Here is a 133,229-nt window from a genome sequence, read left to right as displayed (position 1 = left end):
TGCGCTCCACAGGTTCTGTGCGGCTCATAATTTTACACCTGCAACTGTCTTTCAAGCAGCATGGGCACTTACTCTAAGGGCTTATACCCGGCGTGATGATGTATGCTTTGGATACTTAACATCTGGCCGCGATCTCCCAGTGCCAAATATCCATAACGCAGTAGGCGTATTTGTGAATATGATGATTTATCGAGCATCTTTGTCACCGGACAAAGTAGTGTCTGCCGTTTTAACAGAAGTTCAACATAATTTTCTCAGAGGACTACCACATCAGCACTGCTCGATTGCTGAGATACAGCATGCTCTTGGTATTTCACAGTCATTGTTTAACACTATCTTGTCGCTGCAGAGTGCTCAAGATGAGACAATAGCCACTGATGGCTCTGACCGGGGAATCGCTCTTAGTGTGGTCTCTGAAAAGGATCCCACAGAGGTATATATATGGCTCTTTCCACTCTATTTTGCGCATCTTGCTAACCCAAGTGTACAGTATAATATCTCTGTCAACGTCTTTGTATCCAGGAAAAGGATATCCCTGACATTGCGCCATTTTGATGAGACCATAAGCAGCGCAATGGCTGAAAATGTTATGGGAACATTTCAACATATTATTCACTTGATTGCTAATAATTATCATCAACCAATAGGAGAACTGGATATGATGTCTGCTCGTGATAACATCCAAATTGGACACTGGAATCAGGATCAGTGGCCAATGGTAAATGATTGTATTCATGAACTAATCCATAGGCGGGCTGTGATACAGCCGGATGAGATTGCAGTGGAAGCGTGGGATGGACACTTGACCTACAAGGAACTTGATGGTATTTCATCAAAATTGGCCCTACACCTTGCAAGCCATGCTATCAGACCGAATACCCTCGTGCCCATATGCTTCCCGAAATCATGCTGGATGGTTGTATCACAACTTGCGATCCTCAAAGCAGGTGGAGCATGTGTCGCATTTGATCCAGAACATCCACCAAATCGTAGGGAGGAAATGCTCCGCCAATGCAAGGCGCCTGTTGCTCTAGTTTCCCAAGAAAATATACCACTTTTTGAGATGTTTGTGTCAACCGTTATCAGCATTGGCCCATCGTTTCTGGACACTTTGCGAGATGATCCACCGACCATAACAGCTTCCTTAGCCATATCACCAGAGAACCCCGCTTTTGTTGTTTTCACTTCAGGGAGCACTGGTAAACCCAAAGGAATTGTTGTTGAGCACCGTGCACTCTGCAGCAGCATCCAAGCCTACGGCTCTGTTATGAAGTATGCTCCTGGTGCACGTGTTTTGCAGTTCGCAGCATATACATTCGATGTCAGCATTGGCGAAACTTTCGGCTGCCTGGTACGGGGCGGGACACTATGCATCCCAAGTAACGACGAAAGACTCGATGACCTCGCGGGAGTCATCAATCGTTTTAAAATTAATGCGTTATATCTTACTCCGTCTGTGGCTAGCATACTGCAGCCGTCTGATATTCCCGGAGTCCATACTCTGGGACTTGGTGGTGAGGCTGTTCGAAAGGAGAATATCGACTTATGGGCCGAGCATATCAATCTTGTGAATATATATGGCCCTGCAGAGTGTTCGGTTTGGTGTACAGCACTGTCGCCTGTATTACCCTCCGTCTCTCCTCTCAATATAGGATATGGCCTAGGTGCTCGAACCTGGATTACAGAAATAGATAACCCATCCAAGCTCTGCGTCATTGGCACAGTGGGTGAGCTTCTCATAGAAGGACCAGTCGTTGCTCGAGGCTATCTCAACGACGAAATCAAAACAAACGCAGTATTTATACAACCGCCTGCGTGGCTAATGAAGCATGATCCCTCCGTGGCAGAGCATCCTAGAAAGGTATACCGAACAGGGGACTTGGCTCGATATAACTCGGACGGCTCTGTTCATTTCATGGGCCGTCGTGATCATCAGGTGAAACTAAATGGCCAACGAATTGAACTTGGTGAAATTGACAACGCTTTGTTACTCCACGCCGATATTCAAAATGCTGTTACTCTAGTGCCAAAAGCAGGACCATTCAAAGGAAAACTAGTAGCTCTAGTCTTACTAGAGAACCAAACCTTTTGTTCTGTGACAAAGGGAGACGCAGGACTCAAATTCCTCCACGATGAAAATGGAGAGTATTTTCCTACAATCGTGTCGAATGTCAGGTTATTCATATCATCCATTCTACCGTCTTACATGGTCCCTTCAACGTGGATTACGGTTAAATCCTTCCCACTGTCGACAAATGGTAAATTGGACCGTTCTTCCATTATGTCCCACATAAACAGCCTGCCCAGTAGCTACCTGAACGAAACAATGGACTCTGATACCAACGGTGACAGTCTCCCAAGGAATGATACTGAGGATATCATAAGAACCATCATTAGTTCAGTACTGAATACCGGGCCAGCCAATATTTTGATGGGCCGGGGTTTTCTGGCCCAAGGTGGAGATTCCATCACTGCGATGCAAGTCTCTTCTCGCTGCCGAGCTCAAGGCATTCTTGTTCCAGTCAAGGTAGTGTTAAAAAGCAAAACCATACGCCAGATTGCAGCCGAAGCAGTCAGGCAAGATACACCAGGGGTCATTGACTTCCAGGAACCGGTATCATTATTCCCATTTTCACTTTTGCCGGGAATGAATGAATCAGCCCTTGATGATATAGCTAAGAAAGCGGGTTATCGAGGTTTGGTAGATATAGAGGATGCTTATCCTTGCTCTCCAATGCAAGAAGGTATCCTCATCAGCCAAGCCCAAGCGCCAGAAACTTATAAGTTCTACGTTGTATGCGAAGTTTATTGTTCTTCTCCTACCTCTCGTGTTAGTATTGGAAACCTACAAGTAGCGTGGACACGCGTTGTTGCAAGGCATTCGTCTTTGCGGACTTTCTTCGTGGAGGGTCTCTCACGAGAATATTTATATACGCAAGTCGTTCTAAAGAAGCATACTCCACGGATAGAGATTGTTGGGGACTTCGATAGTTTATCTCGGCAACCCCAGAATAAACCCCTGGACTATAATGAGCTTATTCCTTCACACCGTATGACCATCTGCGAGGATAAGGAGAAGATATACTTCAATCTGGAAATCAACCATACTCTGATTGATGGCACATCGATGGGAATAATACTCCGAGATTTGAGAGCTGCCTATTCCCATGGATTGCAGCCGGGGCTTCTGTACCGGGACTACGTAGCCCTCTCCTTGAACCATCCAAAAGAGACAACATTACTTTTCTGGTCTAAATACCTCGAAGGTACTAAACCAACCTTTTTTCCACGGCTCCATGACGGTGACTCGAGAATGAAGGAACTGCGAACCGTCAACATTCCAGTCTCAGGGTCTACCATGATTGACCTCCAAGCATTTTCCAGAGAAAATGGTATAACAATGGCGAACATTTTTCAAACTGTCTGGGCCATCCTCCTCCGTGTATATACGGGAGAGTCTGACGTTGTCTTTGGATACCTGTCTTCAGGTCGTGAAATCGATGGTCTAGACATGGAAAATGCAGTAGGCGCATTTATCACAATGTTAGCCTGCCGTGTCAATGCAGACGACTCATCCACCCTACTTTCCTTGGCACAGAATATAAACGAAGATTTTGTTAACTCTCTGCCATATCAGCGTACGTCACTTGCCGAAATGCAACATGCTCTCGGGTTGGCCAGTGAACGCCTATTTAATACCATACTGTCGTTACAGAGGCCCATGGTGCAGCAGAACTCAACTGGACATATTGAGATTCAATGTCTTGGCGGAAGCGACCCAACCGAGTATGATCTGGCTGTGAGCATCACTGCGGATGATTCAGCTATCGACATTGATATTAGCTACTGGAGTACTATTATGTCGGAAAAGCAAGCAGAGTTGCTAACCTCCACCTTCACCACAATCCTTTCCGCCTTTCTGAAATACCCAACAACGAAGCTGCATTGTGTGGACGCCCTGGGGAATAAACAAACCGAATACTTGTTTTCCATCAACGGAAACGGTGCTGTTCCATATTCGGTCCATGATTGTATTCATAGCCGCTTTAGCAGCCAGGTGGCTCTATACCCCAAATCACCAGCTGTTTGTTCAGCGGATATGTCTCTTTCCTACATTCAAGTAGAAGAACTATCTTCAAAGCTTGCTGCGCTCCTTATTTCCCTGGACGTTTGTCCCGAAAGAGTGGTGGCTCTTTGCTTCGATAAAACCCCCTGGGCGATAGTATCGATGCTGGCGGTTCTTAAAGCTGGCGGTGCATACACTTCTATAAGCCCAGCACATCCAGCTCGGCATATAGACAATATCATCCATCAAACTAAATCCCGTATCGTTCTTACCGGATCAGAAAGCTACGGCAATAAAATACGGCATATGGTTGACTATGTTATTCTGGTGGACCCTTCTCTCCTCTTCAACCTACCAGTGGCCAAACCAGGTGTTATATCGCTTGCATCTCCGGACAATGTAGCCATGGTTAATTTTACTTCTGGCAGTACTGGAAAACCTAAGGGAATTATGGTTCTACATAAGGGAGTATGTTCTTTAATCGACCACAACGCGGATTTGGACATTAATAATGAATCCCGAGTCCTACAATTCTCCGCATTTACATTCGATACCAGCAATGCTGAAATTTTTCTTACACTCTGCACTGGAGGTTGTGTCTGTTTGCCTTCCGACTATGATCGACTTAATGATCTTGCTGGCGCTATCAATCGTCTTGGGGTCACTCATGCCTTTTTGACACCCTCAGTGGCTGGATTCCTATCACCTGAAGCAATGCCATCTTTACAGATGTTAGCATTGGTGGGTGAGGCCGTTACAAGTGACCTTGTTCAACTATGGCAAAAGCCAGTACGCTTGATAAACAGCTATGGGCCTGCAGAGTGCACTATCATGTCGTCTTTTTCAGTCTTGCATGAAGGACTCCATCCCTCAAACATAGGGAAAGCCCGTGGCTGTATATTTTGGGTTACAAACCCGATGAATAGTCAATACCTGGTCCCTGCAGGTTGCGTTGGGGAATTACTTGTGGAAGGCCCTATTGTCAGCAAGGGGTATATCAGTCCTGAGCTTACCCTTGAAGTATTCATCGATCCTCCGAAATGGAGGGGGGTTGTTGCCAATGGATCACGGTTTTACAAAACCGGGGACCTCGCCAGACAAATGCCAGATGGGAGTCTAGTATACGTAGGGCGAAAAGACTCCCAAATCAAACTTAACGGGCAACGAGTTGAAATGGCCGAGATTGAGAAGGAAATTAGCAGTTACTCTTCAGTGCAGCATTCAGTTGTTCTATTTCCTAATTATGGGCCTTGCTCAAAAAAACTGGTCGTTGTTATCGGCTTCAAGGATATCTCACACACCCAACCTCAGTCGTCAGAAATGATAATGTTGAATGACGATGAATCTGCAAACCAAGCCGATGCCATTCGTGATCGCATGACAACCTTGTTACCAAGCTACATGGTTCCAACTGTCTGGATTGTGTGCTCAAACTTTCCCTTGACAATTTCGCGGAAAATTGATCGTCGGAAAATATCACAATGGGTGGAAAGTCTTAATGATGCCTTCGCCGAACGTGTAGCTGAGGAGAAAAACGATGTCATGGGGAATGCTTCTTCGCCAAGTTCTACAATTTTGCAGCGACTACAGGCAATTATTTCTCGGGTGCTGAACATATCTAATAGCCGTGTTCTCTCAAATCGTTCATTCTTGAACATTGGTGGTGATTCTATCACTGCAATGCAGCTGGTTGTTATGTGCCGCAATGAAGGCCTCAAAATTTCATTCAAAGACGTCATGCGCAGCTCGACAATTAGCAAAATGGCCCACTCCGTGGAAATTATCAACCATCCTTCACTGCACGAAGAAGAACTGTTAGAAGTCTCTTTTGGTTTGAGCCCAATCCAGCAACTATATTTCGAAGAAATCTCACAAGGTGCTACGGAAATATCAGCAAATCAATTCAACCAGAGTTTCCTTCTACGGCTCGTACGTCACGTTCCCGTAGAAACTTTGAAGGGCGGAATTGAAGTGATTGTGGAGCGTCATTCAATGCTGCGTGCACGGTTCCGAAAGTCTTCAGATGGTCGATGGACGCAGGTTATTACAAGACCAGGGAAGACAGTGTATCGTTTCCGGGAGCACACAGTTTCAACACGAGAAGAGGCTCTTAGCCTTGCAACTGCAGCTCAGAGGCAGCTGGACATACAAGCTGGCCCAGTATTTGCCGTTGAATATTTCAATATCGCTGGAGAAGACCCTCTTATCTTTTTCGTTGCTCACCACCTCGTTATCGATCTTGTATCATGGCGCATTATTTTCCAAGAACTAGAAGATCACGTCCTTGGGGACACCTCTATTCCGCCAAACGAGCCATTTTCTTTCCAAAAATGGCAAAAACTACAGGCTGATTATGCTAGTAAACACTTAACGGCGAAGTCATCAATCAACTACTTTGTTCCAAGGGCGAATTATGAATATTGGGGGATGGATGGAGTAGAAAACATCCAGGGAGACACAATCCAACTAGCTGCATCGTTGAACGCCGAGGAGACCCAGCTTCTAGTGAATAGCTGTCATCAAGCTATGAGGACTGAGCCGCTAGATGTCTTCATCACTGCTATTTTAGTATCCTTTCTCAAAACTTTTGATCGTGAGCCGCCAGCTATTTTCAACGAAGGCCATGGTCGCCAACCATGGACTTCTGATATTGACCTGTCAGACTCTGTGGGCTGGTTTACCACGATCTCCCCACTTAGCATACCGATAGGGCCGAGTGATACGCTGTCTGACATAGTGAGACATGTAAAGGATCAAAGAAAAGAACTCCCAGCTAACGGCTGGTCTTACTTTACCTCGAAATACCTGAATCCCGACGGCGCGGAGCGCTTCAGAGACCATATGCCGATGGAAATATTATTCAATTACCTTGGACTATACCAAGGCCTTGAACGAGAAGATGGGATATTTCAGCTTCAACCTTTCAACGACGGCGATGTTGGGAAATGTGTCAAGAGATACTCTCTATTCGATATTAATGCGTACATTGTGAACGGACGTGCCAGTTTTACATTCTCGTTCAATCGAAAAATGAAACATACGGAGCTCATTGCGGAATGGCTCAAAAATTTCACGCAGAGCCTGAAGACTATACCACAGGAGTTGGTATCCACAGACTTTACCCTCACGCGAAGTGATTACCCATTGCTTCAGATATCTTCTTATTCGACGTTAGATGCTCTCCTAACACAGAAGCTACCCCAACTAGGATTTTCTATACCTGATTTTGAAGATATATATTCATGCTCTCCGCTCCAGGAGGGCATGCTTCTTAGCCAAGCTCGAGATGAAGGGACTTATCTTTATTCTGCGATTATGCGAGTTAAATCAACAAACGGGAATCCAACTGATGCGCAGAAACTGGCATTAGCATGGCAGCAAGTGGTTGATCGACACCCTATACTTCGTACCGTCTTTTTAGCGGGCATATCCGAGAGACCATTTGACCAGGCTGTTCTACACAGCTACGATACCCGATCATCAATACTGGTATGCGACTCTCCTGATCATGCCATTGCTACTCTATGTACTTTGGGTATACTTTCTGTCAAAGAAGGATGCCCTCCCCACCGCATGACAATTGCGAAGTCCAGAGACGGGGTGGCTTATTTTAAACTCGAAATAAGCCATGCTTTGATGGATGGCACATCAATGGCAGTTCTTGTTAATGACATTGCTCGAGCGTATAACGATGACTTCTCTTCAACTCCAGCTATGCCTTATAGTGATTACATAGCACATATTCAGGCTCAACCGACCGAAGATGCGTTATCATTTTGGGAAGCTTACCTTGACAAAGTTATGCCATGCCATTTCCCCCCTTTGCTGGACCCCATGGAAGGGCTCTCGGCTATGAATGATATTGATGTCAAAACACCCAGTGTCTCTGAGATGCGCCAGTTTTGTCGACAAAACGACGTAACACTCGCGAATGTGGTGCGTTTGGCATGGGCATTGGTTCTATCAGCCTATACAGGAGAGGATCAGGTGTGCTTTGGGTATCTTACTGCCGGTAGAGAGATCCCTCTTCCTAAGATTGAGAGTTCTGTCGGACCGCTTATCAATATGCTTGTCTGCACTATCGACATTGCAGAGATAAGCAAGAAGACAGTTCTTTGCGAACTCCAAGATCTCCAAGACGAGTATTTCAAGGCACTGCCATTCCAGCATACGAGTCTAGCTGAAATACAACATCATATGGGTCTTACGGGACGATCATTATTTAACTCAGTTGTGAGTGTGCAGCGCCGTGATGTGGGCAATACTGTTCTCGGCGATATGCAAATTGAGTATATATCTGGACTTGACCCTACAGAAGTAAGTGTTTCGCGGCACGGTTTAACCTGTCTTTTAGACTTATACCATTCTAATCCACTTCTTAGTATGACATAACGGTCAATGTAACAGATACCAATCACGGGCTCCAGATAGGTATCAGCTATTCTGCTTCATGCCTCTCGCCTGGGTATGCTGCGAACGTATCTTCTGCTTTATCCGCAGCACTTTTCTACATTGTGTCAAACCCCCTGTCCCCTGCTGGGTCGGTCAATCTTTTTGACGAGTATCATAACCAACAAGTCCAGAAGTGGAACACCGTTATACCTCCTCCCGTCTATGATTGTATTCATTCTCTCATTGAAATCAACACAAAGAGCAATCCTGATGCTATTGCTATTGATTCTTGGGATGCAACATTTACCTACTCTGATTTGGACAAAAGAGGGACCCAACTCTCTCACGTCCTTATTTCAATGGGAGTTAGGTCCTCAGACATGATTCCCATCTGTTTCACAAAGTCTTCTTATGCCATTGTTGCGATGCTCGGAATTCTTAAGGCTGGGGCAGCATTCATACCCCTAGACCCAGAACACCCAAAATCCCGCTTAGCAACCATTATCAACCAGTCCGGCTCCCGTTTAGCTCTTACCAGCCCAGAAACCTCGAATATAATCGCCAGTTTAACACAGGATATTGTATTGGTTTCTAGTTGTTCAGATTGGTGGGCAGAAGAAGTGCCATATGATTACACCTGCCCGAAGATCTACCCTACGGACGTTGCATATGTCCTGTTCACTTCTGGAAGTACTGGAATACCCAAGGGCGTTGTTATAGAGCATTCCGCCGTCTGTACTAGCTCCTTTTACCACGGCAGAGAGATCGGCTGCAGCTCCAAGACCAGAATGTTTCAATTTTCCGCTTACACCTTTGACGCTTGCATATTGGAGATTTTTACAACTCTTATCTATGGGGGTTGTGTCTGCGTTCCATCAGAAGCTGAGCGTATGAATGATATAGCTGGGGCCATAAACCGGCTAAACTGCAACACAACCTTCCTTACCCCATCAGTTATACGCATTATCCGCCCCGAGCAAGTTCCCAGTCTTGAAACAATAATATTAGGAGGCGAGTCCCTTGATAAGAATAGCATTGAAGTGTGGGTGGGACATTGCCGACTAATGAATGGTTATGGACCGACAGAGACTTGTGTCTTCTGTATAATGAAGACATTCTATGGACCACGAGAGCATCATGAGGTGTTAGGCCGCTCAGTTGGCTCGGTTTCATGGATAGTGCGACCTAGCAATCACGGACAGCTTGCCCCAGTTGGTGCAGTTGGCGAACTTCTGGTCCAAGGAGGGACACTTGCCCGTTGCTATTTGAATGACGAAAAAAAGACAGACCACTCATTTTTCGAGAAACCAAGTTTCTCCTCAGCACCAAATAACCAAATGTGTGGTCGTTTCTACCGAACAGGCGACCTGGCACGCTACAATATCGATGGCAGTATTACCTTTTTGGGAAGAAAAGACACCCAGGTGAAATTACGAGGACAGCGGATTGAGCTCTCTGAGGTTGAATATCAAGTCAAAAAGCTAATTCCATTCTCTTCTCAAGTTGCTGTTGAGATAGTCATGCTCCGAGGTGAGAAGGATCAAGCACTTCTGACAGCCTTTATCTGTGACTCCTCTGCTGTTACCCGCACACTGCCTTTGCTCTCCAATATGACACAGTGTTTCAAGGTACAAGTTGACAGGCTCAAAAGGTTGCTTTCTCGCGTGCTGCCGCATTATATGCAGCCGTCAATATACATTCCCACCAATTGGATGCCCACGACTACAGCAAGGAAGCTGGATAGGAAGCTTCTTCGCGAATCTGTGGCAGCATTATCTGAAGATGAACTGGATAGATACTCCCTAGATGATAATCGCAGGCCTCCAAGTTCGCATACTGAGAAATGGCTGCAACAAAATTGGAGCGAGGTATTGAACCTTTCCGTGAGAAAGATTAGAGCAGATGACCATTTTTTCGAAATTGGTGGTGACTCTATTTCTGCCATGAGGCTTGCTGCAATTACATCTCAAAATATGAGGGTCTCTGTGGCAGATATATTCAGCTATCCAGTCCTCTCCAGCCTAGCAGCTATTATAGATTCCAGATCGTCTGAAGTAGAGCAGAGAGAAATAAAACTAGAACCATTTGAGCTTCTAGCCCAAGGAGAAGATGCATCTACCATGCTGTCAAATATTGCGAATCAGTACGGTATCCCACCTGGTTTGATCGAGGATGCGTACCCTCCCACCCCCCTCCAAGACGGAATGGTAACGCACACATTTCTCAACCCTACAGCATATATCCTAAGACAAGTTGTCCGCATCAAGCCATCTACTGACATAGCGCGGTTCCGAGCTGCTTGGGAAACCGTATCCGAGAAAAACCCGATCCTTCGTACAAGATTTGTTAGGCCTTCGAATGGAGAGACAATACAGATTGTAGTCAAAAGTTCTATCGAATGGAGAAATGCTGAAACCCTCCAGCAATACCTTGAATTGGACCAGGGCGAAAATGTTGCTTATGGTACTCCGCTGATACGTTATGCCATGACTGATGATGATCACTTTATTCTGACGGTTCATCACTCATTATATGATGGGTGGTCTCTACCTTTACTGCTTCGCCAGGTCCGTTCTATATATGAAAACGGCATTTGCCCCGATACCCCAGGTTTTAACCTATTCATCAAATATCTACAGAATGCCAATCTCAAGTCCACCAAAACTTTCTGGGAGGCCCAGCTGGCTGGTCAGCGCCCAGCTACTTTCCCAATGATTACTGTTCCAGGATATCGCCCGGCTGTTCAACACATATTGAAGCATAGGTTCGCCTTACCAAAGCTGGTTAACTCGGAATTTCTCAAAAGCACTATACTCCGTGCCGCATGGGCGTTCGTTCTCTCTGTATACTCGGACTCCCGGGATATAGTGTTCGGAATGACCCTTTCTGGAAGAAATAGCCCTGTCACAGGCATCGAAAAGATAATCGGCCCAATCATTACAACAGTCCCGGTACGGATTGTGCTGAACCCGACTGAAACTCTCAGTGAGTTCCTTAGCCATGTCCAGCAACAGGCCACAGAAATGATACCCCATGAGCATTTTGGAGTACAGAATATATCAATGTTGAGTACAGAATGCAGCCAAGCCACTCAATTCCAAAATTTGCTCGTAATTCAACCTATCTCGGAAACTACATCTACTGATGCTCTGCTTCCAGGATGTAATGAAGTTGATTTACCACTGAAAGGTTTTGACAGCTACCCACTTGTGGTAGAATGCCACGTTTCAGACGATACGGTTCAAATTGAGGCAAGATATGATGGATGTTTGCTCTCCTGTTGGCAGGTCGAGAATATGATGAGCCATCTCGGCCAAATCTCAAAAATGTTCGCAGATAATTCCAATTATCATCTTCAGATAAAGGAGACAGATATGTTTGGCGAAAGAGACAGGCAACAAGTACTGGAGTGGAACCGGGCCTATCCTGAGACGGTTGAATCTACAGTACCTCTAGTTTTCGCGCAACAGGTTCAAGAGCGGCCATCTAATATAGCAATTGATGCATGGGATGGACAACTCACTTATTCAGAACTCAACGACGTTTCAGATGTGCTCGCACGGCATCTTACATACCTAGGGGTGGTACCTGAGCTATTAGTCCCCCTCTGCTTCGACAAATCCCTCTGGGCTGTGGTGGCACAGGTGGCTGTGATGAAAGCTGGTGGAGCTTGTGTAAACCTCGACCCTAGCCATCCCCAGGGCCGCCTTGAGACAATCGTCAAAGATTCTCAGGCAAGTGTCATCCTCTGTGCCCCTCATTATTCTGGGATACTAGGGTCATCTACTCCTCAGAATGAAGTTGTGGTGACAGAGGACCTCATACACAAGTTAGCTGGCTCTCCTCACTCTAGCATAGAGCCATCTCCCCCCAGCCCTTCGAATGCAGCATATGTACTTTTCACATCGGGGAGTACTGGTAAACCTAAGGGAATTGTTATTGAGCACCGCTCGCTATGTTCTAGCTCTAAAGCCCACGGCACCCGCTGGGGGATTGGGGCTGAGACCCGGGTGCTGCAGTTTGCCGCATATACATTCGATGTAAGCTGTGCGGATATATTTACAACATTACAACGCGGCGGCTGTGTCTGCATTCCTTCTGAGCATGACCGTCTGAACGCGCTTCCAGATGCTATTAACCGATTCCGGTGCGACTGGGCTTTCTTAACACCTACAGTGGCCAGCTTGCTTCCTCCAGACTCTGTCCCTTCCTTAAAGAAGCTGGTTCTAGGAGGAGAAGCATCAACATGGGAAATTATCAATAGATGGTACAATATCCTTGAGCTCATTGTGTGTTATGGTCCTGCAGAGTGTTCTATATACTGCTCTGGAGCACCTCCTGCGACGGCTACCAGCGATCCAGCCAATCTAGGAAGCGCTATCGGGGCGCTCTATTGGGTTGCTAATCCGAATGATCATAATCAACTCACTCCACTTGGTTGCGTGGGCGAGCTCCTGCTTGAGGGTCCTACTATTGCTAGGGGGTATCTTCACGATATAGAAAGGACAGAACAGGTCTTTGTGAGCAACCCTTCTTGGGCTCCACCTTTTACTCCAGGTGCTTCTCGCCGCTTCTACCGTACAGGTGATCTTGTTCGCTATAATAGTGACGGAACCATTCGATTTGTTGGCCGAAAAGATACCCTGGTTAAGGTTCGCGGGCAGCGCGTGGAGCTAGGGGAGATCGAGCATGCCATATCTACATCTATGAATAGCATTACTCATGCCACAGTCGATTCTATCCTGGATGCATCCACAGGTCGACAAACGGTAGCTGCTTTCCTGCATTTTAATAATGCTAGCGGTCACGCTGAGATCATGGATATGACAGAAGACCTCCGTCACCGGTTGATAGAACTCCAGAAGGCCCTTCGGGAATTGCTGCCTTCATACATGATTCCATCCCTTTATCTGCCTTTGGCGCGAGTCCCCCTTACAATGAACGGAAAGGTAGACCGACGACAGCTACGTGGACTTGTCAACTCTTTGACAACTGCTGATATTGCCAGCTTTTCTCTAATAGAAGACACTTCCCATGTGCAACCTACTACGGAGGAAGAGTTCAAACTTCGCGAACTTTGGTCGAGGGCTCTTCATGTAGAGGTTGATACGATAGGAGCTACTGACCATTTTATCCGCTCCGGCGGAGACTCGATTGTTGCAATGAGATTGACAAGCTTAGCTCAAGCCGAAGGATTATCCTTAACAGTACAGCAAATATTTGAGACCCCTATTCTATCAGACATGGCTTCTCTGATTATGGTTCATCCGTCAAGCCGTGACATTAATCACCCTGTCGATACGATATATGAGCAGTTCTCATTGCTTCCGGGGCCACCAGAGGAAGATATGCTCTCGATAGTCGCTGAAGATGTCAAAACTAGCCTTAGAAACATTGCAGATATTCTACCAGCAACTGATTTCCAGTCGTCCGCCATTGCACATTCCATGCTGAAGACGAGAGGGCTTCTCAACTACATTTATCTTGAGGGGAAAGGGGAGATACCTTGGAATCAGGACATCATCCAAGAGAAATGGTTTGAGTTTACTAGCAAACACCAGATCCTACGAACGGTCTTCGTCTTTTATCAAAGCACTCTTTACCAGGTTATCCTAAAGCAGGTCTTGGAAGGCATTTCCTGGCATAGAACTGATGATGATATCGATTCTTTCTGCCGCAATTTATATCAGAGAGACATTCAGTCTGACCGTGACCTTAGCGATCCACTGACTAAATTGATGGTGGTCGGAAATAATGAACGGCATCGACTTATTCTTCGCTTATCCCATGCTCAATATGACGGGATAAGCTTACCCCTGATTTGGCAGAGTCTACAAACGGCCTTTTCAGGCAAGAGATGCCCGCCAGAGATCCCCTTCGCAAACTATATATCAACCATTATCTCTCAGCAAGAGGTCACAAACTCCAGGGTATACTGGAAAGCCCTACTGGCAGATTCTAAAATGACAAATGTGGTAGACCATTCCAGACCATATTATCAAAACACCTACGACTTGCACATAAGGCGATCTATCATCATTCCCTCTCAGTTGCCGTTGTCGAATCAAGGAATTACCTTCGCAACTGTCCTTAAGGCCGCATGGGCAATCGTCCTCGCCTCTCTCTCGGAAACGACAGATATCATTTTCGGCCATGTAACCTCCGGTCGCACCGTCCCAGGGAACGGCATCGAGCGAGTGACCGGTCCGTGTATCAACATTATTCCAGTGAGAGCCCAGATGGACACTACTACCACCGCCTTGGATCTTTTACAGCAGTTACAATCCCAGCACGTCGCCAGTATGGCCCACGAAACTACTGGGATGCGAGATATCGTTCGTCACTGCAGCCCGTGGAAGCCGTACACGCGGTTCAGCACCATAGTCCAACACCAAAATATCGATGAAACTGCCACGGTTCTGCTGGATGACCAGGAGTACACAGTTGGTGATTTCTGTCCAGCAGCAGACGAGTCAGATATTGCTATCAAGACCACCCCCCGAAGCGGAAATGAAGTTGAGGTTCTTCTCATTTCGTCATCGCTATCGGTTGGAAAGCTCACAGCGGACAGAATATCATCCATTCTTTGCGATACAATCCACAGGCTCTATACTTCCGAAACTACCGACCTCCACGTTACTGAATTGATAGACCATGGACAACCGGTTCCGCCGCTGAGCAAATGTTGTACAGGTACAAGTCGATACGCAACTTTACAGAGCAGCTTTCAGTCAAGGTCTGATGAGATGTTACTGACCATCCAAACTGACTGGAGATCTGCGCTGGAACAGCCAGACTTACTGATAGATTGGGATTCGGACTTCTTCGATGTCGGAGGTGATTTGGTTTCTGTTATATTGCTGGCTACAACATGGAATCGGCAGGGCTACAAAGTTACCCCGGAGCAGCTGTTGTTCAACTCGCGAGCCTCGGAGATGGCACAAGTACTTTTTCAGTCATGCTGAGAACGGGAATACTACTGCTTCCATATACCGATAATACGACATGGTTCTACAGATAGCACTCTTTGTTCTAACATGCGTTTAATTACCCCTTAATAGATAGGCCGTAGGCCAACTGCTCAAAATGAATTTGGACAATGTTGTACTTCATGGCACCCACGACGAATGATTTTTCCTCTTATTTTCCAGCGCAGAAGAAGATCTAACTATAGGGGTATTAGTTAAAGGGACCTCGATATGCATAAAATAGGCTAATTTATGACTTCTATCTAGGCTACATTAATTAATTCGCACAGGTAAAATAGACTATCCTTGGTATATGGTCATCCTCCAATAACTGCATTAAATTATGGAGAAATAGTAGTATTCCGCACCTGCAATTTTCCCCTGCCCTTGGAATGGATTCACCCAACCAGGGCAGTCAGTTTGATTGCACAGGGGTTTTATCTTTTCTTATATTCTATATTATTCTCTCTTGCCTACTTTCACTTGTCTCTATATGCCATTAGTTTACTCTACCTCTTAGCTTGACGGATAGCAAGATGAGCCTCTAGAAGAGAGTGAGCATCTAGAGGTCTCTCCAGCATGCCATCCATTAGCCGTTGGAAATCCAGGTGACGCACGACCATCCCCCGAACAGATCTCGATTGTTGTCTCCATCCTGATAGAAGCTGGCATCTGCTGCTGTTTCGTTGAAGAGTATGCTCTTATTTACTTTGGTACTTCGCGTTTGCCCAATGTAGGTGGCGTCAACTCATAATTTATGCTCCAAGGCCGATACTTAACTTGCCTTTTTTTTTAATATTAGGACCGAGTGTTGTGTATTCCCGATGAGCATCATGAACATGCTGTCAGGCTTTTCAAGTCACATAGTGACATCCTGGAGCCTTGTGGGCCACTTCCACTGAGAGCGCCAGGTTCACTCAACCACAAATACCCTCGATTCAAAGCCATTGGAAGGACCGACTTCTGGCTGCTGTTGCCGGCAAGCTACTGTCACACTGTCTGCGTTCCTGAAAACTTAGAGTGGAGCAAAGGTCAGTATCTGTATATCTGCTATTGAAGAAAGCACATTTCTAATTTGGCTAGGCAATCTTCCCTACCCAAAGCTCCAAGCGTACGTACAGAGCTTGCTTGACACCAAAAACTTGGGTGATCTAGAGGATCTTGTTGATGGAATGGATCTCTCAGAGGAATGGGGGGAACAAAACCTCAGTCTTGAAGGCCATGCTGATAGCAACTGGTCCACAAAATGCATTGAGGCTCTTCGCGCAGATGGCACTGAAGAATTATTTATCTTCGTTGACCCCAGGCCTACTCCTCAGAGAGAGATCTGGCAAAACTGTGTTCGGAACAAGCAGAGGCGTATGGGTTGGAAGTATCCTCCAGAGATATATGCAACCAGGTTTCGACGCCATGGGTCGAAGGATCCCCGTGTGCATTATCGATACGGGATGTAGTTAAAGGAATGGAAATCGAAAGAATTATCCTACAGCTTAACGGTGTGCATTTCCCTTGTCTATCTATCTATGCCAAGGATAAATAACCCAGATGAAGTAGATAGTTAGCTGAGTGCTCCCTGGGCAGTTAATTAACTATCTACCTACCGCTTCGGGGTCAACATTCACCAAATCCTCCTCCTCTTCTTCACTGCAGGCCGGCTTCTCCCTCCTCCAGTCACTGAAGTTATCTTTCTCTGTGTATCCATTGGTATATGACTTCGCTGTGCCGCCACTCAACCTCCTCCTCTTCTAATATCTGGTTTCTCCTCCTGATTGCCGTTAGTACCAGGTACGGCAAATATAGCCTTTGACATGATGTTTAGGCAACTGACATCAAACATTATCGATAGGATCAAAGCTGGCAAAAGGTCTGATATACACGGAGATCAAAGTACTTCCTGGAGACACTGGAAGAGAGTGTTCTAGTCAAACCGCTGGGCTGAAAGGGAAATCCCTAACTGGCTGCAGAAAGAGTCGCTATATCATTGACAGCTTCTAAGGCCTTCAAATATCAACTATGGTCTTTGACCGAAGATATTAAGGCGTTTCTGGGCCGAGGATAAGGTCAACGAAAGGCTTTGTACAGAGACCATGCGGAATATGCTGTGCCTTGCACCCAGAATCCACGAATACCACGAGAAGGTCTATTTTGCTTTGAAGCCGGTTGAGGTCAGCGAAGACAGGAGTCAACTCAAGCTTCGCTTTTAACTACTGGCTGCCTCATGTCGACAACCCGCCATTCATGAGGGTCTCAGCAAAACCCGACACCAGTCATATTCTCTTCAATGGATATTACCAAGGGTTTTGTTCCACGGTGGCGGTCGGGGGCGTAACGACATCCCCAGCTTTCTTTCAGCATAGAATGGAACCAAGTAAGTGTTGGAGAGCGTGGCCGGCGCGTCTTCAACTTTTTCGGAAGAGACCTGACAAAAGACCTTCGTTGGCTGCCATCGATCTCTCGGACGCTTTGGAACTGCCAGCTCCTGAGGACATGGCAAGCCTGAGACGCGTTTCTCAGAAGTCTTCCAAAGCTCTGGCACGTCCTCCTTGATAGCAGACACGGGCTCCCATGTCCTGTCCCGATAGCAGGGCCCTCGAGTGGCACTCAGCGTTACCGGTGACAACCAGGCTTGACCTGATGGAGTCCATGGATGCCTGCTACGAGGTGCTGTGACATTCTGACACAACGTCGAAACGTCAGAGCAATCGATAATAAGACATCCATAACTAACGATGAATCCAACATCTGCGATGAATATTTAACTAAGTGTTGTCTACACGAAATTATGGAAAAGTGAGTTACTTTGTCATGTGACTTGAATCGTAGGTTCCATCCATCCAATAACTAGTTAACTAGTTAACTAGATCATCTAACCAACAACACAGTTGAGAGAGGCGTTTGCCTTCTCACTTAGTTAACTCGCCAGTCACCATCTCTTGCTTATCCTTTGGTTACAGATTTCTCATTTTCTACTCCCAGGATGGAATCGAGCGCCCTCCCTCATCTTAACCCAAGACGCGACGGTTGTTCGAGCTTGACTTCCCACAGTCTGATGTCAATCTACAGAGCCTTTGTCATCCAACTAAGCTGATCTCAGTTGTTAACCATGGATACAACCCGGGGCCTGCATATTCTGGAGGTAGAATTCTTCAGCGATGCGCGGGTTGAGTTACTGCGTGAACTTGACAGCCTTTTTAACGAACGGCCTGTTTCGAGAGAACTGTGGGCTTTCTTATGGCTAGCAGACCTTGATAAGCTGAGAGAACTCATTGCAAAGGTACGAGCCGACGACCCTAGGGATCAGTACATTATCCTGGATGCGCTTGTAAGGCAAGGGCAGATGGTGAAATACTGTGAGTTCTTCGCTTCCTCCTGAAGAGTTGACTTTCATGCGCAGGGGGGAAAGTATTTACTGACAGTTGCCGCGTATAGGGACCCAGAAAAGCCGGCAGTCCTCTGCAGCATCAACTCCCCGCTCATCTTCGCCTGCCCCTGCCCAGTCCCCAAAAAGCACTCCTAATGGCCCGGCTCCACGCAGGCTTAAACGCAAGTTAGGAGAGCTTACTAGATCATCAGACGAAGCTGAAAAGGTTAGCCTCTTACCTGGGTAGCTCTATCTATTTCTGCTATACTCACGAGAAGCTTTATAGTGCCGCGAACGCGATAGCCAGAAGTGCATCATTACCGGCGCCGGTAGACCAATAGAGGTGGCCCATATCTTCCCATGCTCAATGCGATATGCCCAATCACCCGAGGCAAGCAACGACATTTATAGCCCCTGGAGGGTTTTAAGGCGTTTCTGGAGCGAGGATAAGGTCAACGAATGGTTTCGAGCTATCCTACCCACTACCGAGACCGTGACGAATATGCTCTGCCTTGCACCCCATGTCCACAAATATCACGAGAAGGCGTATTTTGCTTTGAAGCCAGTTGAGGTCAGCGAAGATAGGACTCAACTCAAGCTCAGCCTTTACTGGCTGCCTCGTGTCGACACCCCGTCAGCCATGCGAGTCTCAGCAAAACCCGACGTTCCAGCGATAAATGACCGCAGATGGGTTGGAGAGCGCGGGGCCCAAGCGGTCGATAAGGTCAAGCTGTACAATGTGGACACTGATCTAAGGATTTGTAGTGGTGATCTCATTGTGATCAAAACCGCCAACGCGGATACTCATCCGCTGCCAGATTTGGCGCTTCTTCAAATGCAATGGGTGCTTCAGGCGGTAACAGCCCTGGCCGGCGGAGCGGAACCGCTTGACCTAGAAGACAACTCCGATGATGAATCCCCAGATATGGCCATGGACGTCTATGCTAGTGAGGATGAAACTATGTCGGAACTATCACTCTCACCCCACCCGCCTCTAGGTGTTCTTGATACCAAGCTCCAGCCTACCCTCATAACCTCTTAATAGCCTTGTATTTTATTTCCTGTTACTGCGTGTCTTTTACCCTGGTGTATGCGGGATATATGAGTTTCTTCGTCGGGTCATGGTCTGGGAAGAAACCTGTACTTATTCTCCTAAACATCTTTAGAAAATTGCTTCCTTGTTATTCTGTATACTAGTAACGCTGGGCAGGTTCATGATTATTGATAAGATCAAAGACGGTCAAAGATTCCAGGGGTTTGGATCTACGAGGATACCCAGAATACACTAGAGTCTTTAATATTTCTTGTTTTTGTACACGATATAAATGATACTCCTATTTGGTTCCTTTCCCCTTTGCTTCTGTCTCGCCGAGTTCTCTAACCATCACTTTGACGCTGCCCTCGGGAACATCGTCCTTCTCGTCCTCGAATCCAGGGCTGATCCCAACCAAAAGGTATTTCCCGTTAGAGCTAAAATCCAATGCAGCCACACTGGAAGGATATTTGGGGTACTGCCGTATCCTCCTCTTCGCAATCCCATCCCACAGAGCAACCACTCCGTCACCACCTCCAGAGGCAAAAGTGCCGAATACAGGGTGAAAGGCGAGGGCGTTGACGGGATAGACAACATCGACGCCGTCAACGTGCTGCCGATGACATTTAAACGCATATTTTCGATCTTGAGACTCGTCGGAAGGATCAAACCACTCTACCGCTACTCGCCCTTCTATACTTGATGAGGCGTAGCCAGCGTCATCAGGCATACAGGCCACCGCCCGGGTCATGAACTTGAGACTGCTCTCGCGACGCTGCCAGGGCTCTAGCTCGAGGGTGTGAGCTGGTGGCTGGCCGCCGGACTGCTCCAGGAATAGCACCAGAGACTTGAGGTCGTAGATGTGTAACGTTCTCGAAGCCATGGCAACGACGAGTTTGGTAGGGGTAACGGAGAGGGAGAAGGGTTTTGAGGGCAGTGGGATTGTCGCGGGCGAAGCACTCCCGTCTGCCTTGTGGATGTGCAGTGTCATGTCCCACGACGCCGAGACGACCAGGCCATGCTCTCTACTGTAGACCACCGACTTCACGCCCTGACTGTGTGAGCTCAGCACCGTCTGGGTCGAGGTCTGTATATCGATCCTGTAACCACACGCAAACCGTCAGCGTATTCACACTACACGTAAAGAAAAATCATAGCTTCTTTGAGCTGACTGACTTTTTGACGTCCCAGTCCAGCCCGGCAGTGTATAGTTCGTCTTCATTCTGGCCAAAACAGACATCTAGCACCGGCGCGCGATGTTCAAACTTTTGTATGAGTTTCCCCTCGCCAATAGTGCCGTTCTCGTCTCTGAGGTCATACAGATATACGTTCTTGTCCCATGACGACACCACAAAGCGCGTCGACTCTGGCTCGGGGGAGAATTGGACGGCCGATATCACGTCCGAGGGCGGGTTCGCAACGGCGAAATGGTCTAGAAAGCCCTGTTCAGTACACGGTCAATCGGCAGGCGGCAGGCAACACTTACTAGAAGCCATCTGTAGACACTTATTCGCGTAATATAAATAATCACCCGGTCGACTTCAATGCCTTTCAACCCCTTTCAATGTCTTTCAATGTCTTTCAACGTCTCTCAATGTTTATCAATGTCTGTTCGGCTTCTTCGACTTTCATTTCGACTTTTGGAAGCTTCAAAGAGGGTGGATTCTGCCGCCCCTCACCGCCTTTTTTTCTTTTTCTCGACTTTTTGATAAGACAAAAAAGCAAAACATCTTGACGCAGCTTCATATATTATTATTATTATTTAGTAGTGGTTTAATACAGACAGACGAGCAGCGGGATAGCGAGTGATGCCGTTCGCACAGCTGGTGATCGGCCCTCCTGGGTCCGGCAAGTCGACGTACTGCAATGGAATGCAGCAGTTCATGTCTGCCATCGGGCGCAAGTGCTCGATCGTCAATTTGGATCCGGCCAACGACCAGACTTCGTATACGCCGGCAGTGGACGTGCGGGAGCTCGTTACGCTGGAAGAGATCATGAAGGAAGACACCCTGGGCCCGAACGGAGCTGTCCTGTATGCGCTGGAGGAGCTCGAGGAGAACTTCGAGTGGCTTGAGGAAGGACTACACAGCTTGGGAGGTATGTTTCTCTTACATCTACTATGTATGGCTCTTCTAACGGTTGGTTGGTTTGGCAGATGACTATGTGCTATTCGACTGTCCTGGCCAGGTGGAGATATTCACACACCACAGCTCACTAAGGAACATGTTCTTCAAGATCCAGAAACTTGGGTATAGAGTGTGCAGCGCCCCATTTCTCGAGTTTGAACGGCTGCCTTTTACTCGCGCACAGAGTGCATGCAGGCTGGCGGAGTTAATATGCTAACATGCGATGCGTGTAGCTAGTTGTAGTGCACCTGGTCGACTCTTATAACCTCACGCTTCCGTCGATGTACATCTCGGCGCTGCTGCTGTCACTTCGGGCAATGCTTCAGATGGATCTGCCGCACCTGAACGTGCTCACGAAGATCGACAACCTCAGCAAATATCCTTCCCTCCCGTTCAACCTGGACTTCTACACCGAAGTCCACGACCTGTCGCACCTGATACCGCACCTGAACGAGGAAGCGCCGTGGCTCGCGAATTCCAAGTTCGACGCGCTGAACTCCGCCATAGTCGAGCTAGTGCAGGATTTCGGGCTGGTAGGATTCGAGACGCTGGCGGTAGAGGATAAGAAGAGCATGATGAGCCTGCTGCATGCGATCGATCGAGCGGGCGGGTATGCATTTGGGTCCGCTGAGGGCGCCAACGATACAGTCTGGCAGGTGGCTGTTAGAGAAGGTATGGGAGTGATGGATGTCAAGGATGTGCAGGAGAGGTGGTTAGATGCAAAGGATGAGTGGGATGAGAAGGAGAGGCAGGACTGGGAAGCAGAAGCCAGGGCGAGAGAAATGAACTCAACAGGTCGTGCTGGCGACAACGACGACATGGACATGGACGAGCTAATGTCGAATGTCCCGCCCAACAACGGCATCAAGGTGGTAAGGAAACCGCCAAAGTAATTAACGAATAATGATAAACCTGGTAAAAATGAAAAAATGGTAGGGGCGTTTTTGCGGGGGAATATGGGGGATAATATCACACGGAGAATAATCAGGATACATACGTACCTAGCCTTTTGTAAAAACCACCGATCAGACGGAGGTAGATAAGTAAGAAGTAAAGAAGAAGAAGGACAGTGTTCATTCACTATCGTCGTCGCCGTCATCTTCACTTGCACTCTCAATCCCGTGCTCCGGCGGCACCGCAGGCCCGTCGGCAGCAAACATGCCTTCGAGCGCAGCCTTGCCCCCATTCTCCCACTCCCGAGTCAACTTGACGACCTCCATGCGAGCCCGGCGGATAGCCTCGAGCTCGGCCTTTTTCATGGTGCCTGAGACGCGCACGACGCGAAAGACACAGCGTTGCTGCTGGTCGATCTCGTTGGCACCCGCACTCTGTCGGCCAGCAGGGAGACTTGACGTGTATGTCAAGGCCGACCATACCAGACGATAACTTGCTCGAGGACAGCGTATGATGGCCGTCGACGTAGCGGGCGAGAGATATTTCACTATTCAGTCGGTCAGTAACTTATCAATGGTAGTAACTAGTAGGTAAGGTAAGGCATAGAAGATGGGAAAAAAACACACCACTGACGGCACCAGCGCCAGCACCTCCCAGCCTGCCCATCCCCCAGTCGCCGAACATCTCTGCGACGGCCTCCCTGACCATCCTGGCGAGGGCCTGAGGCGTAAGGGCGTCTGGGGTTGGCCGGTGAAGCTGGAGGTGGAAGGCCTTTTCGTCTAGCTGGGTCTTTTGCGCGCCCGTCTGCGGCGGGTAGAGTATATTAACCAGCAGATATCGATGTTTCAGACGGACCATCTTGGTATTATCAATTGGCTTTATCAATTGGTCTTTTATGAACTGTTGTAGAGAATATGAGATATGGGTGTTGGTGGTTGTCGTTGATTGAGTGACGTTGATTTGATGGTTTTATTATTTTGGGGCGGCTGAAATTTCAACGTCAAAGATAACATTGATAACCAACTACCCACTCCTGAGTCTATAGACTATGAAGATGACATCTACGCACGGGAGAACTTGAAGACGAACGAAGAAAAGTATTATTATCATGGACTAATTTTCATATCAAGGGTTGAAAAGTCAAGCTAGTATCTACCTACCATCCCTCCACCATCTATTTTCAAATCTCAATTGCCGTAAGTGTGCATGCAGCCAGCTTAGATGCTGACCTCGACACGACCCTCGGCTGACGAGCCCTTGGACAAGGTAGGCAGGAGGTAGGTGATGTCGTCCCATGGATGGCGGTAGAGGCCGGTGCGCAGGCGCTTCTGGTCCAAGAAATGGGCGATGAGACCGATGCTTCTGCCGAGGACGAAGAGGCCGTTGAGCACGCCCATGGAGAGGTAGTCTTCGGCTTCTTCGGGGGTGAAGGCGCCGCAGTTGCGGATGAGGTCGACGAAGCAGACGGCGATGCAGCCGTCGACGTTGAGGATGAGGTTGTCCTTCTTGGAGGTGGTGACTGTCTCGACGGCAATGGCGTAGTCGAGGAGCTTGTGCGAAGGGAAGTTCTTGATCACGTATTCCTTGACCAGCTCGACACGGAGGTCAGGGTTGGCGCGGGACTTGATACGGTGGCCAATACCGGGGACTAAAACAATTAGCAGGGGTCTCCTTTTTATTTTATATTTTTATAGAGTAACTGTGGATTGTGCAAGGATGTTATATTAAGGTTGAAGTTAAACTTACTGAGCTTGTTTTCCTTGCGCATGGTATCGACAAAGTCGCGTGGGGAGAGACCCCGGTCAAAGGCACGGGTGAACTCCTCTGCTGCACCGTCGAGGGCACCACCGAAGCGGGAGCCGATGGTGAGCAGACCAGAGACAAGGGCGGAGATGAGGTCCTTGCCGGCACGGGTGGTGATGATGGTGTTCATGGCGCCGGAGACAGCGGGACCGTGATCGGCAGTGAGCATGAGGACCATCTCGAGGAACTTGGAGGCGTAGGCGGGCAGACGACGACGGAACCAGAGCAGAGACATGACACCACCGATGCCGATGTCCTCCTTGAAGACGTCGGAGATGGGCATGCCGGCGTAGAGCAGCTCCTGGCCACGGTCGTCAGAGATGGTGGAGATGAAGGCGGCGGGCTTTCGGATGAGACCGAGCTCCTGGGCCCAGGAGTAGTCGAGGGGGATCTTGGGCACGACGGGCTCTGGCTGGGGCTTGATGGTGCCCTGCTTGACGAGCTTCTGGTAGACGGCAGCGAGCACATCGGGGAGGTCCTCGAAGGTGTCGGGGACGTGGATGCCGGCCTCGCGCATAGACTTGTTCTTGGTGACGGCGGTCTCGAGGTCTGAGTTGGCAGAGGCACCGGCGTGGCCGAACTGGACCTCAGTCTTGAACATGCTGGCGCAGGTTCCGATGGCCCAGGCGACGACGGGCTTGGTGATGGTGCCGTTCTTGACGGCCTCGATGACACGGTACTCCTCGACGCCGCCGACCTCACCGAGCAGGAGGAGGATCTTGCACTCTGGGTTGGCCTGGTAGCGCAGCAGGTGGTCTAGAAAGGTGGTTCCGGGGTATCTGTCACCGCCAATGGCGACACCTTCGCAGACGCCGTCGGTGGTCTGGCAGACGATGTTGTTGAGCTCGTTGGACATGCCGCCGGACTTGGAGACGTAGGCGACGGATCCCTTGCGGTACAGTTTGGAGGCGACGATGTTGTCCATCATGCCGCCGGTGTTTCCGATCTTGAACGCACCGGGCTTGATGCCACCGACGGTAGCAGGGCCGATAATGGTGACTCCTTTCTCCTTTGCCCTTACCATGATTTCTCTCGCCCTCTACCCGACTTAGACTTAGCATCCAACATTGAAATAATAAACTAAGAATATAAAGAGTAGTAACCTACCCGCTCAGGAACGCCCTCTGCGATGATGGCAATGGTCTTGATCTGGGGGAACTCCATGAGCTCCATGGTCGAGGAGTAGACGGAGCGAGACGAGGCAAAGTTGACGACGGTGTCGACGTCTGCGTGTTTGGCCATGGCCTTGTTGGTGTCCTGGTAGACGGGCAGCAGCGTCTCACTCGTTCCCCAGTACCTACACCACATCAGCAACTATCAATTGACGGTTCTTCATTGAACATTGCAAGGGTAGAACGCACATCTTGCTGACGAACTGGCCGCCAAAGGTGTAGATGATGGCGGCGACGGAGGGGGTCGACCGCTTGCAGATGAAGTCGAAGTCGAGCATCCCCTGGACCGCCCGCGGCTGCATTCCACTGCGCCAGTCAGTCAGTCTCTCTATTTCTCTATTTCTCTATTTCTCTATCTCTCACTCTCCATAGCTGCTGAGGTACGTACTAGACGAAGCATCGTGTCTTGTTGTGGAAGAGGTTGTGTTCGAGGGGGGTGAGCGGGCGGGAGGCAGCAGTGAAGCGGGTGATGTTGTCGTTGGCAGACAGGTTCCCGTCGGCGCCCATGGTGACAGTAGAAGTCGAAGCAGAAGCAGTAGAAGCTGGTATAATAAGCTAGATGAAGCTGTCGAGGTCGATCCGAGTCTCGTCTGGAGATGTTTGTGGTCTGATCCCTTGTGAGGACGAGAGGGAAAGGATAGAAGATGGCTTAAGAGGAGGACTTGAAGGAGGCAAAGGCGAAGACGTGAGAGAGAGAGAGAGAAGCTCCGTCGGCTCGAGGAAGAAGAAGAAGAAGACGCTGAGGCGAAGGAGCTTTTTTTTTTCTTTCTTTCAGGCTGAAGAAGAGAAGAAGAAGAAGAAGAAAAGCCAGCGAGGCTGCCTCAACAAGCGCTTTTGGTGGGAAAATGCGAGCTTGGGCAGAGTGACTTCTCTTCCCTCCTTATTTTGGTGGTGGAAGAAGTCACTCTGCCCCAACGCTCCACCACACAGTCTCGTCTCTTGCTTATCTTCAGCTGCAGCCTCGAATGTCATCCTCTTATACAGCTTCATCTCTCTCTCTCTCTCTCCCTACACTTGCTACTTTCCACTCATTCTCTCACTACTCTGCTGCTCTGCTGCTCGATCTCTACACTACTGCCACTTCTACTCTGCTTCTACTCTACAATGTCGGCAAAGAGCATCTACGAGGCCGACGGCAAGGCCATCCTCAACTACCATCTCACCCGCGCCCCCGTCATCAAGCCCTCGCCTCTACCGCCAGCAGACACCCACAACCCGCCCCCAAAGCTCGCCTCGCTCGACTTCCAGCCTGACACCGCCGTCGAGGCCGTCCTCGACCAGGCAGAGGCCACCTACCCCTGGCTGCTCGCTCCCGGAGCCCGCTTCGTCGCAAAGCCCGACCAGCTCATCAAGCGCCGCGGCAAGAGTGGCCTGCTCGCCCTCAACAAGACCTGGGCCGAAGCCAGAGCATGGATAGCCGAGCGGGCGGGTAAAGAGCAGCAGGTAGAGACCGTCGTCGGCGTCCTCAGGCACTTCCTCGTCGAGCCCTTTGTGCCGCACCCGCAGGACACCGAGTACTACATCAACATCAACTCCGTCAGAGAGGTAGGCCACCACTTTTATACTACGATATATATATATATAGAAAGAGAAAGAGAGAGAGAGATGCTAATAGAGGTAGGGCGACTGGATACTGTTTACGCATGAGGGAGGCGTGGACGTGGGCGACGTCGACGCCAAAGCTGAGAAGCTGCTCGTCCCCGTCAACCTCAAGCAGTACCCCAGCAACGAGGAGATCGCGGCCGGCCTACTCAGCAAGATACCCAAGGGCCTGCACAACGTCCTCGTCGACTTCATCACCCGCCTCTACGCCGTCTACGTCGACTGCCAGTTCACCTACCTCGAGATCAACCCCTTGGTCGTCATCCCCAACGAGGACAAGACCTCCGCCTCCGTCCACTTCCTCGACCTCGCCGCAAAGCTCGACCAGACCGCCGAGTTCGAGTGCGGCACCAAGTGGGCCATTGCTCGCTCCCCTGCTGCCCTCGGCCTTGCCGCAACAACTGCCTCGACCTCGTCAAAGGTCACCATCGACGCCGGCCCACCCATGGACTTCCCGGCTCCCTTTGGCCGCGAGATGAGTAAAGAGGAGAAATACATCTCTGACATGGACGCCAAGACCGGTGCCTCGCTCAAGCTCACCGTCCTCAACGCCAACGGCCGCATCTGGACCCTCGTCGCCGGTGGTGGTGCCTCCGTCGTCTACGCAGACGCCATCGCTTCGGCTGGACACGTCTCCGAGCTCGCAAACTACGGAGAGTACTCGGGTGCTCCCACCGAGACCCAGACCTACAACTACGCCCGCACCGTCCTCGACCTCATGCTCCGTGCCCCGCTGCGGCCCGAGGGTAAGGTCCTCTTCATCGGCGGCGGCATTGCCAACTTCACCAACGTAGCCACCACCTTCAAGGGCGTCATCCGCGCCCTCAGAGAAGTCGCCCCGGTCCTCGTCGAGCACAAGACCCAGATCTGGGTCCGACGAGCTGGCCCCAACTACCAGGAAGGTCTCAAGAACATCAAGGCCGTCGGCGAGGAACTGCATCTCGACATGCACGTCTTTGGGCCCGAGATGCACGTCTCCGGCATCGTTCCCCTCGCCCTCAGCGGCAAGACCACCGACATCAAGGAGTTTGGCTCTTAGTGCCTTAAATGCCCTTCCTTTGTCAACTTTCCCCTTCCTGTTACTTAAAACTTCTCCATGATCAAAATGATGCATAATACTAGACATAATTCCTCTTCCTCTTCTTCCTCTTTCATACCCGTAAATCTGACGAGAACAGCTATAGGACTGTCAGCCGAGTTAAGATCCATAGGCTGTTACAATGTAATAAATAAACAGGTGAAGAGAAGATTACTTCATTCTGGCGGCTATCTGTTCGTTTTGCCGCCGTGAAGTAAAATTATTCGCGGCAGGCGCTTAAGATGTTACTAATTATGGTAACTAATATAAACTCTAATTGAACAGATATCATTGGCTGTACCCAAATGGAGGCCATCAGCAAGGGGTATATACATTTATATAGACCATATATCAGGTTACCGACCACCTGGAGAGTTCCTCACGCCTTTATCAATCAAGAATCAAGCGCTCCAGAGATGCCAGGTAGGCGACCTAGTCGATGCCCGATCATTGCTAAGTACTCCGTATGAGTACAATTTGGGACCATATAGCAGAAATAGAGTATCTCTCGAACCATGCACCATGTTCCCCATCACGATCATTCCACATAATATTCAAAGCGGGGGTCGGAGTGAGGCCCATTTAGCTGACTGGCGGGACTAGTTAGTTAATACCAAGATGGGCGATGCCGGTGCGTGACAGCAAAGGAAGCCTGCCTCAAGACACGATACGTAGTCCGCCTAGCTCTCCATCGAGTGGCTGCTTGTATGACCACTGCAGGCCCTGACTCTGCTGGTGCGACACGAACGGTGGTCTGGACGGGGATGCAGGGGGACTGCTGCAGACATCGACATGCACTAGTTAAAACTCCTTAACTAGCCAAAAAATAAGTCGTACTACACACACCCTCTCCTCTTTACTACTCATATTATTTCCTCTCTCGCACACACATTCTCTCCCACTCTCTCCGTGTGTGTCTAAATATACCGAGAGATTGGAGGTGCCAAGTTCCTGCCTGCAAACTTGATAGCTATGCAAAATGCTGTACGATGCTGACACCATAAATATTAACTGCTGGTACTCCGTACTCCGTACGTAATAGTTTATAGCGATATTGGATTACGAGATATTTCAATAGCGGCGGATCAAGATCCTGTTAGTTAGCTGTTTCTGCTGATTCGTTTCACTGAACTGACTGCCCAAGTGGCTTTCTTTGGGTTATCATAACTAGTGGTTACTTTTGCTTGAAAAAAACACTCGGTTGTCTAGGCGCGCCACGACCGGGCTGCAGGTGACAGATAAAATAAACAAATAAATAGCCAAGCAGACAGGCATACGTAAGCCTTCTTGTCCCGCAGACCAAGAGTTGAGATTATCAAGCGGTGTAATATTATCTTGTATTTTCTGCATAAGCCAAAGGATGAGATATGGGCCGTTTTCCTTTTCTCCAGATACGTATAGAGTATTCCGTAGTCAGACCGCAATTGAGAAATATCTCCAATGCAACGGACATGTAGACGAAATTTTCTTGCTTTTTCCTCGAAACAAAATCAAAAATCACATCAGGATAATACATTTGTCTGTCTTCTCTCTTTCAAGAAGTAGATTGTATATATATTAGGTCATCAAGGGGTAAATTTATCAACTAAGAGACATGAAGTGTTCAAAAAAAAAAAAAAATTAATTATTAATTTGCATAGGTCTTGATCGAGACATTGTTTACAAGTAGGCAGCGATGGCAAGGATGGCAGCGCCCATGCCGCCAATGTTGGCAGAGAGACCGGAAGCAGCACCGGTGTAGATGGGGGTGGACTGGGTTGGAACACCAGTGTTGGTGAAGGTGCCGGTGCCAGATGGGCCACCTGGAGCACCAGTGCCGGATGGAGAGCCAGTGCCAGTTGGGGCGGGGGTGGTGGGAGCTGGGGTGCTCTCGGTGGGAGAGGCAGTTGGAGCCTCGCTGGTGGAGGGCTCGGATGGCTTGGAGGAGGACTCCTCAACTGGAGGAATGGAGACGGGAGCTCCGGCCTCAGAGCACTGCTTGACGACGGCGTTGGAGACGGCTATAAGCGTAGGTTAGTATGCGTATGCATGGGAATAATAGGGTGATATAAGTCAGGTCCAAACTTACAGACTTGCTCGGCAACAGGGCACTTGGACTTGACGCAAGGAGTGATCTTGGCTGGGAGCTCTGGCTTGGAGCAGTGGCACTTGAAGTCGGTCAACTCGGAGCATCCATCAGTGGTGAGAGCATCGAGGAAGCATGGGAGCTAAAGGGTAATGTTAGCAAAATAGGTCCTCTTTCATCACCGGCACTTATATGGAGGGTAAGCACATACAGAGCACTGAGGAACGTCTGGGAGCTGAGCAGAGACGACGGTGGCAGCAGCAAGGGCAATGACGGCCTGAGAGAACTTCATTTTGTCGGTATTTGGTAGACAAGAAAGACTTGTATTAATTCTAGAGTAAACGACAGTTGAACGACGAAACGAGTGTCAATGTTAAGAACTGTTGCGAGGATGGAGGAGAGAAGAGGAAAAGGAGGAAGAGAAAAGCCAGAACGCAGCAGGTAGGATGGGAAGAGCTTTATATCTTCAGATGAGAAACAAGAGGAGAGGATCCAACTTTTTGCAAAAAAGGAAAAAGGAATATCAGAGAGGCAATAAATCAGTGTAACGGAAAAAGCAACAAGCGGCCGGGTTTACAAAATAACAGCACCACATCCAAGCCACTTGAAGAAGAGGCGGAGGAAGAGAAGGAAGAAGCAAAGGAGCTGGACCCACACCCCACGCCCTCAAGTTCATCGGCCAAGGGTGAAGCTCAAGGGTATGGAGAGTACGGAGTAGCGTGTGGACAGCAGACGTCGGCTTGGGGCCGGGGTATATGTTAGTGGAAGACATGGGATCTCTCAATTTGGCCAGATGGGGGATGGGAGGGAAGAGAGAGGTTTGAAAATTTCACATGCAGCCCTTATCCCTTGCTCAGCAAGGTCAGAGCAGTTATACTTGGATCAGTACCAGGAACATGTACATTCGTGTGCGTATACATCCTTTGTAACCCACGGTTGATCTTGCGTGGTTGTGATGGTGACGGCAACATTTGACTGAATGGCTGGTTCCTGTAGACAATGATGGAGATGCCGTCCTGCAAGCCGGAGGATGTTCGTGTATTGTACCGCGGTTCCAGAGTACAATTAATTGTTGTCCACTCAGAGCGAGGTCGGTTGCTCTGTACATCGTGGATGTACTCCCAAGCGTGGATACGGGGTATGGGGTGGTGTGGACTTTTGGCCTTGTTGCTCCCCCAGAGAGTGGGTCGTCGTCGTAGCCCTGGGGAACGAACGAGATGCTATTTTTTCATGCTGGCTTTGGTTGCTTTTGGTCGAGAGGACCCCTGCCACACTATTATTGTGTCTTCCTCTGCTTCGCCCGAAGGTCTGGAAGTCCATCCTCTGTACTCTGTGTATCGGAACAGGCGCATGGAGGGACCATTGGTGGACTTCTCATCGCCCGGCGGCTGAATGTGGCAAACAAACATCCAACCACCTCGATAATGGGCAAGTTGATGATGGTCAAGCTTTTCTTCCCCCTTTCACTGAAGAGGGGACTCTTCCTCAAGGGCTCTGTCGCTGTAAGACAGTGTTTATGGTGGAAGGAAGCGGCTGTACGAAAGAGCCTTACACTCTGTATCCTTTCGTGCGAATAGCCAAGGGCCCCTGGTGTGGTTACCTTCTGCTTTACTCCGCACAATATAATATAATGCGGAGTGAGCCATAGCTCGAACATCAACGAGCAGGAGCTAACAGATGTTAGTTAGCTCTTCTCAGGTTACGGATGCACCGCTGCATCTCGTTCTGTTCCTCGCCATTCCCACCCCCCTTGCGCCTCCAGGCTTCTCGAAAGAAAATCTCAAGCCGGTAGGCCCGCTTGGCCAGAAGCCCATTTGCTGTTAAAAAGGGCCTTGTCGCCAATCTCCGTGGCCGATCTGCTTCTCCATGACTCCCCTTCACACAGTTGGAACGGGGAAGCCCGCTTGGCCCAGCAGCTCCCAGCACTCTGAATGGCCATTGTCCAGTTAGTGTCTGCAATGCAGGTGGGAAGGGGAAAAAGCAACGAGACAGAGGGCTGGGATCGATGTCTCACGTCAAGTCTCCACATGGAGCATCTCTACTGGCCATGGACAGATTCATCGTTGCTTGCCTGGTCGAAAGAGAAGCAAGAGGAGGCTATATGGAGATCCCGGCAGGAGGCGGCAAGGGGATCGCAGCTCGTCCTCCGTGCTATGCTGTATCGTACTGTCACCCGCTTCCTCTCTTTGCTTCTTCTCTCCTTGCCATCTCGAAAATCCGTCAGCGGGTGGTTGGACGAGTCGGCTTACTCTGACTCGTTCTTCTCAAGCTCTGAGCTCTGTCCTGGTGACTGCACTGCGCATATCTGTTGCCCTGGAGATGTCCAGCTTGGTTGCTACTGTCGTCGTCAGTCCTCCTCGCCAACGATGATGATGACGATCGATCCAACCACCACCACCAACCACCGCTCTAGATCGATGAGTTATACTATACAATGATAGTAACGGACAATGCCCACTGGGCCGAATGCCACATTGGAAAATCCCCATGGCTAGCTGTGCCACCGTCGTATCACCCGGGCGTCTCAAGCGGGCTCTCAGATATCAACTCCCGCAGCGTTGACTATCACCCTCGATGTCTCCTCCCCCTTAAGTAACTATTGTCATGCCTAATTAACTATGGAAAGTCCTCCATGTCAGCGGTGCGGTGCTCCATCGAGAGTGGGAATAAATGGCCCGATCTGGGGTAAATCTGTGTATTTTTGGTTTTCTGATCTTGTGCTCCAATTCTGTTTTATTTCGTGGCTTGCTTTCTTTTTGCTGGCTTGATCGGTGTCTCCATCGACGGAGGATTATCTCAGCACTGATCCATGCCAGCCATGTCCCGATAGCAAGCACAATTATTATTTACTTCGTTTTCCAGTCGTCTCTGCGTGTCTCTCTGCATGTCTCTGTTTTCCGTGTGCCGTGTGCGTGTGAATAGCCAAATCTTGTCGTGCCATATCCGATCCTAGCTTGAGGTTAGGGGCCGGAGATCCCCAAAGAGGCGATGCTCTCCGCCTGCATAACGTCACATCGTCGAATTTTACTGATTTCGATCCTATTTTTTAGCTGTTGCTCGAAGTCAAGAGTTCGTGGCAACTAGCCGCTTGTTGTTTCTTGTTTCTGATGACATGCATCCGCTGGATACAGCTGATGATGGGGATGATGATGATGCTGCGGGTGTCACTCGATGACGGATGTAGCATTTCACAGCCTCCATTCAGCCCGATGGCGAAGGCGAAGGAGTCAGCTCCCGTGCGCTGATGCAGGTTCCCTGGCAACGAGACATGTCGACGTAGCATTTCACATCTCATGGGCCGCCTGGCATTACTTTCTGCTAGCTGTTGGTACACATGCATATTCCTGCATGCAAGAGGAACATCCTCGGTGAGAGAGGAAAAAGAGAGCAAAAAAGGGGGCAAGCTAGGTCAAAGCGAGAGGAATCGGCCTCTGTAGGCGAGAAGAGCGAGCAAGCGTTCGGAAGCCCTGCAGATTGCAGATTCGTATACAGATGGAAGGCAAGGAAAAGGCCCAGCCCTCCCTTCGATTGGTCTAATGTACCTGCATGCGAGGATCTCGCAAATTGGCTCCCCTGTTTTAGCATCGATTAAGAACCGAGAGGGAAGAGCTGCTTGACTTCCTCATATTATTGTCGCTCTCTGATTTTAACCTTCTAGTCCTCTGTCAGGTCAACTAATCTCGTCTTTGCTTCTCGGGAAAGGGGTTGATATTGAACTCTGACACACCTAACTCTCTAGTCTCTACCTTAATTCTCTGCTCTCCCTCTCTCTGCGTATGTTTGTTCGGCCATATGGACAGTCAACCCTGGGAAACATGCATGACATGGTGATAAGATTACTCGGGGGACCACTCTTTACGATGCTGCATGCGCCAGGCAGAGATAGACAAGGTCGAGAGAAGAAAAGGGGCACTTGTCATCTGCTCGCTTGCTAAACCTGGGGAAACGGAGAACGGATCCATCCAGGGGGGGTTTCTGTTGGCCCGAGGATATTAAGGGCCTTTCCCCAGGTTTTCTTTCGTTCCGCCGTCTTTAAACAAGCGCCGACCCGTGTGCCTCCTTCTCTCTTCCATTTTCCTCTACTAAATTTCCATGTGAACAATGGATGCTGGACGAGGTGCATTTCGAAGATTTGGTCGGCATTCCTCCCTCTCGCCCGACCGATTGCTCAGGACCACTGCAGACAACCAATTACCGTCGCCATAATTGGCTTTTGTCCGCTGCTCTCGGTGGTCAAAAGAAAGATCTAGGGAGAAGAGTAATATGAATTCCAACCTTGTGCATTCCCGAGTATCAACCCGATGTCCAAAAAGAAAAGAGACCAGAAAACACGCAGCATCCTATGGTCCCTAGCGAAAAAAAAGACAAGAAGCGTCAAAAGCAATCAATGTCAACATCAGTCGACCCAACAGACCAAAGCATGCAGGATGCTAAGAGAAAGAAAAAATAACACAGGAAATCAACCAGCCGCGGTAATAAAAGAGCATCTGCCGTCGTAATTAAACATGAGAAGAAAAAACGAGGTACTCGGGAGGAATACCCAAGGGAACGGGACATCACGATAGCAACTCGTCTATGTATGCCTTCTCGCTCGCTTTCTCCCGCGTCTCTCCCTTTAACAAGACGGCAAGGACTTCAATAGGCGGATTCAGGCCGAGAGCATGAGCTCGTCTCCAGCGTTTTATCCGTGCAATTCCAATGCATGGCTGACAGAAGATATTTCGGTCAGCTTGTTTCTGCTGCTTGTTTGCTGCCGGGGAAGTATACTGATGAATTTACTTACGCCGTACTGACTGCACAGGTCAAAGTGCCGTAGAATCTTCTCCTCAATACTTAGATCTGCCTGATGCACTGTAAACCCGTAAATGTCAGATTGATGGCCCAAAGTCCCGCAGAAGTATTCAGCATACCTCTCGAGGCAGTTCGCTTTCTCTCCTCCGCCCGCCAGTACGCATGCAGCTGCTTCAACGTCAATGCCTCTGCCTGCTCATCTTCCTTCGACTTTGGTAACGCTGCCTCGGCTCTGGCCTGCTCGTGTACGACGGCTGTTGAAGTTGTGGATGCTGGAGTGGCCGTGACTTCGGCGGTAGGTTCTTGCAGCTGTTGTTGCCCCTCGTCCTGCTTCTTTGGCAGGCTGTGGGTGGGCAGGGAGATCTCCTTGGGCGAGGTAGACTTCTGCTTCAAGTCCTTGCCGGGTATCGAGGCATTGGAGAAGGGCTTTGATATCTTCGACTGCGAGCCGAACTGGAGGGTTGCCTGGTTGCTTTTGCGCGACTCGGCGGCTTTTCGGCGGGGGGCCATGTCGACGGTGAGTTAAGGATTATCTTGATGCGATAGCGAGCTGAGTATTTTAACTAGATCGCACTCTTGTTGTTTCGCTGTTGATAAGAAGCTGCCGTCGTTGGTGTCTGTCTGTCTGTCTGTCGTCGCTGGCTGCCTGGAGGCTCATCGGCTTGGTAAGAAAAACGCTGGTTGTCCATGGCAACCACCTTGAGGCGGCGGCTTTTTCTCCAGCCAACACAACACGAGCCGAGCCTCCACTCCAACAGTAGGGGAAGATGGTGGTCAGGATCAAAGAACTACGTGAATATAGCGAGAGAGACTGGTCTATTGAGGGCTTAATGGCTGCTATCTGGATAACAAAGAGGGACTATGGCTTGAACTTGAGGACATCCGCAACGACTTCCACCATCTCGACTACCTTCTCTTCCTCGAGCCGCTTGCCGTAGAGCTGCAGGGAGACGGGCGCACCGTGATAGAACTCAGGATCATACTCGGACTGCATGATCTTGTCGTGTTCGTTCAAGGGCTTCCAGCTCGCGTCTCGTTTCAGGTCGACGGCCTTGTCTGCGTAGGTGACGGGGAACGTACACGAAGGGAGATCTACCACCGGTCACAGAGCTTATCAGCAGCGGGACAGCACAAAACGGGCCAGGCGAAAGAGAAACATACCTAGCAGGTTACCAAAGGCAGTGAAGCCGAAGTACTGAACCGTCTCGCCGTATCCCAGACGAGCAGCGGGAGCAACGGCGGCCGGGGCGATGATACAGTCCATGGGGCCGGCAGTGTCCGTCTTGGTGGCCATCCACCTGTCGAGATACGCTCGTTGCAGGCCGTTGCGTTCGATGATCATATCACTCAGCTTGACAGCGTCTAGCTGGTCTTCTTTGAGCGTTGAGAAGGTCTTCTCCATACACTTGAAGAGAGGCTCGCCGTGCTTCTCTAGTTGAGGGAGGATGGCGGATGTTCCGAATACCTTGAACCCTTCCATGACGAGACGCAGAACCTCAGTGTGGCCAGTTGGTGCCCTTTTGAAAGCAATTCGTCAGTGCCATATATACAGTTTTGAAATAGCGGAGGAGTGGCCTACCATTCAAAGACATCATGACCCGCTTCTTTCAGTGCCTTGCTGACGATGTTAAGGGCACGCTCTATGGGCGGGTAGCAAGTCATACCGCCGTCATTGTTACCTAGTATACCAATACGCAGCTTCCGCCCCTTTGGCTGAATGACATCCTTCCTCCAGGGGATGGGGAGAAGTTTGGGGTCGGCGTTCCACTGCCCGGCCTGCTCGGACAAGATCGTCTCGCAAAACAGCTTGACAGTATCAAGTGAGGTTGCCATTGGGCCGCACACAGACGGGATAAACTCCTGTCCCTGTATGGCTGCTCGTCCTCCCAGGGTTGAGAACCGGCCAAAAGAAGGCTTCAATCCGTACAGATGACAGAACGCACCTGGAACACGAATACTACCCCCGATATCTGTCCCAAGTCCCAATGGCGCCGCTTTGAGGGCCAGGAGAGCTGCCTCTCCGCCTGACGAGCCACCGGGGCTCAAGCCCTTGTGGATGGGGTTTCTGGTCTTTCCCCAGATTCTGTTGTCTGTCTCTGCCATCAACATCGCCGTGGGCACATTAGTCTTGACATAGAAGACTGCACCCAAGTCCCGCAGTCCTGTCACTATCACGGAGTCTTTTACTGTAGGCTCGATAGTGTACGCCGCCATTCCAATAGACGACGGATGAGGGACCGTCATGAAGTTGTCCTTTAGTGAGACTGGTAGGCCGTGAAGAGGACCGACTACCTTTCCTGTCCTTTCGAGGTGATCATCCAGCTCCTTTGCACGCTTCAATCCCTCGTCGAACAGAACTTCAGTGACACAGTTGGTCTATAATCTCCCACGTCAGCCAACAACCTGTTCGTCCCCGAGCAGAAGAAACGTCCTTGTACATACCAGCTTCTGTGCAATGACAGTTGCCTTGCAAAAGGCTGTGGTTATCATGACGGAAGACAGCTTTCTTGTCCTGAGCTTCTCTAACAGCACAGAGGCATCGGAATTGATAATCTCCAGCTCCTCGGCTGTGAGAAGACCTGAAGTCTGAGGGTACGATCGCAAGTCTTGCGGCAGCTCATCTTCCTTGACATCGGGGATAGACCAAAACGCAGCAAGGGCATCATCTCTCCGCTTCCTCGCCGCCGCAGATATTTCCTTATAGCACTGTCCCATCTTCGTTTACTCGTGAAAATTTGATATCTGACCTTAACGCTGATGTGTCGTCTAGTCTGCCGCTCTGGCCTTTGCACTGCGAACTCGTCTCCTATTTATCTATCAACAAAGACATGGCTAACCGGAACCCCTCCTAACATTTAGCCGGTGAAGTAGGGCGATCCCGCCTCGGCCTTGCTTGACTGGAGGGTATATCCCGTCAACTAACTGTCGACAACGCCTCTCCAAGTGCTGAAGCTATCTTTCCCCTGTTGGTTGGACCATCATCCCCCGCAACGTCCCCACATAGGGTAGAGTATATCTTATCTGGCGGTGGACATGGTAATCTTTCCGCGATGCGGATACATCGTGGTCACCTTCATGTAGTTATACGGCTTGTACGGAGTAGAGCAGTCGTTTTACAGCAAAGATCTAGATGTGTATCAATGTGTTGTGGTAAGTGTTTATATGGTTGAAGAAACAGTCGTCTTATATATTGAAAATGTCATCAGCCTCCATTAACATCACAACTGAGACCACGTCAAAAGACCTAATCCAATTGGCATTCAACCTTAACCTTTTACATCGGCGTCTGCAGCCACTCCTATCTTAGTCGAATTGCCCGAGGTTGTCGGGGGATGTTTAAATGTTATTCGGTCGATAGGTTGGGCTCGTCTGTGGAGTGTACTCTCTTCTATAGACAAGATCCAGCTCCTCAGCCCTCCTGATAAGTCTTACAGCACAGAGTGACCATCTAGAGTACTCCGTACTTACTCTCCTTCGCCCAACTTCGCTTCCAATCTTCCGTGATATTGGGCTTGCTATGACGCTCCCTTCCATGGCTCCTCTGGGGATACAGGCACAAAATACAGTGGCTTCCCCCAAAAAACCCTCCACCCTCCACCATTCCGCGGGGTAACGAGCAACCAGCCAATCATAAGCCGTTTCTCCTTTTTATCCACCCGAACTTCGGCCTTAGTTCCGCATTTAGTCATATATTAGTCAGATATTAAAGTGGCGCGCGCTAGTAACGCGTCTGGCGCGTCTCCGTCGCGTCTTTTTGGTGGCTGGGAAGAGAAGAAGCCGAGAGAGAAGAAGAAACAAACCAACCACCGCGGGTGGAAAAGTGAGGGCTGGACAAAGAGAGGGCAATTGATAATGGACAGTACGGAGTAGCTCTCTGGTGACCTTGCTTTCTTGACTTGTTGGTGCTCCGGAGCAGTATTGCGGATACATCCTGCCCACTTACTTCAATTGATACTCACAGCCCAGCATGAGCCTCAGGCCTATCGAGCAGGCGTTGGCCAGCCTTCTGCCCGCGCTCGCAGAGGATCTCCCTCGTGAGCTGCTGAATCTTGCATCTTCCCTGCTTACCCAGACTCGGAGCTGTGGTGCGACTCTCAAGCCGGAGATGGAAATTGCCAGGCCGTATGCGTGTGCGGAAATCGCCTGCAAGAGGTAGTGTGCTGTTCGCTTCTTTCTTTGGATGCCCCCATTGACATGCAGACTAACTCCGGGCGGATTCTAGATTAACCAGGACGTTGAAACTTCCATCCCCTCTCAGCCGTCCACCATGCCCTCCCAGAGTGTACAAGAAGCTCTACGCATACCTCGAACAGTCCCTGCAAAGCTCGTCGGTCAGCTCCAAGCGCCAGGGTGCTGAACCCCAAGCACAGAAACGCGCATCGGCCAGGATACAGAACAAAGCTACGGCTCCTCCGGCCTTGCCTACCCCAACAGCCACATCATCAGCCATCTCATCTCCTAGACAGGTTAAGAAGACGGGGGATGGCCGGAATAATGCATCATCAAAGCTAGTGACGAGCAGTTCGCCTGCCGTGGAGTTACCTCAGTGGACAATGGGGCAAATCAGGACGATATGCAAGACGTTTCCTTCTCTCACGCGAGCAAAGGAGATTCCATCACCTAGCACATTTGCTTCTACACTGCCGCCACATGTATACGCCGGCCTTTGCTCAGTTCTATCCTTTATTTCAGCTGCAGAGGGACGACTTACAGAAAAATGGCAGGATCTCGTCTCGCCCGTCTTATCACTCGGGACAAAACAGGATGATCCCAAAGCATTGGAGGTGACCAATAAGAGGGTAACGACATTGAGCATTGCCATATATTTCGTTGTCTACACCCGGCGGATTGGGATGGTATACGATGCAGATGTACAACAATACCCAAACAAACCGATGACAGAAGTGGATGAGGCAGATATGGAAGAAACGATAGGCCGCGCATTAGACAGCGTTGGTCTCCCCCGGGTGGTAAATGGCCGTGAACAATACTCTATGGAAGTCGATGCATGGCTTATGATCATGCTTGAGATGGGCTGGGCCATTGACCAAGAGTGGTTTGAAAACATTCCTTTACCAACTGCAGATGAGATCGAGGCCTACAATCAGAAAAACAAGAGAAGAAAGAGAGGTTTGGACGAGGCTTCCGATTTTGAAGAAGACGATGATGAGATACTCAGTCCCAAGCGGAAGATGGTGAAGAGCAGGAATGCGGATGCTGGAAGAAGGCACTTGACGTCCGGAGAGCACAATCACTGTGGTGACACACTGCTACCTGGACTAGGCACAATGATGCATCCTCAGGTTGACTGGCTGAGTGAAGATAAGAGATACTCGTATGGAACGTGGAGGGACCGCATCATGATGTGGATAGAGCAGGTCGAGATCTCAGGTTGAGATGTGATCTTACTTCCACTTCTCTTCCTTTTCATGTCCTTTATATGTTTATTTTTCCATATCCTTTGTTGGTTCTTTTTTTTTTTTTTTTTTTTGGGCATACCCGGGAAACCTGCAACATTGTTTACTTCTAGCATATTCGGAGTACGGAGCACCATACCCAGGCTTTTTGAGAAATTATTTAGATCAAGTGCTACCACAACAATGGAAGAAAGCTTATCGGAAGACATTAAAATGTTTCATGGTCTAATTGGTTAAAATCTATTGAGAGCACATAATAGTGGTCAGGTGAAGAAGTAAAAGTATGAGGACAAGGTTAGTACCAGATACTTCTTGTCCGATGATGTGGCATAGTCTCTTTCCCGTCCGCCTCCATATCCTTGACCATATCATATAAGAAAAAGTCAATCAAGATGGCGTTGATATGTAAAGGTTTGGATCCATTAGCTTCATGATGGCCATTCCTCTGCCGTTGAAGCTCTTGTATCTCTCGCCTTATTAGCTCCACGCCCCAGATGCTGGCACCACGAAGCTCGACCTCCCGCTGATGGCCACTAGGTATGAGCTTGTGCTGCCGAATAACACTCTCCAGCGGCGGAGAGAAAAGCAGACAACCAAGCTGATTAAGCATTTGAGGGATACGATAATCTTATGAACGTTAGATGATTTACAAGTCCAAGATATGGGGGAGCGCTAGAGAAGCATACCGGCAAACATGGTTATTTTGTCTATATCATGAAACTCTCCGTAACTCTGACCTTGGAAGCAGGCCCATAAATCAGCAACGAGGATCTGGGCCCGCTTGTAGAACCGGACTTTCTTCCCACAGAACTCGGCCTCGTCTCTGAAACAAGGGAAGTTCTGAGCCAGGAGGTTGACCAAAGCTGCTGCTGAACCATTGGCTTCTGCAATACAGTTGGCAAAACTACATTCATATTTCTATGGGAACAGATTAGCATAAGAATGATGTAACAGACAATAATTGAAGTTAAGTATACCTCATAGAGAACTGATCCTGCTTCTCGTAGACAGGCGATGCGTTCCTCAAGAAGAGGAATCTCCTCGTCAGTGGCAGACCGGAAAACATGCCTCAGCACTTCATCTGTGCACTCATTTTCATCTTGCCAAAAGTCGGAGCTCGTAATGGGTATCTCTGTAAGTCTCAGCACGGTGTCTTTTTGGAGTGTCAAAGGACAAGCAAAGTAGGGGTAGATGAATATATACCCTCATCAAGGGCCCTCTGCAAGGCAGCGACCAGACTCCAATAACCAGTCCATTTCCTACCCCGATACTCAACCGCGAATCTCTTCGACGCATCAAGTTCAGACCAGAAGCTGAAGTTGAGAAGATCCATGGTGAATATAAAGTTGACAGTGGACTCGTCTTTAGCTTTGGGATGCAACTCATGGGCTGACCATGACTCAGTCGAGTACTCTTTTTCCTGCATCATCTTCCAAATATTTTTGGCAGCCGACTTGGTTCCCTTAGGGTCAAGGGCAACATCTATAGCGTTGTCAAAGATGAACTTTGCGCCCTCGAGAACCTTTGTCTCTGCTGGCGGCGGTGTTTTTGAGTTGCCTCCCCCCAGGCCGAGGGACTGCCGGAGCAGTTCCAGCAGTTCCAGGTCCGGCCCATCATCATCATAATCGTCATCCGCATGCATAATTAGATGTTTAGAGAAGAATTGAATGCAAAGCGTCCCAAGAGAGCGTCTCTGTTAAAATATCAGCTAGGGAAGGAGGGTATTAAAAAAGGAAACAACACATTAAATAGTTATGCAAATCAGAAAAAAAAAAAAAAAAAAGAATCCCCCGAATGAAAAGAAGAAGAAGAAGAAGAAGAACCTGAGATTCGTTTTGTAGACTGCTTTTTCCTTCTGGACTCCCTTTTTCTTTTCTGCAGCAAAAAAGAAAACTTTTTTTATATATAATTTCTTCTCGGTCAAACAAGGGGCTCTCCTTGCGCCGTTAAACTTATGCTTACGTAAATCAGGATTTTAAAGTCATGTGAATGGTACAAGTTTCAAGGCTTACATTTCCTGTCCCTCTATTGGTGCAATTTGGGCCAATCACGGAGCTAACCATGTTTAGCAAGCTATTCCTTCACGTGACATGACATAAACTAAATGCCATTATCTTACTAATCAAACCTTGTTTCCACGTCGAAGCAGCATAAAAAGCAGCAAAAAGCAGCAAAAAGCAGCGGTAAAAGCGATAGTAACAAGCCAGCAAGTGATAGCAGATGATAGTTGGCAGCAGTGGCAGCAGCAGCAGCAGTGAGGGTCTACTCTGTAGCGACAGTGTGTGTAGCGGGGTTAGGGGCAGTTTCTAGATACAAGAGCGTGCAATGCTCCATCGCGCAGCGGCTGGTTAACTAGTCATGTTCAAGGGAGACAGACGGCAGACGACAGACAACACTTGATAATCATAAGAGCAGCTAGACTAGTAGAGACGGAAGATACAGGGAGGAAACAGTGTGGTTCCTTGCTGTGCCCATTATTCGTTGCTTTCTCTGCGCTTTTCTCTCGGCAACGTCTTTCTGTCAAAAGGGCTGCAGGAAATCCACTTTCCGCCTGGGGATGATGAGGTCACCACCTCTTTTTTCTCTCGTCGTTCTCTCGTCCGCTCCCTCTCGTAACTGATTAGGTTAACTAACCACCCGCCACCCCGTCCATCGCGCGCCCCCGAGACGCAAGCGAAGAGGAGGCCGACGAAGACGAACACTGATCTACCTCTGCTCTGCTCTGCCTTGCTCCGACTACTGCGCCCTGACCTGTCTGTACCTGCGTCTGCTGCTGGGCCAGCTTGGTGGTCATCCTGGCTCCTCTGCGCGCCATGTCACCTCACGCGGCGCATGGCCGCGATCGTTTCCTCAAGCAGTCCATCGGCTCGCTCGTCCCAAAAGTCCATGAGGTATGGGAGATTCATCTATACGTGGCCATTGACCGTTTGTTTTACTGACAAGTTTTTTTGTCGCTTCTGGCAGAGCCGTGTGCTGCTTGTTGGCGCTGGAGGCATCGGCTGCGAGCTCCTCAAGAACCTCCTCCTCTCTGGCTTCGGCACCATCCACATCATCGATCTGGATACAATCGACCTCTCGAACTTGAATCGGCAGTTTCTCTTCCGCCACGAGCATATCAAGAAGCCCAAGGCTCTCGTACGTCTCTCGATGCATCTATATGATAGGGATGTTCGGTTCGCTTGGCTAACCTCGCACTCTTTCCTTGACATCACTTAGGTCGCAAAAGAAGTCGCTCAGAAGTTCAGGCCTCAGTCGACCATCGAAGCATACCATGCCAACATCAAGGAAAGTCGCTTTAATGTCGACTGGTTCGCATCCTTTGATCTCGTCTTCAACGCACTGGACAACCTCGATGCGAGGAGACATGTCAACCGGATGTGTCTAGCGGCAAACGTCCCTCTGATAGAGAGCGGCACCACCGGTTACAATGGTCAGGTCCAGGTCATCAAGAAGGGCCGGACAGAATGTTATGACTGCACAAACAAGCCTGTGCCCAAGTCATTCCCTGTCTGCACCATAAGGAGCACGCCCAGTCAGCCCATCCATTGCATCGTCTGGGCAAAGAGCTACCTATTCCCGTGGGTTTATCTGGCCATTTCCCCTTCCTCGCTTGTAACTAAATGACAACTAACATTTCTCTGGCTTCTACAGTGAACTTTTTGGAACGAGCGAAGATGATGTCGAGCTTGATCATACAGAAGATGCTGAAAACGGTACGCCAGCGCCAGCCGTGTCTTCTAAGAATTTTCTTGCGACTAACGAGATAAAAAATAAGCTGGTGAAATCGAAAATCTACGACAGGAAGCCAAGGCTCTAAAGGAGATCCGGAACTCCATGCCTTCTGATGAGTTTACTGAAAAAGTGTTCGAAAAGGTCTTCCACAAGGACATTGTGCGTCTACAAGCCGTCGAAGAGATGTGGAAGTCAAGACCAAAGCCAAACCCGCTCTCCTACAGCTCCCTATCCGAGGAATCTAAAGGAATCGACGCAGGCATTTGTTCGGATGATCAGAAAGTCTGGACTGTAGCCCAGAATTTCGTCGTCTTCAAGGACAGGTCAGTCATTGCTACATCCTAAGGTGTTGCTTGACCCTTTCTTTTTTTTTTTTTTTTTTTTTTTTTTTTTTTTTTTAAGGAAAATTAAGTTAACCAAAAAGGCAGTATTGTGAGACTGAAAAAGCGGCTCTTGGATGGTCAGCCCGGGACACAGGATGGAGACAAGATCATGCTGTCATTTGACAAGGACGATGTTGACACACTGGACTTTGTGGCTTCAAGTTCCAACTTACGTGCTGCGATCTTTGGATTGGAAGCCAAATCCAAATTTGACATCAAGCGTATGTTGCAGCTCCCTCCTGATGTTCAGTTTCGTTAAATACTAACCAACTCTAGAAATGGCGGGCAACATCATTCCTGCTATTGCAACTACCAATGCAATGACTGCTGCGCTGTGTGTTCTACAGGCCTTCAAAGTTTTAAAGAATGATTACGATAGTGCAAAGATGGTTCGCACCCCGTTTCTTCCATTTACGCGTGTATCTGTGTATCTCTGCTAACGTGGTGGTCCAGGTATTCCTTGAACGCTCTGGTGCTCGAGCTATTAATACTGACAGCCTCAAGCCACCAAACCCCGACTGTGCTGTCTGTGCTGTAGCTCAGAGAAAGATTTTCATTAATCCAGAGAGTGCAACCCTCAATGATCTGGTGGAAAAAGTTCTTCGGCTTGAGTTAGGCTATGGCGAGGAATTTTCAGTCAGCAACCAAATAGGGACCATCTATGATCCAGACCTGGAAGACAATCTGCCCAAGAAACTAAGCGAACTCGGCGTTGAAAAGGACAGCTTCATTACCGTTGTGGACGAAGAAGACGACAACCCCCGGGTTAACCTGGAAATACTCGTCTCCGAACGGTTAGTAGACCAAAATAACACATTGTTGTACCAGCAGCTAACGTCTACCAGAACCGACGATAAATCTCCCATCTCCCTTGAGGCGTCTGACGCTGACATCCCGCGGAAACCGAAGCCCGCTGGGGAACAGGAGCCTTCTGTTACCGCCCAGGAGAATGGAATATCCGGCAAACTCAAGCGAACTGCAGACGAGGCAGGGCTTGAAGTTGTCGAAGGTCAGCCTGCAAAGAAGATAGCTAACGGGACAGAAGACTGCAACAACACCCCAACAAACCCTATTATTGTCGAGGACGACACAGGCACTATCCTTATAGACGCTGATTAATGGATTGATTGGACCGGACCCAGAACAAAATTTAGAGAAGGGAACACTAATTTCTTTAGGCGGTGGTTTTGTTCCTCTTTCTTTTTTGTCTTATTTTTTTTGCTTTCATTACTAAATATTTCACCTAACTGGATGTCTGCCCCTTCGTGCCGGCCGCATGCATTGGGTCGCGACTACATATTGGAACCGGATAGGCGCAACTAAGACACGGCGGATTTCTTACGGCTGGGACATGTTCAGAATTATCCCACGGTTTCAGACTTTGCATTTACACTGGGATATTTTTCCTATTCACCTCCCTTCCTCCCTTTTGTTCCACCATGTGATGTGCTTTATGCTCTATGATTCTTGAACTCGGAAGTCTATAACCTAGCTTTCGTACCTGTATTATGCTACATATTTTGGCCGGGAGAAGAAGTTGAGGCACACTAATCGCTCCCAACGCCTCCCGGCACATCATTTCTATCTGTTACATGTCAAACAATGGTTGCTATCAAAAACTCACGCAGCACTCAGGCCTCCGTCGATATTTAGCACACAGTTATTAGCATATTGGTTTGTGGCTACGAATACGGCAGCATCGGCGACCTCTTCAACCATCCCTAATCGCCGAAGAGGAATGGACTGCACTACCTCCTTACGGAACTTTTCACTTAGTTCTATCCCAGCGTTAGTAGGGCAGTATATTACCGGAAACTGAACAAGCCCAACTTACCATCGAGCATGCTTGTGTCAATGTACCCAGGGACTATAACGTTTGCACGGATACTCGCGCCAGAAGAAGACAAGTTCGACTCCGCGACAATGGCCCTGGTTAATGCAATCACCCCAGCCTTGGTAGACGCATATGCTGCCACGCCTACTCCTCCCCTAGACGCATGCAAAGACGATATGTTGATGATACATTTCGAGCCAGCGTAGGATGCTGCCGTCGAGTCATCATTGGACTGCTGCTTCTGTGCTCGCCGTTGACGAAGGGCCTGTCTGGTCATGCTTCGGCAAGCAAAGATAGTTCCTTGCAAGTTGGTATTCAGTATCTGAGTGATATGCTCGTCCTTTGCAGTGGGGAGAAGAGACGAGTGAGAGACTCCAGCGGCGTTGACAAGAATGTCAACTTTGCCCTATGACTATGTATTAGTATCCTCTATCTAGAAATGCCATTCATCAAACCAATGCTATTAGGAAAAACGAGGACACACCATAAGGCGCTTGACGTCTTCACACCAAAATTTTGGACAGCCAACGTCCCCCGTCACCAGGGAGAAGTGGCCCGAATGGAGGATTTTAGCTGCTTCAGGACCTTCGTCTAATGAGGTCTCAGGAACTAACTGTCTCGCAGCATCTTTGAGTCGCTGTGTATTTCGTCCAACGAGAATGATTCTCTCTGCTCCCTCAAGGAGAAAACGCCGTGCGATTCCAAGGCCAATGCCAGATGAACCCCCTGTAACCATGCATGTTGCTCCCTTCAGACGACCCAAGGAGGGTGTCGATGCAGTTGAATAGGAACAACAAGCAGTCCAGCTCCCGGGGGCTCCTCTGATTGAATAGGGGTAGGCCCGTCGCAGCGCCCGACAGCCGGCACGATTAAAAAACATATGCTCCAACGTCAATCTCGTAACTAGGTAGTTATAACGACCACACTCCTATCGTTGACGTGAAAACTCCTGGTATCTTGGTATCTTGATAGTGGATGTTGTACGCCTAGTTAACTAACTACCATGGAGGTATTGGAAGAGCTGGCCTGGGCATCGGAGCCTCGGCATCGCCAACTCCGCTCCCCAGGAGTCTAACCGCTACAACGCAAGACGATCCATGTCGTGCAACCAGGTTGTCAACGAACTAGCATGTCGCTAGAAAGAAATGGCCCTGTCTCTCCAGATAGGTGGCTAGTCAGTTAAACTGGCCAAGGCTGCTGCCTGGCGAGTTGCTGGAGGGCCGTTCTTTCGACCTTCCGCTGCTCCCTAGTGAAAACTGCCTAGATAAAAAGCACCTCGAGCGTGTTCAAGAGCGTGTATCTGCTCACACAATGGAGAAACAAATACAGGAGCTGCTGGCTAGGGCCGAAGCGGCAGAAAGGCAGCAGCAAGAGGAACGACGACTTCGTGAAGAAGAACAGCGACGCCGTGAAAAGGCAGAAAGGCTTCACCAAGAGGCAGAAAGGCTTCACCAAGAGGAACAGCGACGTCGTGAGGAGGCCGAAGCTCAGTTACAGCCTGTACCGCTACCGGCCTTCCTCCAGTCCTGTCACGAGCTGTTGCTTTCAATCAACATCGTCACTGACCCGACCAAAACAACCAAAGGGCCAGTGACAAAGCCAGCCAACCGAAGGGTGCCTTCGCGGATGTTGATATGGGATACCTTTGCCGAGGAGCAGGCCACAGTGTGGGAAAAACTATATGAACATCCGTCATTCCTGGAGGAGAAGCTATTTCCTTCCGAACACCAGCTTGAATATGTTCGCCAGTTCATTTCCCCAATCACTTCGGAGATGGACCTTCGGTACTTTGAACGAGAAACAGTGGAGAATCATGTTCGTATCATAATCGACCGCATCACCGAACATGAGGATCTCAAGACAGCCCTCGGACTGCGAGGCTCCGTCACTTTCGAAAGCCACACGAATTTGGGGGCTACAAAGAAGAAACCCATACAGAGGGAAGAAGCCCGAAGTACGCTAATTGATGCAGCAGCTGCAGCAGAAACTGGACCCCCAGCGGCTGCTAGTCAGGGTAGCAACAGCCAGACCCGAGAGGCCATTACAAGGGGACAAGCAGACAGATTCTGCATCTATCGACAAGAGGGGGATGAGCATGTGCCTGCAATCGCCATTGAGTACAAAGCACCACATAAACTCATGCAAACTGAGATAGCTACCGGTCTCACCCAGGAGATCCAGCCCGCCCGGGATGTCATCGACAAGGAGTCTGATGACACTGAATTCTACTGCAAAAGGCTGGTCGCTGCAGTTATAACTCAGCTCTTTTCGTACATGGTACTCAAGGGGGTACGCTACGGTTACGTGTGCACCGGTGAAGCATTCATTTTTGTTTATATTCTCGACGATCCATCCTCCGTTCAATGTTCAGTTTGCACGCCAAGTCAAGATGTCAAAGGAACTGATGATAAGGACCTTCAGTCAACGGCAGTTGCCCAGGTGCTTGCATTCACAATCAAAGCACTTTCATCTCCGCCAGTTTCCCAGCAGTGGCATGATGCCGTTGATGGGCTCGATGTTTGGCCCGTGGAGTATGCCGATATTCTAGAACAGACTCCTCCTGATTCCCGCCCAAAGCGTATATCACCCCCGTACCGTGGTAGGCGACCACGCGACCTTCCTCGCTTTAGGATGTCGCTACGGTCAAGATGCCGGCCATCAGAAGATGGAGACCGGTCGTCAAGCTCACCCTCTCCATCTCCGTCTGCCTCTTCTTCCCGCTTAAGCTCCACTGTCCGCCGTGCACGAGCCAAAAAGAAAGCGGCCCTTCGGTCTAAGTCAAGCGGGAAATCAACTGAAACGCCCAACCAAAAGGAAACTACCAACGCAAGTAAATTCCCCATTTTTGCCCCAGAACCAGCTATAAAGACCCGCCCATATTGCACTCAGCAATGTCTTCTTGCACTCAGGAATGGTGGCCGTCCTGATACCTCGTGCCCCAACTATGGAGATCACCAGAACTATAAAGGCAAGATCAGACCAGGAAACTTTCGTTCCCTTATCCGTACACAACTTGCTACGGATCGTGGCCCAGATGCAGACTGCCGTCCGCTCTATAAAGTAGGTAGCTGTGGCGCCCTGTTCAAAGTGAGGCACTCATCGTCCGGACACACCTTAGTTGCCAAAGGGGTGGAATCCTGGAATTTGCATAAGCTTAAACATGAAATGCAAATTTACAACAAGCTCAAAAGCCTGCAAGGAAAGTGTATTCCGGTCTGCCTTGGTATCGTCGATCTGGTGCCAAAGTTTCCCTACTACTTCGATGAAGGGATTTATACCCACATGTTATTTTTGAGCTGGGCGGGAGAGTCGATTTCCAAAACAGGAGTAGTGCCCCAAGATGCCGATGTTTCAACCATGGTGCATAATGCCCTCCAGTCAATTCACTCAAAGGGCGTCCTCCATGGCGATGCAGAGCCACGGAATATTCTATGGAATCCTACCTCGCAACACGTAATGATCGTTGATTTCGAGCGATCCATTATACAGAACGCTCTGTCCGACGTGTCTGCGAACTCAGGAAGCAAAAAAAGGAAGCTGGCGGATACTTGCTTTACCAAGGAGCTTCAACGAATTGACGCAGTATTTGAAAACAAAGCTCCAAATTCCCGTGTAGGGCCTCTCTGATTTTGCGTCAGACGGGAGTTACTATAGTAAAAGGGATCCATATGCATCTATATATTCACCCAAGCATCTAGATATGAGCCAAAGAGCGACTCCACTCGGTACTAACCAGGGGTCAACAGGACGAAGCTCTATCTAGTATTTGTAGCAGAGGATAGATTATTTTTAGACTTATGGTTTTGCCTTAGTTACTTGTCATGTTACTTATTTATACCCAGATAGTGCCCTCTTTTTCCTTACTTACCTATAAGACCTATATATAATGTTTTATGTCTGTCTTCCGCTATTGCTCTTTGGAGTTCGTTCCTTAATTATCATTGGTCGCTTTATAGCGAGTGGCTTGCCCCACCCGACGTAACTGTGTCACGTGCTGGAGCCTAGCTTTAAGGTTGTGTTCGATGGCGGAAGGCTTCTGCGACCTTTCGTTCTTGATAAACATATGAATGATCAGCCAATAGCTAAACCAAGGACCACAGCTTAACTCTTAAGGAAAATGACTACTAATCAGGAATCAGCTGCTGAATTTGTTACTCTGGCTTCTAATGATGGGTTCGAGTTTGTGATCCCGAGGAGTGCTGCCTGTGTATCAGGCACCCTTCGCAGAATGCTGGAACCTTCAAGTCAGTGCAGCCCCATTGTATCCCACTATAGAGTTTACCCATACCCCCGATGTTACTGGTATATTCATTTTCTCTGGCCTAGCTCTGACTTGTTCATATCTCAGGCAACTTCTCAGAAGCAGTCACAGGGCGGTGCGTGCTTGAGACACTGAAGTAGGTCAAACATATACCAACTATCGGGCCCAGGACTCTATGCGTGCTGAAGACTATACCTAACATATTCAAATTTTGGTGTTTAGCGGCGTAGTACTCGAAAAGGTTTGCGAATACCTTCTCTACAATGAACGAAATAAAGGACAGACAAATGTCCCTGACATGGACATTCCCCCCGAACTCTGCCTAGAATTGCTCATGGCTGCAGATTACCTGGATAGTCAGTTATCCCACCCTATTTTCTTGCTATATTCTCTGAATCTTTCGAATTCAATCATTCTAACCCATGATATAGCATGATATTGATAGGTATTCAATACTTAATGCGTGTTAGCGCTCTGGGTCCTTTTTTTATTTCACTTCTTCCTTGTCTTGCAGAAGACTGAAATCCATTCGGCATTACATTCTGTGGTCTGCCACATCGTTCAACGGAATGTCTAAGAAGAATGGGTATATTAAACGCCCCTTGAGATCAGTTTGGTCATATATTTCCTCTCTTTGGTTTGGATCTATATCAATGATGATGGCTGGAAGGGAACAAAAGTTAGAATCTCCTGTACATCTCATGAAGGTCGTATCTCATGGGCTTATAATATACAGAGCATCAAAGGGGTATCATAAACATTTAACGTAGCTTGTTACACTATCAGAGAAATAGACAAGCCTTAGCCTCCACTATCGCTTTTTATTAGAGGGACGCCGACCACCTTTATTTCCAGGCCCAAGGTTCCTTTTCTGCGAATATAAAGGCTCCTTCATAAACCCAGCGTCGCTGATACGCAAATAACTAACGACTCCCTGATCTACCACCGCTAATATCACGTTTCGATACCCGTGTCGAAGACGCATATAGAGTAATCGATCCATCTTCTCGCCACGAGGAGGGTCTTGTGGAGTACTAGCCAGAAGAGCGCTTAGATTCTCAAGCGTGGGGATAACGGGGTTCGACCGGGCATCGACAACAGCAAGTCTAAAGTCTGGTGGGCCTGGGTTAGATTTCTTATATGGCGTAGAGGGTTTATAAACATGGAATGCTATTTTGTAAGGAGAGGACGGAGGATTTTTGTTGATTTCATCGTCAGGGTGAGAAGGGTCATATGCAGGTATAATGGATAGAGAGCGATAAATATCATCTGAAAGAAAAGTTAGTGCTTGTTCAGGTGGCAGAATTTGTTAATGGAACGAACTATAGCTTCGATGTATCCCTAAACCTATGACAGGTCCGTGGGCGGTGTTTCCTTTCGTTCTCATGGAAAATATAGACCTGAACAGTTCTGCAAAAATACTCATAACCCCAGGAGCAGGTGTTGGCGCTGGCTTCCTAGATTCTGTTTGCGTCTGAAGATCTGTAGGGCAATCTTCTTCATCCCAAGTATCAGCTCGGATGACAATGTAACCTCCTCGTCTCAATCCCGAGTACACTGAGAATCTTTCCATGGTCAAGCCGCTACGGCCAAGGAAACATGCATATGCAGCTTGTAGACTCATAGGAACGGTCCCCTCCAGCTCAAACGAAGAAGTCTCTGGTATTCCTTTCTCCCAGGTTTCCTCTGCCGGCCATCTAATGTCCAGGCTGCCTCTCTCGAGTAAATAGAGCGCTTCTTCTGGCAGCAACCACATGCGATTCAAACTATCGGCCTGGGCCATTGTTCGAAAATGCTGCCCTTTGGGGTTGGGAACACAGACACAAGCGCCACTCTGGAGGCCATCAGAATAGTAGACACCTATTATTCGGCTTTTCGGGTTATGTAGACGTGGGTAAGAGAGAGCATTGTGCATTGCATTGCGCGCGGAAGTTAGGACATTGGCTTGGTGAAGGGTTGGGTTGGGTTCAAAGTCTTTGTCTCCCCGCCGAGGAAGCGTCTGAGGTTGTGTGGGGTCCGACAGTCTATAAGGAAATACAAGAATCAGCGGCCTGGATCTGGATGTAAGGATACATGCGGTTGTATTTACGTAGCAAAGGTGCTTAAGAAGCGGAAATCCTGTGTTTCGTCGGAGACATCCTGATCAATATTAGCAGAAGCGTCATGCGATGAGCTGAGAGGTTGGTTGATGGCCTCTTCATCCAGGTCTGCCATCTTCTTGAATGTTCCTCGGTGGCTGTTCTTCTAACTCAGTGCCCGTTCATGACTACACTGGATGTTGAAAGTTCGCTAACTACCCAAGAGCCGCACGGGATTTTCACGCCAAAATCAAAGCTTATTTTTTATTTTTGACAAGCGCCTTTAATCTGACTAAGCCGAGGCTGAAGCGGCTAATTCGCGCCTGAGTCGAAGCCTCGCGTCTAAAAGTTCTGTAACTCTGCCAAGGCGGGCATAAACGTCTCGACGATGTCAGGTTGGGATACCGACTTAGTTTACCGCACACGAAACTGCTCCAATGTAGAGCAACCGCCGTCGAGTCTTGACTTCCAAGTTTCTGAAGGATCTGAAGTGTAAGCTGAGTCGCCTACTGACCATTGCCAGGAGTGGAAATCCCTCCTTCAGACTGAAATAACGCCTATCTTGGTTCGCTGGGAGACAATGAACGGAATGCTACCCCAAACGCCTCGGTTTCTAAAGGAACGGGTCAAGGAGCAGACAAACGGGCAAAGAAAACTCGCATCGCAAAAGAATTGGCAGGCAGGTGAAGAGAATGGCGGGGCCTTGAATGACTGCTCGAAGCTAGTTGGGTAGTCCGTACGACCGCACAATTTATATATGGATATCTTCTCTAGCGGCGTGCTACCTGCTTGGCTCTAGCTACTAGGTTGTGATAGACCAAGCCTGGCCATCATCTGTCTGCGGTCTGTGGATGCAGGCGAAGGCGCTTGAGCTAGCTAAGAGTGAACGGGGTAGATTGTTAGTTACTGAAGTAGTTAATGGAGTAAAAAGTAAATCTTAAATTTTCAACATCGCGGGGCAACAGGGTTTCTATAAACATCACCATCTTCCTTTAATTTATATTTAGATATAATTATGCTCAGCTATAATTGATCTTTGGAGGAATATCCTTGATTTTTTTTAGGGTATTACTATATGCATTTTAGCTCTATGGAATTCTGAACAAAACCCAGAAATGGCCGCGACAGACGAAGGTTCAGTCAACGAAAATTTGGTGGAACAGGTACGACGCCCCCAAGAACACCCAGTCATGAATAGACATCAAGCTAAATGTTCCCTCTATTGAGATGTGACAGATTTCGAAGAACCTGGCCAACACTCGCTACACGTTCGGTGTCAGTTCGAAACAGTACCAGACGGTACTGGAAATGTTGAAGGCATCTATTGCACACCTGGAAAAGCAGAAGTTGGCTGGACGCAAGAACGACACTTCGCATGTCGAGAATCTCATCCTTCTATTAGAGAGAGAATTGAAAATCTGATACCGTGCGACAGAATTTTGGAAACGGCCAGGACTTTTTTTGACAACATTGATTCGGCTTGGTGATATCATTGCATTCATCTATTGACCACTACCTCGGATGGGAGATAAAACAAAGCTCTTACAATACGTTCGATAGAATGAAGATAAATATTAGAAAAGGAGAAAGGGAAACCCACGGCTGAAAAAAAAAAAAAAATGGAAGAACAGCAGTATATGGTCAGTAAATACTTGAAGTCAATGAGGAGGATCAGAGGATATGCATTGCGCGCAAGGCAGCATACATTTGAAGATGCTAGAGAATGTTATGTAGAACTGAACCCGGATGACTTGACATAGATGGAGCAAACCATAGCTCATCAAGGATCATGTAAAAGACCAGGTACCATTTGTAGGTAGTCGTTTGTAGATAGTCCATACATCGCCAGGGAAATTTTTGTTCGAGAAGTGTGATATAGGTGCCGGAGATATCTAGCCCGGGAGATGTTGGAATGAAAATAAAAACCAGAGTAGCCTCGTCACTTACTCCAGATGAAAGTAACCAGCTCCCATAAGATATTTCCCAGAAAATGGTAATAATGGCGAAGCTGAACTGGGGCCTCAGGAATACTCATCCCGTTGAAAGCTTAGCCAAAACCAAAGCTAAAAGTAGCTAGGATAAGATAAATCATGGCTATTCTGTAAGTAAATGAAAGCAAGATACAGGTATGCCATGCCGTGAGAGATGTGAGGGAGCGTAGTATTTCCGGTTCGCGGTAGGGTTAGGGCCTCGGTAGCTGCATTTGCAGATGTCAAAATCGTTAGATGGTCTCAAATGACACTCCGGTCAGAAGATATCCTTGCTTTTCGATTTGTTTTTGTTCATGTGCTTCTCCTGCAGTATGAACCGACGCAGCTCGCTGAACCAATCGAATGGCAAGTATGCAGCTATACTTAGTATGAAATGATAACCGCGAAATCATCCGACCATTCTGACGCCTATATCCCATGCAATAATGCAATTTTACTAGTCCCCCAGCGCCAGCTGGTTTTTTGAGGAGACAAAATAAAGATTCGTTAATAGCCATCGTTAGTCGTGAGGTGGGAGAGGGCCGTAAACCCTCGGGCATGGCGAGGGTGGTAGAGGGGAGGACGGGATTTATTTATTCTATTATAGGTTTCTTGGTATTTCCCACGATTGCGACGTTGAGATAGCGAAGGGCGTTGGGATCACTGGCGCGGACGATAGTTGGTAGTGGAAGCATGGGATTGTCGGGATTGATGTTTCTCGCCTCGCGCGCAGCCTGCTCAATGGCCTCCATTTCCTCCTTGCAACCAGCGTGGTCTAGAGGACAGACAACAATGGGTTGTCTTAGGACTATGTCCTTCGCTGATGTGAGATGGGCCTGTAGGATTCATGTCAAAATATGTTACCATGGAGAAGAGGCATAGGATTTAAGTAACATACCTTGACTGTCAAATAATATTCTATTTTATACAGAGAGGCGGTGGTTGTAAACGCGCTAACGGCATAACTTGGGAATGCTGGTTTTCCTCGTGGTAGCACGCCTTCTGAATCGCGCAAGTCTCTTGCAGGGAAAACGAGGCCGAGGTTGGTGAGGTATCCGGCTTCGGGCATCTTTAGATTGACTGACTCCGATCGCTTGGCGAGTGTTTTCCCCTTGCGGACAGGTTCGTCGCCTTCGTGGTTGTAGACTATCTCCTCGTCAATTGAAAGGGTAATTTTCTGTATTGTCACTTTGCGAGCCTTGCTCATCCAGTCCGGGTTGGGCGACAGCTTCACATATACACTGACAGGATCGAAAGGCCCATATGACCATCGAGGTAACGATATACCGAGAGTGATAAGATGATCTGACACACGCTCTGCCGCTTCCGGTCGATTGTACATGCCAAACGTGGATAAGGTATCGTATCTTGACATAGGGACAGGGAAGGAGTACTTTCTCTGCTCTGCCTGGCCCTGTTGCACCATCACGACTAATTCGTAGTATGTCTCAGCAGTTCGGCTGCCCAGTTGCAAGCTCGCGGGTGGTAGCCGTCTCGAGGTTTCCTGTCCGCCTCTACCGAATGGTATGAAAAGGACAAAGGGGAGGTCCATAGCTATTATTTCTTCGTACTCTCGCCCCATGGGGCATCGAAAGAGGAGCATCTCCTTGCCCACGATGTCCGTCACGTCCTTTCGCGGGGCAGCCAAGTGTCTCTTCGTCATTGAATCGGCCGCGGGATGTATCGTCTCCCTTCGCTGGAGGCATATTGTGACCATGGAGATATTGACTGCGGCTGAGACCCCGACACTGGGTCGCACTTCAACCTTTCCTTCGATACGTGGCTATCCATGCTGTGTTAGTATTCCTTCTCGTAGCAAATCAGGCCTGCAAGGCCAAAAAATATAAGATTGCGTCAAAGCTATGTAGGTGTGCATCGAAATCGTGGAACTGGTTCAGGGACGTAAAAAACTCACCAGAGTTGCTGAGATTCCAGGGTACCCGACGAGGAAGTTACTATTGGGAGGCCCCGACACTCGCACGAATGCGGCCATCTTGTGCCAAACTGCGCGCCCCGTCCACCATGGGTCGATTGGGGAGTGTTGTTGGAAGTCGAGACCTCTAGTATCCCGCTTTTGTTCGCCACAGGTAAGGTGCCCTGGGGCGTCTCATGCATGAGCTTGTTCCCGGTAATATCCTGCGTGTGTCCGTCCCTTATCAACGCCGCACCAACGAGGAACTTGAGGGTGTTTAACTAACGACTTAGGCAGCTAGTTAACTAGCGTCACGGTAGATCGAGGTGGAGGAATGTTCGCGAATGCAAGTGTGGCCTTGGAGTTCGAGCTTTTTGCTGGTCCAGGCTGGCGCAAAGATGCTGGCGGATGGTTGCTTAGCGGCGAAGCAAAAGAAAAAGAAGGCAGGAAGCTACTGATAGTGGATTTCAGTACGAGCGTAGTAAACTAATGGCGGCTCGTTTGGGGGTTGTGTTGATATTATTCCCTGCTATATCGACAAACTTGATATGTGCTCTGCGAGCCTAGGGGGTTGCTCGTCAGCTAAATAACTATTAACCGCCGGGAGACGACCGACCCCAGTTTCCCCAGCATGGGCTCCTGCAGCTCGTGTTGACTTTTTCTATTGCTTTCTATTGTTTGTTCACCGGCTTGCGATAAGGCAGGTCGACGGACGGAGGGAGAACAGCCAGGGCAAGGGTAGGGGCCTGGTCAACGGCGACTCCTGGTTTCGATGGTGGTGCTTAAACTCGACAGCCTCGTCACTTGAGCCTCGCTTTCTTAGGAGATATGTCGTTTCGTCATGAAGAGGGTTATTCTGTTCGTCTCGCTCGTCTGCAGTTCGTTATTTGGGTGATCTAGTTGGTTAGTTCGTGATAAGGACTGGCATGTATTACGGTGTTTGGGAGGTCGGATTTGTTGTATCGACCAGCCCAGCGCCTCTCTCGAGCCGCTCCGTGCTGTAGAGTCTTCTTCACCTCCTCTTCGCGCTTCGTATGCTGCCCTTCAACCTTGATATCTCGTTTGTTTTTCGTTCTTTTCTTTTCTTCTTTCAGTCCAGAGGGATGTTTTTAGGTTCCAAGTTGGTGATATCACGTGATGTCCATGCGGCTCTTTTTTGGCAGGTTGAAAGTTGCGGTTGAAGACGTTGTGGGAAGCCGAAGACGCTGCAGCGAGACGAGAAAGAAGGCATAGAGGGAAGAGAAGAGGGCTGGCGAGGATGTCAGTTACGGTGAGCATGCCCTGTGCTCTGTTCAGTGCCAATTTGTTTCTTGCAGTGCTGACCAGGAACCCGTTACTCTCCTTGATAGCTACACACTACCCATGGAGACCTCAAGGTCGAGATATTTTGTGAAGCTGTGCCAAAGACCGCAGAGGTAAGGAAGTTTTACACCCCTATGGACATTATTTCAAGCTAACTAAGTGATTATCTTAGAACTTTCTTGCTCTTTGCGCCTCCGGAGCGTACAATGAAACCCCGTTCCACCGTCTCATGCCCTCATTCATGATCCAAGGAGGTGACATATCCCTCTCTGCAGCGAACAAGGCCTCCTCGTCGTCTCCTCTACCGTTTGACATTCCAAAGGGAGGAGCTTCTATATACCACCCAGCTCCACTAGAGCAGGAGATTCACCTCCCCACCCTCCGCCACAATGCAAGAGGGATACTCAGCATGGCAGGGAAACCGGTTAAGAACCAAGGCGGTGCCGGAGGTGCAGTGCCTCAGGATATAAATGGCAGTCAATTCTTTATTACCTTTGCGGCCGCCCCTCACTTGGATGGGAAGAGCACCGTGTTTGGTAAAGTGCTAGATCCAGGTAGGACCGGTGAAGAGGGCGAGCAGGTCGATACACTTACCCGTCTTGAAAAGGCCCATGTGAAGATAGATAAGAAAGGAAGAGTTGTGCAGCCGGAGTCGATTAAGGACAAGTCTGAGAGTGATAATACCCAAGCATGGGAGAAGATCGGTATCGATAGAGTCACTATCCATGCAAATCCCTTTGCTCGCTGATAGGACTTGGACATTATCCAATGCAAATAAACAAGTACGCAAGGATAATTTTGTCCTCTCGCGCGCTCTCATTAAATACTACCTAGGCCATCCTAGTTGTTAGTTAAAGAGCATCACCAGGGGTCAATTCGTCGGCATCTGCAAAAGGTGGAGGAATTGCAGAGACCACGACATCGACCCATGGCAGTACATTCAAACACTAACACGGAGAATTATTTCTGACAAGGGCTCCTACCAGCAGATTTGACATCCGATTACTTAAGGAATTTTCACGGGCTCATTTGACTCAAAGGAGATTTTCTGAACTGGTCGATTGCATTATACCTCTAGAGTGACCTCTTATCAGAAGTCAGAGACCTCAGCAAGTTTCTGTAAAAAGGACAATGATAGCCGCCAGGCTGGTCAAAGAAGAGTGACCAACATCAGAGAGAGAGAGGAGAAAAAAAAAAAAAAAAAAATAAGATAGCTTTTCGATCCCCCGATTCTATACTATGAAAAGTAGGTCTCTGAAAATCAAGCGCTGCCCGTCATTTGCCGCGTGTCTCGTTAAAAAAAAAAAAAAAAAAAAAAAAAAAAGAAAACTGATTAAGAAATAAAACAACACTCCGATGTATGCGCCTACTTTTGATGAAAAAATCAAGCTGCTTCCTCTGCTGCCTTTGCTGCCTTCTCCGCTTCTTGCGCGAGTCTATGCTCTTCTTCATACCCCTCAGTCTTCATGTCCTTAAGACCGAGATCTTCTTCCTCTTCTTCGGTGCGGGTATATTCTTCCTCCTCCAGTTGTGGGTCTGGTTCTGGTACGAAAAGATTCTGAACATAGCTGTTTGCACAGGGATCTTCGAGGGTGATAGAAAATTTTTGCTCTCCTTTAATAGCGGCGTCGAGCTTGTCAAAGAATTGCTGCCATCGATCCTTCTCTGGTACAGGCATGGAATCACCTGGAGCCAGGTCTTCATCGCCAAAGTCGAAGATCTGCTCGTGCAGCTGGTCACGAATTTGGGTAAGCAGTCCCTCGACGGTAGTGAATCTGCCGCCAAGTGTGCCAGGTTGGACAGAGAGACCAAGGTCGTCGCTCTTCAGGACACAAGTCTCAGATTTGAGAATATCTCGAGACAGGTCTTCGATGGACTCCACTTTCAGCTTAATTCGCTTTCCCTTATCAGGAATGGCACCTCCAGTCTTGACGTCGCTCGTGCGGTAGCCACAATGGTCGCAGACAGTGCTCCATATGAACACTTCCTTGAAATAAGGGATGCTAACCTTCTGCATGTTGACAACACAAGCTTTCGCGCAACCAGGACAGTGGGTGGGGAGAGAGTACACATCTCCGTCGACAATGTCAAGGTCGTTGGGGTCTCCTGACATCTGACCGGCCTGATCCTCTTCGCCTATGCCAATGCCGAGGGCCTCATTCTGCTCCTTGGTACGCTGGAATTCCTTTCGCTTGTATCTGGTACCCTCATCGTAAGGCGCAGGAGCGATCCAAGAGTTGCCAGTGGTGTCTTCCAAGGTCACTGTGAATGGGAACGATTCGCCGTTGATCATCTTAGCAAGCTTCTGGAGGATTTCATCGAGCGCCTGGTAGGTGGCCGGGTCGGCAGTTTTGCGCAGTGGTTGTTCGCTTTCGAGCTGGGTCTGGATCTTGGTGAGCAGACCTTCGATATTGGTAAGCTGCCCCTCACCAGTTGGCATTTCTATTCCAAGGGTTTCGAGGCGAAAGACCGAGCTATCACCCTTGACGACCTGGCGGTCGAAGTCGCGTTTGTCATGGATCTCCAGGGTGTACTTGGTGCCATGCTCCTGGATCTCTCCAGCAGCTTTGATAGAATTATTCTTGTAGCCGCAGTGAGGACACTCGAATGATTCAAGGAGGACGTCGCGGAAGAAGGGGATCTTGATCAGGAGGAATTTGGTAGAACCCTGTAAACGCGGTTTCACTGGTTAGAAGTACAATTTCCTAAGAAAGATAGGCAACGATCTGGCCACTTACATTGTCATGGCAATTCATACACATGCTCTCTACGTCGACAAGCCCCAGGTCATCGTCATTCTGGACGACCTTCATGGTCTCTTCGTCAGCGCGGGGCATGGCGTTGTTATCCCCGCTGGCCATCTTTGCCTTTATCGTGGAGGAGTCGCTTTGGTGTGTTTGGTTCTCGTAGTAGTCAGGTTTGCGGGGAAAAAAATGGTAGTAGTAAAGTCAACACAGTTTCTTACTCTAGAGTATCAACCGGTAAACCTGGGGTCAAAATGTCTGCTTTATATATCTTGCCGGTCGCTTATTTCGATAACAAAAAAAAAAAATTAAAAAATTGAATATGTCATGAATATTTTTAACTTCATGAGTAATCGTTCGGTGACCCACAAAAGGAAAAAATCTTGAGTTTATTTCGATCTTTTTGAGCCTCAAAGAAGGTTGAGACGAAGTCGGAGATCCTGAAAAGGAGAGCGGACGGCGTTGACCTGGACTCAGGACGGGGGCGATATATAGCAGTCGGAGGATAAACACAGACAGCGAGAGACTTGTTCTTGCCACTTTTGATATGATGCTGCTATCCGAAGCCCATTGCTCTTTCCCGGGCAGCCCACTATAGCAAATGCCGCCGTGGGCCAAAGCTAGCGCTGCTGCTCAGTGAAATAACTAACTGCTCAGTTAGTCTAGGGGCTTGACGGTCAAATACTCAAAGGGAATATAACGTACTCCTTTACATTCGTAGTCTTAGTTTGACCATGTCTGGGTCGTTGTGACTTTGTGACTGTAGCTCTCAGTGAATCGCCTCTGAACGGCATCAGCGACGGTAAGAGCGAAGTTGGTCATAACCAAGTAGCATCTGCGGTATGCTCAAACAGAAGCCGATAACTTCTCGCTTCTAGTGATGTAACCACGCCTCCAACTACGACGATTGAAGGAAATCCAAAAGATCTAGTGAGCCTGAGGGCTTGGTCTGCTTCTGAGTGGCCAGGCTGGCCAACAGGCCCTTCTGCTTTCGCATCTTTGCTCGCTTTTTGCTGCTGGAATTCTCGGAATCTGTCTTTGAGGTCGCAGATCCAGACTCTAGCTTCTCAGCAGGATTCTTAGCAGCTCTTAGAGGTATTTTTTGGCTGGTTGAGGATGAGGTTTCGGTCGCGGTTGGAGACTTCCTCTTCCTCTGGATGGGTCTCGCAGGTTGCGGGATGCGTTGGACCACTTCATGCCTACACCGTAGACACTCGTATATGAGACATTTCTGCACCGATTGACACTGACTCGCGTCCTGGGATGGCTCTTTTGGCCGTGACTTATGCACATTTCGAGCAGTTTTGGGAGGGGTCTGAGTTCTGGTGAAGACTCTGCTGTTCACCCCCGGAATCCGGACGCTCCCACACGATGGACAGGCTTCCATCTGGTCTTTCACGGGGAGACGAGACGACTTATCATGGAGCACTATGCTATTATGCATCGTCATCAGATGCGCTGAAGTCGAAGGGCTCTGCTGGCTGAGCAGACGGGCAGATGCCTTCAAAAAATCCAGTCTTGCAGGAGCTGGCTGAGACATGTTCTTGGTCAAAACACAAGGAATGAGGACAAGCAGGTATCTATGAGTATTTTCAATCTCGTGTTATCGTACGGAGTAGTTATATAATTATACAAATTCAACCTAGAGTTGTTGGTAGAAAAGTCGAAGATATCAAAATCATTAGGAAAAATGCCGTTTTAATCCCAAAAAGGCAAAAACAACGTCAACTTCCCTAGCAACGCAGAAAAGGTGAAAAAGTGAAGCGAAGACAACAACACACAAAACAAAGTGAAGAGACGCGCGTTCACTTTCCTCCTTTCACTCTTTTCCTGTCCTGTCCCTTTCTTCTTCTTCTTCTTCCTCTTTTTTTTCTTTCTTTCTCTTTTCCTTTTCCTCTTCACAAGCAACTGGTCTCAAACAGTTGTATACTAACAACCGCGCTGGATAGGCGTGAATCTGTTATACCGCTTCTGCATACGAGATACCTTAAACATGGCAGACGTGGTAGCAATGCCAGAGACACCAGAGACACGCCGCCCGCTTAGAGTGGCTGTTGAAGGATGCGTATGCTACCCTTTTCCCTAGTTTGCTAGTTATTTATATTATATATTAGATGCACAGAAAACAGCATCATCTGCTAACTGTCTATTTACTAGGGGCATGGAAAACTACATGATATCTACGCGGCTGTCCAGGCTTCAGCTGAGGCTCGCGGATGGAATAGCGTTGACCTGCTTATTATTGGGGGTGACTTCCAGGTAAGACTCTATCTACGCGTTTCTCTAACTACTATATCAGGCTGCCTGTGTGTGGCTGTGTCCCTAATAGTAGTTAACATCATGCTCACTCTGGTATATTATAGGCCGTGAGAAACTCCAATGACCTTACTTGCATGGCAGTTTCAAACAAGTATAGGGAGATTGGAGACTTCCATGAATACTACAGCGGTGCTCGCGTTGCCCCTATCCTAACTATCTTTGTGGGAGGCAACCATGAGGCTAGCAACCATATGTTCGAGCTCTACTATGGTGGCTGGGTTGCTCCAAACATTTACTACATGGGAGCAGCTAACTTGGTCCGCTACGGACCTTTACGCATCTTGGGCATGTCTGGTATTTGGAAGGGCTATGACTATCATCGTCCCCATTATGAGAGAATCCCTTACGATGGTGACACGCTACGCTCAGCTTACCACATTAGAGAGGTTGATGTCCGCAAACTGCTGCAGATTCGTACACAGGTCGACATTGGCATCAGCCACGATTGGCCTCGTGGCATTGAATGGGCTGGAGACTATGATCATCTTTTCAGAATCAAAGAACACCTCATGGAGGATTCCGAGACCGGCAAGCTCGGTAATGTTGCAGCCAAGCAGGTGCTTGACAGACTTAGACCAGCTCACTGGTTCTCTGCTCACCTGCACTGCAAGTATACTGCCACTTTGCATCACCAGGAATACCAACCCCCACAGGTACTTATCCGCTTCAACGAATCTGAACAATCTTTCGTCAAGCCTCCTGTGCCCTCTCCATCTGTCCTTGCCGAAAAAGCAAATACCGTCTCTGATCATCCCAAGGATGTTTCTGAGCCAAAGTTAGGTCCAATCCAGGAGGTTGCACAGGATGAGACCGCAAAGAAAAACGCTTGGCGTGATTTCCACCAAGTTGCTGCTTCTACTGAGCAAGACGAGCAGGAAATATTCATGAGAGAGGTTGCAAAATACCACAAGCAAGTGGAAGTTGGAGACATCACTTCTGGTAGTGACATTACCTACCAGCTGAAGTGGAAGAAAGTTGGTGTTGATGATGGAACTGGTCGTGAGGTTCAAGACGTTATTACGACGTCCATTGACAAAGAAGGCAAAAAAGCCGCTGAGAGTTCCGAAGTTGTTCAGGTCAAGAATACCGACGAAATCAATCTAGACATGGATGATGGGTCTGAGGACGATGAGCCCAAGGCCAATATTCCTGCAGGAGCTGAGATTGAGCCTTGCGAGAAAGTTGCCAACGAAAAAGCACCTGAGCCTGAGCCTGAGAGATCCGAGGCTAAGAGAGCAGCTACCAATGATGCTAAGAATGTTGACTCCGTTCCTGATGACATTCGTAGCCAGCTGCCAGCCAGCTTTGCCAAGCCTTCCCCAGTTACGTCTGGGCCTAAGCCAATTGTTGAATCCACTCTCCCAGCGGAAATCACCAATACTACCACTGAATTCCTTGCATTGGACAAGTGTGAAGGTCGCCGTCATTTCTTACACCTTACTGAGGTTAAGCCCGTCTCCAAGGACGATGGAGTTGGTAACACTGGCCCTTACCAGCTGATGTACGATAAAGAATGGCTTGCCATCACCCGCGCTCTGCATCCAGGATTCACCGTTGGTGACAAAGCTGCCTCCGTCCCCTCTAACAAAGGTGATGTCGGGTATAAACCTGACATCATTGCCGCTGAGGAGTGGATCGAAGAGAACGTTGTTAAGGCCGGGAAGATGGTCATTCCATACAACTTCACCATCACTGCTCCCGTTTATGACCCTTCTGTTCCAGTTAGCACCCAGGAACAGCCTCCTGAATACCAAAACCCACAGACTGAGGAGTTTTGCAAACTAATTGGTATTGAGAACGCCTTTGCCATGTCTGATGAACAACGTCAATCCCAGAATGAGGCTTTAAAGGCGGCAAATGAATCTAACAAAGGAGGCATCTTCCGTCTCGGTGGACACGGTGGCCGTGGCGGCCGTGGCAATCGTGGCGGTCGCGGTCGCGGTCGTGGCAGAAGCGGACATGGTGGCCGCGGTGGACATACTAGAAGCCACCATTAAGACGACTTTTCTACACAATTACATTCCTATTGGGATCCTATCAGACTCAGTCAGACCGAAGGCTGTTTTGTTCTCTGCATCAAGCAACATATTCAACCACAGGACTTTTTGTTTCATTTGGTTGCATCATATTGGCTGTTGATACTATCATTCTTTTATTCACCTTGCTTTCACCTCCACCATTTACCAGGAATCAAATTCAGCCGACGGTGATAAACAGCAATGACTCTCTTCAGCCTCCAGATTTCACATTTTCTTTTGTTAATTGCATGTTTTTTGACCTTTATTGGCACAGATAAATATCATGAGCTATGTTGCCCAACGCCGGAGTCATGGAAAGGAAATCGCCCGGGTCTTCATGGCGGACGAACAGTTCCCACATTGTATTTTAGTTAAACGGGAAAAAAAAGAAAAAACCAAAAAAAGGAGAAAAGGAGAAAAGTCAGGTGCATGGAATCAGGTAGTTAGTTAGTCGAATGGAACTGAAAAATAACAATTTGAGATTAACGATATTCAATATTCACTGTTCAGATAACTATAATCTGAAAAGCGGCCTTATGTCGTTTTACATTACTCAATTTCCTCAATCCGTGGACGGCCCCCGGTATCCGATGCACCAGCAACAGGTGCAATATCCAGCCCAGCAATTCTATCACCAAGTTCAAATCGAGGCTGAGCACTGGCTCCAACACCACGCAGGATCGCTTTTTCGGTCCATGCCTCTAAACTCTCGGTTAATGCTCGTACATTACCGCGGACAAGAACATCAGTTTCTTTACTCTCCACAAAGGCTAGGACATGGAGGATATCTGGAATATTTCCAATCGCGTTCACGTTAATAGAAGAAAGACTGTAGCTGGAAGTAGTATGCGAAAAGCTGAACCCCAAGTCTATACCTTGCTCCATGGCGTTGTCTAATGCCTTTGTGATGTCAAGCATGAGTATAGTAGACGCACGGCGGATAATTGCGTTTTCAGGCCCTGTTTCTAGCGTCAGTGTAGAAAGTGCCAGGTCCATGGAGGTGGATACTATTCGCTGTCCTATACCAGCAATATTTGTCTGAATGGCAGATGCAAGAATGGATATGGCCGATGCACGAGCACGTAGATCATCTGGTTGCTCATCCGAGGCTGCCCCTGAAGTCCATGCTTGGAGAATTTTATTCAAATAGGCGGATTTCGCAGGGTCTTCCGGCTCTGAGTCTGTATCTTGGTCCAATTGGTTTATAATATCCGCAGCTTCGGCTACCAGGTCTTCTGCATCATCGGTTTTGCCTCTTTCCAATTCTTCACATTTCGCGTCTGCTAACCTTTTCTCCTTAGCCTTTGGTTTTTTCCCTCGTCTGCTAGCCACCTCTACCATTGTATCGCCTAAGATCGTGGCTGTTTCGCCTACTAGAGCACCTCCTATTTCCTCGACGGCCCTGAGAATAGCTTCGCCGATGCGGAGCCTCTCGTCCAATGAAGCTTCTTCACTACTATCCCTATATCGCTCAGACAGGGTTGTTATAACCGTGCGAGGATGCTTTGAGGCAAGAACGCCGATATGAGAGATCACATTTAGGTAGACAAACTCGTCATCTTTCCCATTTCCCTCACCTCTGATAATTAGGGATATTAGAAGGGTGAGAGTAGCCGGGATGTCAAGAACTGGCGAAGACTTCTTTATTAATCCAGATAGTATGGACAGCCCTTCGGCTTGGACTGGAGGTAACGGTGAGTTCAAGTTCGCAAGAGCTTGTCGGTGCATCTCTATGTCATTTATGTGCTGCTGATTAACCACAGAGACAATTTCTCTTCTTTCCTGGGGTAGATATCCACTGACGATAAAGTCGATGTGAACGGATAATGCCGTTGCTGGGTGCTTAACTGTCTGAGAAACAAAAGGCAGCACTCGATCTATTTTAAGCTTTGTCTCCGATAGTAATGTTCGTATTTCATCGCCGGGGTCCAAGTCTGAAGATAGCAGCAGCGTAGAGAGTAAGCTGAGCGCAGCAGACAGCGGCTCCGGTGATTCAGCGGAGTCTGAAGGATGAACATCAGATCCATTGTCATGATTTCTTGAAATGTTTCCTAGTGACTCTAAAGAAGGTTTAGCAGTTTCTTTCTTGTCCCTATTCGTGACCAGATGTATTTCGTGGTCAATAAGTTGATTGACCAGTTTCACTATTTGATCCAATCGACGACATAGAATGTCCTGAAATTGGCTGATGATCTTTTCAGCAATTTTGGTATACACCACTTTCTGTAGACCTAGATGTATATCATCTGGGGATATCAAGGGTTGGTTCTCGGGGATTCCTGTTCCTCCAAGAAGCCATTTGCTTGTAACCAAAAGAAAAACGTCTCCAATTTGCGTTTCTCGCTGCGGATCGACTCCAAGAAAAGTGACAAGTAAATCAGCCCGCTGATCGACGTTCTCAATGATTTGCATTATATCAGTATGCTCCAGGTTTGAGGATTCGCGCTTCCCTACAAATATATCATGGCTTAGAGAATGCTTGTAGGTCCACGTTGCCTCGCCATCCCACATCATGTTTTCGACCAAGCACTCAAATCTAGATTTGGTAGAAGAAATACTGAAAAAATTCTGTAAGAGCATAAATGTATGGTCAGCCCACTTATGATTTTTGAGAGACTTCGCGTGCCAATGTAGGCCCCATAGAGGGAGCATTATGGGTCCGATTAGCCGCTTGAGCAGAGCAGGGTTAGGATGCAGAATGACCAAGGATGTCAGGCGAGATAAAGCCAGGGACAGTTGGTGGGTATTGACGTTGGCGCGGCCGTCTGTATGGCTATCATTTTCCGCGGAAGCTGGAGAACCATCCCGATTGAACTTGCGTAACCACGAGGTGGATGTATCGTCGGTCTTTCCATGAAATGTGTCAAAGATAGGCTTGACAAATATTTCAAAGCCGATCGTACCTGGGGCACCAATAGAGCGCTTTGGCAAGATGCCATTTCCTATTATGTACGATGCTGTCTTTCTTAGATCCATATCATCTCCATCAAGAAGGGACAGAAGCTTTGGCCCGACATTTGTTAAGAAAGTTTCCGGGGATATCCCACGGGGTATACTCGAAAGGATCCTAGAGGACTGCATAATCGCTTGGGCAGTGATCGGAGGTCCATTAATCTGCTGCGAAGTTGATGAGGTCTCAGGGGCAAACTGAGATGCGAGAAAGGTAATGGTTTGAAAAACACCTTCCTTCCGAAGGGGTATACTTGACAGAGCTGACGAAATTGGATCTTTGAGCCAGGGAGCAGAGGTTGGCTGTAGAAAGGAGGTAAGTACTGGGAGCAGAAGAGGGGTCGGAGTGCTATGTCGATGTTAGAGAGGCATTATTACTTGGAAGTAACTTGGAAGTAGTTAGAATATGGCTTTTCTTACTCCTCAATAATCTTCCAGAACATAGAATTACAACATTCAAGATCCGGTTGGGCGAGGTATTGGGAATGGAAAGATAGCTCGGCGGCTGCTGAAATTAGGTCCGAGAGCAGCCTCCCCATTATGATAGATTGGAGCGAGGAATGATTGTCCTGAAGTATCTCTCGCAATGACTTGAGTATATAAAGGAGGAAGGCCTCCGTTCGGGGGGATGTTCTTTCTTCCGACCCATCTTGCCTAGCCACTACACCCGTTGGGAGGCTAGAGATTACTCTCTTTTCTAGGGGAATTCCAGCACCCGCAGAAAGCGACGGATATATTCCCTCTAGAGAGATAAGATCAAGGAGAGTATGAAGAATCCTCCTCCGTTTTGCATCTTCAAGGCCAGTGGTATGGTCATCCAAAAAATTTTGGGTGTGCCCTAATTGGATGAATGATTGGTAGATGTCTGTCAAAAGGTCGAGGCTTCGCCGTATTACCCTTTCTCTGGAAGACCTGCTGGTCTCATAATTTTCAGGTAAACTTTTTATTAAAGAATCTACTAGTGAAAGACCCGGGTTCTTCTTGATTTGCTCTTTTAAATTTATTAGCCGCATCGTTGATTAAATTAGTTGGGGGATCAATCAAGATAGGCGTGCCTTTTGTCAAAACCGGTCGCAAAAACAAAGCAACAGCTTCGAAAGCTGCTTCAATACCCGTAGAATTTCCCATTTATTTACATGCTGTAGACTTTTCTCTGGGACATAGTTTGATATCCTTGTTGTATGTTTGTCAACTAAAGTGAGAGAAATGAAAAAAGATAGGTAGGAGGAAGTAGCTCGTTAGTTAAGCGCTCACGTGCCGTTGACGCCACCCGCGACTTCTCATCACGTGATAACTAGTTAGCGAGTTTGTCCAGACGCGCCAAATCATATCTTTGTTTACACTCGAGGGGCGTTGTCAATCGTCAATCAACATCAAAGCACTGCTGCTCGGATACACCACGAGTGACTCTTGGCCTTCTAACAGCCATTCCCTCGCATTCCAGAGCAATCGCCTCCTCACTGGACCACTATGTCAGTCTTCTATATTGTTTCTCCAATGAACCAAGCCGCCCGCTCTCACATCTCTGTTTCCGTCATATTTTACCAGTTCAACCTCCTCATAGTTTACCATTCTACGCCTGCAGCTGCTTTTGGATCTAAGGCGTGGGAAATGTTGTATTTTCCATCCATTTCTGATAGTTGGTGTGGGCGTGTTTGGGACTTAACCCTATGGTAAAAACCGGGCGTCGTTCCTGGACCGTCCAGGGTATATCGACAGCAAGTTCGCGGCTATAACAACCAGGCTTTCGAATGTATCGCTTGCATTTTGTCGGTGGTATAAAAAGATCCTGGTGTCCGGAGCTTCCCATGAAGCATTTAAAAGACGGTTTACTATGCGTTTAATTCCTTGTTGGAGTACGCGTCAGTTTATCTTAGCTGGATATGAATGGAGGATAATAAGATCACCGGTTTGATACCTGCAAAATCCAGAGCCGAATGGGAGAAGAGAGGCAGGGCGCATCGGGCAATCATTGAAAAGTGGATTGTCTTCGGGAGCCCAGCACGTCAGGACACGAAAAGAGATTCTTCAAACCATCCTTGGACTCTTGTTGTACTGCCCATCCCATTTGTTGGCTTGACAAAGATTGTTCTAGAGCCAAGCAGGTACTTTATTCTCAAGTTCGCCTACATACGATTATTCGCACTGGATTTTTGGGCTATCGTATGCCGGAATCAGCTGGGCTGCTTACACGGGCAGTTGTAGCAAGTTAACCCATCCATCCATCTTGTGATAAATCATTTTAACATGGCATGCTTAGGCTTATCTGGGCATCTTTGTTTCCAACATGGGAAGGGCGGCAATTACAGTCAAGGATTTGGGGCACTGGGGGTTATGAATTTGATGCATACTTTCCGTTGAGACTGATTGGCCGTCCCGCATGTACCCCAACATCCAAAACCTTCGGGGTTTGTCACCTCTCTTCCAACCTTTTCCGATGGATCACACAGCCCTAGTGGCAGAAGCTCGTTCACTGGTCTTGCACCACGGCACTCGCCAATGTGTGCATGCTATTGGATCTCTCCACCGCGTTAATCTTATTTTCTCGTGGGTATAGCCCATTGGATTAGAGAACGCCGGTTACCGTATCTGGGAGTTCTCTTCTAGATGCCCATTTCCCACTAGGGAAGTGAATCGATTTTTACAGATGTTTTGTTCGATTCTTCGTTCTCGCCTTCATCACTTAGTGTATGCAGGAGAGGAAACAAAACTTGTCTCCGAGGGCACTGTGTTACACTCACGGAACACAGAATTTGGGAAGCACGGTTTAATCTACCCAACTAGATTTTAGGAGATGAGAAGTCCGCATTGGGTCCAGTGGGCGAAAGCAGGATGAGAGGCTCAAGCTTTGGATGACCAGTTGCTTAAGTGGGTTTCCTTGGTGCATGCTAGATAGTGGAGCTATATGGGCAGTGGATTTTATTCAACTTGAAGCTTTGTCAAGGGCTATGGGCAGGTCGCAGCGCTTCTTCCCATTACTGTTTTGTTTTCTGTTCCATCGATACCCTAAGAGGGAGGTGCTTTTACTTGGATAAAACAACCCTGTATGTGAGAGTTTCTCGGAACTGCGCTTCACATCTGACGACCCAGGAAAGTGCCATATACAGGATATGTTGGAACGATGCAATCGACGGTCCGTTTAAAGAGATCCATTGATGGCTGGGGAGTCCATGCACAGAGAGGGACCTCTCTCGAGTGAGGATCAAAGCCTTGGCTTGGCTAATCTGATGCATGCCCAGCCTTGAATGTTTCGAATTTTCGACTATCTGACTTAGTGCAACTATCCCAATGGTGCTTGGGGTCTAAAGACGGAGTAACGGGAAGACTTGGTGAAACATTATGGTGTTAGTTTGTCATGAGGGTCATGCGATGAACAGAGGATTTTCACAGTTTTGGGGGGTGGCGCGGTAGACTTCTTTTACAGTCGACATTGCTGGTTGAATAGGCCTCCGCCTCTGCCTTGTTTGGCGGGGGGCGGAGGCCAATATATTTTTTTTTATAAGTCTTCCCATCCCCGTCGTTATTGATTCTACAGCTAACTATCCTGCCAGATATTCTCCGCTTCCTAGGGTTACTGTCCAGCGGTCCAACGACACCCCAGTTCTCCCATTCTCCCATTCAACGGAGTACAAAGAGCTAGCTGGGCTCAATTAGAATGGAACACCAATACTCCTCCTCCATTTGCATGGCACTCTACACCGATGTCATACACGAAATCTTCGAGACGAACCACACTGCTCTTCCAAGTCACACAATATTAATATCAATGCAAAACTTAGATTGTGGGACATCCCTTTCCACTTCTCAGTGAGATGTGTTGTTGCAGTTTTCGAACTGCAGTACATTGTTCTTTCCTGTTTACAAGCATTTTTGACTGCTGATTTGTTATTGTTATTGTTATCAACGATCGGTCTTTCCCTTGCTATGTTTCCAATGCCCAAATATAAAGCAATCTGCTTTTCCACCGTCTCCGTGCTAGCGGACGATCACTGCGGACGATCACTAGATACGCTCCTGTCGCATGAAAGGAAGCTATATATCATTTTTTCCGTCCCGCTGTTGAGTAAATAATCCTGAAAACTTCATCGTTGACTTGTATTGTTATACATGGTCAGCCATGCATTTCTTACGCTATCTTATTCCATTTGTTCTCCTTCCCGTTGTTAATGGCGACTATGGCGGATCAGCCCGGCTCCGTATGCCTCCTGTGTTGAGACCTCCGTTTCCCCTCGGTTCAGTTCCCCGTCCTTTTCCCGCTCCAGGAGAGTTTTCTACGAGTAATAATGCTGAGCCGGACGACCAAGGGGCCCCCTTCGCAACCTGTGGACCTTATGCCGGATCCTGCCCGGACGGCCTCTGCTGTTCTTCTTCAGGTACGCAGTATTCATAGCGGTTCTGTAATATTGCTGTGTCGATATTCCTGCCTAATTTGCGACTGTATAGGGTACTGTGGAAAGGGACCTGAATATTGTGCTGCTCCAGACTGTATGCTTGATTATAGCAATGGCTGCGATGCCCACAAAACACCGAGTGGAGAAGATACATCTGGTGTAACCCGCGATAAGGTTGGGGATGTTCCCTACGGCGAGGCGGCTATTTACGACTGTACCGTTCCAAACACCATTGCCTTGACATATGACGACGGACCATATACCTATACCAAAGACCTGCTTGACATGCTTGACTCGTTTAACGTAAAGGCGACTTTTTTTGTTACTGGAATCAACTTAGGCAAAGGTGCAATTGATGACCCTAATTACCCTTGGGCCGATTTGATTCGTCGGATGTATAACAGCGGCCACCAAATCGCCAGCCATACTTGGTCTCATCAGAACCTTGATCAGATCTCAGCTTCTCAGAGAAAGATGCAGATGGTAAAAAATGAAATGGCCTTGCGAAATATTTTAGGCGGTTTTCCAACGTATATGCGACCACCGTATTCGAGCTGCTCAGATGCGTCTGGATGTTTGAAAGACATGGACGACCTAGGTTATCACGTCACGTACTTTAACCTTGATACTGACGATTACAACAATGCCACTCCGGACTTGATTCAAAACTCAAAAGACATATTTGACTCCTACATAACAAAAGGTGGCCGCTCTCTACTTGAAATTGGCCATGATGTCCACAGACAGACAGTTTATAACCTGACAGACCATATACTTCGTCGCCTTGAAGGTAGTGGCTATCGTGCAGTTACTGTTGGAGAATGCCTCGGGGATCCCCCAGCCAACTGGTATCGATGGACTTCTACCCCTGGTGACCAAGGCCGTGGAGACAAACCACCAAAGGGCGGCAAAAAACCCAAGCCAGTGAAGCGTCCATCTCCTAATGGAACTTGTGGCAGACGTTACACTTGCACTGGTTCCAGGTTCGGTCGCTGCTGCAGTGCTTTGGGTATTTGCGGAAACAAGCCTCGTCACTGCGGAAAAGGCTGTCAGAAGACCGGCGGCATTTGCTCTGAGGAACCTTCGAACTCCAACAAACACGCTCAATTCGGCAAAGGAAACACAAAGGGGTCTGAGAAAAATATTGATCATTCTCCCACGCACATCAGCAAGGAAGCTGAAGATGATGCAGACAAGCTGGGGAAGATGGAAGACAACAAGAAAGCTAAGGAAGGGAACGGGGAAAAGGATCAAAACGAGGACACAGCTGGACATGACGATGATAAGAACACTGACACGGAACACCATTCAGGCGACGAAAAGGGCCATGAAGAATGATTCCAGCAAGGAGAGACGACTCCATTTTTTGTTTTCTATATTTTTTTCCCGTTGGGGCTCTGCTAGGAGGGTTCATCTCGAGCGGTCTTTATGAAGACCTCCTTCCGTTATCTTTCTTTTCCTTGGCTTATGTTCAGAGCTGAAATAGTGCATTTTTATTTTTAGCTAAGAGCGCCGTGAATGCAATAGATCGTACTTTAATTATCAAGTGTACGTAGGGAAAGGCAATAACGGCCGCGTATGGTCTACTGTAGAGTTGGACATTTTTTGTGGCTCATGCATAAAAACAGCAAGAACAAGAAATACAACAGGTGACAGAAGGTGGCTAACCACTGTTGAGGAGATAATTTACTATTTGTGTATCTAAAATGCAAATGGGTATCAATATGATGTTAGCAACAACGTGAATTATGGAGAGCAATAGAATGAGACAAAGCGACATCACTTCCTGACCACTTTGAGCAAAGGTGCAATCCTTGCTTTCCGACTCAGACCAACACGATAGGCAACCTTGGCGGTGACAGCTATAGGACTGTGTTTATCTGGGCCCTTGACAGTCGGCTTCTTTGGAGTCTCAGCAGGCGGGGCGGGTTCAATTTTCTTGTCAACGGAACTTTCGGAGATTTCGACGGATGTATGAAGGTTGTGATTGTCCGCCTTGGGTTCAGGGGTTTGTTGGTTGACAATCGCTGGAGATGAAAGTGGTGGAGGGGTTGCAGAAGGGATGATATTATTATTACGGTTTTCAACGGAATCGTCCGAAATTATTGACTCGACAGGCCGCGGCGGTGATTTCTGGTGAGAAATATCTTCCTGGTCTGTTTTTTTCCGCTTCCTTCCTCGCTTCTTGGGCGCTGGGCCGGCTTGTCCGCTTTTATCAGCAACGTTCGTAGGAACTTGGACTTGTACCTCGATCTTTGGAAGAGACTTAGGAACTAGCTCAGCCTCGTGAGCTAGGGAATTCGGGGTAAACAGGTTATCGTTATCATTAAGATCGAGGATATCATCGGATGCGTCTGTATCATCTATAATAGCGGACCTAGGTTTCTCCTCATTTATCCAGATCACATCATCTTCGACATCGGACTCAACCGTCTTCCGCACGACAGCCGATGTAGTCTTTCCTCTCTTCACTTTCTTTTTCTGGTTTTTCTTCGCCCGGTTTAGAGACCGCTTCTTGGGCTCAACTATACTGACGTTCTGCGGCTGCGATGGAGAAACCCCCTCTGGCGAGGTGTGTGTAGGTTCGATGGGATGTATATTCTCATCCCCTTGAATTATATCATCTTGAATTCGGGGGGCTTCTTCAACATCAATCGCAGGATCAGGTCCATGATCAAGTTGAAGTGCATTTTCGTCTTCGGCATAGATGTTCTCACAGTTTTGAGGGGCTTCTTCGATGGTTGATATCGGATCGACATCCTGCTCCGGACCCTCCAGAACGGTGTCTAATTCGTAATGTTCTTCCGGTATGGTTTCGATGGTACTGTGGAATTGATAGCCAGTTGGTTTCTGGTTCGGTTGGTCGTCTGGAACTTCCCACAGACTCCCAGTGTCCACGTAGCTTGACGGGGCAGCTGTGGTGATTGACCTACGGTTTGTGGCAGGTGATTGGTGCAGCGACGGGTATCTTGAGACGGCAACTTCAAACGGGAATGGAAGTGCAAGTTCATCCATGCTATGAGCCGAGGATGGGGGTATATATGGCTCGGGTGCAGTCAACGTCCGCCGCACTCGACTGAGGGTCGTTGATGACATTGGGAGCGTGTCGCGTGAGGATGTTGGTTCCATGTTGTCATAAATTTGCAAAGAGGGGTATATTCTCTATGGCTATTAAATATGATATATAACTGCCTCACAGGGTCCGTGATTTGTAGCTATCCATTGCCCGCAAGCCATTCAACAATACCTTCGCCATCATTTGGAATGTCCATCTTCCCTTGATGTCGCTTCTTCTTAGCCGCGCGTCAGGCGCGCTATCACGTGATGCATCTGGTTCCACGTTAATTCACGACAACAACATCGAAATGGACATTTAATTATTATTGTGAGAGAACGAGAGAACCAGTCTACAAGCCAAAGTCTAGGGACATATTGAATCCATAGCTAATGATTTGAAGAATCGAAAAGATCTGCTCGTTGGTCCTCTATGTTGAAGGGAAACAAGACGATGTGATTTCTTCACTACAAAGTTATAGTCACTTCTCAGCAAATTCATCGAAGTCGTCCGAATTGGCTATTCATTTGAATATTGCTGCAGCTTTATAACTGGCCTTTGTTTCTGTATAACGTTGAAACCGCGCTACTCCTATATTTAGCCGCCCTGGATCGTAAGGTCGCCGAGGACGAGATCGGGCCTGGAGTGGAGCTCTGTGATCCCATCCTGACTACAACTCCGGAGAGCTGCCGCATATAATGAATGGCCTCGCCGCAAAACATGCGAGACTTGTGCAACTTCGTCTCACCGCTGAGGTCGGGCGACAAACGCAGAATTCAAACAGCAGCGGCCATGTTAGACTAGGAGAAAGGATCTTCCCCGGTCCAGTTACGTGATACTTGCTGTCGGGTCTGTTTAAAAGAAATTGCTACACCCTAACTTGAAGATGCTTTCTTCAGAGGTTGCTTATTCCTTTCCTCTTGTTAGATACCCATCTTCTTTCAATCTTGATAACTACCATTGCTAAGGACAACCACCTAAAACATAAAAAAAAAAAAAAAAAAAAAAAAAAAACCCTCTAGTTTATCTACGGCAACATGGCTCCCCTGAAGGTTCTTATTTGCGGCGGTGGTTGTGCTGGGCCTGCCTTAGCTTACCTGCTTTCGTCCTGTGGGCATAAAGTGACAATAATTGAGCGTTTCCATGCCCTCAGAGCCTCGGGTGCGCAAATTGATCTTCGAGCCCAGGGGATTGAAGTGGTGAGGCGCATGGGGCTCCTTGGGGCCGTTCGCAGCCGATCTGTTGATGAGATGGGCGTCTCTTTCGTCAACTCGCAGGATAAAGTACAAGGGACCATTCTTGCTAACAAGACTGGTAAAGGTGCACAGTCCTTGACCTCCGATTATGAAATTATGCGTGGAGACCTGGTTCGATTACTATACGATGCAACGAAAGGGGATGTGGAATATATGTTTGGAATAACTGTCGAAAGTTTCGAGCAGGACGAAAATACTGTTTCAGTCCAGTTCTCCGACGGCTCTACTGACACCTTTGATCTTGTAGTTGGAGCCGATGGTCAGGGATCACGTATTCGAAAAGCCATTCTACCACCAGGTGCCCCGGACCCTTACTGGAGGATAGGTGCCATGTTGGCATACTGGTTTATTCCCCGTGCCGAGTCAGATACCAACATCAGCGTTGCTTACCACAGCTCGGGTGGCCGCGTACTATTTCGCAGAAGTTATACTTCTACAGACTCGCAGGCCTATATTGTACTCCGTGACAGCTCAGAGGATATACGACGCATTCCAAAGGCACCAATGGAACAACAGAAACACTTCCTCTCCCAGAGGTTTCATGATGCGGGCTGGCAGGCAGATAGATTTCTCAAAGGTTTGGAGACAACGAAGTCTTTCTACTGCGAGGAGGCCCTGCAAGTTCGCACGGATACATGGCATAAAGGCCGAGTTGTTCTGGTGGGAGATGCTGGATACTGCCCGTCTCCATTTACCGGTTTAGGTACCACCGTTGCACTTGTTGGTGCCTACGTTTTGGCTGGAGAGATCAACCAAAATACCGATAACTTACCTAAGGCTCTTGCAAATTACGATAAGAAATTGCGCCCTTTCGTCAATAAGGTTCAGGAATTAAACCGAAGCCTTATGCCTTATTACCTACCACACAGCCAATGGGGAGTTACCGTTTTCCATTTTGTTGTCTGGTTAATATGCATCCTTCGGATCCCTGAGCTCATGACACGTTTTTCAAAACCGGATGTTCATGGCTGGGTCTTACCATATTATCCCGAGCTGGACAAAGAACGGAATCAAAAACTAAAAGAGAAGATGGTGTAGAGAATTCCCTGTGATAGCTCTGACTCTATGTCCCTCCAATGGCTTTTCCCTCCTATGATGTATGGCTATTGGACTGCTTCGTACCAATAGAATGCAGGTCATCACTAGTTGCAGATTTCACGCAGTGAGGATAGAATCACAGACATTAACAATATTTAAATTACAACGGTGTCTAAATCCGTTCAATTCTCGTGATGAAAAAAGATCTAGAGTCAACCACTACTACAACACACCTATAGGTGCATTGTCGAATTAAAAAGTCGTATTAAAAAGGCGATGGTAGCTTGAGTTTGTTGGTGGTTCTTGCTTTTAGAATGAAGTGATTTTAGAGAAGTTCTCCCCTGGTAACTAGTACGGGTGACAGGATGGGTTCGTGTCGGATAACTACGACCATTGATGTCGTGAGAATTGCACAGAAATAATGCGACGATAAATGATGCTAGACTTTTGAAATCGGGCTACCTGTATCGGCAAGGACGGATTCTGCATTGTAGGTATAAGAAAATGTTCTAGCAGCTGGTTTGTAGCTAATGATCTATCATTGCAGACCGGTGATAACACACTAACTAATGGCCACTAAAAACCAGCTTGTAACAGCGGTTATAGCTCTTCAGTCAAAGCTAAGAAACCCTCCATCCGTCATGTCTTTGACGTGGGATTGAATGGAATTAAATGTCATCATATAAGCCGTGTGGAAGCGAGATGGCGACCTATACACCGCAAATATCATGCCCACAAGATTTCCCTCCCTATTAACAACGAAAGACCCGCTATCCCCCTCGTCCGCAACGTCGTCGTCCTCGGATACGAGTTCAATCTCTTGAGTAAAGAAGCCAGAAGGCCATTCCACCTTTTTCATGCTGCTAATGCAGGCAGAGGCTATTGTAGTCCGGCCAATTCGAACAACCCAGTCGTCTTCCTTTGGTATACCAAATTGTGTTATCTTTGCATCGGGGTGAGGGCGATATAGAGGACCAGCTGTTGGTAAAGCAAAGCTGCCTTGGCGGGTGGAAGGGGGTCTATTGCTAGAAAAGGTCTCCGGGCTTTCGATAAGCGCCCAATCAAGCCTATGGTTGTCCCTAACTTGGTGGCCTGATGCAAGCAGTACTTTACCGATTCCTGGACCGGCTACAAGCTCAGATAGCATTCGCCGTTGTTGTTTCAGCTGTTGGTCATCAGGATGGAATCGACGAAGTTCATCCAGGCGAGCCATTGCCATTTGTGTATCAAGAGACGCCGGGTATTCGATAGCTAGGCACCCACGTTTGTCATTCCAGTGTATCCCGTGTGCATCAGTATGGGCTGTCACACTGGGGTCGTTGCTGCGAACAACGTGATAGCATGTTAGGGCGCATTTTATTTGCCGTTTCTCTCTGGGAAGGTTGAGTATTAGCCAGCCTCCTAATGTCCCAGCTGAATCTACCTTCCCTTTCACACCGATTGAGCTTCCATTTACTGGATGCTCTGGTAGCTCTTCCGGGGCAATGCGCATTCGCCTCAATATAAATCCTGGATTTGTAAGTACTAGCTTTCCTGGCAAAATCTCTAGAAACACTGAGATATCTAGCTCGTTTAAAATGTTAAGAATCTTCTCCTCGACAGCTGCAAAGTCACACACTGAGTGAGGGTGGCAGAAGATTATAACCGTAGGCTTCCTTGGTGCATTAAAGTCGTTTCGTCGACGTCGCATGTGGAATGCAATAGATGGCCTCAGGTCACTCATAGAGATCTCAACCTCTTCCACAATTCTATTTTTGACTCGCTTCAAGGGCTCAACAATCGATGGGTCGTTGGGGAGAGCACTGGAAACATCGTCATACATTCGATCAGTGTTGACCAACAGGATTTGTATCAACTGCGAATTCGGGATATTCTCTTTGACTAAAGCCAGAATTTCATTCACCGCGTCTCGCCACGTTCGGCTGGGTCTCTCGTCCCGTGTTGAAATTTCTATGACATCCCTGGTTTCATAGGCCGCATCTAACGGTTGGAGGCGATGGAGTCTGTCTCCGACAAAAGAAAGTTCATGTCTAGCCAGTATAACTGGAATTTGTGGTGAAATAAGGGTGTTATATGCGTCCTTTACCTCAACACCCACTGGAAGCAGTTTGGAGCGCCAAAGAAGGGGTATCTGGCCATCGGCAGAGACTCGAAACTTGTCTTTGCTGGCTATCCAGCGCTCTATCGAGATCTGGGAGCCCGTCGATGACACTAAAGTCCGTCAGTCGAGGTATTATATATTAGGGATGTAGACGAATACTTACCACTACCGTAACCAGAATCCTCTGACCCTTCTGGTCTGCGTGTCACACCAACCATTTTGCCTAACAGAATAGATAACTGAACTATAGAACGATTTGCAGATTCAGACGCGTCTAGCTCACGGATACAGAGAGGAGAAGATTTTGAGACTTTTCGCAAGCTTGTAAGAACTGAAAAAGATGACTGTCTTTGCTCATTGAAACTGCGGGAGAGCGTGTCCTCTTTATTTTGAGAGGGTTGTCCTTGCCCAAAGAGGACAAGAAGTCGATGACGTGATTACTGCAGACTAAATGGGCCATCAGTGCAAAATACAAACACGTAGAGAGTGGTTTCTGATAAATTTAACAACGGTAGCGTGTGTTGTCTTCACTATATTTTCTTTCTGTGTTCTAGAGACGAAGTGAAGAAGTCGATGATGTTACTCCAGCGGACTAAATGGACAGGGTCAGGATTACATAATTATATTACTAAGGGGAATCAAGAGATATTATTGGATAGAAAATGAAGTGTATTTACGGAGTACTAACTTCGCAATGTATTTACCTTACCAAAGCTTTTTTCCCCCTTCAAGATACTCTCTGTAGGCAGCACTATGGGTATCTCTGGCGCTCGGGTCAAGCTTGTAATATATATTATTAATTTCAATATATCAGTGTTAATCAGTACTGATTCTTCTATAAGGTAGTATTACTACAACCGTGGACTTAATGCACAGATAGGATCAATGTTGTTCCATCCTTACACATCAATGGATGTTACCGTAATATTACGGTATTCCAATCCATGGTTATATCGCCTTTTGCCTGGTTAAGCTGAGGCTGCCGGCGAAGAGCCCATCTCTCGCCTGTCGAAACTAAAGACAAAAATGCCAGAGACAATAGCATAACGGAAAGAAAGTGTAGTGCGGCAATAACCCCAAATGATGGTTAACGATTCTATGATCTATATTACTCAGTATTGTTCTGCGTCATCACACCTCTGCCAAAGAACTCGCTGATAAGCCCAAACCGGTCCTTACTACGCTGCAATTCAGAGTGGAACAGCTCATGCTGGCTAGCTGCTTTGATCTGTCTCTCACGTATTGCCTTGAGAGTTGAGTTATGCGGCGCGCAGACGGGACATTCTGCATCTTCATCAACTTTATTGAGGCACCGTTGGTGGAAGGAATGCTTGCAAAGAAAGTGAACTGTGGGGAGATCAAGGTTACCGCCACAAGATGAGCAACGACGTGCCTGAAAGACAGTCGGTTTGGAACCGAGCTCTTCCATCTGCTGCTTTCTGGATTCCGTTTCTTTTGAATAACTGGCTATCAAGCGGCGGTTCTGCGAGGCATCTAGTTAGTACTGAAAACTCTCTAAGGAAGGAAAAGAGGGGGGAAGGGCTAACATTGGAGATCTCTTTTCTTTCCCTCTCGATATTATCACTGAGATACTTATTGATCATACCCATAGTGACCACAGAATTATTGCTGAATGCCTGTATCACTTGCAAGGGAGCCATCAACCCGTCCCTATCGATCTTTTGAAGAACCGCATCCATCTCGCCGCCTGCTTCTTCGAGGATTTTTGGACTAGATGCAAAGTATGTCAAAGCATCGATATATAGCTGTGGCTCTTCCTGTCCGTATTTCTTGAGAGCCTTTATCACGCCTTGGGTATCCTTGGCTGATATATATGATCGCAGAATATCTGCTCTAAGACCTTCCTTTTCGCGGACCAGGGTTTTTCCTTCATGGAAATTTGACAGGTCCGATAGAAGCAGAACATTTGACGCAGATACGGGAATCTATAAAACAATCAACATATGTAAGACAAGGGAGTATATTATAGTATAACACTTACGTTTTTCCCCTGTATCAAGCTTTTGGCTTTTGATTCCCATTCTTGCTTCTCTGAAGATGACTTCTTGCGGTTTGCCGTATCCAGGTACATCTCAAACAAGGTAGTGTACAGATCAACCTTGTCCTCTTCCTTCAACCCATCTAGTTCAAGAAGTTTCTCCAGAAAGGTAATGAATTGATCAGGATGATCGACGAAGGAGGAAAAGGCAGTTCTGGGTTTTGGAATCTCGTAATTCGTCGAAGATTCTTCATTTGTATCTTCGGGTTCTGCCGTTGCTTGAGGATTGGCCCCATTGCTTTGTTTATTGTCTTGTTTAGAGCCTCCTATGTATGGCAGAGGGATGAATGATGCAATATTCTGAACAGCGCCACCAGTGGCTTGTGGTTTGACTTCAGGGGATTGTTCTTCCTCCTTTCGAGGTTTGTACCTCCCGGAGTAATAGTCAATAAAGAGCTGTGTTGTTGATTCCGGACAATGCTCAAGCAATACACGGGCATATTTCATCAAATTTGGATAGGCCTAAAAGCAGCGCAGTTAGTAACAAATGTCTGGGTATTACAAGGGACACTATTTGGCAGACACTTACAAGCTCTGGCTCAAGACTCCAAGTATAATTAAGGGCTTCAGAATATTTCTTCGAGTCTTCGATCAGGATGTCAACCACCATGTCACTTTCGCCATGTTTGGTAGCCAGGTATGCTGCTTGTTCAAAATAACCACCCTGGCGGCACATGGCTATAGCGGTTTCTAGGTCAAATTTCAATTCTCCTGGTGCCATAATGAAAGAGTCCAGCTTTTCAGTATCCTTTAGCTTGGCATAGCAGTTTAAGAGTAATGTCGTGTGATCGGCCGTTGCCTTGTCGTGATCATGTAATTCTTCCAGGTAGTCAATCAGGTTATGGATTCGTTGAGTGTCAAGGAACTACAAGGTCGTTAGAAGATGGCAACATTATAGGGGGTGAGATGAAAAATAAAAAAAAGGATAAGCCCACCTTTCGAATAACATGGGAGGGCTCAGTATTGTCAATGGCTCGCAGATACTGCTGCATGGCGGTATCATAATCCCCCTTTTGGTACAAGAAATCGCCATACTTTCTAAAGATGACATTTTGTTGTAGTCTGTCAACACCCGACTTTTGCGCCAGGTTAATTGCCAATATATATAGATTCCTCTGGTACAATATTTCAAGTTTTTGCTGGAGTGGCTTTTCATGATACCGATTCACCTACAAGAAGATTAGATCAAGACTTCAATTTGGGCGAGGAATGTGTAAGCGTACCTTGCCGTCAACGGTGACGATAAACAAATCACCCCATTCCATAAAGATAAATTTCACACTATTTGAAAGAGACTCGGAATGTGCGATAAATCTTAGGTCCGACTCCAGGAGAGTGAAGGTGGAAGTATTGAAGATGTCATCAACTTGGCTGGTCCCAAATCTGCTGACGGTTTCTGTCCTTGACAGGGCAGCTCTAGGCGGGCAAACCAGGGCAATATAGTCTTTGAAAACGTTGACTGAGGTTTTGGGGCTGTCAAAGGCAAAGCTTGGCCCCCGTCCCCTACGGCCATATGTATATATTGCGTCTTCCCTAGCCACGAGAATGTCACCGGTATCCTGGTCGAAAGTCATGCAACCAACTCCGCATCCCAGGTCTTCGAGGGCGCGCGCTGGCTTTCCATCTCCTTTTCCTCCGATGACCAGTGAGAGTATACGGCTGGTGGTAGCGATGAACAGAGTCGCGGGACCGGATCGCTGTATTTCGAGCCCCGTAATGGGTTCTTCTGATTCGAATACTATGCGTTGTTCGGCTCCGCGGTCGTGTATGAGGTCGCCTCTGATTAGCGTGACGGAGCCATTGGCAAAGCCGACAGCAACTTGCCAGAGGTCATCGAGGACTGCCAATGCAGATATCTAGAGGTGCAGATATGAGCCTTCTGTCTTCATCTCAGAGTGTACATGGTAGCCATTCATCGTACTGGGAACTGTCTTAGCTTGTTTTGGACTGATTTCGTGGACCGACAACGGGGTCCCCCAGTCTTCTTCTCGGTCTCGTTAAGAGCCCATACCTTCAGGACGGGCTCGTTGGATAGATCCTCGCTTATTGTGACCAGGTAAGAGGTCGAGGGGACCTGTCTCATATGCGTGACTGAGGCGCCATCGTATGCCCGAAATGAGCGGACGACTTTGTATTGCCGGGAGAGGATGTGAACGGTGCCGTTGGTAGTGCCGACGAAGAGGTTATCTGACCCGGTGCAGACGCAGCTTACATCGTTCTATTAGTATACCCACGCGGTCATTGTCAGCAGAGGTTCTTCAAGCTAGATAGACGGCGTAGATATCGTATTGATACAGGGGGTAGAGGAGGCGCGCATACGGTGAAGACGGAGCTGCCTTCGCTGTCGACGAAGTCCACCTGCGAGACGTCGAAAAAGTCGAAGGTCTTCCACTAAACGAGAGAAACAGCTGCTGTTAGCTTCCGGCAGCCTGTCAAGGGCCAAATCACTGCTGTACGCACCGAGGTCAGCGCCATGTCCGCTCTGTCTGCGCCATCGAGCGGGAGTTGGTCGTGGTTGGGAGGTTTTGCGGAGATGCGAGGTTGCAGCCTGTGAGGTCATCACCACAACTAACTAGTTAGTTAACTAGTTAGCTAACGAGCTATCAAACTATCTATATACGCAGACTACGAGGATAACAGCACCAACTACGGAGTGCAGCGGCAGCAGCATGGACAAGGAAGACTACGATTAAGCGCATAGGATATGTATTCACTATCTACTCCGCATCGACGAAGGAACTAGGTACATTTCTGGGTGGCGCTTCTGCACTCGGGCGTCTCTCCCAAGCGGCGGCCGCTCAACTATCAAAGCAGCTCGATAGACATAGACATAGTTAAGTGGTTGCGCAGAGACAGCTGCACATTTATCGGCAGACGTATCCTCCGTCGATGATCAAGTCAGCACCGGTGGTGTATGTGCTGGCGTCGCTGCAGAGGTAGACATAGGCTCCCTTGAGCTCCTTTGCGTCGCCGTTGCGGCCCATGGGGATCATGGAGAGCCAGAGGTCCTGGACCTTCTTGTCGACGAAGTCAGAGAGGCCGGTGTCGATGTAGCCGGGCGAGATGCTGTTGACACGGGCAAAGTCGCGCCATTCGTTGGCCAGGGAGCGGGCCATGTGGATGCAGCCGGCTTTGGCGACGTTGTAGGAGGTCTGCTCCTGGGGGAAGTTGGCGATGTGGCCGGACATGGAGGAGGTGATGATGAAGCTGCCGGTGCCACGCTCCTTGAAGTGGGCGCCTACGGCCTTTGCACAGTGGAATGTGCCGTTGAGATCGGTCTGGATGACCTCGTTCCAGGACTCGACGGAGCCCTCGAGGATGCCGCTGTCGGCGGTGCGGCCGGCGTTGGCAATGAAGGCATCAATCTTGCCAAAGTCCTTGATGACCTGCTGGACGAAGTTGTCGACGTCGGTCCAGTCGCCAACGTTGCACTTGTACGCCTTGGCCTTGACGCCGTACTTCTCCATGAGCTCTTTGGCGTTCTGCTCACCACCTTGGGGGCGAGAGGAGTAGGTGATGGCAACGTCGGCTCCCATCTCAGCACAGCCTCGGGCGGCCTCAATGCCCATGCCGCGGGGACCAGAGGCGCCGGTGACGACGACGACCTTGCCCTTGAGGCTGAACATCTCCATGAGGCTGTCGGACTTTGGAACTGGGATAGGCATGATGGCGGCTGGAATTTGCTGGATTGGATTTGGAGATGGTAGTAGGCAACGAATTGGTTGATTCGAGAAGAGCAGAGGGGCAGGATGTGTTTATATCGAGTAACACCGTGAGTAACTCCTATAGGGGGGGGGGTCGAGGAGGAGGAGATGGAGGGGGATCTGTTTTTATATATACTTGGGCCGGCCGGAGCTGCCCCTCCCCCTCCATGCCCTCCAAGCCCTCCTTCTGCCCTGCTCCCGCCAAGCGAGCTGTGACTATGGCAAGTTCCACGCTGCGACACGTAGCAGTGCAGGGCCGGCGGGCATTCGACCGGCGCATCCGAGGCGAGGAGTGACATCATGGGCGGCCGAGATGGAGCTGCTGCTCCTCGAACTACAATCTCGCACTGGCTGTGGGCGGTGGAGTTTCGCTCCGCCGCCAGGAAGTTAATTCTACTTGCCGACGTGGGATTTCTCGTCAAAAAAGAACGCAAAAACCAGGGAAATAGGAGAATGGAGAAAAGGCGAGGCCGGGGTATCATATCATTACCAATTGTCTATGGGGCTATCGGGTGATGCTTATGCTATGCTTATGCTGCTGATGCTGCTGGTGTTGCTGATGTAAATGTTGTTAAATGCTGACAATTGATGATGATGCATGGACAGATATCAAAGTCTAGAAAGCAAGAAAAGGAAAAATTTAAAAAAAATCAAAAAAAAAGATTAGAAACGGGCGAGCGAACGATGCAAGAACCAAAAAGAAACAAGGTTATTTAGCACACATGTATGTTTGTATGTATGTATGGACCAACACATCTTGATCTTCGCTCGTGCCTAAACCTTGGGAGTAGGCTGTTTCAGGCCATTGGCTGTTGCGGTGTTATCTCGCAGTAGCTGTCGGTCCCGCTCAATATCCCAGCTTTGGAGGAAGCTCTCAGCATCTTCGAGCGCTCCTGTCAGGTCGAAGTTGTTCTCTTGCAAAACGAGCAAGCCTTGGCCGTCTGGCTGAGTCGAAAGGTCCGTAAGCCCGCTCATGGCCATCGCAAGCGACAATGGTGTTCCCGAAGAGCAGGTGGTGGAGGGCTGCTCCCCCGCCAGAGAGCTCCCAGGAGGGGCCCGGGTGGGCAGCTGGGAGGGGCCGTTGATCTGCTGCTGAGGCCGTGGACCAGGAGGACAGGACGCAGACAGTGCTAATCTCTCGGGCCCCGGAGCGGTCTGCTTTTGTTTCCCTTCGTGTTCACTCGCTTGATCATTATTGATATCCGTATTCTCGTCGTGGAATCGGGCATTCTTCGACACTGTGCTTGGTTTTGACTTTGCACCTATCGCCCGAAGGCTGCCAGTTAAAGAATAGAACGGCTTGATGACCTTCTGCAACGAACTGCTCGATGCAGCTCTTCGAAGCAGGTTGGTGGGACGCTGCTGAGCTCCTTTCAGAGGTGGCCGGCACGCGCTATCATTCGTTCCTGGCTCCTGTGTAGTCGTAACCGAAGCTTGTGAATTGCTAGTTTTGTTCTCATTATTATTATTATTATTATCCGGCGGGCGGCTGTCTTCCGCCGCGGATTCGTTACTTTGATGGAACGGTAGTTGGAGCAGGTCCGCAGAGCTAAATGGAGTGAGCTGCCGTGGAGTGAAGATGGGTGGAACTACCTGAGCGGCTGGTATCGTTTCGGAGTCCTGCTCTGGGAGAGTCGAGCCTGTCTTTCGTGCCTCACTTTCTCTCAGGCTCAAAGGGGGGACGGAAGTGATACACGTAATTGAGGCCTTCTGGCATTCGTTAACGATCGCCTTGTTCTCCTGCAAGGGTTCGGATTTCCTTCCTGAAGCAGCTGCGTTTTCCAGTGATGAGTTGTTTGTGGCGTCGAGAATATTGCTTGCAGTTGGTGCGGGTATATCTGCTTGATGCTGGTTCTTGTTGCATAGCACAGGCTCGAGAGTAGGGATAGCCCTGGAAGGACTGCCTGCAGTGCTTGGGCCTTTTGATGCACGAATAGACTCCTCTAGACTGGACTTGTGCAGCATCCGCAGTTTGTCTGACTCAGCCGAGCTACCTCCACTGTGGTTATGTTGGAGAAAGGCTGCTTGCTTGTTCTGGGAAGTGGGATCGTGAGTAGTGGCAATCGGTTGACGAGCGGCGGGGGTAGGTGCATTGATTGCTGTGAAGTTGATGGTTCGATGGTACATGACCTGACTGGCGGGTGTTCCTGCACGGCAGGGAGACGACGAGCTCCTGTGTGACCTCTCGGAAGGGCGCTTCGACACGCGAGAGCTACTTAATCTGACCGATGGTGACGGGCTTGGAGACTTTGGTGTCCCGTCTAGCCCGAGGTGCAGTCGTGACTTGTCTCTCTTCGACCATACATCCAATGCCGCGGCCGACCTTGATTTCGAAGACTGTCTTGAACTGGCTCGACTTCGGCTTTCCGGGTTCCTGCTTACACGCCGAGACTGGGATTCGCCCGCATGGTTGCTCTTCTGATATAAATCAGTTCCAGCAAACAGGTTTGGGGTTTCCTGAAGCGTTGCCGCTTGTGGATCGGAAGGCGTCTCTGCTTGTATCACACATGGCCGCGAAGTGTGTTGTTGTGTGCTGTGAGGAAAAGACACAGACCGTGGGTTGTGTACCTTCCGCCAGGGATTGACCCAACCATCGTCGAATGGTCCAAGTAGTGTGGCCGTTGAAATGAATGGCGGGTTTCCTTGCAAGTAATCTCGTGCCACTCGTTCGATTCTCCTTCTCTTTGCAGCCCTGGCGGCTTCGTCCTTCTCACTCTCGCTGTCCGATGAGGCAGAGGATAACGGGTCAAACGATAGGGATGATAAGAAGGAGTCCGGGAATTTGATGGGCATTATTTTGAGCCGACGAAGGAGGAGTTCGATATTAGGTGCCCTCGGAGTACAGGCTGGTCATTGAGCAACAGACGCAGCACTGTGTATAGTTGGGATAGCATTTGCGGAAGGCCACACAACGGGCGAGCTGACAGGATATATAATTAGCGGACCGTACCAACTAATCCCCTAAAGCACCCGATATAGCGAAGGTGGAATATTATATGCCACGAAGGCAGCAGCTGGTGATTTGGCTGGTTTCAATGGTCACAGGGGATTGCTCTAAACGCGCAAGGAGGGAGGAAAAAGGCTATGGTTGCCTAGCTGCTGCGGCTGTTGCCTTGCTTTGAATAAGCCCTGGCGGCTATCCCAGAGCGACTCTAAAGCTGCCGAAGCACTTTCCTGTGCTAAAATGCGAGGCAAGCGACGAACCGCACCAACCGTGTGCAAGACCTTACGCTGAGGGACTCCGAAAGCCCAGTTTCAAAATGTTAGTCTTGGAGCAACCATACCACCAAACCGCTTGGCAGCTCAACCTACCTAACCTGCGGCAGCGGGCCGACAGAACTTCCAGCGCCACACAGCCGAGACCTTCAAACTTATGTACTTGCTAAACTCCGTATGGGCGCAGCACCGACAACACCGCTCAAGCACCCGGCAACTCGTCTCTCTCTGCCTGTATCTCTGTCTTTCTCGTCGTCGCAAAAAAGCTTTCTTTTCACGTCGTCAAAATAAAAAAATAAACAAAATTTTAAGCATAAAAAAAGCGACAAAAATAGAAAGCACGTGACATGACTAAGCTTGCGCTAGCCGTTTTGGGAAGTTTGTTTACATCTCAATATTATTCTTATTTTTGTTATTTTTATTATTAATATTTATGTTGTTATTTTTACGGTCGAATAGAAAGGCGAGCATAAGAAAGCTAGCAAAGCGAGCAAAGCGAGCAAAGAGACGAGCGAGGGAGAGCAAGAGGCAGCAGCAGGAAAAAGCAAGGAAGGGAGAACAATCGCGATCTGCAGGCCCAGGTTTCGCCCAAGGGAAAAACAACCAAGGAGAAACGACCGCCAGCGAAGCTGTGGCTGATAAACGCCTGTCCATCCTCGCTTGTTTATTTATCTTGCTTTCTATTAACTATCATCACAGCAAATTTACTCCTTCTTCGCTTTTGGTCGCTCCGGGGTGGTCTTCTCCTTTCTACTGTTCTCTATCGTTACTCTCGTTTTATTCTTCTTGCGTATTTTTCTCTTCGTTGCGGAGTCTTTTTTCGCTGGAGTGACGGATCTTAATTTCCCGTATTGATATGACTTCGCTCTCAGGGGGAAGAAGCGCGTCGCCCGAACATCTCCAAGTCTAGCGAGTCGACGACCACCGCACAGCCAGCCAGCCAGCCAGCCGAGCAACCAAACATGGCGGAACCGTGGCTAGATGGCCTCGATGACGACTGGGACTCGCAGCAGGTTGTCTCTGCGACCAATTCACCTGTCCTTCCGGCTGATTGCGACGAGGTCGACGCCGACACCTCGCCCACTCCCTCTCCACGGCCTTATCGCGACAGCTCCAGCGCCAGCAACCAACCCCACAGCTACCGCTACTCGGGACAGACCTCCACGGTGAACAGTATGGGCGATGGCAATGGCGATGGCGATGGCGATGGGACGATGCAGATCAAATCGCGGCGTGAGGGAGGCGGCAACACCACTCCAGAGTGGAAGAGGAGAATCATCAGAGGCGAGCGCGCGCTGGGCGAGGCGAGCGACCTTTTCGGCCCAATGGGGCTGGAGACCGTCTTCAGGCCGCCATCGTTCTCAGAGTCGCTGTTTCAGTCCCATCTCTCGGTCCCTGTGGCTGCTGATGCGGCCGCTCGCCAGGACGGCGTATCATCTGCCCGCGAGCCGTTCCACAGCCAGAGAACAAATGGCACGCAGAGGAGCCAACGGAGCCAACGGAGCTTATGGAGTCAACGGAGCCAGCGAAGCCAGCGAAGCCAGAGGAGCCAGAGGAGCCGCGGAGGGCCTTTTCGCGATTCCCATGGAGGAAGCGACACATCGTGGATGGAACATATGTCAGAGGTCATGATAGGAGGTGATGGCAGGCCCTACACGCCGCACAAGAACCAGGCTGAAGGCATCGAGCCCCTGCGAGAACACCTCTCCTCCCTGAGCATCGAATTCAACTCGAGACTGAGTTCCAGCAGCCATGCCAGCGCTAGTGTCATACGGGATAACGAGGCCAGCTACATCTCACTGCCCAAACGCAACCAGTCGAGCCGGAGTCCGACACGTTTGGAGAACATGGCTGCTTGCAGTGATAGCCGCCTGCCAGACGATAGCCTCGATGCCGACTCCGAGAACCTTACTTCTATATCACTACCAGAGGGCTTATCAATGGGTACACAGGACTGCACGTCACCGGGCGACGCATTGGACACTTCACGTCAAGCAGCCTATTCGGACAGCGACTCCATTCGCATACGGACAGTTAGCGCGTCGTCACGCCCACCGCACCCTCAAAGCTCGATACTAGAGGGGGGAGTCCCGATACCTCCTGTACCGCAGACACCGCAAACACCGCCATCAATACGCCTTCACTCTCCCCCGGACGTGGAACAGCTGGCAGAGGATAGCTCAAAACCCAGACCCTCGTCATCAGGAAGCCCTTTGAAGCTGTTTGGAAACCATGATACCTACACAAGCAACAAGCTCCTGCGCAGGATGAGCCAGTTCGAGGCTGCCAACGCCTCAGGTGCGGACGATGCTAGTCACCTCGACGCAGAACGCGAGGACATGAGCCCAGATGGGCTGCCTAAGTTGTCCTCCAGAACCAATATTTCCAGGTCGAGCCATACTACACACCTGGGAATGGATAATAAACAACCTCGAAATTTACTTCAAGTCCCCAGTTCACCACAGGATAAAGAAAACAGCAGTCCGCACCAAGCATACGAGAAACAGCTACCACCCCTGTCCAAAACAGAAGCTAAAAGGAGCCTGAAACGGTCGTCGAAAATCACAGTCTCAAAAAGAAGGAGGACACTGCAAGTTCTCCCAGGCCAAGATCAGGTTTGGGACGAGTCAATACTTGATTCTACGGGGCCTTTCTCTAATCATTCCCTCACCGAAGGTATGGATGGAAGTCAACAACGTCTTCCGTCCTACTCAAGGCCAGCTGCCCCTACGCCGACTAGTTTCCGACCTATCACAGCGAACGGCCAGTCCCTGTTTGCTGGCCCTGACAAGCAGGAAACAGCGGCATGTCCCGGTGCCAGCTTTGTTTTCCACATCGAACACCCCAGGAAAGGCTCGATTACCACCCAGGAATACTATAATGAAGCATCCAAAGTGATGGACCATATCAGGGCCCAGGGAGGGCCAATAAGCGGCTCTACCCGGCGAAATGAGGGTTATCAAACCATCTATGAGGATGATTCCGCGCTATACAGTGACGCGTCCAGCGAAGAACAGTTCTCGCGGCCTCCCAGTCGTGACGGTGTTGATTTAAGAAAACAGAGAGAAGTGCCTCCGCCAAACCCAAGAATTATCAGCCACTTGAAGAAGTTCGAAGAGAAAGACGAGTTCCATGTTGGAATGGGTGCTTCCGTTGGAACGTTGAAATTCAGACAACAGAATGGTCTGCTACATCCAAATCAGTCACCCCATCGAGATGCTGGATACTTTGAAGATACTGTGGAAAGCAGCCCTGAGAATATCCGGATAAGGTCCAACGTCCGTCATGATGGGCAGCAGGCCGAGCTAGTACTTCGGTCAGAGGAGTCCGTCAAGAGCCAAAAGTCAGCAACAAGCCTCCCGACCGGATTTTCGCAGGGCTCTGCCAATAGTTCTGGTGCAAAGGGGGTCATATCTTCGGATCGAGTTTCCCATTTGATTCCAGAAAACATTGGAAGAATGATATTTGATCGAAATACGCAATGTTGGGTAAAGAATCCCGCCAGGTCCGATCCAGATGCTCATAATCGCTCCCAAACCGTCAGTGAAGATGATCCTTTCAAAGATATATCTGATCTCAGTGTCGATGAGCTGAAAGAACTTGCTATCGCTCGCGGTCTAATGCCAGCGGGGACTGTATTCGGCTCTGGGCCTGAATTGCCATTGCCTGAGGAGTCTCTCCCACCAGAGCCCGAAAAGAAGGCCTCTTTTCAAGCTGAGCACAATCCTCGCCCACAAACTCGCGAGAGCGCCCAGAACCCGATGTCTGAGTCAAGCTCTGTACAGTCTAAATACACTCGATTTACGGTTAGTGTTCCCAAGCCAGGCACCAGAGCTACTTCCTGGGGATCAGAAGAGTTCCAAAACCATAAAATAAGCCTCGAAAAGCCCCAAGTTCTTGATCAAGAGGAGCAAGTCGAACAACAACCAGACGTCTACAGTGGGCCGTTGCATGAGCCAAACACCCGTACACGATCTGGCACTATCACTTTTTCCTCTCCATTGGTTTCTGGAGTTGCATACCAGGGTGAAGATGAATTATGTTCAGAGCATACCCAAGAAGCTCGCGAGTGGATATCTGATGCCGCACCTCAAAGTCCACTGGGAAATGTCCCACCGCATGATATTCCATTACCGGAACAAGATTGTTTTGAACTATCGTGCATACAGGAAGGCACTGAAGAATCAATTGATGACCAGGGTGAAGAGCAGAACAACGATCTCTCTGTTATACCATCGGTAGCAGATGTTGATCGGTCGGTTATGATTGCTCCACCCAACCTGGGTTCGAGCAACTACAGTTTCCACATGAGCCCTCTGTCAGAGTTCACAGTCAATCAAGTTGATGAGTCCATGAGAGGAGAGCGCAGTTATATTGCCAAACGCGCTAACCCACACGCACTACGACAACTACACGGGAAACTAGCACTAGCCGCTGAGGACATCGTGCAACACATTACAGACGCAGAGCCATATGAGGCATACTGGGAACAGATGCGTCGGCTGGTCCTTAGGGGGAAGAGACTGTTAACCCTCCATCAGCTTGACAAGTATTGTCCTCAGCTCCAGGAGTTGGATGTAGGGGAGAACAAGCTCGCTCACCTAAATGGCATCCCGGCAACGGTCCGAAGCCTCGCCTCGCCATATAATTGCCTTTCTAGTCTGACTTCATGGAGCCATCTATCGAATCTTCAGTATCTCGATATATCCGGTAACGACTTGGACAATCTTGACGGTCTCTCTAATTTATATCACCTGCGGAGTCTGAATGCGAGCAATAATAAGCTCACGTGCATCAAGGGGATCTTTGGGCTAGATGGTCTGTTAACGCTTAAAGTCTCAAATAATCAATTGACCTCCGTGGACTTTAAGCATGCGGATCTGTAAGTATGCTCGTCATTGAAATAATAGAACATGCGGCTAACATTGGATAGCATCCGACTGAGTAAACTAGACCTGTGTGGTAATGACATTCATACCATACAGAATCTTGATGCCCTACATGGGATTGAAACCATTGATCTTCGAAAAAACCAGATCCAAGAGTTCAAGGTACGCCGGCCTCTTCGACGTCTAGACATCCTCAAGTTGTCCGGGAACCGTCTCGGCCAGCTTGATTTGTCGGTTTTCCCATCATTGCGTGTTCTATATGTCGACTGCAATCATCTCAGCACTGTAGAGAAGCTTGAGGATTGCCGATTCCTCGACACCCTCTCTATGCGGGAGCAAAGTATACCCTCTAATGACCCCAGTGGCTCTATAAGCTATGCTGAACCTATACCGATAAATCTCAATCTGGGCAAGGTGTCTTCAATCCGCAAACTATTCCTTTCATCGAACTTCCTCTCGGCAGACACACTCAGGCCAGATACTCCCATTCTAAGCTTGCAACTTTTAGACCTGGCCTCGTGCACGCTTGAGGCTTTGCCTGAGCAATTTGGGGAAACATTTTCTAACCTAAAGACACTTAATCTGAATTTTAACGCCTTACCGGATATAAATGGTCTACGAGGCATAAAACGACTGAACCGGCTGACCTTGGTAGGCAACCGCATCGCACGACTCCGACGCATGTGCAAGGTCCTGGCCGAAATTGGTGGAGCCCACGGTTCCTTGACCAGAGTCGACCTGCGAGGAAACCCGATAACCGTTGGATTCTATCCACCGCCAGTATCAGGAAGCGGGAAGCCGCAGCAAAGATACACAGGAAATAATACCCAGCGGGACCTTATCAAACACAAGGCGGACGATGACGACCTCCTTAACCGGTCACTTCCATACATCGGAGGAGGAAAGGACATTGCCCGACACCCTTCATACCATTCTAACAACTACATTGATTACCCTCCCCTGGACGCTCACGAGGAACAAAACGAAGCGGAAAACAATGAAAAGGAGGTGGATGACCCGTACACCGTCCCGTTCGCGGATCCATTCGCAGATGCGAAGTACCAGGCACACCTCGACGAGCCTACCCGGCTCCGACGACGGGTGATAGAACTGATGATCCAGAATGCTACGTCAGGACGACTAACGTATCTCGACGGTCTGCCGCAGTGCAGTTCGCCGGATGACAACGAAATTAATGATGATGACGGCGGCGGGCATGTCGGTCCTGGAGATGCACATGTCCATGCCCACGAAGGCGCAGTGAGGGTGAAAAAGGACTGGGTATGGAATCGACTGGAACAGCTGGGAGTATTGAGGAAGAAGGAAAAGGCAAGGGAGAAAGGCAACGGGAGAGTATAAGGGTTCTCTTTTCCTTTTCTTTTCTATTTTTTTTCTTTTATTTCATTTCTTCGGGATGCCTTTGGCACAGGCGAGGGATGTTGACATCGACATGGCGCGGCGTTGCTTTGCTTTGCTTTTTCTTCTTCTGTTCGATTTCGACATTTTGTTTTACTATATTATTTCTGGCCTTTTTGTTCTGCTTCTTGTTCTTCTTTCTTCCTCCCTCGAGTGCAAGCGAGGATATTCCATTTGGATAGCTGGCTTAATGAAATGGGTACAGGTGCATACATACGCATACATTAGGGAATCGTTGGGCAAGCAAGGAGTAATTCTGAACTGATCAGGTTTATCAATATTATTACCATTCAGCTTCCCTATTTGTCCCAAGCAAAAGCAAGGCAAAAGTAAATCGAGAGGCTACGATTTGAAGTGTGGCATTTTCTAAGATGTACGCTGTAATAAGTAAGGAATATTTTGATAGCCGACCTTTTTTGCCTACCAATCCGATCCCATTATCATAAATCATTCATCCCAGTAAAGGAAACCCAGTGAAGGAGATAGATAGCCGATACGTCAAATACAATAGGAGAAAAGAATAAGGAGAAGGAGAATGAGAAGAAGAAAAAAAAAATCATCAGTCCCGAGTTAATGAATAGATAATTGAATAAAGTCATAGATTAGGAAGCCGGAAAACGAGCGCCGAACAAACAAGCAAGCAAACACACAGGAAAGCAACGAGCAAGGAAATAGATAGGACAAGGCAGAGACGACCCCGAAGGGACACCGGAAACTCCATCTCCCGTTCATAAAGCGAGAAAGGTATGAGTAATAATAAGTAAGGTGAGGAATCAATCTTTGAAACAACCGAGAAGAAGCAACGATATAAAAGTGACAAACATCCTCGTCAGAACGCAGGATAAAAAAGGGCAAGACAAGACAGGCAAACGAAACGAACAAGCTGAACAACGTGGATGGGTGTATGAATGCAAACAAGTAATGCAGGATGTATCTTCTTTTTTGTTTCTTTCTTTTTTTTTTTCCTTCCTTTCTTTTTTGTTATCCGTGGCCATCCCTGGCCTCGCCGTTTCGCCTAACGATGGCAGCCACTGGCGGCCGACCATCCATCCCGTAACAAGATATCCCGAAGCCTTGAAAAAAAAGAAAAAAAGGAGGAGAAAGGTGGAGGAATTTTAAAGTATGAGAACGGGATGTGGGAAAAAAAAAAGTAAATAAAAAAAAAAATATAACAAGTAAAACAATTGCTTAACTAGCTGGAAGGGGAATAAGAATAACAAACACATGCAAAGTGAAGAAGGTAAAATAACGCCGTATCCGTCTTTAATTGGTTGGGGTCGTTGGTCAATTCAGTTCCCTCGCTCCCGATTGCGCCGGCGCCTGTTTCCGTGCCGTGGACCATGCCGATACCGATGGAAGAAAATAAACGAAAGGAGAAGAAGAAAGGAAGCAAAAGCACAGGCACAAGGCTAAGAAAAGAAAAGGAAAACTAGAGCGGGGATTTGGGGGGTTAAATAAGGGTAAGTAAGGGTATCTTGCAGTGGTGTGTTGGGTTGGAAAATATAATGTCATGCGTTTGGGTTGTATGCGTGTATATCAGTTTTTATACACTGATCTCCCCCTCCTCTAGCTCGCCCAGGGCTTCATCCCATGCCCATGCTTCTCCTCTTTCCCGGCCGGCTCCAACAACGCTCGAGGGTGCCGCGGAGAGTGCCTCGCCTTCTCCACGCTCGACATAGTTTTCACCAACACTAGCACTGACTTCGCGTAGGATGCGCTGGAAGTACATGCGTAGCGTGCGTAGGCCGCGGAGGTAACCTCTGTCTATATCTGTGGGGTTGTGTGGTGGGCAGCGGGATGAAGGTGGGATGCCGTCTTCGCCAGTGACGCAGTTTGCAAAGTCGACGATTTTCAGCGTGAGGTTTGATGGGTTGGGAAGGGAAGAGTCCGAGTGTGTTTCAAAGATGGTGCGGTGGGATTTTGAGTCCTTGGAGGGAGATGAAGGGGAGTTGGAGGAGCGGTCACGGTCCCCGTCATAGAGGATGAGCAGAGAAGAGGCGTAGAAGCGGTAGCCGGGGAGACGGACAATCATGCTTTCGAGCTGGGAGAGCTTGTCAAGGATGATGGGTATCTTGCCGATGACCGAACTATAGTCTGCTCCGTCGTAGAGGAAACGAGTGAGGGCATCTTGAAATTCGCGGCCAGACGAGAGATCACGGCCAAAGTACTTGTCTTCAAAGAGGTACTCGCGCTTGCTGACGTTCCAGACCTGCATGCCACAGAGCCGAACGCCGAGTTGCTGGGAGGTAGTGCTCTGACACTTGCGGCGTTGAGACTTCTTTTTCTTCTCGTCGGCGTCAATGCCGTATTGACGGGTCCCCATTTTCAGGTCCAGAACACAGGGCTTGTTCATTCCGGCAGTCAGATCCTCGAGGAGCAGGAAAAATTGCACACGATCCTCGCTGGTGGTGGTTGTCTGGGCTTCCTTGGGATTGGTGGGTAGACGTACGGGTTCGCCGGTTGATGTACCTAGGGAGACAGGAAGGGTAACCTGCTCGCGTCCTCTGGTAGGGGTACTATCAGACTTGACAGGCAGACGTACATCATCTTCCATCTTAAAGATCTCGTCCTCCTTGTCTCCACCGTATCCTTCGTCCTCGTAGAACATGAGATCACCGGGACCAGTGCTCATGCTGCGTTTCCTCTCGAGGCCAGAACCAGAGTGCCTCCGTCGACGACGCTGGCCAGACACTCGAGTGGCTGTATCCTCTTGCATGGAAGCAGTAGCAGAAGATGAAAGAGCGGGATTGCCAGCTGCGGAGACGGAGAGTTCGCTGCGTCCCCTATGCAAGGGTAAGAGTTTCCCATCCTTACGTAGGGAAGAGGCACCAGATCGTAGCTTGGGGATGTTTCTTGGACCACGGTGACGACGTTGATGGTGCGAGTATATGGTGGGAGGAGTGAAGACCTCTCGCAGAACCTGTTCCTGGAGCTTTGTGTTGACGGTGGTGGCACCCCATGTCATGGATGCTGGAGGCTTGTCGGACTCTCCATTGAGTTCAGGCGTCGACTTGGGAGAGCAGGTGAGATTGGCAGAGACATCCTCGAGCGAGCCACAGTGAGACTGGGTGGGTGTGGCATGTCCGCTGCCGCTGGTGGACTTGGCCGACTGGGGGGTCATGAAGAGGTCAAAGGGGATGATGTGGCGGTTATTCTCCAGGATGACCTTGGGTATTACCCCGGTGACTTGGGACTGGCTGAAGATGCGTTGGCCATTATTAGCCTTGCCTGACTCAGTGCGTTTCGGCGGGGATGACGCAGTAGAGGTGACGGCAGAGGTTTGGGCATCAATGGTTGTTGTAGACTTGGCTGCTGCAGGCTCTGATGTGACCGCAGCATTGTCATCCTTGTTATTATTATTATTATCCTTCTTGCTGGGCTTTTTCGATCCCTTGGAGAAAGTCACGTTCAGAACACCGATATATCTGGCGAGAAAGACGAGCATTTCCGGGTGTCTCTTCTCGATACGTTCATAGAACTGGTTCTCTCTGTTGTTTAGCTGTTTGCATACTGCACGCCGGGAAAAGCGGAAGACGGTGGTGTGGCCGCCGACCTGGTGACGGTAGGGCTTCAGCTCGACGGCACCGAGGGGGGTAGTCGGCGAGCGTATGTGCTGAGACTGAGGATGCTTGATCTGGGGGTGAGATGGCCTGGGAGTGCCCCGAGGAGTGGTTCCAGCCGCCTCATCGTGGGAAGACAGGTCATCGTCGTCCTCTGGTTCGTCGTGAGTGGTGGAGGTGTAGCTTTCCGAGGCAGAGAGGTAGTCGGACTCAGAGATGTCGGTTGCTGGTTCGACCACGACAGCGGCCGTGCCGGAAGGCACGGAGACGGCGTGAGGGTCAGAGGAAGAAGAGACGGGCGGCTCTATAGGCTCGGGGATGGTCTTGCGCAGGTCACCGGTGAAATGGCTCTTTTCAGTCTTTGAGAAGAGGGAGATATCGACCAGGTTGGTCTCGCTGAGGGAGGGCTTTAGGTTGGCCGGGGAAGAGGAGAGTGGCTGTTCCGGCTGCAGTTTGTTACCGGCATCCTTGTCTGCAGCTTCGAGAGGGCGCTGGTGCGGGAAGTAGAGGGCGGAGGATATACGCTCCTTGTCCTCGTCATCGTCCTCGAACACCGATTCGGCCAGACCAGGCCGGGCGGCAGCAAAGTCTGAATCTGGAGAGAAGCCCTCGAGCGCGTGACCGGGATAGAGCATTCGAGTGTCACGAGATGGAATTGACCTTGGTAGCCCTGGCTGAGCTCCATTAGCGGGGGATGCACCATCCTGGCGGCGATGCTGGTGGCTCCGGATCTCGTCTAGAAGCTCCTTGGGGACGACGGCTGGCGATTCGTCGGCTGAGGTGGTATCCGGCCGGGCGGCGCCAGCACCCACACCGACACCCGAGAGCTCATCAAGAGAGGCAAGTTCTGGAGCAATGCTTTTCCTGCATTCTGGCTCGCCGGTGTTTTCCTTGAAGAGCCCAAGGTAGTGGCTTGACTTGCGGGAGCGAACATTGGCACTAGGATCGACGTTGGCCAAGCTAGCTTCGATAGACTTTTCGACTCTAGAAGTGCGTCCACGCATGAGGTGGCTGTTGATGTTATTGTTATTGTTGTTGTTGTTTTGATGCTGATTATGATGGGGATGACGGTGAATATGATGGGGGTGGTGGTGATGATTATGGAGGTGGGAGCTAAGGTCCCGGGAAGCGAGGAGAGCCATTGTGTCCGTGCCAGAGGACGATTCTTCCTGATCCTGATCCTGGCGCCGGTCCTGGTTCTGGCCCTGTCCGTGGCCCTGGGAGTGATGACCTCGGCCTCTGTCTGGACCTGGCTGGGGGCGGAAGACGGGAGATGGCCGTGGTGAGAGACGGTCAAAGGTGAGAGGGATGCCGGAATTGTTGTTTACACCGGTGTTATCGTGGTTTGAGAGGGAGGAGAAGTCGGTTACGGTGCGAGAGCGGGTGGGCAATGCGAACTGCTGGTGCTGTCGCTGGTGATGTTGCTGGTGATGTTGGTGGGTCATGCGATCATCTAGAGTTGGTGGTATTGGATCTGGCGAGGGAACTGGCTGCCATCGTGCCGAACCGAGAGACGAGGAGAGCGAACTGACATATCTGGTGTTCAGCTGGCGGGGACGGAAATCATATGTGCCCTGCTGCTCGTCTGCCCGGTCCTGGTCCTGATCTTGCTCCTGATCGTGCTCCTGTTCCTGTTCCTGTTCGTTGTCTGGCTCTGAGGGAAGATAGTGAGTAGCAAAGATGGAGTCCCGCTCCGTCAGCTGGGGAGACTGGGAGCCGTACTGCTGTGCACCCGAGGACGGCTTGGCCGCAAAGGTAGAGACCGAGGAAGATGAAGAGGTGGGCGTCAGGCCGGGACAGGTGTTGGTGCGCTTGAGGGACGGGTGTGCGTGGTTGTCTGGCAGCGGAGGCACTGCCGACGGCTTTATCAGGGGAGTCTGGGGCGGCGAGGGAGGCACCGACTTTGAGGGAGCGGAGAAGGGCGAGAGACGGGAATCGATAGCTGGTTCCGGTGCCGCAGCGGCCGGAGAGGAGGTTGCTGGCGGTGCTGAAGTGGATGTTGCTGCTGTTGCTGCTGCTGTTGCTGGTGGTGGTGACGATGCTAGAAGGGTAGCTGGAGGGTCTGCTGCAGACGCGCTGCTGGGCTTCGTGGCGCGGTTGTCGGAAGCAAAAGCGGAGGCTGACATGGGGAGGACATTGGCGACCAGCTGTGTATCTCGAGAGCGTCTTTCCCAGCGGTCTATTCAATGGCTTGGGGCGGTTTATATGCAGGATGCTGGTCTGACCGGTGGTGGTGGTCGGTTGTGGTGGTTGTGATGGTGATGGTTGGTGGTGATGGCGGGCTTGGAGTGGATGGACTTTCACTGCGGAATACGAGAGCAACCTTTTTCTTTCCCTTGCTTTGTTTTTTGCGTTCGCCTGCTGTTCACTTCTGGGGCCGCGAGAGTGATCTGTCTGCTTCTTCTCTTCTCTTGCGTCCTTCAAGCTTTTTCTTTTCTTCTTTCTTTTCTTCCTCGTCGTCGCTTTTTTTTTTTTTTGGCTGCTTCGAAAAAAAGAGCTGAAAAAGAAAAAAAAAGAAGAAAAAAAGGAAGCCCAAAAAGGGATGTCACGTGAAGAGATGACTAAGCAGGAGAAGCAACCAAAGAAGAAAAAGAAAAAGAAAAATAAATAAATAAAAAAAAGAAGAGACGAAGAAGAAGAAGAAGATCAAGCGAGGTGAAGAAGCGGGCGAGGAAGGCCGAAGCCGGCCATGCTGGTGGGAGTCAAAGTGATATATAAAGGGAGGAAGATATATATAAGAGAGAGAGAGAGAGAGAGAAGGTAGAAGAAGAGGAGGAAGAAGAAGAGGAAGAAGGATGGAAGAAGTGGAGGTCGAAGGGGAGGGAGAGCGTTAAGTACTTTCTTTTTGGCCGGCGAGGAGGGAAAAGGACACCGCCACGAGGAGAGGAAGAAGAGGAAGAAGATGATGATGATGAAGAGATGAAGCTGGCCGAGGAGCAGGAAAAGTCCTAAGAGAAAGTCACGTTTGGCTGCTGCTGGCTGTGACAGGGCAAGGAGGGATTAAGGAGAAAGGAGAAACAGGGAGCAAGGAGGGAGCAGCAGCGGATAAGCAGGAAGATGAAGAAGAGAAGCTGATAAGGAGGAAGAACGAGAAGAAGAAGAAGAAGACGAAGAAGACGACGACGAAGAAGACGACGACGACGGCGGCGGCGAGAAGAAGACAAAAGACGAGAGCTTCCTGCGCAACGTGTTTCGAGTCTGGTCGATCCTGACGACGGCCGCTGGAGGAGACGAAGGCGAGACGAGACGAGACGAGACGAGACGAGACGAGAGACGGAAAAGGGTCGTCGAATGCGAGGCGATGGCGAGTGACTTCTGGCTGCCATACAAATCCGGTGGGCGATAGAAGTACCGCTGCATGGCCCAGCATGGCCCAACGGGCTCTTCCTGACCGCGCCAATCATCCCGGAACGTGCCTGGCCAGCTTCAGAGGACGAAGATGCGCTACCAAGAGGGCTGAACTGGACAGACGGAAGACGCTGATACTTGTGATGGTGATACTACGAAGTACTCCGTGCTGGTGGTGATGATACTGGCGGTGATGATATTACTGGTGGTGGTGATACTACTGATACCGATGATGCTGATGATGGGATGGTATAGGAATACTCTACAACAACCAGACGACATAGTAGGTGAAGATGAAGCAACGACAAGAAGAGGATAGATCATGACATCATGAGCGATATACAAGGCGCTACCTCTGGACGCCGGACCCTCCAAGGCTGGGCTGGTAGCTCAGCTGCAGGCGCCTATCGACGGTGTCTCGCATGCAGGCTCCAGATCGTGCTGTCCTGGCCTGTCCCGTCGGCCTCTTATCTGGTCTATAGTCGGACAGCTATACATGAGATACAGACGGGCTACCCTGCAGCCAGGTAGAGAGAGGTAGAGGTAGAGGTAGAGGTAGAAGTAGGCGATGCAACTAGTCCGAGGGTCTAGTCGGGCCAGCTGCAGAGTGAGGCTTGAGGGATGGACGAACCCCTGGCTGGGTGGCTTGCCTGCTGGCTCCCACTGCTCCTGTCGATGAAGTTACTACCGGCAGCCAGTCCAGCCAGTCCAGCTAGTCAGTAGTAGTAGTATTTTGTAGTTAGTGCTTGCTGTCAAAGTCGTGTGTTGAGTGGGTGTTGTGGGTGTTGCAGTCGTGACTGGATGGCTGGCTGAAGCTCTTAGCTACCTATAACTATTTATTAGTTAGCTATACGGGGACGACTCTCAATAGCCGGACGTCATCTGCATTCACATCCAGACCAGCAACCACCCACGACCACCCACCTCCCCGTCAGCATGACCAGGTCACCATGACTTGAAAGGGCGACTATTTATACCGGACGGCACGGACTGGCGAAGAGAGGTAGCAGCAGACAGACGGACAAAAGACCATGGCGATAGACAGCAAGATGGCGGACAGGCGGCCCGACCCTGTAGACATCGCCAGTGACAGCGGCAGCGACAGCGAGAGTGACGACGGCAGCATGGCCGACGGACCAGACATGCCGCTCGTCAGGACGCAGACGAGGGACACAGAGAGGGAGAGAGAGAACGCTCGCAAGGAGGTTGTCCGTCTGGTCGCCTTTGTCTCCAGCGTCCTCAACGCGTAGGTGATATCCAAATCCTCCTTTGGACAGCAACACCCGACCCCCGGCTAATATATATATAATCTACCTGCTCTACGTACCACAGACTATCCGCTGGAGGAATAGCTGCATTCTCCCTCTATGGCCCGCTGCTGCTCACCCGCCTGCACTACACCCAGTTCCGGGTCAACGTCATCGCCGTTACGGCGGAGATGCTCACCTACCTGAGCGCCCCGTTGTTCGGCTTCCTCTGCGACAGAGTCCGGCCCTCGCTCGTCTCCTTCATCTCCGCCGTCCTCTTCGGCGCTGGATACCTGCTCGCAGCCTTCACCTACCGCTCGGGACCCCCAGCCAGCCTCCTGGTCGGCCTGCCTGAGGATGACGGCCCACCCAGGCCACACGGCTGGCCGTTCGGCGTCATGGTCATCGCCTATGCCATCATCGGCGCGGCCACAGCTTGCATGTACTTCTCTGCCGTCACCACAAGTGCAAAGAACTACGCCTCCAGCAAGCACAAGGGCATCATGCTGGCTGCCCCCATAGCTGCGTACGGGCTCAGCGGCATCTGGTACAGCTTCCTGGTCAAGTTCTTCGTCTACCGCGGCGCAGACTCCACCGCTCACAGCGACGGGTCCGGAGTAGACCTTATCCACGGAGACGTAGATGTCTTCCGCTTCTTCGTCTTCCTCGCCATCGTCACCTTTACCGTCGGAGTCATAGGCGGATTCGCACTGAACGTGGTTGACGAAGAGAAACTTATCGAGGTCGGTGTCGAGGAGCTCGAGCGGAGTGGACTGCTGGTTGATACGGACGGGCAGTATGGGACTTTCCGTGCTGGCCATGGCCACGATGATACCAGTAACAACATCCAGGCTGATACCCATCCGGACGACAAGGTGAAGAAGACATGGCTGCTTAACCAGGAGACCAAGCTCTTCCTCCACGACAGGACCATGTGGCTGCTCTCCCTCGGCTTCATCCTCATCTCCGGCCCCGGAGAGGCATACATGAACAACGTCAGTCTCAGCCTTTTTTCTTTTTTCTTTTCTTTTTCTTTTTTTTTTCGTTTCTACCTCCAACTTTCCTCTCTCTCTCTTTTTCTCTATGTATGCTGACACAGGCAATAGGTTGGCACTCTTACCAGCACCCTGTCACCCCCTTCAGCCCAAGACAAACCAGGCACTCCCTTGCCCGCAGGAGAGCCATCAACCCACGTAGCTCTAATGGCACTAACCTCTACCCTCGCCCGTCTCATCACAGGCTCTCTTTCAGACTACTTCGCTCCCAGACAAGCATCAACTTCAGACCGACGGACCTTCTCCCGTCTCTTCTTCCTCATCCCCTGCGCCCTCCTGGTCTCCCTAGGCTACTTGGTCCTCTCCTCCCCCGTTCCACTCTCCTTCCCTTCTCTCCTACATCTGACAACCACCTTCATTGGCTTTGGCTACGGCGCCTGTTTCTCCCTTGTTCCCATCATCATCTCTGTTGTCTGGGGGGTGGAAAACTTCGGCACCAATTGGGCTATTGTTTCCATGATCCAGGCCCCCGGTGCCGGCCTGTCAGGGGCCATCTACTCTGCCGAGTATGATGCTAATGTCTCTGACAACGGACAGTGCTTTGGCTGGAAGTGCTATGGGTTTTGGGCCGTGGGCAGCGTCATTGGTGTTTTGATTGCTGCCACCATGTGGATGGTTGCTTGGAGAGGGTGGAAAAGACGAAGCATTCCGGTTTAATCTAAACCGATATATACATCTAACATATACATCTACCATTTGACCATATGGGCGTTTGGGTTTCGGTTTATATTATATTTTATTTTTCGCTTTTTACTGCATATACTTCTGTTTCGGCAGCTGCATTGCATTGCATCCTCATCGTGCAATATACCAATTGAATACCAACTTGTTCAATATCATAAACTAGAAGCAAATAACCAAGTAACGTCCTCCAACCATGATCTATCTAAATATGCTCAACTAAGTCCAAAGGCGATAATGCCCGAAGATACCTCCCAAAACCAAAAACAAAGGTGAAGTAAAAAGCAAAAGATAACAGTCACACGTCTGAAGACGCCGGGTCCATACTGGTAAAGATGGTATAGAGCCGTCGACTAATGGCCGGTCCAATCCGGGCATCGGTCATGGCACCAGTCTTATTCGCACATTTCTACTCCAGCTCATTAGAATATGGTCCTTGAAAAGGTGGCTGGCTGGCTGGTGCGTTCAAACACACACACACAATAATAACATACCTTAACATCTTCAAGGAGCAGTGCACCTCCCTGATCAAACGCCTCCACCAACCTGCCAACAGTAGGAAACTGCGTAGCAACGCCATACGCTATCGGCGCCGTGATACGGCTGACCTCCTGCATCATTCGAACATATGCATCCCCCGCATCATCCCCGGTCCTAACTTGTCCTACATCCATGCAGAACGACGCATCCTGGCTCTTCATCAGTTCTCGCCTATAGGGAACCGTCGAGATATGTTCGGTGAAGTTCTTGATCCATGAGGCGCTTTCAGTCGAGTTGGCAGTCTCGTGCACCAAACATGAGTGGACAACCTGCAGCTGAAGCAAGGCGTCTTCAATGGCGTCTTCGTCAATCACATGGGTTGTGCTGGCCGTCTTTTTGCTTGACCTTGCTTTCTTCCGCTTGGATTGGGATGATGCTGTTGCTGTTGCTGCTTCAGGTGGTGGTGGTGGTGGTGGCTGCCCAGCAGCGCCTGAGTTGGCCTGGTTGTCGTCAATCTGTTGCAGAACAGCAGCCTGGTACGACCGGTTGCGCGAATTCTTGCCTTTCCTGATGGTGGCAGCCAAGCCCTCGATGAGATATATCTGCTTGCGGCTCGGGTATTCTCCGCTTATTTTCTGGAAATACGCCTTAACCGTGTTATTGCTGGCCGGAGGTGCAACAGCCATCTCGGCAAATTCATCCCCGGTGAAGAAACATAGTACATGACCTTCGGCTTTTATTGTTGGCGCACATGGCTCCCAATGTCCTGCATCAGTATATTGCGCGGTTACTTTCCGTCTCCATGAGACGATGTTGGGTATCTGCGAGGACGAAAAGTTCATCTCCACCCCCAGATTGCGCATATGTTCCTCCGTCTGAGTTCCGATGCTGGTGTCCTGGAAGGTAGAGGATATGTCAACAATCATCTCTCCAACCGACACGGCCTTGTCCACTTTCGACTTGTTTGCCTCCGCGATATCAGCTGCAATCCGCTTTTGCTTTTCTTTCTCTTCCTTCTGCTTCCGCTTTTCTTCCTTTTGCAGTTCCTTCTCTTGTTGTCGGCGAAGTTTTGCTGCCTCTCGCTCTAGTGCTTTCGCTGTCCTGTCTGCATTTTTACCCGCTGTTTGACTGCTTGGTTGCCGTCTTACGGATTTTTGTTTCGTGGAAGGCAGCGCATCACCCTCTGATAACGAATCAAAGTCATCTTCCACTTTCTTCTTCTTTTTTGATCTACCCTTGGACTCTGCCTCTCGTCTAAGTTGTTCGAGCAGCAGTGTGGTCTTCTTTGAAATACCAAACGTTGATGATTGGGAGGCATCAAAATTGAAAAGATCTTCATCGTCGTTGTGGTCATCGATATCATCCGATGGTGCTAGGTTACAGCCCAGAAAGTCATCATCCTCGTCGCCATCATCATCATCATCAATAACTATAGTTATTGGCTTTTTTGAAATTTCTTCTTGGATTTGGTTGTTAGGCGCAGAGGATGAGCAGACGATAGGGTCATCCAGGGTAAGATCCCATGATGCCGATGTTTTATTGACCGTTTCCTTTGCCTTTGACTTGGCTTGGGGTATATCAGGGGTATTTCCTATACTATTGAAATCCGTGATGTCCGAGAACATAAAACCGGGGGATTTAAGAGGCGTGATATGATCAGTGGTATGAATTTTTTGATCCACGGCGGGGCTCAGCCTCCTTCTCTTGGTTGCCGAGCTGTCGAGAAAATCGCCATAATCAAATAGCGAGTCGTCTACCTTCGCAGGTGCCGCATTCAGAGGACTGTCCACAACCCCAAAACTAGCTTCCAGACTCTCATTTGTCGGTCTTGATACGACTGCTGGGGAGGAAGACAATAAGCTGATGACTTGGTCCATCTCTGTGATGTTGTTGACTTCTGTGACCCCTGACTTCTCTGCCTAGCAACCACCGACCCTGACCAAAACAAACTAATCCAGAACAACAACCCCGAGAAATACCCAAAAATGTTTCCGGCGGGGCCAAAAAGGAAAAGGGAGATAGATACCCAAGTATCGGTAAGCCTCCCTTCCTTTCCTCACTGCCGCTGTGCCCCCTGCCGCTGTCTCTATCGTTGTCGTTGTCGTTATCAATAAACGCGGGCGGAAACTCGAATAAACACAAAAGATTCGCGTCTAAAAAAGAGCGCTTTAAACGCGTGGTCACATGATGTTAATATGCTTATTACTAAGCAGATGGCGCTTTCCAGCTCCAAAAAGTCTAAATTGACAGCTAAGTTTATATTTATTTACTTATCGTTCTCGACGACGAAAATCTACAACTACCCACGTATACCTGGGCAGAATGATACATATTATTCATAACCTCGTGTTCTAGGGGAATGGCGTGATATCTCATGCAAGATAAATACAACAGCCCCTTAATCGCATCCATACTCAAGCGGGGCGGGTCCCTCAATGAACGTAGATCGTTCAGAGAGAGCAGTTCCATTCCTACCCTTCCAGACCTCCTCGACAGGGAGAACACCGGATCTCTGGATCTTCTTTGCGATCTGCTCCACTTCGGTCCAGACACGAAGCACGTTTTCTCCAACGAGTTTGCGGGCCTGCTCCTCAGTGGCTCCGGCTTCAAGGACCTTCTCAATAAGATATGGGTACTTCGAAACGTCCTAAGCTCGAACTCGTCAGCGGTCTTTTGCTTTTTATTCTGCATGTCAGTTGTGTTGGGAACTTACCTCGAGTCCCTTTGGAAGCTCAGTGGTGCCGTCATAGTCGCCACCGAGACCAACATGGTCCCATCCGGCAACTTCCGCAATGTGGAAGATGTGCTTGACAACGGTGTTGACATCCGCAGAGTCGGGGTCATCGACCTTGACGAAGCTGCTCACGAAAGTGACCATGACAACACCGTTGTTTTTGGCAACGGTCTTGAGGACGTCGTCTGGAACGTTGCGCAAGTGCTTTGAGACTTCATAAGCGGAAGAGTGGGAGAAGATGACGGGTGCCTTGGTGATCTTCAGAACGTCTCTCATGGTTTGATGAGAAACATGCGAGAGGTCGACGAGCATGCCCAGGCGGTTCATCTCCTTGATCAAGGCGGGGCCAAAGTCAGTCATGCCCAGGTCAGGCTTGCCGGCTCTGACAGTGGAAGCAGCTGTTGCCCATGCATTGTCGCAGTTGTGGGTGAGAGTCATGTAGCGAGCTCCAGCGTAGAAGGCCTGGCGCAAGGCCGCAATGGAGCTGCCAACTTGGTGGCCACCCTACATGTACATCCGGATTAAGTATGCATGTAGGTAAGGGGCCACACACAAAAAAAAAAAAAAGGGTACCATACCTCAATACCAATAAAGCTGCCGATTTTACCTTCTCTGAAGGCTCTCTTTGCGCAGCCAGGGTTGTCGCAGTACATGAGATCCTTGGAGTACTTGTCTACAAGTCGTCTTGCAACATCGATTTGTTCTAGAGTGTCCCTGGTCGCAAACTATCAATGATACCCACATTAGCGCTGGACACAATATCTCAATGAGATACATGCATCATTTCGTACCTTTGGTGTATTAATTGGAGCGTTAGGGTCCGAGGGACAAGCAATGAACACACTCCAGAACTGTCCACCCATGCGACCCTTTCGCATTCGGGGTAGATCGGTATGGCCCTTTAGTGAGGTTTCAAAGGGCAGCTTCCCGTCATAGATCTGGTCGTTGGTAGACCTCCTGATAGCATAAGGGAGGTCATTGTGCCCATCTATCAGCGGAGCGCTTCTAAGTACTCGCTCAGCACGCTTTGCATAATCTGTCTGAGGCACAGTGGCGGCACCTTGTACCGGTACAAGACTGGTGAGAGCCAGGAGCGAGACAAAGAGGGCAGCCATTGTGTGAATGTATAAATGGAGAGGAATTGGCTGTTCGTTGCCTGAGAAGCTCAAGCCATAGAATCACAGCCGGGACATCCGCACATTTATAGACATTGGAGGAATCTAACCCCAGTCCAGAATCAACAATCGGGCATCCCTGGCAGCTCAACGCCCTTCCCCTCCCTCGTATATTTAATTAATAATGGCAACCCAGCGCTGGCATCCAGAATACACCAACAGCGAGCTCATATTGGTCTAAGCAGCGGGCGAGTCAAGGAATGCCGACCGTCAAAAGCTGCTTAGAGGGATCGACAAGAAAGTATGAACAGCGCCAGCTAGGGTGTGCCGTTTTCTAGCTTCGTCGCTAACTGGGGAACACGATATAGGTAAAGGCTAAAAATCCTTTGATATTGCTGCTGCTGTGCCGTCAAACTGCCAGGGCACGGGAGTGTGACTCCATAGTAGGCCCATATTCTGAGCACTGCTCCATACTCCGCTACGACCACTGATCCATCGTCGATGCCAGCACGAGAGCGCCAGCAGCGGAATTCCTAAAAATTGACAGCACCCCGAGCTTCCTCATCAAGGCGTTATCATGTGTGCGAGCACGCCAGCGGCCAGGTAGGGGCCCATGTAGGGTCCATATCGACAGGGAGCAGGCTGGCCAACAGTGATAAAAGCCCCATATACTCCGTATGACTCCTTAACTTTTTGATCCCACGAGATGGCTGGAAATATCAGCATCGCTGGCTCTTGCTCTTGAGCGATGCCATATTATCTCCGTAACCCGTAATCCGTATTCCGGACTCCGTGTCCCCCTATCAACGACAGAGGCCGCGCCGGGCCAGAGCTCTGGGCTCGGGATGCTGTTCGTGTGCCGGAGATGGACTGGCAAGGAGGTTACATTTGGCCCCATGCCTATGCCGAAGCCGTCTGCCAGTTGGGCGTTGGTCGTATCTAAGATTTTCCGCACATCCCCCGGACAGCTCTGCATCATCGCAAGGGATCGAGTTGCTCCACCAGCTAACAAGCAATGCATCCATGAAAGAATTTAACCGAAATATCTCTTGGACGCGGGGAATCCCTCATCCCGGCCAAATCCTGGCTATACACGGAGGCGCTATCTCAGGCAGACATCCTGGCCTGGATACTGGCAATTGGATAGTTACACCCCTGGTTATCTGCTTAGTGGTTAATCACATATCGCCACATAGTGAGCAGTCATTCCTACCTATTACACGCTGATTTACTGTGACTGAATTCCTTCGAGTCCAGCTATGAGCTCCCTTGTCGAGCTGTCATCCATCCGTCATCTTCTCAATAGTTGTTACTTGCCGTTTCTCCCAGAATCACACTCGTAACATGGACCATCTGGTACGTATAAATTTGCAAGATATATCAAAATATTTTGGAAATTACTATATGCCGATGATACGTCGATCATTTCACTCGGGCACCCATGGATTTTTATATTTTCTAAATTATTTTATTATATTAGGGGGATTCTGATTCTTCCTGAGCCATGAGAATCTATTCCCGTTGTATTTCCCGGATGAATACCCCAGATATGCTGAGAGATGTCATATTTTATGCCAGTAACTAAAATATTTCTTCGGAGTACTCACTAGGCTACATAATGAACAAATCAAACTATCAATTGGAATTATGATGCTTGGTTACCCCTTTGCCGAGGCAGGATGTGACTCCGGAGCAGCTTGTCTCTCACATCTACAAGCGACGGTCAACTCAGCAGTCTACACACACAACGAGCGGCCATTGAACAGCCGGCCATTGAACACATCAACTGACTCACCCTTTGCACTTGTGGATCGCATGTTAACTCCGCTTGTTGCCTTCGGAGTTGATCCAGACCCCAGACTATTACATATCATGTGCCTTAAAGAAGGAACATCTTTGCACAGTTCATGATTTGAATGATCACGAATAAATGTACCTTTGTGAGGTTGTTTACTCCGTAGTCATGCAGCAGGTGATGATGATGTATGGAACTAGCATATACATGTAACTCATCAAGCTCGCTCGTTCATCTATTAATTTTACAATTCAATGCATCTTAGATCAAAGGTCTCAACTCATGGCCAGCCAGATGAGAAGAGAAGATATCAAGCCAAGCACCAGGCCAAGTCCAAGGATTACCGTAAGAGGAAGAAAAGCGCGGTCTTCTGCCTGGACCATCTCGTCAATTTGATCCTGGAGCCGTTCGCCCATTGCATGAAGGGAGAATTCTCTCTCAACCCGCTGTTTTGCAAAGGCAGCCATATCCTGACGCTCAGCAGACGACATGCGCTGCAGAACATAATTGATCACTTCTGTCCAGCCCGAGATCTCCTTCGATGATCTGAGCCAGCCGGTTTTCCCTTCCACAATGGTTTCTAGGGGTCCGCCGGTGTTGTCTGCGAGAACAGGCAGACCGGCATACATTGCCTCGACGGGGACGATGCCAAAGTGTTCGTATGAAGGGGTGTAGAGCAGTAGACTCGAGGAGGAGAGCAGGGTTTCTTTAAATGCAGATGGGACAGAAAGGAGGAACAGGACGTTTATAGAGGCTGGGACGGACATGGCTGATACGACGGTTTGGGAGGTAGCTGTTTGGAAGCCGAGTCGAGTAGCTAGTGCATCCAGCTCTTTATGATACTGTACGTTTTCCGAGACTCGATTATCATAGCCGCCTATAAGTCGTTAGCAATGCAACGCCAAGTTAATTAAGAAAGAGGTAACACACCAGCGATAACCAATCGTGTGCCCTTTCTATCCTCCTCCGCAATGCCATGATACGCATGCAATGCAAGCTCGATATTCTTCTTCCTTTCAAACCGATTAATACTCAGCAGTATCTTCAGCCCACCCCACAGCTCCCCTCCATCATCAACCTTGGTCACTGATACCTCCTTTGTGCTTCTGCCCGTGTCCACACACGGGTAAACAACCTGTACATCCTCGCCGGTATTCCCAAACACCTCCCGCACCACTCCGCCCGTGAACCGAGAATTAACCACAATCCTATCAGCGGCACTCATCGCCCAGCCCTCAAACCAATCGAACGGGTAGCGATAAAGCATCTTCAGCGTCCGCAGCGCCATACCACCCTCCCCTCGCCGCGCAAGCAACTGGTCCGGGAAATGGCAATAGAACAGCGTGCGCTGTTTCTTCGTTTTGCGGCGCATAGCTAGGTCCCTTAACGCTCGCAGCACAGGCACACAGGCCGGAACCTGGTCGACTATGAAAATGTCGTGCATTTCGTCGTCGTTGGTGGCCGTGCTTTCGGAGAGGTAGTAGATCAAGCTGAGCTGGCGCAGTATTGCCATTAGAACGTGGAATCGGCCTCTGATGTGTGCGGGAAACAGCTTGTCGCCGTGTACGCGCACATCCAGCGTTCCATCTCGGGCTTCCTCGAAGCAATGGCTCTTGTCGCGGTGGGAGGTGTAAATGGTTATTTTGTGGCCGCGGGCTTGGAGGGCGAGGGCGGCGTCGAGGATCAGGCGTTCTGCGCCGCCGATGCCGAGGTCGGGATGGACGAAGATGATGTTATATCGTTTTCGGTCTTTCATTATCACTGTATCTTCTCTTCATATTAGGCACTTGATCAATTGTTCATCTTCAACTTCGTCGTCGTCGTCGTCGTCGTCGTCGTCGGCTTTGTTTACTTGTTAACTTTCGCGGATGAAGTCATACCGCATCACGTGATATCAAAAAGCCGTTAAGGAGGAAAGTTACAACATTCGATGGCATCGAAGTAAATAGATAGATACATCTAGACGGCATCAACTAATTACTAGAAGGGAGAAGGAGGAGAAGGATATAAGATAATAATAGTAATAAACAATAAGAATAGAGTAAAAAAAAGTAAGTAGAGTAAAATAAGTAAAGAAAAAAAAAAGCCCCCCGGGGCCAGGACATTCTGTAATCTTGAATCTTCTCTTCGTCAACAAATAAAGTAGGGGTTGGTTATGCCGTGCCGTGCCGTGTATGACTTGGATAAGCAGTAAACAGCTCGATGAAAAAAAGAAAATAAGTTACTAAGATTAAAAGAAAAGAGGAAAGGGGAGGGAAAGAGAAAAGAAAAAAGGGAGGAAAAAACGGGGTTAGAAAAAAGAAATAAACTATTAGAGAAATTCCGGCCGTAAGCATAAGCGTGGAGGGAATCTTGGATCTGTATCTTTATAAGGGGAGAATCAAAGTAGATAAAAAAAAAAACGTCATTTAAGTCAACGGTCAAGTGCCAAATCAGTCCAGTCCGTCAAATCGAAACGAAGTAGGAAAAGAAACAGGGCAGGGGGAGTGTGTCCTCTTTAGCATCTAATCGTAGAGCGGGCAGGGCAGGGGATGGGAGGGGAGGGGGGAAGGGCATTTTATACACAGCTGACAACAATCGCAGGAGCAGAACAAGGGATATCAAAAAAATAGCAAATTATAGGGGAGAAAAAAAAGAGAAAAAAAGGAGATAAATAAGAGAAATCCAATCCAATCCAATCCAATCAACGTAGAGGGAGGAGGGAGGAGGGGGGAAGTATAAAAGGAAAAAAAAAAAAAAAGGAAGACAAGGAAAAAAAAGGGGACGGTTGTAGATGCCTGGTCGATGGAACATCCGTGTATTCCATCAACCACATCATCGACTCCGACTCAGGCTCAGGCATAGCAGACTCATCAAACGGCGTGAAAGACAATAAAATACAGACATAAAGCAAGTGAACAAGTAGAAGAAGAAAGGCTAGAAGCAGTTGAGGGTGCTCTTCTTCTTCTTCTTGCTGATGGCATTCATCTTCTCTTCCAAATGGGCGCGGGCAGCCTCAGCTTCTCGTCGAGCGCTTCGTTCCTCCTCGACAGCCTGCAGAGAGAGACGGGCCGAGTTACGCTCCGATCGCAAGGTGGTGACTTCTTCCTCGAGCTGCCATGCTTTCTTCTTCCATAGTTCCATGTCTGATTTGACTTTGTTGCTTTGCGCCTCGAGGTCGCCGAGGGCTTCTTCGAGGGTGGCTGTGAGCTGCTTCTCGGCATGCAGGTGTTTCTCGATGGTGCGGATGCGGGCTTCTTGGTCCTCGACGAATTGGTTGTTGGCGAGTTCTTTGCTCTGGTGTCGGGATGAGGGCGGCGAGATGCTTGCTGGATTTGCGGCAGCGGCGATATTGGGGAGTGGAGGGAGCGGGATGGCGGGTGGTGGTGAGGGAAGCGAGGCTGCGGACGAGCTCTTGCGGAGGTTGGTTGAGATGGAGCCGGAGCCGCGGTCGATGTGGCCTCCTTCCGGCGAGATGGGGCGTGTTTGTGCCTGTAGATGTTAGAATACGTTCATTTTCAAATATCACTTTCAAAACGGTGGTGGGGGGGGAGTACCTCCAGCTGCTCGATACGAGCACGATAAGTCTCAATCTCCTTGTCATGCGCGGCAATCTTAGCCTTGGCCTCTTCCAGGGCCATGCTCTTCTCGGCCTGGATGACCGAGAGTCTGTTGTTATGCTGGTCAAACGAAGAGGTGATTTGCTCCTCCAGCTCCTCGACAAGACGGATGCTCTTCTCCTTCTCGGCCTTGATCTCCTCTATAGTCGCCTCCTTGGCAGCAATGGCTTCTTCGTGGTTAGCCACCAGCACGGCTAGATCGTTGACCTTCATCTCGTGCTCGTTGGCCTTGTTCTTGAGGTCGACGACCTGCTTCTCGAGCGCGGAGTGTGTCTCGGTCTTCTCGTCTAGCTGGCGGGTCAGGGACTCATTAGTGTCCATGAGAGCAGAGTACTTCTCGGCGAACTGGTCCTTTTGCGAGAGGACGTCCTGAAGTTGGTCCTGCAGGGTAAAGGGGGTGACGGGGCTTTGAGTCTTGAGCAAGGAGGAGATTGTCTTGAGAATCTGGGCCGATTCGTCCTTGGACTTGGTGAGTTCGGCGCGGAGGTCGTCGAGAGCGGCTTCGTGGGCGGCGGCCTTTTCGGCGAGCTGGGACTCGAACTGAGCTTCGGCGGCGGCTTTGGTTTTGGACTCGAGTTCGAGGAGTTCGCGTTTGTGCGTGAGCTGGAGGGTTTCGAGCTGGGCCTGCTGAGCTTCAACGGTGGATTTGTGTACTTCGATGTCCCTGGACAACTCGGTTACACGGGCCTTGTGCGAGGCCAATTGGTCTTCTGAGCCAGCGAGGTCGTCCAGAGCAGCGCGAGAACCGTCGCGGTCGCTCTCGAGAGTAGCAATCTTGGCCAGATGTGCTCCTATAGTGGCCTTGTGGCCGTCGATCTCCTGTTTGAGGCTGTTGACTAGCTCCTGGTGTTGAGATCTCTCTTTCTCCAGGGCATCAGCGGTGGCAGCGGCTTCATCAGCAGACACGCCACCTTTACTGCTGCTGTTGGTACCACGCATGGCATCGACGTTGGCCAGGGAGGCCTCGAGCTCGGCAACGGTGGCCTTGACTTGCTTTTCTGATGCTTCGAGGCGGCTCTGGACTAGAGCCAGTTCCTCGGCAGTCTGGCGGTGTTTTCCTTGCCACTCCTCGACTTCCTTGCGTAGAGAGTCTAGCTCGGCCTTTTGCGATTCAACGAGGGCGTTGACGGACTTTAGTTCCTCTGCGAGTTCACGCTCTTTAGCTTCGTGGGCCTCTCTCATCTCGTTCATCTGTCCCTCGGCATTGACGATCTGGTCACGTAGCTGAGAGACAACGGTCATGTCGACGGGCGAGACGGACTGCAAGCTGGATCGTTCGCGGGTAAGGCCAGAGATGATGGTGGCCTTGGTCTCCATTTCCTTCTTGACGTTCTTGTTCTCGGCCTCGAGGGCCTGGATGCGTTCCATGCGAGAGTTGAGTTCGCGCAGGGCGGAGTCGATCTTCTGGTCGAAGCTCTGGAGGGTTTCGGGGCGGCCCTCGAATTCCTCGGCGGCCTGGATGCGGAGAGCCGAGAGGTTCCTGTGGGCGCGGTCGACGGTCATCATGCTCTGGCTGGTGATGCGGCGGATGACATTTGGGGTGTGTGGAGGCGAGGAGGCGGCGTTCTTGTAGCGGGTGACTTCGTCCTTGAGGCTCTCGAGGAGGGTGAGGCTGTCTTCGTGCTCCATCTGGAGTTCGTTGAATTTGCTGGTGACAGCATCGAGGGCCTGTTGATGCTCAGCCTTGAGTTTCTTGACCACATCACTTTCTTCGGAATCATCTTCTTCTTCGCCTTGGTCTGCTTCTTCAACCTCTGTATTGTTAGTAGTGGTGGAAGAAGTGAAGGATGAGCTGTTGGCCTGCTCTGCCGAGGACAACTCCGAGGAGAGCGAGCGTGATGTTTGTCCACCATTGGAATAGGAGGAGACCGAGACTCCATTGCCATTGACCCTTGGACGGCCGTTCTGAGCGAGCTTGGTGTCTAAAAAAGCGACGGCAGGCTGGACGGGGTGCTGGGACCGCTGGCTGTGGCGGATCTCGTCCATGGCGTCCTGGAGCTCTGCCATGGCGCGCAGGGACTCCTGGTATTTTGCGTTGAGCAGGGCGTACTCGTTCATGGAGTGGTCGTGCTGGATGCGCAGGTCGAACAGCTCCTGGGTGACGCTGTCGAGTTTTTCAGCGACGAACTGAGACTGAGCAGCACTGGGCGTGTATGGCTCTGGTTCGTCGTTTTTGGCATCTTCATCATCGTCATCGTGGGCGTCTCTGGCAAAGGTAGAGTTGGTAGGGGTAGCTCTCTCGAGGGCAGCGAGGCCGGCGTCGTCTCTGGCGAGGTCGAGGGCGGTTTCTTCCTGGATAGAAGACGGGGTGGAGCCGTCGGCCAGGAGGAGGTCGTCGTCGGACTCTGGGATGGCGGTCTCGACAGCTTCGGTGAGGACGTCGAGCGAGGGCGTCCTGGTGCGAGTAGTCTTTTTGGGTCTGATGGTAGAAGCAGAGCCAGCTGAAGACAGCTTCCTGGAGTCGTGGATGCCAACAGCAGAATACTCTGTAGGATACTCTGCAGAATACTCTGACCTGGAGTGACCGTTCTGGACATGGTCGAGTTCGTAGAGGAGGTTGTCGAGCTTTCCGAGGCTTCGCTGGCGGTCGATGACATGCTCGAGGCGGTCCATCTCGGACTGCATGAGCTCCATGTCCTGGTCAGCCTCGGCGAGACGTTCCTCGAGTGTAGAGATATAGTCCTCGCAGCTGGCTTCGTTCTCTCTGGCGCGGTTGAGCTCCTTTCTGAGCTCTGCGACGATGGCAGCGTTCTTCTCTTCACCCGTAGCATGGCTGTCGAGTTTTGACTCGAGGTCGTGCAGGTAGCTCTCTGTGTTGGCCTCGCGGTCGAGCATCTTCTGCATGCGGGCCTGGAGCTGGCCGTTGACGGTCTCGATGTAGGCGCATTTTGTCTCTCGTTCGAGCAAGGTGCTCTCGGTGGCCGAGAGGGAAGCTCTGGTCTGGGAGAGGGAGGACTCGAGGGACTGGATGGTCTTTTCGTACTCCATGACGACCTGCTCTACGGACTCGGCGAAGGAGTGGGACCGCTTGAGGCGCTCCATGGAGGCGTCCCCTCCGTCGTCGACGCCATTGCTGCTGTCTGCTGAGGGATCGGACTTGGTGAGCTCTGAGATGAGCTTAGCATGGCGCTGGCTGAGGGCGGTATAGCTCTCCTGGACGTCGAGCAGGTGGTTCTGGAGTTCCCGCTCGCGCTCGTTCTGGCGGTCGGACCGCTCCTGGGGCGTGAGAAGGGCACGACGATCCCTCTCGCCCCCGTCCGCGTTACGAATCTGCTGGCGGAGAAAGGCGACCTCAGCCTTGAGGCGTTCGATGACGGCCTGCTTGTCGCTCTCGTCTGTAATCTGCTGGATGCGAGGCTTGGACTGGATGGCGCGGGCCCGCTGGGCGTACTGGACGGTGTTGAGGGTCTCTGAGAGATGGAACTCGGGCGGAGTGACGCAGGCGATCATGTAGGTGATTGCGTTACCACCGAGGGAGTCCTGGAGCAAGCGGGTGAGCTTGGAGTCGCGGTAGGAGACGTGAGCCCCCTGCTGGCGGGAGGAGAGCTGGGAGATGACTTTGCCCAGGCTGGCGAGACCCGCGTTGATGGAGATGCCTTCTTTGGCACGCTCTCCCGAGGCCCCCGTGTTCTTGAGGCGTTCACTTCCGGCCAAGTCGACAAAGTGCAGTTTACTGTCGATGGTAACGTGGTCTCCAGATGTAGATGAGGAGGAAGAAGAAGCAGGATCCGGCATGGAGAAGCGTTTCTCCTGGGCAGAGAGCGGCAGGCCGGCTGAACCGTCTTTGCGCTGGACGAGGTTGATGCTGAAGACGGCGTGGGAGCGAGAGGATTTGGCGTTGATGGCGGTGGAATCAGTCTGGCGGATGGCCGAGCCGAAGTTGAGGGCGTTGATGAGGTCGTCGACGGAGTTGATGGCGACCTGGTGGAGGCCGGTGAGGATGATGCGGCCCTTGGTGTCTTCGCGGATGGTGACAGTGTTGCGTTCTCCGGGGGGTGTCGACTCTGGCAGCAGCAGGTCTCTCAATTGTTCATTATATATCTATATCGTTAGTATCAGCGAAAATAGAGGGAGGAAGAGGAATACCTCGACGTAGGTTGCTCGCATCTGCCAGGGCTTGTCCGAGACACGGCCAAAGGAGGAGGCAGAGGAGTATCTCTGGGGCGTCCGCAGGCCGGTCACTGGGGAGCCGGAGAAGCTCCTGTTGTGCGTGGGCGAGCCCGTCAGCTTCTCAAACAGCATCTGCGCCGCCCTCGGCACGATTCCTATTTATTATATTAGTGAATATATATCAATTGAGTAGAATAAGAGAGTGAGGTACCCATTGCTTTGGGGTCGTGTTGTTCTGAGGGCCCCGAGGTGCCCATGGTGTAGGACTTGCCCGCGCCCGACTGGCCGTAAGCGAGGATGGAGACGTTGTAGCCCTGCATGAAGGAGTTGACGCTGTCGTGCAGGTAGTCCCAGATGCCCTCCTGGTCGACGCTCTCGCCGAAGACGCGGTCAAAGACGAAGAGCTTGCGGCCCTGGGGGGCGTCGATGGCGAGCGAGGTCGGCGAGGTGACATGGACGGTCGGCCGCTGGAAGCGCTGCGGGATCAGGTCGAAGCCCGGGTCTGATTGCTGCAGGGGGGGTCTAACGCGGACGACTAAGGACTTTATCAGTAACATATTCATGCAGTGTAATGAGTATAATCAGTGTGATGTGATGGTAACGTACCAACTTTGACGGCGGTCCTGGCATCGTCGTCTGAGCTGCCGCTGCCGCAGTGCCTGTTGGAGTTGGCGACGCTGCCGACGCTCATGCGACTGCTGCTCCGCGACGGGCGCATGATGAGACTGACGGGACGGTTGAAGGCAGCGCGGGAGGGCGAGGCCGGGGGGGACTGGGCCATGCCCTCGATCGAGATGGAGATGTTGCTGTCTGTGGGTGTCTGTGGATGTTGCTGCTGGTCGTGATGGTGATGATGCTGGAGGTCGAGGATGTGATGATGCAGGCCCGTCACCGATGGAGCGACGACGTCGAGGCGAGACAGCGCATAGAAGAGAAGAAAGAAGAGAGAAGAGAAGAGAAGAGGAGGACAGGAAGAAGAGAAGAGGCGAAGATGCAGAGAAGAAGAAGAAGAAGCGAAGATGTGATATCAGAATCCGAATCCGAGCCAGAAGCAAAAAGCGCGAGTCTCGCTTGAAACCGAGAAAAAGGAGACGCCAAGAGGAGAACTCGAGGATTAACTAGAGAAGAGAAGAAGAGAAGAAGAAGACAGTAAAGAGTAAAGAGAAGAAGAAGACTAAGAGAAGAGACTGAGAGTGACCCCTTTTTGCTTCTTCGTGGCTGCAGAAGAGAAGAGAAGAAGAAGAGAAGAAGAGAAGAAGAAGACGCAGCTCAGGGGGAGGCAAGAGAAGAAGAAAGACTTGAAGAAAGACTTGAAGACTTGAAGATGGACTCGACTTTCTCTCTCTCTCGCTGTCAGTCAGTCTTCAGTCAGTCAGTCAGTTACTTCTACTCTTCTACTTCTCGTCTTCTACTTTAATTATCTTCTTCTTCTTCTCTTCTTCTCTTCTTCTTTTCTTGCCCTTCCACCGGCCCGCCTCCGCTCGTCCGTGGCTGAAACCCAGTCAAGCAGCATAAAGAGCAGCAGACGAGATACGAGAGGACTCTATTCTTCTTACTGTTATTCTATTACTGACTGTTATTACTTCTTCTACTGTTACTGTTACTGTTGTTATTCTTAATCTTATTCTTGACTGAGATGACGATGGCAGGACAAGGAGATATTACTCCTGAGAGACAGAAGACAACAACAAGACAACAAAAAGAAGAGACGAAGAGACAAGACGAAGACGAAGAAGAGACCGCTAGTTGCTTCTCATCCCTGTCGCGGGACGTTGGATGGAGACCAGGGCAAGCCTCGTGTCGCTCTTAGCTCGAGTTACTTACATGCTTTAGTTAGTTCCTTGCTAGTCGCTGGTTACTTTACTTGCTGTACTTTATGTACATGCGAGTTACTCGGGGTGACCTTGACAGTAGATGGCAGTAGATGAGATGAGATGAGATGAGATGAGATGGTGTTTAGGATAGACGAGATGAGCTGCTGGTGAAACCGGGAGAGTAGAAGATGATGAAGACGAAGAAGATCAGGCAGGACTTGGTAGTATATCTGAGACGAACGGCCGTCTTGGGTTGTCATTTTCTTAAGATGGATGGACATGCTAGTGACGGCAGGCTAGTTAGCGCCATTAACAGTAGAACAGAAGACAGCAGACAGTAGTACATGAGAACAGAAGAAGTAAAAGTACATGGATACATGGATAGTGCAGTAGACAGTAGTACATGATAGTAGACTAGAGGCGGCCGTGGAGTCGCAGGCGGTAGAGACAGGTGTACTCTCGCCGGCCCCAGTTGGACCTCGCGACGACGACCACCTTGCTGGTCGCAGGCAGATCGTGGACCGCCGATGCAGCAATGGTAAAACGCTGGATGTGATGGGCGGCATGGATGTCGTACTGCCAGCGGCCAAGACGGACGAACGATGGGCCCAGCGACGGTTCGTGGGCGTAGGCGGACTCGGCTTCTCCAGGCCACACTGCCGCCAGAGCCGATCTCACTTCATCACTATTAACACTCGAACTATCACTGAATTCTCCCCAGAGCTCCATCAGCTGAGGAGCGGCGGCCCCGTTGTCCAGGGTGGCCTCGCGCGGCATGTGCTCGACAATCACTTCTTCGGGGACGATGGGGCGGCCAAGCTCGACGGCGAGTTGGATCCTGTTCTCTTTCTTGGAAGTAGTAGTGGAAGAAGTAGTAGTAGAAGTAATAGAAGTGGTAGATGCACACCAGCAGTCGCCAATGTCGTCCCAGGGTTGCAGGGCAGAGACATGAGAAGGACCGGGACGGATACCACCTGCAAGACGGCGGAGGCGGTCGAGGTAGCTCGTGGTAGACGATAAAGTAGGCGAGCTCAGGTAAGGGTCGACAGTGGCACCAAAGCCCAGAGAGAAGAAGTTGGGTCGACGTGGCTCCAGGGGGTTGACAGGAGGTTTAGGAGGAGGAGGAGAAGTCGTTGCTTTGTTAACTTCCTGCTTGAGAAAAGAGATGTCCTTGGTCATGGAGGTCAGACGTTGGTCGACGGCGGCCATCATCTGGCTGATGCTCTCGGTGCAGTTGGCCATTCCATAGTGTCCAGATGGAGAGTAGATGATGGATCGGGCGGCAGAGGCGATCTCGTCGCGCAGAAGGTAGCCATTCAGTGCCATCATAATGCTCAGTAAGATGCAGACGACATGCATGAACCCGAAGTTGGTCACTCCAGAGGGAGATGTAGATGGAGATGGAGATGTGGGAGAAGTAGGAGCAGCAGCATTGTCAAGAGCGGATGGAGGACGGGATGAGGCCGGAGTGTGCTCTGACTGCGGAGTGTGGATGGCTGCAGGCTGGTCGGATGGCGTCTCGGGACGCACAGAGGGAGAGGCCGTAGTCGCAGCATTGTTATTATTATTAGTAGTGGTGGTAATGGTGGTAAGACCGACTGGAGGGCCGATGGCAATGCCTCGCTCGATTCTCTCGGCGGTAGCGCGGCTTCTCTGAGGCTGTCCACGCAGCTGCTGGTAGTGGTGTTTCTGTAGAGATTGCTGCTGCCGTGGATGTTGCTGCTGCTGATACTGCTGCTGTGTAGTCTGATGGATGGATGTGCTGCTGGCTTGAGATGGAGACATCTGAGGTCTCATAGAAGTAGGCCGAGGCCAGCCAGTCAGGCCAAACGCAGGTCGCTCGTTCGCTAGCAGATGGCGCTCCGTGTTCCAGCTGATGCTCGACCCGTCAATTGCATCGGCCAAAAGGTCCACTGGGTCGTCGGATTGTTGCTCTTGCTGTTGCTGTTGTTGTTGCTGCTGCTGGTCGTGGTCCTCTGGCTCCCCCGAGGCCTCTCTCAGCGAGCCCATCAGCTGGATGTCCGGCGTCATACGCCGGACGGGCTCCCTTGGCGGCGTCATGCTCTCGGCCCGCCGCTGCTGGCCCCGCGTCACCCGCTGCTTCTCGGGGCTCTTGCGTGCCTCGTCCTCGATCTGGTGGAAGCCCGCCGATTCGGTCAGTGGGCGGGCGGCTGGACGGGCTGGACGGGCTGGGCGGGTGATGGCGGCCTCGATGCTGGCCGCCACGTCGGCTGCCGTGTTGGCGGCAGGGAGAGAGCCGAGCGGGCGAGGCAGGGCGGGCGTCGCAGACCCTCCGTACGAGAAGGTCTGCTGCGTCTCGATGCTCGGCAGATATGGGTTATCTGCCTCGTTGGAGGCGCCGCCAGCAGCAGAGGGCGTCAGACGCCGCGTGCGTCTTGGTGGTGCCATTCTGTACTCGTCAGACTGGTGGTAAAAGTAGTAGAAGTGATAGAAGTGGTAGCAGTGATAGTAGAGATGCAATAGTAGAAGTGGTAGCAGTGATAGCAGTGATAGCAGTGATAGTAGAAGTGGTGGACGGGACGGAGACCTACTTCAAGCCGTTCAATCTTAAGGGAGCAGGTGGCCCTTATATATATCCTCCCAGCCACCGACAGGAACACACGCCCACCAGAGGACAAACGTCTCTGCTATTGACCGCGGGTATTCAACGTCGACTCTGGCCCGCGATCTAAGCCATTCATCAGGCCAGCCGCTGCCTGTCCCTGTCCTCCCAGCCCCCCTTACTATTGTCCGGTAACGTGAACTCTGCAGCAACACACAACACCAGGACACACTATCTCTGTCACTTTTATTATGTAGAAGATGAAGACGACGAGTAAATTGTCTGTCCTGTCCTCTGGGTGCGCGGGTATATTCAGTCTGACTCGACTCGACTCGCTCTATCAAGTATCGTCCTCGATCAATAGAGGTATAAATAGTAGATCTTGCCAAGTTGACGAGACAGCAACACTGGACATGGATATCATCAACAGGCAGTAGAAGCAGCAAAGACAGCCGGGGGTATCAATATCAGTTCAATATCAGTTCAATCAGTTCAAGTCAAGTTCAATATCAAGTCACCAAAAAACTAGTTAAAACAAGATTTGACGCGCTCCCATGAAAGAAGAGAAATATTATAGAACAATAAAGACGCCAGGCCCGCACAATGCAAAAATGCCAACAACGTAAAAGAACAAGCTGCTTCTTTCTGGACTCGGCCTTTCAACGATGCAGGTTTTTACTCTTCACTCTCGCCTTCACTGCCTTTTTCTTCTTCTTCTTCTTCTTTCTTCGCAGCCAAAAAGCGACGGCGGTTTTTTGTGTTGTTGTAATTACCTAATCAGGACTAGCGCGATGTTTTCGTGACAAGAAGACAGCCGTAAAGCAGCACGAGTTGACTTCTATTTTGGGCATTACTTATATACATTGCTTGTTGCCGCTTTAACAGGGACCGTTTATTTATACATAAAAGTTTAAATAAAAAAGGGGGGACAAGATAGTGGTTATATATCAATCAAGAAGACAAGAGACAACAGCGACGGCGAGGTCGAGTGCTTGACTAGCACTTCCAGATCCCGATGGTGCCGTCCTTGCGTCCCTCGGTCAGATAGCCGTCCTTGATGCGCACGCGCTCGACAATGCTGTGTGCTCGGCCGTCGTCCTCGGATGCTACCCCTGAGCCACAGTCCCAGTGTCGCCCGTCCGTCTTGTCGTACACCTTCACCACGTCCTCGCCCGCCGCAGCCACAATGCGTCGGGTGTCAAACATCATGCTTGTGACTGGCCGGTCGTACGCATACGCATCATGGATGGTTCCCGTGCGAAGATCCCATATCTATCCAGATTAGTCTCACACACTACTATAATAAAGTAAGAAAGAAAGAGAAAGAAAAAAGGGGAGAAAGAAAAGAATAAACTCACACGTATGCTCCGGTCCATACTGCCAGTGACTAGATGGACGTCATCAAACTGCAAACATGTCACTGGCCCAGTATGGCCGACTAGACTCCGGTGCACCTGTCCACTACGCAGGTCCCACAGACGCACCATTCCGTCAGCCGTTCCACACGCCAGCGCCGCATCAAAACACTGCAAGGCACCGACAAAGTCTGCCGAGGCGTCCGGCAGACGACCCGTCGGCCGCCATGCTGCTGAATCGCCCGCCGCCATCGTCGACGACGCCTGAGCCGCGGCCCAGAGCACATCCAGCGTCTGCACGCATCGGCCCTTGACCAGATCCCACTGCCGCAGCGTCTTGTCCGCAGAGCCGGATATCAGCGTGTCTCCGCGCAGGTGCAGGGCCGTCACCTCGTCGACGTGAGCTTCCAGACTGAACAGGGGACACTCATCCATGCTCGACGGCGGAGGCGTGGGCGGTGCTGCAGCTGGGTCCTCGAAGCCTAGTGCGTCCTCGTCGTCCTCGTCCCTGTCGGCCCGGTGGTCGCGTGGTTCGTACTTGGCGCGACTCAGGTCCCACAATCGGATGGAAGCGTCCATCGAGCCGGTGGCCACAATGCTATCTTCCACCTGCAGGCACCGCACCGAGGCGTGGTGGCCCTCCAGGAAGCCCATGCACCGCCCCAGGTTCAGGTCCCACACTCGCACTGTGTCGTCCAGGGCGGCGCTGACCATCGTGCCGAAGGGGACGTCGAAGTCCAGAGCGGCGATCATATCATTATGGGCCTGCAGTTCTCTTATCAGAGACCCAGGCTCAAAATGCTCGTGGAGAACCGGTGTTGACCGTTTTTCTATGTCCACATTGTAAGCTTCCGAGCAAAAAAAATATCTAGTTAAACAAACGAATGGGGATACGCACTCGATGTTTTGTGTCTCCAGGCCTTCGGTGAAGGAATTTTCTCGTAGATAGACTCGGACATGAACGACGAATCACCTTCGCCATCCCCGATCGGAGAACTGGGAATATCGCCCGTCTTGGGTGTAGCTGCCGTGGCCGCTGCCACAGACTCGTCCAGAGCGTCCTCCATGTCCTCCAGCCTGTTATCTAGTTGTACCACTGTCGACCGACGCTCCTCGTTAGCTTTACCGCCTTTCTTCTTTCTTTCTTTCTTTCTTTTATTCTAGACTTACATTCATGTTCCAAGTCAGCTTCGTCCATCTCCAGGCCAGCCAGACGGTCCAGCACAATCTTGCGCATCTTGTTCAGGTTCATAATCTTGTTGTCAATCTCGTGTATCTCTGCACTGCACATGTTCTTCCGCACACCCATCATTTCCAGTCGATGGTTCAACGAGTCTCGTTCCCGCTTTAAATGGCCTATTGTAGGTGGCAGAGCACCTGTATTCCTGTCTACATCCTCCAGCCGTTTCTGGCCATGTGAACTTCGCCTCCGATGAGACTTCCTGTGCTCGTTATCTGCATCGTGGATTGAGGCCTGAAACCCTTGGAAAAGCGAGTATGTACTTGTATCCTCGGGGAGGTGTTGTAGGAGGTCATCTGGCAGGGAAGAGAGAGCGCGGTACTGGATCTCCGACGTGGAAAACTTGGAGCGTACAAGCTCGGTAGGCGTCGTCTGCGCGAATGCAAACATCCTCCTCTGGGCCCCGGGTCTTCGCAGCTCTCGCTGGATGCCCGACAAGGCTGCCTGGTAGTGGGCATTGGCGGTAGGATCAGTCGTGGTGCTCATAAGATGAGACGCCGTAGTCGTGACTTTGCGGCCAAACGCCTCCAGCTGGCGGGACTAGTTTATTCCCAAGTACCCTTTGTTAGCCACCTATCTAAACAAACACCTCGTCCTGGCGAAGAAAATACTCACAGTAAGCCCTGTTCCCAGCACAGAGCCTTCGTCGTCGCCCGTTCCGTAGTGAGAGGCGCCAGAGCCAGAGCGGCTCCGCGCTGCATTGCCGGCCATGATAGAGCAAGTAGGAGGAGGGTGGTGAAAGAGGCGGTCGAAACTGGAAGGTAGCTATGCAAGCCCGATCCCCAGCACTCTGTCTGTCTGTCTCTCTCTCTGTGTGTGTCTGTCTGTACGCAGCTAAGCAGCCATGTAGCCTCACGCTGCCTCTGTTCAACCGGCCATTGACTTGCAAGCTCTTCCTGCGGCTGGCTTGCGGGCTCGCTGGCGTTGTCGACTTTTTGCGTGTTTGGTAGAGGAGAAAAACGCTTGACGTTGGGATGTTTTTTATGGCGTTTTTTGTTTTCCAGGTTTGCAGCTTGGAAAAGGGCGCCAAGACTGTATTTATGGTTATATATTACGGTATTTTACGCTCTTGCGATGCCGAGGCGGCTTTACTCTATATACTCCCTATACTCCCTATACTTACTCTCTCTTCATCCTCTTCTCTTTCTCTTTTCTTTACTCTATACTCCGTAAGAATAAGAAGTATAGAGCAAGAAGTATAGAGAGAGAAGTACTCCGTATTATTACCTCTGGTAAGATTCTGTGTAAGGGAGTGTATGGCGCTAACCCAAAGTAAACTAGCTGCAGTCAGTCCATGCCGAGGTTTGGGACAAGAAGAAGACGACAAGAAGACGGCGATGAAGATGAAGATGAAGATGAAGATGAAGATAAAAGAAATATAAAAAGAGGCATAGAAGAGACGGAGAAGACAGCTAGAGATATAGGAGGATGGCAGGGAAGTGGTAGGCAAAGGAGATAAGAGAAGAAGCCCGCTATACGGTCGTATAACTATCCGCTGCTACTCCCCAGGCACGCAGTCTATATACTTCCAGTCACAGCTGCAAGACATTCTATACGACCCCTGTAGATAACTAGTTAGCACCGCCATAGCAAAGTCCCTATCAAACTGCTAGCCTGTAAGTAAAGCTGCAGCATCCGTCGATTCAAGCCGGCCAGGAAGAGCCCTGCAGTGGCTTGCCAGTCAAGCCACCAACAAAAAGGAAATAAGAAGAATCGAGCCCTCTGGCCACTCTTGGGGCGCTTCACAGCCTGACTCACCAACAATAGTTATAATAATCAGATAGCTAGTTAATCGCCGTCGACTGCTCTGTTTCTTCGTCTTCTACTTCGTCCTCTACTTCGTCTTCCTGTAGTCCGATGCGAGCTTCTCTCTGTCTGGCCTCCCTGGTCCTACTACCCCTGTCGCTTTGCCTCCATATCCCAGCCGTAGGTTCTTCGGCCCGGAACCGAGATCGCGAGAGCTCTGGGATCTATAAAGCTTTTTAAGCTCGACTTGCGCCTGAGACGCCCGACGACAACGACAACAGCACCTGCGCCTGTAGCATGGACGCTTCCATCGATCTCTCGGACGCCTCCAAGGCGCTGGACCTGGAGAACATCCGCTTCCAGCTCATGTAGGTCATCTCTCTCTCTTCTTCTTTTTTTTCTGGCCTCCCTGTGCAGCTTTTATAGCGGTTGACCTGACTCATATAGTCGCCTGGAGGATACTATCACCTTCCACCTTATCGAGAGAGTCCAGTTCCCGCTCAACAGACGGATATACATCCCCGGCGCCGTCAAGATCCCCGGCAGTGAGCTCAGTCTCATGGACTATGTCCTCAGCGAGCAGGAACGTCTCCAGTCCCGTGTCCGTCGCTACCAGTCACCCGATGAATACCCTTTCTTCCCCGACGTCGTTGAAACGCCCATCCTACAGCCTCTCCAATACCCCAAGATCCTGCACGAGAACGACGTCAATGTCAACGATGTGATCAAGTCACGCTACATCAACGAGATCCTGCCGTCGCTGTGCAAGTCCAGAGACAGGGGTGAAGCGCAGGAGAACTACGGCTCCTCGGCCACGAGCGACGTCAGCTGTCTGCAGGCACTCTCGCGGAGGATCCATTTTGGCAAATTCGTCGCAGAGTCGAAGTTCCTGGCCGAGACGGACAAGTTTGTCAAGCTGATCAAGGCTGGGGACCGGGATGGCATTGAAGAGGCCATCACCAACTCCAAGGTCGAGAAGATGGTGCTCGACCGGCTACGGCTAAAGGCAAAGACCTACGGCAGGGACCCGGCAAATCCGAGCGAGGGCAAGTCCAAGATCGACTTCGAGGCCGTCGTCTCCATGTACAAGGTGGGTAATGCTCCAGTGTCTCTCATTCGCATATACATACATGCCTGGCTAACAAGTTCTACAGTATAGCGTCATTCCAGTGACAAAGTTCGTCGAGGTGGAATATCTAATGCAGCGACTGAAAGGAACCGAGTGGGAAGACAAATAAGCCGACCCCTTTTCTTTTCCTCACAGGGTAACAAGACATTTGAAATATAACCACGGGTTTTCCAGTTAGATGAAACGGCAGGCAATACTATGGGAGTACTACCGGCCGACTGTTTATTTAGGGCTACGACCACCTCTAATCACGAACAAAAAATTGAATAGACTTCTTTTAATTCTTCGACTTTTTTTTTCTTTTATTGTATTACCATTCACGAAGATGGGTTCAGGAATTCCTTCAGGTTGGCCACGGCAGCCTCAAACTTGGACGCTTCTATCAAGATCATATGGCCCTGCGGATGGATTCCTAGCTCCTGGAACGCTCTCTTCGAGTCCGACTGTCCCTCCGTCTCATGGGTATAGTTATACCCCGTATAGCATAGGGCGTGCTTGTGCAGTACCTCGTCTTCGGGATGGAAGTAGAACGTCTCGGAGCCTTCGTTGCCGGCCTTTTTCTTCTTCTTCTGTGGCCGGTCGTCTTCCTGGTCCAGTTTCGACTCGACTTCTTGGTACGTTTTTGATATTATCAGATAATGCGTGAAGTTGTACGGCTCCTTCTCCTCAAGGGCCCATGCTATCTCCTCCAACAACATGGTGTACATCGGAGGAACCACTTGGGCGGGTACGTTTATCAGACGTTCAGTCAATATCAGCCCGATCTGGGGGATTTCCGGCTGGGAGAGCAGCTGATTCAGTGTCGAGCAATCAGGGCTCGACGACTTGGTTCGGATATAGTCTGTTAATGTCTTGATTACAGGTACATCCTACATAGAAACCCGGTCAGGAAACCAATCCCCAGTAAGCCTAAATTCACCTTAAACGTCACCTACCTTGTGTTGATGTAGATTGAGAACGGTAAGAAAAGCGTATGGATCCGTCTCATTCCCGTCTACCTTCACTGTAGAACCCAGCAATGGCTGTGATAGAATCAGATCAGACAGCGCAGACAGGTCAAACAGCTGTGAGTCCGAGTCGAAGAGCTGGCGCAACAGCACCTTCAGGCCGTGGAAGTCCACCGCAGGCTGGGGATCGAACCATTCAAAGTCAACATTGATGATATCAAGATCCTATCCTATGCGATTAGTATATCTAGCCCAGCTACAGCAGTCAATGGGTATATTTCCTTACCTCGTCGCTGCTGTCCTCCGCCGCGCCGTCCTTCATCTCAACATCCTTCACCTGCTTCCGCTTTCCCATTGCGACCAATAAGTGTTCGACAGACACAACCAGCCAGTTCTCCTTTAGATTCTTAGCTCCTTGCAAGCTTCTTCAAGTCAACCCCGTCCTTTTCTTCTCGTTTTGTTTGTAAAAAAAAATAATAAATAAAATAGAGATTATAAAAATAAAATAAAAATACAAAATAAAAAAAAGATCCCAAGAATCCAGAGACGCTAAACCGCGATAGGAAACCACCCCACTGCTTATCTTATCGCTTGATCCTTTTTTTTTTTTCTTCGCTTTTTCGAATTATTTTTTTTTTCTTCCTTTTTTTTTCTTCTCTCTCGCGGGGGATATCAAACTCCCGCCCACGGCGTCAATTGAAGTCTTCTCTTTTGTTTACAAATTATTCCTAGGGGGAGGTTCGATAATAGAAAGCCAGAATGTCTGCCGTTGAAGCTGCCAATGAGCCTCATAAGGCGTTTGACACCATTCTCGTCCTTGATTTTGGGTGAGTCACTCTGGGAATACCCCCCTCCAAAGTCGCATTGGAACTACAGGGCTGATACCGGGGATTATGCAGATCACAGTACTCTCATCTGATCACACGACGTCTCCGTGAGCTCAATATCTACTCGGAGCTTCTGCCATGCACCCAGAAGATTGCCGAGTTGTCCTGGAAGCCCACCGGAGTGATTCTCTCGGGCAGTCCGTACTCCGTATATGACCAGGACGCTCCCCACGTCGACCAGGCTGTCTTTGACCTGGGCGTCCCAATCCTCGGTATCTGCTATGGCCTACAGGAACTTGCGTGGCATCATGGTAAAAATGTTGCCGCCAGTGATAACAAGGAGTACGGGCACGCCTACCTGAACATCCAGAGGCATGGAGAAAAGGGTCAGGCCAATATCGACCGCTTGTTCCAGGGTCTGGAAGACAAGCTCGAGGTCTGGATGTCACACGGAGACAAGCTGTCTCAGCTTCCCGAGGGCTTTGAAATCATTGCCACGACATCCAACGCGCCCTATGCTGGTATTGCGCATCAGACGAAGCCGTACTTTGGCATTCAGTTCCACGCAGAGGTTACCCATACTCCCTGCGGAAAGCAGGTACTGGATAACTTTGCTGTCAAAATCTGCGGTGCTAAGCAGGAATGGACGATGGAGAAATTCGTCGACAAGGAGCTTGCGAGAATCCGTGCGATGGTCGGTGAACATGGCCAGGTCATCGGTGCTGTGAGCGGTGGAGTCGACTCTACCGTTGCTGCAAAGCTGATGAAAGAGGCCATCGGTGACCGTTTCCATGCCGTCCTTGTCGACAATGGTGTCATGAGACTCAACGAGGCTGAAATAGTCCGGGAAACCCTGACAAAGAACCTCGGAATCAACTTGACCGTCATTGATGCCAGTGAGAAATTCCTCGGCCGTCTAAAGGGTGTCGTTGACCCAGAGCAGAAGAGAAAGATCATTGGCAATACCTTTATCGAAATCTTCCAGGACACTGCAAAGACCCTTGTTGAAGAATCAGCTGGCTACAAGGAAGGTGATAAGATCGAATGGCTCCTCCAGGGAACCCTTTACCCGGATGTTATCGAGAGTATCTCTTTCAAGGGCCCCAGTGCCACCATCAAAACTCATCACAATGTCGGAGGATTACTCAAGGGAATGCACCTGAAGCTCATCGAGCCTCTCCGTGAACTGTTCAAGGATGAGGTTCGCAGTCTAGGAACAAACCTTGGAATTCCCGAAGATTTAGTATGGAGACACCCCTTCCCTGGACCCGGAATTGCCATCCGTATTCTTGGAGAGGTTACTCCCGACCAGATCCGTATTGCCCGCCACGCCGATTCGATTTTCATCGACGAAATAAAGGCTGCTGGTCTCTACCGCAATATCAGCCAGGCCTTTGCTGCCCTTCTACCAGTGAAAGCCGTCGGAGTTATGGGGGACAAACGTACACACGAGCAAGTAATTGCCCTTCGTGCCGTTGAGACCACCGACTTTATGACTGCGGACTGGTATCCATTTGACGGGAACTTCCTGAAGAAAGTGAGCCGCAGGATCGTGAATGAGGTCAACGGCGTCTGCCGTGTACTTTATGATGTTACAAGCAAGCCCCCAGGCACTATTGAGATGGAGTAGACCCGACGAGGCGTTTTGACTACTGGCGTTCTGTACCTCTGTTTTACACAAAATAACCTCATTGCTAATCAGAGTTGGCTTCGTTGCTTTTCTGTCACAAAAAAAGAATAACCTCATATAACTACTTCCTATACTGCTAGTTATACATTTATTTCTTGCAATTTACCCCTTGTACACCCCTTTTTTTATACCAGTCCTGCACGGCAGTCTTGCGAACCTTCTCGTACTACCAGGACTGTTTATAAGCCTTGTTTCTGTCGAATCCTCTCCTCATCCTCCCTCTTCAGCTCAGCATCTACCTGTGCACCGCGAGATGGCTTGTGGCCGTGCATCCGAGCCTGGAGTACCGTGAAGTTTCCATTAGAGCAAGCTTTCCAGCTATCTGAAACAGATATTTCCTGCTAGACTTACCGGAGCAGTAGGATCTATTTTCGCCAACTCGTCATCAGTGGGAGAGTGTTTCCCCCTTGACTTCTGTTCTTTCCCATGTGCACTTCCCCGTCTGTTGGAGTCAGGGGGGTTGTCTCTGTTTCTGCGGGCATTTTCAACCTCGGACCGAGTGACATTGCGTTGCTCGTTGCTCTCATAGATGGTCCTAGTGCCGACGTTGGAGTTTCCAGCCATAATGAAGCACTTGTGAGTAGCGGTAAACGGATACTTCGCAATCACTATATTCTGTTGCAACTTATGTCGATATCTTTCTCCCACTTCCCATCTATTTGTAACCCCCTTCAGCCTCAATAGAACCGGTGATGTCATAGTTAACTAGTCTTGGAACTCCAGGCTTGGGGGGGTCGGTTTCCATAAGTACCATAGCGGATAAAGTATGTTTTGCAGCACTACTATCTTCCATAGAGAC

At 49.7% G+C, this 133,229-nt stretch overlaps 48 protein-coding genes across 48 annotated transcripts in view; 20 read left to right on the top strand and 28 right to left on the bottom strand.

Moving 5' to 3' along the window:
• The window catches only part of ARB_02750 (nonribosomal peptide synthase, putative), a gene marked incomplete at both ends in the record, with an annotated part of 18,877 nt that extends 3,454 nt beyond the window's left edge, over positions 1–15,423 (top strand). Inside the window, 2 exons of the mRNA XM_003010972.1 lie at positions 1–8,383; positions 8,449–15,423. The exon at positions 1–8,383 is cut by the window's left edge and continues 2,939 nt beyond it. Coding sequence (XP_003011018.1) covers positions 1–8,383; positions 8,449–15,423 — 15,358 coding nt within the window. The remainder of the gene's footprint in view (positions 8,384–8,448) is intronic.
• An 836-nt stretch (positions 15,424–16,259) lies between these two features.
• On the top strand, positions 16,260–16,966 carry ARB_02749 (uncharacterized protein; the record flags this gene model as incomplete). Its single annotated transcript, XM_003010971.1, has 3 exons — positions 16,260–16,310; positions 16,446–16,854; positions 16,881–16,966. The coding sequence occupies 3 exons, from the start codon at positions 16,260–16,262 to the stop codon at positions 16,964–16,966; spliced, it is 546 nt and encodes a 181-aa protein (XP_003011017.1).
• A 1,563-nt stretch (positions 16,967–18,529) lies between these two features.
• ARB_02748 (uncharacterized protein) lies at positions 18,530–19,829 on the top strand (the record flags this gene model as incomplete). The annotated part of the gene is made up of 3 exons (XM_003010970.1): positions 18,530–18,776; positions 18,856–19,013; positions 19,074–19,829. The coding sequence occupies 3 exons, from the start codon at positions 18,530–18,532 to the stop codon at positions 19,827–19,829; spliced, it is 1,161 nt and encodes a 386-aa protein (XP_003011016.1).
• Positions 19,830–20,121: 292 nt separating this feature from the next.
• ARB_02747 (uncharacterized protein) lies at positions 20,122–21,316 on the bottom strand (the record flags this gene model as incomplete). Its single annotated transcript, XM_003010969.1, has 3 exons — positions 20,122–20,848; positions 20,997–21,252; positions 21,307–21,316. The coding sequence occupies 3 exons, from the start codon at positions 21,314–21,316 to the stop codon at positions 20,122–20,124; spliced, it is 993 nt and encodes a 330-aa protein (XP_003011015.1).
• Positions 21,317–21,628: 312 nt separating this feature from the next.
• Positions 21,629–21,979, top strand: ARB_02746 (uncharacterized protein; the record flags this gene model as incomplete). Its single annotated transcript, XM_003010968.1, has 1 exon — positions 21,629–21,979. The coding sequence occupies one exon, from the start codon at positions 21,629–21,631 to the stop codon at positions 21,977–21,979; it is 351 nt and encodes a 116-aa protein (XP_003011014.1).
• Positions 21,980–22,263: 284 nt separating this feature from the next.
• On the top strand, positions 22,264–22,839 carry ARB_02745 (uncharacterized protein; the record flags this gene model as incomplete). The annotated part of the gene is made up of 1 exon (XM_003010967.1): positions 22,264–22,839. The coding sequence occupies one exon, from the start codon at positions 22,264–22,266 to the stop codon at positions 22,837–22,839; it is 576 nt and encodes a 191-aa protein (XP_003011013.1).
• A 180-nt stretch (positions 22,840–23,019) lies between these two features.
• Positions 23,020–23,698, bottom strand: ARB_02744 (uncharacterized protein; the record flags this gene model as incomplete). Its single annotated transcript, XM_003010966.1, has 2 exons — positions 23,020–23,387; positions 23,467–23,698. The coding sequence occupies 2 exons, from the start codon at positions 23,696–23,698 to the stop codon at positions 23,020–23,022; spliced, it is 600 nt and encodes a 199-aa protein (XP_003011012.1).
• Positions 23,699–24,057: 359 nt separating this feature from the next.
• On the bottom strand, positions 24,058–26,093 carry ARB_02743 (uncharacterized protein; the record flags this gene model as incomplete). The annotated part of the gene is made up of 4 exons (XM_003010965.1): positions 24,058–24,488; positions 24,587–25,682; positions 25,751–25,940; positions 26,005–26,093. The coding sequence occupies 4 exons, from the start codon at positions 26,091–26,093 to the stop codon at positions 24,058–24,060; spliced, it is 1,806 nt and encodes a 601-aa protein (XP_003011011.1).
• Positions 26,094–26,374: 281 nt separating this feature from the next.
• Positions 26,375–28,456, top strand: ARB_02742 (uncharacterized protein; the record flags this gene model as incomplete). Its single annotated transcript, XM_003010964.1, has 3 exons — positions 26,375–26,677; positions 26,800–27,360; positions 27,437–28,456. 3 exons carry the CDS (start codon positions 26,375–26,377, stop codon positions 28,454–28,456), a joined length of 1,884 nt encoding a protein of 627 aa, XP_003011010.1.
• A 1,698-nt stretch (positions 28,457–30,154) lies between these two features.
• Positions 30,155–30,852, bottom strand: ARB_02741 (GPI anchored CFEM domain protein; the record flags this gene model as incomplete). Its single annotated transcript, XM_003010963.1, has 3 exons — positions 30,155–30,495; positions 30,564–30,702; positions 30,772–30,852. 3 exons carry the CDS (start codon positions 30,850–30,852, stop codon positions 30,155–30,157), a joined length of 561 nt encoding a protein of 186 aa, XP_003011009.1.
• A 4,264-nt stretch (positions 30,853–35,116) lies between these two features.
• Positions 35,117–35,861, bottom strand: ARB_02740 (DNA polymerase delta subunit 4, putative; the record flags this gene model as incomplete). Its single annotated transcript, XM_003010962.1, has 2 exons — positions 35,117–35,310; positions 35,471–35,861. 2 exons carry the CDS (start codon positions 35,859–35,861, stop codon positions 35,117–35,119), a joined length of 585 nt encoding a protein of 194 aa, XP_003011008.1.
• Positions 35,862–36,210: 349 nt separating this feature from the next.
• Positions 36,211–38,066, bottom strand: ARB_02739 (uncharacterized protein; the record flags this gene model as incomplete). The annotated part of the gene is made up of 4 exons (XM_003010961.1): positions 36,211–36,407; positions 36,513–36,868; positions 36,931–37,727; positions 37,794–38,066. The coding sequence occupies 4 exons, from the start codon at positions 38,064–38,066 to the stop codon at positions 36,211–36,213; spliced, it is 1,623 nt and encodes a 540-aa protein (XP_003011007.1).
• A 1,252-nt stretch (positions 38,067–39,318) lies between these two features.
• Positions 39,319–40,747, top strand: ARB_02738 (uncharacterized protein; the record flags this gene model as incomplete). Its single annotated transcript, XM_003010960.1, has 2 exons — positions 39,319–39,473; positions 39,583–40,747. 2 exons carry the CDS (start codon positions 39,319–39,321, stop codon positions 40,745–40,747), a joined length of 1,320 nt encoding a protein of 439 aa, XP_003011006.1.
• A 316-nt stretch (positions 40,748–41,063) lies between these two features.
• Positions 41,064–42,410, bottom strand: ARB_02737 (uncharacterized protein; the record flags this gene model as incomplete). Its single annotated transcript, XM_003010959.1, has 4 exons — positions 41,064–41,395; positions 41,455–41,686; positions 41,746–41,900; positions 41,972–42,410. 4 exons carry the CDS (start codon positions 42,408–42,410, stop codon positions 41,064–41,066), a joined length of 1,158 nt encoding a protein of 385 aa, XP_003011005.1.
• Positions 42,411–43,654: 1,244 nt separating this feature from the next.
• Positions 43,655–46,002, top strand: ARB_02736 (uncharacterized protein; the record flags this gene model as incomplete). The annotated part of the gene is made up of 7 exons (XM_003010958.1): positions 43,655–43,903; positions 43,985–44,346; positions 44,420–44,481; positions 44,544–44,823; positions 44,929–45,104; positions 45,160–45,272; positions 45,337–46,002. 7 exons carry the CDS (start codon positions 43,655–43,657, stop codon positions 46,000–46,002), a joined length of 1,908 nt encoding a protein of 635 aa, XP_003011004.1.
• Positions 46,003–46,503: 501 nt separating this feature from the next.
• ARB_02735 (3-oxoacyl-acyl carrier protein reductase) lies at positions 46,504–47,453 on the bottom strand (the record flags this gene model as incomplete). Its single annotated transcript, XM_003010957.1, has 3 exons — positions 46,504–46,661; positions 46,718–47,123; positions 47,202–47,453. 3 exons carry the CDS (start codon positions 47,451–47,453, stop codon positions 46,504–46,506), a joined length of 816 nt encoding a protein of 271 aa, XP_003011003.1.
• Positions 47,454–48,028: 575 nt separating this feature from the next.
• ARB_02734 (uncharacterized protein) lies at positions 48,029–50,344 on the top strand (the record flags this gene model as incomplete). Its single annotated transcript, XM_003010956.1, has 1 exon — positions 48,029–50,344. One exon carries the CDS (start codon positions 48,029–48,031, stop codon positions 50,342–50,344), a length of 2,316 nt encoding a protein of 771 aa, XP_003011002.1.
• Positions 50,345–51,513: 1,169 nt separating this feature from the next.
• Positions 51,514–53,192, bottom strand: ARB_02733 (tRNA splicing endonuclease subunit (Sen54), putative; the record flags this gene model as incomplete). Its single annotated transcript, XM_003010955.1, has 4 exons — positions 51,514–51,668; positions 51,819–52,247; positions 52,401–53,002; positions 53,068–53,192. 4 exons carry the CDS (start codon positions 53,190–53,192, stop codon positions 51,514–51,516), a joined length of 1,311 nt encoding a protein of 436 aa, XP_003011001.1.
• Positions 53,193–55,619: 2,427 nt separating this feature from the next.
• Positions 55,620–56,743, bottom strand: ARB_02732 (uncharacterized protein; the record flags this gene model as incomplete). Its single annotated transcript, XM_003010954.1, has 2 exons — positions 55,620–55,862; positions 55,925–56,743. 2 exons carry the CDS (start codon positions 56,741–56,743, stop codon positions 55,620–55,622), a joined length of 1,062 nt encoding a protein of 353 aa, XP_003011000.1.
• A 1,738-nt stretch (positions 56,744–58,481) lies between these two features.
• On the top strand, positions 58,482–58,988 carry ARB_02731 (uncharacterized protein; the record flags this gene model as incomplete). The annotated part of the gene is made up of 1 exon (XM_003010953.1): positions 58,482–58,988. The coding sequence occupies one exon, from the start codon at positions 58,482–58,484 to the stop codon at positions 58,986–58,988; it is 507 nt and encodes a 168-aa protein (XP_003010999.1).
• Positions 58,989–59,624: 636 nt separating this feature from the next.
• Positions 59,625–61,101, bottom strand: ARB_02730 (uncharacterized protein; the record flags this gene model as incomplete). The annotated part of the gene is made up of 2 exons (XM_003010952.1): positions 59,625–60,908; positions 60,979–61,101. The coding sequence occupies 2 exons, from the start codon at positions 61,099–61,101 to the stop codon at positions 59,625–59,627; spliced, it is 1,407 nt and encodes a 468-aa protein (XP_003010998.1).
• A 1,876-nt stretch (positions 61,102–62,977) lies between these two features.
• On the top strand, positions 62,978–65,300 carry ARB_02729 (RNA lariat debranching enzyme, putative; the record flags this gene model as incomplete). The annotated part of the gene is made up of 3 exons (XM_003010951.1): positions 62,978–63,049; positions 63,142–63,243; positions 63,348–65,300. 3 exons carry the CDS (start codon positions 62,978–62,980, stop codon positions 65,298–65,300), a joined length of 2,127 nt encoding a protein of 708 aa, XP_003010997.1.
• A 570-nt stretch (positions 65,301–65,870) lies between these two features.
• On the bottom strand, positions 65,871–69,283 carry ARB_02728 (protein required for cell viability, putative; the record flags this gene model as incomplete). The annotated part of the gene is made up of 2 exons (XM_003010950.1): positions 65,871–68,619; positions 68,691–69,283. 2 exons carry the CDS (start codon positions 69,281–69,283, stop codon positions 65,871–65,873), a joined length of 3,342 nt encoding a protein of 1,113 aa, XP_003010996.1.
• Positions 69,284–72,387: 3,104 nt separating this feature from the next.
• Positions 72,388–73,999, top strand: ARB_02727 (uncharacterized protein; the record flags this gene model as incomplete). Its single annotated transcript, XM_003010949.1, has 2 exons — positions 72,388–72,643; positions 72,714–73,999. The coding sequence occupies 2 exons, from the start codon at positions 72,388–72,390 to the stop codon at positions 73,997–73,999; spliced, it is 1,542 nt and encodes a 513-aa protein (XP_003010995.1).
• Positions 74,000–74,440: 441 nt separating this feature from the next.
• On the bottom strand, positions 74,441–75,676 carry ARB_02726 (uncharacterized protein; the record flags this gene model as incomplete). Its single annotated transcript, XM_003010948.1, has 1 exon — positions 74,441–75,676. The coding sequence occupies one exon, from the start codon at positions 75,674–75,676 to the stop codon at positions 74,441–74,443; it is 1,236 nt and encodes a 411-aa protein (XP_003010994.1).
• Positions 75,677–76,753: 1,077 nt separating this feature from the next.
• Positions 76,754–78,010, top strand: ARB_02725 (uncharacterized protein; the record flags this gene model as incomplete). The annotated part of the gene is made up of 1 exon (XM_003010947.1): positions 76,754–78,010. The coding sequence occupies one exon, from the start codon at positions 76,754–76,756 to the stop codon at positions 78,008–78,010; it is 1,257 nt and encodes a 418-aa protein (XP_003010993.1).
• Positions 78,011–78,620: 610 nt separating this feature from the next.
• Positions 78,621–80,329, bottom strand: ARB_02724 (uncharacterized protein; the record flags this gene model as incomplete). Its single annotated transcript, XM_003010946.1, has 2 exons — positions 78,621–80,191; positions 80,275–80,329. The coding sequence occupies 2 exons, from the start codon at positions 80,327–80,329 to the stop codon at positions 78,621–78,623; spliced, it is 1,626 nt and encodes a 541-aa protein (XP_003010992.1).
• Positions 80,330–81,219: 890 nt separating this feature from the next.
• Positions 81,220–84,730, bottom strand: ARB_02723 (uncharacterized protein; the record flags this gene model as incomplete). The annotated part of the gene is made up of 8 exons (XM_003010945.1): positions 81,220–81,410; positions 81,505–82,057; positions 82,114–82,632; positions 82,700–83,035; positions 83,106–83,339; positions 83,394–84,026; positions 84,182–84,357; positions 84,490–84,730. The coding sequence occupies 8 exons, from the start codon at positions 84,728–84,730 to the stop codon at positions 81,220–81,222; spliced, it is 2,883 nt and encodes a 960-aa protein (XP_003010991.1).
• Positions 84,731–85,034: 304 nt separating this feature from the next.
• Positions 85,035–85,835, bottom strand: ARB_02722 (oxidoreductase, short chain dehydrogenase/reductase family; the record flags this gene model as incomplete). The annotated part of the gene is made up of 1 exon (XM_003010944.1): positions 85,035–85,835. One exon carries the CDS (start codon positions 85,833–85,835, stop codon positions 85,035–85,037), a length of 801 nt encoding a protein of 266 aa, XP_003010990.1.
• An 813-nt stretch (positions 85,836–86,648) lies between these two features.
• Positions 86,649–88,667, bottom strand: ARB_02721 (uncharacterized protein; the record flags this gene model as incomplete). The annotated part of the gene is made up of 1 exon (XM_003010943.1): positions 86,649–88,667. One exon carries the CDS (start codon positions 88,665–88,667, stop codon positions 86,649–86,651), a length of 2,019 nt encoding a protein of 672 aa, XP_003010989.1.
• A 1,385-nt stretch (positions 88,668–90,052) lies between these two features.
• ARB_02720 (conserved leucine-rich repeat protein) lies at positions 90,053–95,338 on the top strand (the record flags this gene model as incomplete). Its single annotated transcript, XM_003010942.1, has 2 exons — positions 90,053–93,972; positions 94,024–95,338. The coding sequence occupies 2 exons, from the start codon at positions 90,053–90,055 to the stop codon at positions 95,336–95,338; spliced, it is 5,235 nt and encodes a 1,744-aa protein (XP_003010988.1).
• A 1,600-nt stretch (positions 95,339–96,938) lies between these two features.
• ARB_02719 (inositol hexaphosphate kinase KCS1, putative) lies at positions 96,939–101,081 on the bottom strand (the record flags this gene model as incomplete). Its single annotated transcript, XM_003010941.1, has 1 exon — positions 96,939–101,081. The coding sequence occupies one exon, from the start codon at positions 101,079–101,081 to the stop codon at positions 96,939–96,941; it is 4,143 nt and encodes a 1,380-aa protein (XP_003010987.1).
• Positions 101,082–101,229: 148 nt separating this feature from the next.
• ARB_02718 (uncharacterized protein) lies at positions 101,230–102,558 on the top strand (the record flags this gene model as incomplete). The annotated part of the gene is made up of 4 exons (XM_003010940.1): positions 101,230–101,504; positions 101,676–101,900; positions 102,019–102,290; positions 102,464–102,558. The coding sequence occupies 4 exons, from the start codon at positions 101,230–101,232 to the stop codon at positions 102,556–102,558; spliced, it is 867 nt and encodes a 288-aa protein (XP_003010986.1).
• A 776-nt stretch (positions 102,559–103,334) lies between these two features.
• On the top strand, positions 103,335–105,262 carry ARB_02717 (MFS monocarboxylic acid transporter, putative; the record flags this gene model as incomplete). The annotated part of the gene is made up of 3 exons (XM_003010939.1): positions 103,335–103,549; positions 103,636–104,635; positions 104,657–105,262. The coding sequence occupies 3 exons, from the start codon at positions 103,335–103,337 to the stop codon at positions 105,260–105,262; spliced, it is 1,821 nt and encodes a 606-aa protein (XP_003010985.1).
• Positions 105,263–105,708: 446 nt separating this feature from the next.
• On the bottom strand, positions 105,709–107,643 carry ARB_02716 (uncharacterized protein; the record flags this gene model as incomplete). Its single annotated transcript, XM_003010938.1, has 1 exon — positions 105,709–107,643. One exon carries the CDS (start codon positions 107,641–107,643, stop codon positions 105,709–105,711), a length of 1,935 nt encoding a protein of 644 aa, XP_003010984.1.
• Positions 107,644–108,164: 521 nt separating this feature from the next.
• ARB_02715 (uncharacterized protein) lies at positions 108,165–109,615 on the bottom strand (the record flags this gene model as incomplete). Its single annotated transcript, XM_003010937.1, has 4 exons — positions 108,165–108,413; positions 108,480–109,004; positions 109,079–109,225; positions 109,292–109,615. 4 exons carry the CDS (start codon positions 109,613–109,615, stop codon positions 108,165–108,167), a joined length of 1,245 nt encoding a protein of 414 aa, XP_003010983.1.
• Positions 109,616–111,685: 2,070 nt separating this feature from the next.
• Positions 111,686–113,166, bottom strand: ARB_02714 (uncharacterized protein; the record flags this gene model as incomplete). Its single annotated transcript, XM_003010936.1, has 2 exons — positions 111,686–112,287; positions 112,341–113,166. The coding sequence occupies 2 exons, from the start codon at positions 113,164–113,166 to the stop codon at positions 111,686–111,688; spliced, it is 1,428 nt and encodes a 475-aa protein (XP_003010982.1).
• Positions 113,167–114,326: 1,160 nt separating this feature from the next.
• On the bottom strand, positions 114,327–119,900 carry ARB_02713 (uncharacterized protein; the record flags this gene model as incomplete). The annotated part of the gene is made up of 5 exons (XM_003010935.1): positions 114,327–114,881; positions 114,947–119,050; positions 119,096–119,274; positions 119,331–119,621; positions 119,726–119,900. 5 exons carry the CDS (start codon positions 119,898–119,900, stop codon positions 114,327–114,329), a joined length of 5,304 nt encoding a protein of 1,767 aa, XP_003010981.1.
• Positions 119,901–119,963: 63 nt separating this feature from the next.
• Positions 119,964–120,536, top strand: ARB_02712 (uncharacterized protein; the record flags this gene model as incomplete). Its single annotated transcript, XM_003010934.1, has 2 exons — positions 119,964–120,179; positions 120,282–120,536. The coding sequence occupies 2 exons, from the start codon at positions 119,964–119,966 to the stop codon at positions 120,534–120,536; spliced, it is 471 nt and encodes a 156-aa protein (XP_003010980.1).
• A 438-nt stretch (positions 120,537–120,974) lies between these two features.
• Positions 120,975–121,214, bottom strand: ARB_02711 (uncharacterized protein; the record flags this gene model as incomplete). Its single annotated transcript, XM_003010933.1, has 1 exon — positions 120,975–121,214. One exon carries the CDS (start codon positions 121,212–121,214, stop codon positions 120,975–120,977), a length of 240 nt encoding a protein of 79 aa, XP_003010979.1.
• Positions 121,215–121,347: 133 nt separating this feature from the next.
• ARB_02710 (uncharacterized protein) lies at positions 121,348–123,342 on the bottom strand (the record flags this gene model as incomplete). Its single annotated transcript, XM_003010932.1, has 1 exon — positions 121,348–123,342. One exon carries the CDS (start codon positions 123,340–123,342, stop codon positions 121,348–121,350), a length of 1,995 nt encoding a protein of 664 aa, XP_003010978.1.
• Positions 123,343–124,492: 1,150 nt separating this feature from the next.
• Positions 124,493–126,481, bottom strand: ARB_02709 (uncharacterized protein; the record flags this gene model as incomplete). Its single annotated transcript, XM_003010931.1, has 4 exons — positions 124,493–124,768; positions 124,855–125,681; positions 125,750–125,935; positions 126,022–126,481. The coding sequence occupies 4 exons, from the start codon at positions 126,479–126,481 to the stop codon at positions 124,493–124,495; spliced, it is 1,749 nt and encodes a 582-aa protein (XP_003010977.1).
• A 221-nt stretch (positions 126,482–126,702) lies between these two features.
• ARB_02708 (uncharacterized protein) lies at positions 126,703–127,225 on the bottom strand (the record flags this gene model as incomplete). Its single annotated transcript, XM_003010930.1, has 2 exons — positions 126,703–127,123; positions 127,215–127,225. The coding sequence occupies 2 exons, from the start codon at positions 127,223–127,225 to the stop codon at positions 126,703–126,705; spliced, it is 432 nt and encodes a 143-aa protein (XP_003010976.1).
• Positions 127,226–127,385: 160 nt separating this feature from the next.
• Positions 127,386–127,550, top strand: ARB_02707 (uncharacterized protein; the record flags this gene model as incomplete). The annotated part of the gene is made up of 1 exon (XM_003010929.1): positions 127,386–127,550. One exon carries the CDS (start codon positions 127,386–127,388, stop codon positions 127,548–127,550), a length of 165 nt encoding a protein of 54 aa, XP_003010975.1.
• A 584-nt stretch (positions 127,551–128,134) lies between these two features.
• Positions 128,135–129,075, top strand: ARB_02706 (uncharacterized protein; the record flags this gene model as incomplete). The annotated part of the gene is made up of 3 exons (XM_003010928.1): positions 128,135–128,205; positions 128,285–128,927; positions 128,992–129,075. 3 exons carry the CDS (start codon positions 128,135–128,137, stop codon positions 129,073–129,075), a joined length of 798 nt encoding a protein of 265 aa, XP_003010974.1.
• Positions 129,076–129,283: 208 nt separating this feature from the next.
• Positions 129,284–130,268, bottom strand: ARB_02705 (uncharacterized protein; the record flags this gene model as incomplete). The annotated part of the gene is made up of 3 exons (XM_003010927.1): positions 129,284–129,835; positions 129,902–130,138; positions 130,200–130,268. 3 exons carry the CDS (start codon positions 130,266–130,268, stop codon positions 129,284–129,286), a joined length of 858 nt encoding a protein of 285 aa, XP_003010973.1.
• A 404-nt stretch (positions 130,269–130,672) lies between these two features.
• ARB_02704 (uncharacterized protein) lies at positions 130,673–132,370 on the top strand (the record flags this gene model as incomplete). The annotated part of the gene is made up of 2 exons (XM_003010926.1): positions 130,673–130,740; positions 130,813–132,370. The coding sequence occupies 2 exons, from the start codon at positions 130,673–130,675 to the stop codon at positions 132,368–132,370; spliced, it is 1,626 nt and encodes a 541-aa protein (XP_003010972.1).
• Positions 132,371–132,609: 239 nt separating this feature from the next.
• On the bottom strand, positions 132,610–132,994 carry ARB_02703 (uncharacterized protein; the record flags this gene model as incomplete). Its single annotated transcript, XM_003010925.1, has 2 exons — positions 132,610–132,708; positions 132,782–132,994. 2 exons carry the CDS (start codon positions 132,992–132,994, stop codon positions 132,610–132,612), a joined length of 312 nt encoding a protein of 103 aa, XP_003010971.1.
• Positions 132,995–133,229: the final 235 nt, after the last annotated feature.

This window comes from Trichophyton benhamiae, assembly GCF_000151125.1.
Source record: "Trichophyton benhamiae CBS 112371 chromosome Unknown contig01206.0, whole genome shotgun sequence".
Classification (NCBI taxonomy): Eukaryota; Fungi; Ascomycota; class Eurotiomycetes; order Onygenales; family Arthrodermataceae; genus Trichophyton; species Trichophyton benhamiae.
Note: the sequence above shows the minus strand (reverse complement) of the source record. Positions and strands in the feature narration are given on the sequence as shown.